This window comes from Oikopleura dioica, chromosome YSR, assembly GCF_907165135.1.
Source record: "Oikopleura dioica chromosome YSR, OKI2018_I68_1.0, whole genome shotgun sequence".
NCBI classification, from domain to species: domain Eukaryota; kingdom Metazoa; phylum Chordata; class Appendicularia; order Copelata; family Oikopleuridae; genus Oikopleura; species Oikopleura dioica.
The window spans coordinates 1,021,549-1,165,727 of NC_137295.1; the positions used below are offsets into that span (position 1 = coordinate 1,021,549).

Genomic DNA, 144,179 nt, shown 5'->3' on the forward strand with positions numbered 1-144,179 from the left:
ACCCAAAAATATGTCATCCGAAAAAAATCCAACTTAAGGGATCCTCCCCCGGAATCGGCAACTTTCACTTGAAATAACTTTCGTTTGGCCTTATGGATTAATATAATTCGAATTGCATATAGAAGTTTAAATGTTGATTGCAATTCGCAAGTAGCTCATTTGGAATTGTCAAACATGCACTCAGGGGCTCTTGAAAAATTCGAATTTTCGAAAAACGCCTTTAAGGGGTATTTTCAACGCGAAATAACTTTTTATTGGGCTTTTGCTTTGCTCTCAAGCCTTCAAGATCAGAAAAAATGGACGCTAATCTAAATTTGCAAGTAGCTTCAGCATGATTCATCAAGTTATAAAAATTTTTTCCCATTAAAAACTTTTCAAGCCCATTTATGCTAATTTTTGGCATCGAATTGCTCTCTAGCGGCAAATAACGGCCGAGAAATTTTGTGCGGTCATTATATTCTTAATCTGTAGATTCTGAGCTTTCTATAGACCCCTTATTTGTCTATTTTCGATGACATTGAAAAGTCGAAAAAATTACGATTTTCACGCTAAGTACAATTTACATGCATTTTTGCAATTTTCGAAGGCCAAAATTTTGGGTTAAGATATTTGTTAGGGGTACTATAATACATAAAAATGATCCTCAGATAACGAGGAATCTAAATATGCGACAAAATGACCCGTTATTAAGATTTGAAATTCCGGGGGAGGACCCCTTAAGGCCACTTTTTTTCCATTTTTATTCACAGTAAGTAAATCGCAGGAAAACAGGCGAGAAATGGGGAAGATAAGATATTTTTCGTAAAAAATTTCTTGGAATTTCTTTCAAATATGTTATAAAGAAACTTTTATAATTGAAACTGTCTGTTGGCATGATAATAACGAGAAAAATATTTTAAATTTTGATTCATCAAGGAAAAATTAAAACCGTGAAATTTGAGTTTACAGGCCTGCAAAGCGGCTTTGCCAAAGCCTGTGAAACCCGTAAAACAGGATCTGTTCCTGTGTTTTTTATCCTGTCCTGTTTCCTGTTTCGAAAATGGGCCAAAAAATAAAATGTTCCTGTGTACAGGATTCCGAGGCCAGATTCAGTCCCTTGCTCCAGAAATAGAAAATTTTAGCGTCATCCAACTTAGTTGGAGAATCACCCAACTTAAGGCCACTTTTCAAATTAGCTGTCATCCAAAAAGTGGCCTTAAGTTTGGGTTTCACTGTATATTTAAATCGCGATTCTGGATTATTTTGCGTATATTTCTCATTAAATCCTGTCTTAAAATCATCGCAATCCTTTGTGTGAGAAAATATAGCTGTATCTTTGGAAGGTTGACGATGATCTCGGATTCTCATGCTCTGGGATTCCGACTCTCCAATATACTCTCGGCCGCACCAACATTTAAATGAGTACACCACATTTATGGCCTTCTCAAATTCCGTCTTCGGCAGTAGACTGGAGATAATCGTATAACGCATCGTTACAGTTCTTCATGCCGTATGTTAGTTGAACTGGGGCAAAAAGACGGATATAACCCTACGCAGTTCACTTGTAATTCTCGAAACCCTTTGACTAGTGAATGGGATGCAAAGTGTAGAGTTCCCTTCGGGGAATTCACTTTTTTCAAGCTTGCAGTCTTTTTTGTCCGTTTTGCCCTCTTTCACTACTCTGACTACATCACGAATAATTTCTAGGGGATATTCTTGGGCGAGATATTTCTGTTCTATCTCTCCGAACTCATCGTCTAGAGTTTTTTGACAAGAGTTTTTGTAAATTGATCTTTTAAATTCTGATAAAAGAATTCCCTTTTTCAAAGACACCGGAGCAGTATCTTTTACGAAATTAATGGGAACTGTGTGTTTACGATTACTGCGAATTTGAAGGATATTTAATTCTGACGGATAAATTATATAATCAAGAAATTCAATACTACATGTATTTGGGGAAGATCTTTCAACTGTTACTTTCAGACTTTCGTGTAGATTTTGAAAAATATTGTTGACTTCTTCGAGACAACCACGTTTTAAAACCCAATTGTATCATCGAGAAAGCGTTTATAACAAAAAATTACTTTTCGATCAATTAAATCTTTAATTTTATCTTTTTCAAGAACATTTAGATAAAAATTTGCCAGCTTCGGGCTAATACAGTATTAGCTACTGTCACCCATACTGAGTCCAGAAATTTGCTTAAAATATTTATCAAAACAATAAAATGAGGTGAGTCGCGTTAGAACAGAATTCAAAATTGGCCGAAGAATACTTTTTGGAATTGGTTTTAGTAATTTGTTTTTATCATCTCGATATCTAGGCAAAATTTTTGCTGGTGAATTTTCTTCATAAATATACTTTATCAATAATTCAATCAGATGCATAGTGCTGATTGAAGGATGCATTTTTGCAAATTGAAACTAGCATAATCAATTTCCTTGTGATCAAAATTTTTGCTAATGAACCAATCACTAAATTCTTTTGATCCCTTGAGAGTGTAATCACACTTCAAGTGATCAAGGAATTTTCCCAAAAATTTTTTGAAAATTTTCGCTAACCGTATTCCTTGCCGAAACGATAGGCCTCATATTAAAATCCTATTCAAACGATGACTTATGAGTTTAAGCTAAGCCATAAGCGATTTATACTAGAAACAGGTTTATTAAAATTGAAAAATTTTTGTCAACATATTTTTCCAGTGTTCTTAAATTTTTTGCATTTCAAGAACATCATCTTCTACTGGATCTTTCGGTAACATACCCCCTAAATTTCCGCGCAATTCGTGGTATTTCGCCAAAGTTTACGTTTCCTAACTTTTCCGAAGCCCCGAAATTTACGCTTCCTCGCGTTTCCCTGCGTTTCCAAATTTCTTCCAAATAACGGGCGCGTTATTCAATCATAGCGCCAAATTAAACCAAGGGATTTCAGTCTTTTCATGTACTTGAGGCGCTAGAATTGGAAATTTTTCGTGGCTTGGACACATAAAAATCGTACCATTCGAGTAACTTAAAATATTTAGTTCAGGATTTTGCTCCGCAGAAGTCGTTTTCATCTATCGCACTAGCATAACGTTCTATCAAATATTTATAAACTTCACTGTAACAATAAACAATAATATTATCAAAGCTAACATAAGATAGGGCTGCCCTATAAGTAGGGTGGGGATACAAAAAATGGCCTCTACGACGTTTGCTGAGAAAGTTCATTTTTGTGTCCCCTCCCTACCTATAAGTGAATCTGGCTATTTATAAAAGATCATCCTTTCTTTGCCCGGAGAGAGCAAAACAAGACTTTTGCGCACTCAGAAAGTTAACCGACGAATCTAATCAGCGCCGCGAGCGTAAATTTGGGCGCACGCGGAAAAGTTAAGCGGCGTAAATTTGGGGGGGTTTTGAACAACTCAGGAAGAGTAAATTACGGAAAATGCACCGAGAAATGCGCGAAAGCTTGGGGGTGGGGTATGTTATCTAAAGAGCACTCATTTATTGGATTGTGTCGACTTTGAAAAGTCTAAAATTCACGAATTTTTTCTAAGTTAAATTTTTTACAGTTATTTTCCTCTTTTCGTGGTATGGGGTGATGCTTCGGCAATACCGAAGAATTGATGCTTTCACTAACACTGATTCTTCGGCTAATTGAGAATTGCCTTGAACCGAAGGATTTATGATAAAATTGACAGTGATTCTTCGGCAAATTTTCTAGAATCCATTATCAAAATTCTTTTGATAAATCTTTGATTCTTACGAATGAGTCATTACTTAAAAAGACATTTTCTAGAGAAAACTTATTTTAGCAATAAGTATTTTCTATAATTTGAGGCTAGTGTTAGGGGCACTGGGGAAATGACAGAACAAACTACCCCTATTTTGTGGAGATTTTTGCTCCATTTTTTCATAAAAATGTCCGCAAAAATGGGCAAAAGTCTTCAAAAAATGTCCCGCTGTAAAAAGAGCCTAGAGCCTTAAAATTTTTCTTCGATAAATTTATCTTTGAAAAATGGAAAATTTCATCATCAAATCTCAAATCTTTTTTCTGCCTTTTTACCATTTTTAGTCAATCACACGGTTTAGGCCATTAATTTTTTATAAAAACATCCATATTTAATTAACAAATCCTTATTATTTGACAAATGTCCACAAAAGTGGAACATTATCCTTGCAAATATGTAGAAAAATGAAGAATGTAGAAAATGAAGAAAAAATCCACAAAATTTGAGTCCACAAAAGAGGAAAAAAACTGTGTCAAAATAAACCATTTTTAAAGCTTTCTCACGGCTTATCACCCTTGACATAATATATGTATATGAAAATGATCGTCAATCTATGGAGAATTTAAAAATATATTACACGGAAGCTCTCGATGAAATTTTCCGAATCGCCGAATCCGGAGAGGGGATCCCTTAAGGGTTAAACATGAAATCGGCGCGCGGCGCCTCGCTCGCCCAGCGCCCCGCCGTGCCCTACTTTTCAGAATGCCCTAAAATCGGAACGGATAAAGCTTTTTCAAAAGTTTCTTCGGATTTCAGATCATCAAAGCCTTTTCTTTTCACAGATCAAAAATGAGCAGAATCGTTAGGGCTTCCGTATAAAAACAAAATTTTAACTGGGCTGACCGAATTGTTTGAAATTCGGGGAGGGAATGTATTTTTTAGTGGAGAAAAATATCAAAAAATAAAAAAAATCGACAAGTGACAACGCACAAATGAAAAATCACCATTTTTATTTATATAATTTTGATATATAACATTATTTTTTTTTATTTCTTTTGCCCCTGAAAACCTTTTCTTATATTGATTTATCCCTCCCATAATTATTTAAGGAAACAATGAACGGAATCAGAAACACTTTTTTATACGGAAGCCCTAAGAATCGTCAAAGAATAAGTCGGAGAAAATGACATGAGTTGGTTTAACTCTATCTCCTCTCGCAATTCTTTTCCGATTTTTTCAAATTTAGATAGGTAGGAAGCGCTCCGTTAGACCTAAAATTTCGTAGTCTCAGAATTATTTTTGAAGCTTCTTTAAGTTCCACACGGCTTCTCAAAACAAGTGCTTTCACGCCGCGCCGCTTCTTCTCTCACGCTGCGCGCCTCACGACGGTGCAGCTCTCATTTCAAAAGCTCATATAAAATTCCATAAAGCTTCAAAATTAATTCTGAGACTACGAAATTTTATGTCTAACGGAGCACTTTCTACCTATCTAAATTTAAAAAATCGGAAAAGAATTGCGAGAGGAGATAGAATTAAACCAACTCACGTCATTTTCTCACGTTCATTTCACTCATTAAATGAAGTTTTGACGGTGAACGCTAATGGAAGGCAATATTTCATAATATGATAATTATGCACTACTGCGTAAAGTAGGCGTTCAAGACAGTAAATCAGGAGTTTCATTATAAAGTTCATTATCGAAATTGAGTTTTATAGCGAGAGTATTCAAAGATGCGCTTCATTTTAGTAAAGAACATAAAGGATGAAAATGTAGGATAAAAGAAAAAGTGTTTCATGACGGGGCAAGTGATACTCGAAAATAATTGGTCACGGTCGGATTTGAGTTGGTTATTCCTCATCCACCAAAATTGCTAAAGCCTCCGTGAGGTCTTGGATGCAGCGTTTGATGTCGTCAGCAAATGTTGCCTGAATTACTGTGTCGAGTCTACTAGCCTGGAATTTTGACTCTGGGAAAACAGTGTCCCCGTCGAATATTTGGATGTTTTGCAGCTCTGTGAATGATTTGATGACGAGAGGCTTCTCCTTGATTTTTCCCCAGTGCGCTGAGGGATATCCAAGTTCAATATTACCGTGTCCGAGAGTGAACTCTCTCTGCCAAAATCTATTTTGGTTTCTCGATAACGTCTCCCGGACGAAGAAACTGTAGATCTGATCCGACGGTGGCGACATTTTTAGGTGAATGAATTTTGCTCTCACGATTTTTCCTTCCTCTTGACAGAATACAGTACGAAACAAGTATTTGAAGGCTGCTTCTATCTTAACCTTCGTGAACATTATTTCCTCTTTCTCTTGGCTCGTCATGATGAAACTGATCGCTGATTTTCGCTTACGCCGTTATATGCTGAGATGAGAAGTGGATTGTGTTTTTTAATTCCTTGGTTGGGTGCGTATTCTTTGACATGCTGAGTGGTGATATTTTTGATCTTGAATCAGAGCATGGTGAGAGGATTTTGACTAAAATCACAAGTTAGAAGGTAATTCGCCACTGAAGATCCTCTGAGTCGGAATCTGCCTTGACAATTTTCACTTTCTCGCGCATCGATCCTTTGGTGGATTTGAATCAGCAACCATTTTTGTAAGCAACGATTTGCTAAAGTTCTCGCTGACATGACAACAATGAAAATGACTGTGAGTGCTCCTCCAAGGCTGCTTATTGTCAATAGAATTCGAATTTTCTTTTCATGTCGGTTTTCGATACCAACTAAATGTGAGAAAGTCTCTTCTGCCGTTAGCTTTGAAGTTTTCAGTTGATCGCTTTTAATCTTGAGCGTTGATACCGATGAAAGAAGGGGGTTGCCCTGGACTCGAGCCCGAATTAGCGACACCAAGTGTGCGTGTTTCGCTTTTTCATTAAGCGGAGGACCACGCGGAGCTTCCGCGGCGGAGGAACCCACCAGCTGGAAGAATTCCCTTTTACGAAAAGAAAATCCTCTCACTGAACTCTCGTATTTTTGGATTTCTTTTTCACGTGAGCGAAGGGGAACTAAAAAATTCATAGATATTCGTAATGAAATTTTTTCGAAAAAATTGAAAATTTTCATTTTATTTTAAAAAGCTTTCTAAAGTGATAAAAATAATTTTGAAAACAGAAAGAACTCATTTTAATTGGTCTTGACAAAAGGAAAATTTGACGACTGTGAACTTGAGTAAAAAAATAATATAAAAACCATAAGAAAATAAAAAATAGGGACAATATAAATTTAAACATCAGATGGAGGTGGGCGGGGTTGGGGACGCAACTGAGAATGATCAACTCAGTGTTCGATATTCGCTCCAGCTCGCTAATTTCTTTTTTGTAGTCGATTCGTGGAGCGAAGTTGCTTGACTTAGCCTCAATTCTTTGGATATTCTTTGAGGTTTGATATTCTACTCCATTGCACGAGAGCAAGAAATCTCCACCATTCAATAATGATGTTCCTGGCTCGTGGCTCGCGCTCACCATTTTTTAAGCACTTCTCTAAATACATTTAATCGAGTCAGTTCTTTAATTATCAATTCTACTCATTTTTTACCTATCTATGCGATGTTTTTCTTGATAATTGAGGACTTGAAGTGATTTTTATTTGTTATATATACCGTGGTTTTCCATTTTAAGAGCGTTTTTTGGATGACAGGCCTCGATCAAATCGCTCTTAGATTGGAAGTTTTTCAATGACAGTGGGATTTTCAATTTTTCCGTTTGACAAATTGTTAATGTCGCTCGGACATTTTCAATCCTCTGACAACCTTGTGTTCTGCAATTACAAAAAAGATCCGATGTTTTCTTGACGATTTCATTGTCAACAATGATCATCTGAACATCAAGGAGGAAGATCTAGTGAACAAAGCGAATGAACATGAATCCAGCAATCTTTAAGCGCTCTTCGATCAATACTGGGCTCAGGGTTGCATATTCACCCGTCTTCACCCCACCCACGGGTGAGGGTGAAAATTTTCACCCTTTAAGACGGGTGGGGTGATCAAGGGTGAAGATCGATTTTTGCTCAAAAGGGTGAGGGTGGGGTGAGGGTGAAAATTTTCACCCTTTTTCAAGGGTGGGGTGATCAAGGGTGAGGGTGAATATGCAACCCTGACTGGGCTGATCAAGGAGGAAGAATTCGAAGGAGCTGTTGTAGATTTTGAGGACTTGGATGTTTTGGAAAGTGTGCTGGAGAAAGAAGACGAGGGAGAGCTGGTCGAGCATTTTCTGGCGCTTCAAATTGATGAAACACGAGCGGCGACCCCGATGGAGATTGAAAAGGAACCTAAAGTTAAGTGATAGAGACACTGCGAAGCCTTCGACTTCAAAATGGCCAGAAAAGCGGTCAAAGATTACAAAATTTTTTAATAAATTATTCACTGTAAGTCTGAAAATTTTGATTTTTTTAAATCTTTAAAAACGCTCTTAAACTGGAATTACGGCAGATGACAACATTTTCAAAATACAGTACACTCGCACAATTTGGCCCTTTTTTGTTTTTGCGATATGTCGAAAAAGGGCCGAATTGTGCGGGTCCGAATTGTGCGACTTCCGAAAAACTTTTTAAGCCCCCGTTGATTAACTGTCAGTTGATGTTGTTTTTGCTAGTTTTAAGAAGTTAATCTTTTAACCCGTTGCCGAGCGCGTAGCATTCAGGATGCTACAAGCGCCTTTCAAGCCAAATATCTTGAGATCAAATATGCCGATTTCAAAAATTTTTTTGATTTCTGGAAATTTTAGTCTTTTTTGAATACGTTCGTTCGAATACGTTTAAATTATCTGAAATAATATGAATCTTTTAGATGAGGCTTCGATAAATAACTTCAAGAAAAAATATTCGTAAAAAATAAGTAGAAGTGGAAGAAAATAGCGCTCAAAGTCATAGCATTCCGAATGCTACGCGAGCGGCAAGCCAATCTAGCGGAGCGCTCGGCAACGGGTTAATGTAATCTTTAAAATGAACGAGAGAAAAACCAAGCCAAGGAAGAAATTAGGGAGTACTCGCGTAGATGTCTCTCTCGAAACAAGATTGAAGTACACCCGAATGATCGTCATCCAAAAAATGAAGACGAAGGATTTGAGTAAAATTTTCGAAGATGAGCATGGAAAGCGGATGGCTTCCACAACTTACAAACGATGGAGAAGAGAAGGTCCAGATCTTCTGAAGGAATATGCGAATGGAACTCGAGTAACGAAGAAGATCTGCCGTCCAAAATACAAGCAAAAAGATGAAATTAAAGAAAAATTCCAAGAAGTCGTAATTCAAGAGCTAAAGAAAAGTCAAGTCGATGGCTTGGTTAGCGTTAAGGTTAGGTTAGGGTTAGGCTAAACTCACGGGTCAGGGGGGCCAAATTGTGCGATTTTCTAACGTTTTAGCGAAATTCGAAAAAAGGGCCGAATTGTGCGGGGCCAAATTGTGCGAGTGTACTGTATATGCAAAAACGCTCTTAAAATGGAAAACCACGGTACGTCAAAAATTTAAAACCCAATAATTTGCATCATGCCGACCCAAGCTTTGAATGATTGATATAGATAGTGCAAATGAAAACAAACTATCTTCAGGATCGTGGCCGTTAAAAAATTCAATCTGATCAATCATTTTTTCAAGTTTTCTCTTTCTATCATTTTGTTCAGAGCTTGGCTAAAATGAAAATGTTTCCTTGTCTCGGATTATAATAATCAGGATGTTACTTATACTCGTGTGTGCGATAGCCTCTCTATCCGAACACGTCTCGAGAAGGAGGCAGCGCTAGAAATAGTTATTGTCGATTTTTCATTCGATTTTATGCGGGCAACACTGGTAATGTCGCCGTTTGTCACGAACAGAGTTGGTGATATGGAAGGGTAGGGTAGTTCAACATGATAATTTGTAAGTAAATCATCTGCACTTAACTATACATTCTTATTTGAAATACAGTGATAACCCATTTTAAGGATGTAGGGCGCCTAGGTTCACAATTGTGAACCCGGTTCACAATTTTGTGAACCCGGTTCACAATCTGTGTGAACCCGGTTCACAAAATTTTTAAAAGTACGAAATCAGGGGTCCATATGCGCTCCGCTCCTGATTTCAGAGAAAAACTCAAATTTGAAGTTATTTACTTTCTCTTCAACCGCGCCTTCAGTCAATTGGAGTCACTTTTTTGACCGAAATTGTGAACCAGGTTCACAAAATTGTGAACCAACCGATTGTGAACCTTGGCGCCCGCCACCCCATTTTAAGGCCGGCCCTTTTAAGGCCACTTTTTCGGAAAATCCCCAAAATCTGTCATCCTCAAAAAATCCATTTTCGACTGTATTGTGTTTAATCAAGAGTTGGTAAAATATGATACTTTTCATTTCTCTTTTTCGTTACTCTTTGATGATTTTTTCTTTTCAAATTTTCACTTAGATTTGAGTCCAAGAGTTCCAATCTATCATAAAATAGGCGAGTATAAATACACAGACGCATTTACAGACCATTTTTCTATAGAAAAAGCTCAGTACAGTTTTTTATGGAATTTTTGGACATCAAATTTTTGGACATTTTTGCTATTTTATGGGGTTTTCTTGGGACACTTTTTAAAAGTGCCCGTATCAAATTTTTGGACATTTTCTGCGCCGTATTTTTAAATTTTCTGTTATTTTTGCCAGATATGAAGTTTTTTCATATTAAAATCTTACTTTTTCTTTGAGAAAGATAAGATTGAAGGTTGATCTCGTACCCCTTAAACATTTTTTGTCTTTAGAAGAAGGATTAAACAAAGAATGATGGAGATTTTTCTCAAAAAAAATTTTTTAAGCGATTTGGATGGGATATTTTTTTTGGCCGCGTGTATCAAATTTATGGACATTTTCGCGAAAATCTTGGGACAAAAAATGTCCAAAAATTCCATAATTAACTGTAATTGTCTTCTCCACGTCACTGTTCTTTGAGGTCTTCACTAGAATCTCTTCAAATCTTTTTTCTTAGCATTTGTCATGTTTATCTTTTTTCAGACGTGTTCTTCGAATATAATTTTTGAAATAATGAAAAAAAAGAATCACCTTGAGTTCAATTCAAAGGACACATTTGTAAAAAGTCCATGATTTATACTTTCTTCAGCGAAAGAAATATGCGATAACCCTATAACCCTCATTCATCATTTTTTTTCCAAAGAATGAAAAAAAATTTTTGTCATCCAGCTCGAGAAAAAAAATATCCATTTTAAGGCCACTTTTGAAATTCGCTGTCATCCGAAAATCGGCCTTAAAATGGGTGGGAAGCTGTCAAACAACCCGTTGCCATCAATAATGAAGAATCTACAGAGTTTCAAAGAACCAAAAATTTTGTCCGGACAAAATTTTTTTGACTCTCGTCATGAAGTTAACACCGATTTTCTGGAACGCATAGAAGGGGAAAATTAAATCAGATCAGATGAGATGCGACTCCGGGAATCAGATGACCCGATGACCTGCCGATGGCCTAAATTTGGAAAACAGCTGATGTCACCTGCTGACGAGAAATTGCTCAGAGGCGCCGACAGGCAACATAAATTTGGACGTCGCGGAGAAAAAACAAACAAATCGACGATGAAAACAAAAATCCTTTTCATCCTCGCCCAAGCTTTCGCCGAACTATTCACCTTTGATAGAGAGAATGGTATCATCTTCTCCAAAAAAGAAGATATTTACGTCTTCGATGCAAGCGCACCAACACAAATCCCGATAATGTTTGCAAGCCCATACCACCAGTTTAGAGAAAGCGTACAAGCCGACTGTGGGTACCCGGAGAGCGGAATCATCGGTAAAGAAAAGAATTTTTTCGACCTCGAACCTAGCGACAACTCAATGAAAACCATCTCTGAACATTGCGAAACAGCCTTCCGGGTCTTCGACGATATTCTTTTGGACATGATCGGAGCCGATCTTCTCTTCACAGATGCTTACGCCGAAAAACTCGACGAAATGGTAAACCAGAGACGAGTTAATACATTAAAGAAACGAACAGCGAGATCAACTCAATCCGCCAAACGAAACACGAGCAGGAAGAAGAGAGCCGTTGGAGTCGCCGCAGCTGCTGGAGTAACAGTAGCAGCAACAGGCATCTCTCTCGCATACACAGGATATGTGGACGCAAAATCAAAGCAGCGCGATCAAGAGCTTCAATTTCAAATAGATGACAGCCGAAGAGCGATTTCTGAACTCTCCGAAAGCTTCGAACTCAACACCGAAATGATTGGAGAACTTGCAAAACAACTGAAGAAATCACAATCCCCGATTATTGTGCGAGGAGGAATCGAGATATCTACTGACCAAATTATGCAGAAAGACGTCCTCGACGGCAACCCGCAGAGTACAATCGAATATTTTGCAGCCTACAGCTCAAATTATGGAAAAGAAATGGTACGATCCCTGATGACACTAACTTACCACAGGCTCCCCTTGTATGGAACCTACATCGACACAATTCGCGCCAACTGCCTCGCCGTGCAAACAATTGATGACGAGAAAGTCAAAGATGAATTCTGTCTCGGCTTTGCTTATCATTGCACCCGGTGGTACACCGATCTGAGATACATGGGCGTAGGAATTACCACTTTCGACCAAGCCGAGAACGCGGCGGCGACGACACCTCAAATGCTAAGGATCAAAGAAGTCATCATCAATCTTCACATCCGAATACCCAGGCTTCAACTGAAAGCGGAAAGATTCCAGGTGATAAATCTGGGATATTTCCAGGACGCAGCAACAAGAAGAAGACTTGACATCCCGCAATTTCTCGTCCGAATGCCGTCCTCAGAAGTGTTATCAATGAACCCAGCGTTATGTCTGCGTTTTTCACCAACGTATGCATGTAGTAGTACTTCACTTCAGCCGGAGCAGTGTGGTGAGCAAGTTCTCTCAAGAAACTTAACGAGATTCTGCAATTCGACACCCCTGGACCCGCAGAAATGCGGCCTCTTTGAGACAAATGATATGGCATTCGTCTCAATGCGACAACCTTCCCGAACGACCTTCTTTCACCACGCTCCGGTAATCGAGGTCAGCAAAATCGACTCCTTCAGAAAATCACCCTTCAACGGCGCCTTGAACTGCGGACAAGTGATACTGAAAATCAGCGCAGCAATAAAGAGTGAGACGACAGCAACTCGCATTAATTACATTGCTCCCGTAAAAATCCGCGTGACAAACGTCGAAGAAGAACGAGAGTTCGAAAATGAGCAGAGAGTTCAGAAAATGAAATCACAGAATGATGATAAATTCGGCACTGGAAGAACGACATAAACTCAACTCGACTCTTAACCTGATGTACGAAAGCGGTAAAGAAGAGATCCAACATCTCAAAAACCTTGTTCACGGATAGAAGGGGTTTCCTGGTTTGGTACGAATCCTGGTTTGGTACGAATCATGGTTTGGTATGAATCCTGGTTTGGTACGAATTTCAAAATCATACCAAACCATGATCTGTACCAAACCAGGATTTGTACCAAACCAGGAAAATCGAGAGTCAAAAATCTCAAAAATCAAAAAATGAAATCATCGACTCTTATCAATTGTACTCGACCCCCCCCTTGGACCCAAAAATTTTTTTTACTGAGCAATTTGATTCAAATAAATATGTCCGAAAATAAAACTTAACCATTTTTTATCAGTATATATTGCTTTAACTGCGAATATACTGTAAATTTATATAGTTTTTTTTTCATTTGTGCAGGAATACTAATGTTCGATGAGTTGAAGAGTTTGCACACTCGCCGAGAATGCCGCGGATTGAGCCTTAATCTGCCTAAAGAGCCGGAAATGCGCCACACTATGAATATAAGAAATCCTATTTTGGTTTGTGACAGCGATGTCGCGCCCGCCAGTGCGGAGCTCGTTGCTTTTCATCTGGCCGGATCGAGGTTGGATTAATTTAACCCTATCAAACTAAGTCAACAAAAATAATCAACAACCCACTCCTAGAATATCTTCCGTCCACTCGAAATTGAGCCTCAAGTCTCCGCATCCTCACAGTGCTTGACATATGCCAAGTTCTTCGCTAGTTCTGGGTCAAAAGCTGGCAAGTCGTCAATTGAGGAGTACAACGCATTCGCCGAGTGGTTCTGAATATACTAATTAGAGTGTTTCTTACTTTCTCAGTTTCTTTCTGTTCAATAAAAAATCGCTTCTCTAGAATTATTTTACATGCACAGCCATTATTGTGCCTGTATGTTAGTTTCGCATCATGTCGCAACTAAAAGCAGCTAGAACGCCTTGGATTATGAGTTCCGCCGAAAGGCGTTGGAAAATACAGAAACCAATGCAGGAAAGATTTATAAAAATTCTGAATTATTCTATTATTATTGCAGGATTATTTAATATCTATGAAAAGAAAATGCAATACACAAAACTGCTGGATGCATCTTATGAGTCTCCCGAGTTAATCGCCGTCCTGCCTTGTGCGGGGACAGGAGCAATCCGTTTCTATTTTAAAAGCTACCTGCAGTTGTTTGAATTTCACACTACTGCACGGCAGTTTCGCGATTGCGTTACCTCTCGGAAGAAAGGAAAAATTGATAAATCTATCATCAAAATTAAATGCAGCGCTTTATTATTTAATAATAATTTTTTTGTATATATAATTACTCGAAAATATTATCAAAATTTTAAAGGAACAGTCCTTCTTGTCCGTTTACGATGTAAAGCGGCGAACCGAGGATGTCGAGCTAAAATCTGCCTACGAATGATAACATCAAATCCAGATGATGAGGAATTTTGGAATTTAAGAAATTGGTCGATTTACAGTGCTACAGGAATGTTCTTTTTATAATTTACTTACGAAATTTCTTTTGCGCAATTCGATGATAATTAGCTGTTGCTGAAAGGGAACATCTTCAGTGCTTCGATCAGTATATGTTTTGATATTCTTGGGAGAATTTTAGATTCGGAGATTAAGTGATTAGCTTTACCTTTTTGCACACATGAGGATTAAGGTCGGTTCAAGTTTCGTAAGCATTTCAGGCGTGAGTGTGTCTTTGACCAAGTCGAAAATTTGCACCACCGTGTAAGGACCGAAGTTGTACTGTTTGGGGTGATTCCTTCTGCTCAAATTTGGTAGGACTCGATCGAGCAAGTCCAAACCATTGGCGATCAGAATCAAACACGAGCCAGCCGAATCAAACAAGTCATACAAAACAGTTTCGCTCTTCGAATAGCGATTTTCGAGTTGAATTTTTCTAGTAGACTTTTGTAAATTTGATCTGCTTTTTTCACCGCCATGCAGTTGATAAAAACTGAAAAATATTTATAACCGAAATTTAATCATTGTATAAAAGATGAAGGATAGATCGATAATTAACATACTCTTACCCGTGTGTTCGTGGCCAGGCTCCTTAATCAAATCATTGATTGTAGCGGACTTTCCCGTGCCAGGAAATGTACATCGAGTTGCCCTCTTCTTTCTTCAAACAGCCAGAAATGAATCCATTAATCGCTTTAAATTCGGCTTCTCGTCCGAGAATCTTATCCGGGAACTCCAAATTTAGCGCCGCTTTGATTTTACCGAAGTTTTCGCAGTGGCATTTTTTTGATTTTCTTAACTGGAACGTCGTCGAAGAGGTTTCGTTTGACAGTTCGTTTTTGAGCCTCTGTAACTAGCCTGTTGTTCTCGATGTTGATTTTTGATGGCGATAACGGTGTTCTGGGTGAGGCGAGTCTCAGGCTGAAATTTAGGGTTATTCTCGCACTAAAACCTATTCATATAAAGCTCTATGGAGAAGTCAATATACCACTTTTTTTCGTCAAATTTACCTTTTTGATTTTATAGGAGTGCAATCTGGGGATTTTCGTTTCTTCGGCGATCCCCAAATATCCGTCAAAACTCCTCCGAGAACATCTTTTTCAATCTCTGATTTCCTCAATACTGATCACGTTAGCTTCGGTCTCTTCTAGCTTATTTTGCAGAGCTTCCATCTGGTCAGAAAGCTTTTTGTTTTCTTCACTTTCTGTCTTGGCCTTTTCTTTCATCTCATCTCGTTCTCCGATGAGTATCGCCTTGGTATTCGCCGAGCTCGTTCACGTCGTTGTCTTTCTCAATGATCTGCTTGCTTAGAGCGTCGAATCTGTTGGTATACTCGTTGTTTTTTCCCAACTCGTTGATTTTGGCTTCCATTTCTTCTCTCTCATCATCCCACTGTTTTTTATTGTGCTTCTTGACGCGGTTCGTCCCTGAACATAATGATTAATTCACAATAAAGAACATCTGAAGATTGCCACTGTTCAAAAAAAGCGACAAAAAATTACATAACAAAGGAAAAAAGGGCTGAAAAAAAAGCGAAAAAAGCGACTGAAATCAAGGAAGACAACAATGTTTGCGAAGAAAAACCGACTGAAACCAAGCAAAAGAAAAACTTCTTCCAGAAAATTGCGCTGTTGAATTTGACGTGCTCGAGGATGGTTATTACAATTGGAAATCGATTGTTAATATTCAAAAACGAAATCCAAAAAAAAGAAAACTGGAACGCGACGAGAAAAAGGAAGAAATGTCTTTGATGGATTTTGTCGAAGAGTTATCTAAAAACAACAGCGTTAAAAACAAATTGGCCAGCAACAGAAATTCATATTTCAAATTGAAATTGAAGAAAGAAAAGGTCGATGTTTGGGAGGGAGGTAACAATCTTGGAACAGTCAGATGGCGCTGCCTTCCTGCTGAAGACGAGTTCCAGCACAGCGCCTTCAAAAAATATATTATTTTCTCAACGAGACATGATCTTCAACAGCTTGGGAAAGCAAGACTTATAGCAATAGACGGCTGTTTTAGCATAATGGACGAGGTTAGAGCTGAACTTGGTCTTGGGCCATCAGCGCAGCTTGTTATTATTCAACAACCCTGCAAATTCACTGAGGACCAAAGCAAGGACAGCGTCTAAGCTAACTAAAAAATATCTGTAAACACCATTTAACCGCGTGGGACAAATTGTACATTCCATTGTAGTTTAAGCGAAAACTTGAATAACTCGCGACTCGCAAAAAACGCTCTCAAGGATTTCTCCGCTGGCCGTATATACGCGATTCTTCCGGACAAAAAGGCGTCTACTTATCGAGAGTTTTTGGAAGGAATCAAAAGCGAGGCTGGCTTGGAAAACCTTGAGGGCGTCAGCATGGACATGGAAAGTGGTTATATCGAAGCCTTTCGTGAGGTTTTTGGACCCAAATTGGACATATTTTTCTGCATGTTTCACATGTGGCAAGGAAATTTTCTTAAATTATTACTCACCTTTATACAGTAGAAACATCAATATCAAGCTTCATGAATTGCTTATCTTCATAATTCCGAAAAGTCGAAATACTGTAGTCAGATGTGAATCGCAAGTAAACATTGTCTTGATCAATCTAAAGTTAAGTTTAGCAACTGTAGTATTTGATTTTTGTAAAGAAATTTATTTTTTATGAAAATTATAAAGCAATGTCGAGATATGCTAAAAGCCCAAAGTGTGGGCTAGGTTCAGAATGGGAAGCATACGAAGCGAAAGAAGTGAAGCGCCTTATATATTCGCTCGGATATCTCCCGTTGGATAACTCGCTTGTTAACGAATGCTTCGCAGATCTCCTGAACCAAGAAATTTCAAAGCTTGAGGAGAGACACCAGGGATGGCGAGTATTCTATGATTACGTGATCAAGAATTACGTCAGTTATGGGGGTAGATTCAGTCCAAAAGGAAAGTTTGATTAAGTTACAACTTTTCGATCATCAAAGATGTTAATTACCATTGTTATTATCCATTGTTATTTCATTTTCCAGCGTCGCTACTTGTTGATCAGCGATGGGTAGCAGGCCGAGTTGAGCACGCATCTCCGCAACTTTGAACAGTGTCGACTTGTGCTGCGTTGTGGTGTTGTTGGAAGAACTGGTCGATAATCGGTTGGAGTCGACCAGTCTCAACTCGTTCATCGATGGAGAGTACTAAAACAGCTGTTTAAAAAAACAGACTTTCTAGCTTCGTATTTACCGCTATTATAGAGCTAGAAACGCTGTGTGAGTCGTCACAATCAGGCGTGTCGCTCGAGGTCAATCTCAATCTATCGTTTGTTTCCTGGATTTTTTCGAAATTTTGAATTTGCTCGCGCAAATATGCTCTGATCGGCTGATTCGTCGGATTCGGACTCGGAGGAGTCTTTTTCGAATTCCACTTTTAGGTAGGTTCCGTTGTTACTAGAAGTCTGATTGAAGAAGAGAAGGCTGAAAATGACTTACATTTTTGGCTTTGACTTGATAATCTCCGTTGTTTCAGTAATAACGGTTGTTATTGTAGGTTTAATTTCTTTACTTTTCTTTAGCTTTTCTTCGAGATCTTCCACGTCTTGCTGGGAGACTTCAAGGTTTTCTTGCAATATTTCTTTTTCAAAATTAAGTTCGTTAATTTGGCGCGTGTATTTTTCTTCAATAGTTGAGAGCTGTCTTGCTTTTTCGTCGAGGGCTTCTTTCATTTTAACTTTTTCTTCTTTCAAGATAAGCTAAAAGTTCAATAAGAAAAAGAGGATGTTGTCAGCAGATTTCTTTATTTAGCTATTGGAGTTTTAATTTTACCTGGTGGCTTTTCTCGAGCTCACATATCTTCGCCATTTCACGAGAGCCATTTCACCCTGAGCGACAAGCAAGACATCTTTGAAAACTTGCTCGTGTCGTGCAAGATCGAGATACCAAAGATCACCAAGGCAAAGGTCGACCATGTTCCAGCTGACACTTAGGTTCTTAGTGAGGTTTAATTTCTTTACTTTTCTTTAGCTTTTCTTTATTTAGCTATTGGAGTTTTAATTTTACCTGGTGGATTTTCTCGAGCTCACATATCTTCGCCAGCTGCTCGTTAAGCTGGCTAAGCTCAGCAGATTTCTTCGCGTTTTCACGTTCCTTTTCGCTGAGGAGATTGCTCTTTTCGGAAATGATTTTTTGGAGATTGTCCTCCAATTAGACTGTTTGTTCTATCGCGAGGTGCAGTTGTTTTTCCATGTTGTCGAGCTCGTTTTTCATTGACTGCTCGTTTGATGCAGAAATGTCCCTAAAAAGATGTTAGTTTCTGAAGGTTCTTATTTTACGGGGGAATTGAATCACCCAAATAAATTCATAAAGTGAGAACTTAAAAGATAGGCCTTCTAAATTGAAGCTTTGATGGTTCAAAATTTTATAGGTCAACACTTACTTGAGAGCTTCAAGCTCCATTTTGAGCTCCGAAACAGTCTGTCTGAGCTGTTGAGTTTGCTTTTTGGTGAGTTCGTTTTTGCTTCGTCCCTTTTTATTCAGCGCCTCGACGAGGGTATCTTTGTCCTTCAAAGTCTTCTTGGTGACTTCGTGTTCGGTCATCATCTGTGCGATTGTACTTTTGAGGTCGTAGTTCTCTTTGTTGGTTTTGTTGAATTGAGCGATTTGGCCGCGCAATTTCGTGCATTCCTTCTTCTCGAGCATGAGTTTTTCAGAAGAGCTGGTGACGTTTTTGTGGAAAGTTTCGTTAATTTCTCGAAGCGAGGCAATTTGAGATTTCAACTCGGCAACTTCCTTCGTTTCTGTTTTTTCTTTCTGATTCGCTTTTAAAGCCAGAGCGCGGATTTCGGCAGATAATCTGTCTTTCTCCGCGTATCCCAAGCTGACGAGACTTTCAAGTTCGGCGATTTTGGATTCACTCTTCTTAGCTTCTTCTGTCAATGTTTTGGCTTTTATGGCTACGGAGAAGTAGTTTTTTTGCGCTTCCGAAAGATCGTTCTTAAATTTTTCCATAATTTTTCCGTCGAGCTCAATGTTTTTCAGCATCTTCTCGGCGTTTTCTTTTTCTTCTCTTGTTCGGATCAATTCTTCGGCCAGCTTTGACCCCTTCTTTTCTACGTTTTCCATCTGATTTTGAACATTCTTTACTTTCACTTCTTCGATGTCTTGTTTCTGTTCGAGTACAGTCTTTTCAGCCAAGATTTTGAAGGTCTTCTGTCTCGTTCCATCCAACTCTCTCGTTTTTATATCTGAATTAAATGATAAGTATTTAAACATGGTTCTAACAGATTATTCTCTTAAAAAGTCAATATTAAATACAAATATCAAACTAAAAAAAGATTGGGCTTGCAACAACAAAAAAGTCCTTGACAGAAACGAGAGCATTACCAACAATAGCCTGGAGAATGAAAATAGCTTGCTCACCCAGGGTGGAGACACGAAAAAGCCAGCAAATGCCACCGCGCTGGTTACGAGATTATACAACCATAAAATGGACAACTGGTCAAACGAAATGTCAATACTTGGCGGCGGTAAATTCCCACTCTACTCTAGTCAAGACCTATTGCAAAAATTCGTAAGAGGTAATGCTCTACGTCGTCTGGCTGATGTTTACAAGCGACGAAGTGGTTGCATTTACGAGCTATCACAACTTGACATCGATATGGTTCAAAGACAACTGCGACGTTGCTGTAAAGATATATACTTGTCCAAGTCGATTGCTACTAACGCTCTATCAAATCAAGAAGAATTCAATGCATTTATGAATGATATTCCAAATGATATTCATAAAACAACATTGCAGAAAAGACTGGACTTTCGTGTCGAAAATGTTTATGAAAAACGAGAAAAGAAAGCTGCAAAAAAGGATGATGAAATCAAGGAAGAAAATCTAAGTGCGCAACGAAGAATTACGGATTATTTCAAATGTGCATCGGGCGCAGCGATCATACCTGAAAAAAATGATGAAATCAAGGAAGATCCAGAAGTCGTCATTCTCCATCCAGAGCCATCCAAAATCGAATCGAAGGCTGAAAATGATACTTTAACTTTATCTGCTGCTTTACAGAAACAGGTCAATAACCATTTCAAAAAACGTGGACGAACTGCGAAAGCTAAGAATCAAGTTATTGAAGAAGTATATGGCTACGATTTGAGACTGGAAACATTTATGGAACTAAAACCTAAAGTTGGAATAAGCGATCGGGCCATTGACGTCTATAGTTCTATTCTTTTGAATGAAGCTGATGCCCTTGGAAAAAGAGTTGTTATCAAGTCGGCTTTATTCTATACACAACTCAACAATGGCTTACCTTCAATGGGAAGCGCCAACCCGTACAATGGTGATGAAATTTATATTCCAATCAATTGTTCAACTCGATGGCATTGGATGTTGATGCGGGTCATTCCATCTGAACACAAAATGATTATTTACGACTCAAAACAACTCGAATCATTTTTTGAAGAAATGCATGGCGATTACAATGACTGTTTCAAGACTATAGAGCGAAGTTTTTTACAGTCATATAAAGGTGTTCAATGGGAGAAAACAATTGGCTATTGCCCTCAACAAATCTCTGGCTCGAATAATTGTGGAATAATACTGTGTTTGGCAATGAGATCGTTAATTTTCCAAGGCGAATTCAAGGATATATCAATTGAACCAAGAAAGAATATGCGAAAAAAAATTGCTGAGGAAATTATTGCAAAAAGACTCCTTTTTAATTTTTACAAGTCAACTGTAATCAAAAAAGCTTCAAATATATCTCACCTCTTCGAAATCAATTATTGCAGCAGCCGTTTGAATACATCTTCTAATGAACATGTCTACTTTGTATCGAAGCTCGTTCTCGTTGAGCCTTTTTTCCTAAGAAAGACCTTTATCTCGGTAAGGCAAAGCTTTCTCCTACCTTTGCATATGAAACGAAGACGTTTTTGAAGTAGATTTCGTAAAGCTGTCTGTCCAACACATCGCTGTCAGCGCCCAAGAATCCCTCCATTGCAGCGATTTTGGACTTTTTACTGAGAGAGACTTTTTGAGGCTTCGTCGTGAAACCAAGAGACTTCTTTTGCAAACGGCTTTGAATGAGCTTCGGCAGTCCAGTGAACGCGCCCGAACAGATAAAGAGAATATCAGAAGTGTCCACTAAAACCATACGATTAGGGGTAGGGTTTGGACTAAGATAACGGGCTTCTACTTCTTTTGGAGAATTCGAGCCTTGTTTTAGGAGTCTAACAATTTGCTTTACCTTGATTATTTCCCGCTGCAGGTTTTTTAAAAGGATCTTTGACAGAAACAACCGACCCTTCCAGCAATTTGAGCAGTCCTTGCTGAACACCCTCGCCAGAAACATCGCGGAAGTTACCGCCGGATAGCTTTCTCGCTGCAATTTTATCTATCTCGTCCAAGTAAACGATACCACGCTGGGCCTTTTCTACATTTCCTCCAGCGTTTTGCAAAAGCTTTTGAATGACCGATTCGATATCTTCGCCGACGTAGCCTGCTTGAGTTAGGGCTGTGCAGTCGGCGACGGCGTAGGGGACGTCTAGATATTTTGCAAGCGTCTAAAAGTGGGCTTCTGATAGTTTTTTATACATTTGTTGTCGTTTTACCTGGACTAGATGTGTTTTTCCAGAGCCAGTTGGGCCCATGATTAAAATATTAGACTTGTCAATGAGAACACTCGCAATTTCTCCACGCTAATCGACGGGTCATCGAAGTCGCGAACCCAAAAGCCCCGGATGCGCAGGACGTCTCGAATGTTTCGCATCACGAGTTCAAGTCTTTCTTTCGTTCTTCCTCTTTCGTTCTTCCAGAATTCAAAAGCTTAAATTTTTTGGTTGACCGTAGAAGATCACCGTACTGAGATTAACTTAGATTTAAAAAAAAATAATAATTTACAGTTTCAAAGCACAAAACATTAAGAAAAAATCAGTTAAAAATAAATTCAAGTCTTCTTTATTCATTCTTCTCGATTTCCTTAGCTTTCTCAAAAAAATCTTCCCCGACCCAGTATGAAAAATCTCGTCAAAAACGGTTGACCAATCACAAATAGGCGCGCGCAATTTCAAACTATTGCAAGATTGAACTCGTGAAGTATTTTTTATAATATTCTGAGAAATAAAGTCTATCTCCTGAAAAATAATTTCAAATATTGAGGCCGAAGGGGGGGTCGAGCACAATTGATAAGAGTCGATGATTTCATTTTTTGATTTTTGAGATTTTGGACTCTCGATTTTCCTGGTTTGGTACAAATCCTGGTTTGGTACAGATCATGGTTTGGTATGATTTCGGAATTCGTACCAAACCAGGATTCATACCAAACCATGATTCGTACCAAACCAGGATTCGTACCAAACCAGGAAACGCCCGGATAGAAAGCACGAATAATGGGCTGGCTCACAGGAGTATCAACCCTTGTGGTCGTCATCATCATACTTGGAATCATCTTCAGATGCAAAAAATCCGACTGCAATGCTACTCCCCGAATCGTCCTCCAACCACAATACGAACAGCCACAGCAACAGCCCCAACACCAGGAGAATCAACAATCCAACCAACTTCTTCAAGCAGACAATTTTTCAAACAGAACAGAATCAACTCTTTGAAGACCCGCCGACAAACGATAGATGATACGATACTAGCACGCGCAAAGAAAAACTTTATTTTACCGCCCTTATTTGCTTTCCCCTTATTTCGCCCTATTTCTGCGCCCTACTTCTGCCCCTTTTTATGTTATCGACTTTGTTTGTGAATCGCCCTTGGAAACCATCGATGCGGAATGACGCCCCGCCTAGAAAAGTTTCCAACTGACCTACTTACCTACTGCGCCATATGACGCTCCTGACACACTTTTGCCGTATATAAGAAAACCTTTGCCCTGTAAAAAGTATTCAATCCAATACATCACTCAATCGCCTTGAAGTTTTTGTCTAGTTTTTGTCAGAGTGTTAGAATCACATCACGAACTTCCTGCAAAAGTTACCTCCATCATCCTTTTAACACATTCAAAGACAATTTTGATGATCCAAAGGCCATGTCTACTAGACGCACCATTTAGACTTCAAATTTTCTTGAAGCCGAAGAGTGTTATCACAATGAGTAATATTCTATTGCTCATACAAGTGCGCTTTTATGAACGCGCGACTTGCAAAATAGGGCCTCGCTACCCAGAACAGGATTCGGCGCGCGCTACCCACTAGAGGATTATCTACAGTATTTTACCAAAAAATGAAGAATCGGAAATCTGCCTCTTTCAAAAAACGCTTTCAACTCTTTATTCCGAAACGCTTTTGGATCCTTTATTTAAATTGAGATAATCTCGTCCGAATCCCCTGCTAAACAAGAACCAGCCTAATTCGATGATTTTCGCTAACTCGTGCCCAAAAATTACGATAAAATGTGAAGTTATTAGAAATTAACTTTTCTATGCACTTTGAGATTCGACCAAAAGCGTTTGTTCGTTTTTGAAATTTTTAAATGAAGCAGTTCACAAAGTGCTTTTTTTGGATTATTTGCGCTAGATTTTAGATTCCAAAAATCGAAGAAATCGACGATCTCTCGAAGTTTTTATTCAAACTAAAAAAAGAAAGAAAAAATCAAAAGAGATAATTATCGTTTTATGATCTTTTTTCATCGCTAAAAAGGAAAATTGTTTTGGTCGTTTGTTTTCGAATAGATATGGAATAAAATCAGAAGACAGGAGATAAATTATGGAGTACTTTTTAGCCCTTTAATGAGAGTTTTAAAATCGCTCAAAAGACTTGACGGGGAAAAAGCACATCAAATACCCGCTCTGATTCTGCTCTGGCAAAACCATCTGACACAAATTTCGAAAAGTGGCAACGACTATCGGTTCCTTCTTCAGGGCATTAGCCATCTCCCATCATTTAAATTCATCAACGTTAATTTAGTTTTTAGAATTCTAGCATTGTTTTGTTTCTTTTTTATTTTTGCTTTCATCTTATGTGACAAAAACGAAGAAAGAGGAAAAAATGGAATGGCTGTTTACTGATCGAGAATCAAAGGGTTTATATTGATTGTGACAGTATTTCAATCAATTAAACTTTTGTTCGACGTCAAAAAAGCCACAATCGACGAGAGAGAAAGAGATAGAGAAGAGAAATAACGCGCTACAGTATGACTAAACAAGTCTTTGATTATTCAGCGAGATGCTTTCAAACAAATTTCGCTAAATGATAAAGCTTGGATAGTCAGCTTAGCGACAAACGACATTCAATTCAAACCCTATTATGAAAATAATGAAATAAAGAAACGAAGCGATGCTCCATTTATCCACATTAACACCCTTATCACGGACCTCTATCACGGTTTGGTTTTTCGACAGTTGAAAAGAAATAAGAAACTAACAGAAATAAGACTCCTTTCAGTTGATTGAAGTTAACGGATTTTTTGTTGGACATTTGCTGAATTGTGAAAGTTTTCAATTATAAATTGGCAAAATCCAATTCGTGGCGGATTTTTTTCGTAGCTTTGGGCGTGTTTTTCATTTTTTCTAGGCTTACTATAACTTATAGTCTATAAGATAACGAGTTTCATTATGGGACGGCTGAGATTTTCGGAATTCAATGATTCACGGGGCGCCGATGTCTACTGTGCTTACAGTGAAATACTGGAATTCCTGTCCACATGTGGAGAAACTGGCTTTGACTCTGATGAGAAAGAAATCGAAAAAGCACTTGCTTTTGGATGCGCATCAAAAATAATGTCTACGCTTTTCAATGGATATCTTTTAAATGGAGAAGTCAAGAAGGTGCAAGGTCCAAAGCGATCTCATCCTGTGTGCTTATTGTGTCTCTTCCTCAATCCCTCGCTCAAAAACTGTACGTTTTCGCCAACAGTCAAAAAGCTAAAATCATCAAGCCTGGCTTTTTAAGTAGGTACCCGCTGAAAACAATAAGTGATCGATTTCCTATCCCTTTTTGAACAAAACTTTGTGACAATAGTAAACAAGTACCCAAAAATTCGATTCCGAGCTCAAAATTTCGAAAAAAGTTCATCTTCCGGTCACTAGAGGTCATCAAAGTTCAAAAAAATCAGTTTTCTTTTTTGGCTGCAGGGATGTGCCTTTTGCTTTTTTTTCGAGTGCGGTGCGGTGCGAAGTGCGATTTTTTTTGCGGGTTTTTCTGCGGTGCGAAGTGCGATTTTTTCAAATTTTTCTTCGCAGTGCGACGCAGAGTGCGAAGTGCGAAATGTGGAAACAAATTGCGGAAATTTTTGCGATAGTGCGAAAAGTGCGGAAGTGCGAAAGTGCGAAGTGCGGAAAATAAATGAAAAGTGCGAAAAAATTGCGATTTTTTGAGAGAGTAGGAAAAATGAATAAAAATCACCGAAAATTTCTCCCACGCCCCGAATAGAAATAATTTTAAAAACTTCCAATCATAACCATTATTGAGGTTTAAACAATGATGATTTGAATTTTTTTGTGGGTGGGGTTGGGGACAGAACTGAGCTTGATCAACTCAGAGTTCAAAGCCTTTGTCAAGCCCCTTAAACTTAAAAATCATGGAACGGGGCTGAGACGGCCCAAAAAGACAAAAATTTACAGAAATTGTCTGCAAATGGACCGCAAAATCCGCAAAGTGCGAAGTGCGATGAAGGTTGAATAGTGCGGGATACGACTGCGAAAAGAATCGCACTTTTCAAAAATTTTGCGGAAAGTGCGAAGTGCGGTGCGATGAAAAATATCAGGTCTGAGTGCGGTGCGAAGTGCGAAATTTCCGTAATCGCACCTCGCACTGCGAAGTTTAGTGCGGAATCCGCACTGCGAAGGCACATCCCTGCAGCTTTTTCAAAAAAGCCTTCAACAGTCATGCTTTTTTCCGCGAAAATGGAAAACGAATTCGCGATTTGGCTGATTCAGAAGGATGGAAGCAGCTTGCCATGAAAAATATTAGATTGACGGACAGAATTCTGAGCTCTGGTTATGATTCGATGGAGACGGAGCATGTTCAAATTGAAGATGATGATGCAGATTCTGATGATGACTACAGTAAAGGAAGAGTTCGAAAAATCATTTTTCTAAATGTCTGAACAACAAAAATCAACTCTTTTCAAGGCAGTAGCCAGCCAAGTTTGGCTTCAAAGAGTTCTATTGACGAAGAAATCGTTCGTTATGATGCTGCATGTGATGAGCAATTGAGAGTCATTTGGTCCGCGGCAAAAGCTCAATTTTCCGACAATGTTCCAAATTTTACTTCTAAACGTCTCCTTAGCTATTGGACAAGTCCATATGTTCAATTAGTTATGCCACGGTTGGCGCGATGTGCAGAAAAAGTATCGTAGAAAAAGTATTTTTGAAAACTATCATTTTTATTTAAGGTCTTGTATATTCCAAGTTCATCCTCAGGGCTCGAACGCGAGTTTTCTTTTTTATCACAAATTACGAAGAATCCTAACCGAAATCAAATTCAATGTGAAACCTGTCTACAACTCCGACAATTCGCGACATCAACAGAATTTGAGGAATTTATCATTAAAGTTTGTAAAGAAGAAAACATCGAGCTGGATTTGTCATTCTTCGATTAGCCGAAATTACAGTCACTGTCAAACAAGAACCAATCGAAGAAAGCATATTTATCATTTGAAATTGTATTCTACTGATGGGGTGTTTGATAGCGGAATTTCCATCAGAGCGCTGTGACGAATCAGAGTGCCTATCTCAAGCGGGCCTGAGTTAGGCTAGTGAGGCCAGCTACCACACATTTTCTTGGTCGGCGCTCTGATTCGTCAGATGTTGGAAAAACGGGTTACGTGAATCTTATGGAAAATTCGAGAAAAATTATACGGACGAATCAGAGCGCCCGTCAGTGGGATGTCTGGTTACTAGCCTTACAAGCCCAAACCAGGCTCCGATGAGATTTTTTCCGCTATCCAACACCCCATCAGTAGTGTTAAAATGATCAATAAATTCAAAATAAAAATGAAAAAAAAAATTGGCCAAAAATGAGTGAACAGTGAACAGGACTTTCAAATCGCTGTTCACTCCAGAGTGAACATTGAACAGGGGTTTTCGGCAGATTTCGAACCCTGGTCTCTACTACTTTATGTCTGCGCTCGCTTTTTCTCGTGCCGTGTAACCCACCGTATAGCCGTGCCCTAGCGCTGGCATAACCTTTCTTAGGTTTTTTGATTCAAGACTTTTCTCGTTACTTGGGGCTACCCCCGGCTTGGAGCCTCACAACGCTAGTTTTACCCCCGATTGCCTTTGAGCTACACCTTCGCTCCCCTCATTTCACGACTGTTCGATAGTCGGTCCCATTACCAACCGACCAACACCGTATTTAACCGACCACAAGAGCATCTCATATGTGTTCCAACAGAAGAAGTTGAAGGCGTCGTTGCCAGTGCGGGTCTTGAAAATGTTTATGGGGCTACCCGGACTATGTCGCAAATGTCGCGAATGTCGCAATTTTGAAAAAAAAACAATTGTTCTAGAAAATATAACAAAATTGCCAAATTATCAAAAATTGTCATTTTTGACGCGAAAATATGCTGGAATTTCGTAAAAACGAAAAATATTGAAACGGTCATAAGTCAGTGCCCGCTCCGCGGGTTTACTGGTAGGAAACTCCTTGATTTGGCAGGTTACACATCTGTTTTTACGCCCCTACTGTTCCTAGGAACCCGAAAAATTCTCATTTTCTAGAGTGTTTTTGTTTTCAATTTTATTATTTTTTTTTGCTGCGACATTCGCGACATTCGCGAAATTCGCGACATTCGCAACATAGTCCGGGAGTCCCTGTTTATGAGACTCAGTCGTTTTGACGTGGCCTGTATCAAGCACGCGGGAAATGAGATCTTGCGATTATCGCTGCTGATGCGTTGTCTAGAGTCTTCAAGAATTCCGAGTTCAACGACTTTGACGATAGTGACGACGATAAGGGTAAAGTGTGTTTTAAGTGGTTCTAACACCGCGCACGCAAATCGGCGCCTTGCTAAAGATGACTCAGTACAATCTCCGCTCAAATGCTAGAAATCAGCAAAAAGAACGCGTTTTTGTCGTTTATGGAGTTGGTAACACGTACAAAATGATTCATAGGCTATAAATTATAGGGCACAACTTAGCGATGAGTACATCCTAAATCAAATTCATCTTAAGAAGCTCACTCAGCATGGGAACGGACTTAATAATGCTGAAAATGGCGCATACCGATCTCAACTATTTCTACCCGACGATCTTGCGCACTATCTTTGTAGCTTTGTGCACGTGAGCATGGGACATCGTGAATCCGAAGCGCTGGCAACAATCTTTTCGCGAAATTTCGCTGCGCGAAACAATCAGATAATCACCAATTATATTTGCACAGGATGCTCTAGTTGTGTTATGGACCATAAGTTATGGTCAAGCAAAAACCACCGCTCAACTCCTGCGAGCGACCACGGCCAAATATCGTTTGTGTTTCTTGGGCTAACACGTTTATGAACATCACTGACATGGGTGCTCCAGATGATCAAGGCAATCGATACGTGCTTGGGATTTTTGACTCTCTCACGCATTTTTTCGTCGCTGCTCCAATAGAAAAAAACCCGCAAGAAGTGTCGCTAAAACCTTTGCTACACTTCTACTCTGTCAAAATGTCACAAACTGTCGTATCATAACGGACAATGACGCCACTTTCCAAGCGATCGAGCTACTGCTGAAGAAGTTTCACATTACTGTTGGATTTATCAGTCCCAATTCACCGGCAGGCAATCGCATAGAAAGGTGCTGGCAAAAACTAAAGATCAAGAGTCAAAGAACTGAATTGTCATGTGATGCTTAGTCCCATGAGCTCTGTTATCTTGTGTTCTTGGTAAACAGATCTCCGTCAAAGAGTGTTAATTTTCTGAGCGAGTGTTTGGCTGATAGAAGCCTCCTTCTATCGATTTTTCAAACTTCGAAATACGAAGATCTACAGACCTACAATCCGACGGCCTGGTTTATCTCGGGCTGGTCGCGAGCCTTGGGAGTTGAACTTTCTCGGCCAGAAATGAAGAAGTTTTTGAACTCAGAACAGCCGCTTCTGAAGGCTGTTGAACTCAAACCAGGAACTGAAAAATTTTTTTCGGCGTCCCTAACACCACGAAACTAAAACCACGGTAATTTAAACTTTTGTTCAAAGGCCAAGCTACCTACTATGACCATGAAACTACAGGCGGGTTGCTTCGAATTCAAAACTACTTAAAGGCGCAGCTTGCGGCGTAATATCAGATTTTTGATGCCTCTCCCGAAATCGGATAAAATTCAATTTACTGGCTGTTCCAAAATTTTGGTAATAGAATTTCTTCTCCTTGAACCTCAGAATTGTATTTAATAGAAATAAAATTACAAAATTTTCCAGGGAAAATTTTCAGACCGATATCTTTATTTATCTGATTTTTTCATAAAATAATGATAGCATGACTTGAAGGAGCCACGTTGCTGGATGGCGGAATCCTTGAAGAACGCGCTTGAGGCGTAACATAAATCGACTTCTTTCGCACCCACTACATACGACTAGTTCGCGCTACGCCACTTGATATTTATGCGAATCTGACCTTCTAAGACTGTAGCCGAACTGCTTTCCTGGAACGACCTGCGAGCAAAAAAGACGTGCACGGAGAAACGACAAGTTGAGATCGCTGCGAATTCAATATTTTATTGGTAGAAACATACCGTCAATGTCTTGAAGAGATCTTGACAGAAGCTGAGCGGATGACGCTACAAAGACGCGATCATCACAGTGGCGCGTCTCATGTGTTCGGCCTCGTGAAGTTAGCTCTGGAAAGTCATAATACTTACAGTGGATATGGTCGATTCCGCAGATTTTTTTTACCAATTTCGCTGAAATCCGTGGAATTGACGACTTTGCCAGAATTCCACAGTTTTTTGACAAAAAGACCATCCTGATGTCAGAATTCATATTTTTGTTTCGCCAGAAATACATATTTTTGAGTAAGTATGAAAGTGAGAATTTTTACTTCTCATTTTCCGTGCTCTTTTCACTCGGAAGAAAATGCATTTGATGAAATATCGTCAAAAATATAGATTAAAGTTGCCTAAATAGCTCGAACAAACAAATTGGTTCGTTTTAACAGTAAAAATCTCAGCGGGCGCTCGAGTATGCCAGACTTAATCCCGTGTCAGGTGCAACTGAGTCGTGATAAAACTTCCAAATTTGCACAAAATACTAAGAAGGCATAAATCAATCCACATTTAAAATTTCAAATTTATCGGATTTATAGTTTTGGAATACCGAGCCCCTAAAGTCTTAAATGACATTGGAATGTACGATTCGTCCCACGCGGTTAAAAAATTAGGAAAGTCAAGGTTAGGGTGACTTGTAGTTTGTCTGCTTAAAATGCCTATTTTTAAATGAGTCCTTGGTATTGGACCCAGGCGTCACTTCAGAGGAGGTATCCTGGGGGTGAGACCCAGGCGTCACTTTTGTAATGAATATTGGGTCTGAGGCTAATTGTATACTCAGGGTCCACGCCCAACAAAAAGCTACCCGAAATAATGCTCGGAATATAGGATTCGGATTATCAGTTCAAGCTCAAGTAGACTCGGATAAGCAGCCAGGGAGACGACAGCACCATGACCCAGAAAAGAAGTGGGAGTTGATACGGGCGTAAGAGAGCGAGTCATTTAAGCAGCCGGTTAAGGTACTCGTAGAAAGAAGTTCTCAACAAGCAACCAGAAAAATTTGACTCGCAATACAAAGCGACTCTCGCTAGAAATCGTGAACTACAAAAAAGTCGCGCGTTGAATTTGCGCAGTCTTCACCTAAAAATCCGAATTCAATGTTTTAACAACCGATTGAAAATTTTTTTCTCGAAATTCGGAGGTACAAAGCCTCTTCATGTGGCATTTAGTTTCATTTGGGCTCAGTCATCACACGCCGAAAGCTCCATGATTTGCCCCCAGTTCACTCGAGTTTTGCCCAGCACCTCTCTTAGCAGGAGTGTAGGAGTTCCTGCATAGTCTTGATAGGGATTTCTACTCTGCTGCCCTCTGCTGGGGCCGCTGTGTCACACAGCCTGTGTGCATGATATATCATCAACTTCATACTCTGCAATAAACAAGAATTGAAAACGAATGAGATTGACAATGGCTTACCGGACTAAATTTCAGCCATTTTTTCTAGCTTAATTTAGCAGTAATATGGCCTATTTTTGGAAAGCCCAAGACCTGGGCTTTCATTTGGTACCCATATCGAGGGGGTAAGGTTATGCCCGCAAGGCAATTTTGAGGCCGGAAGTACAAAAATAGGCACTAGAACTCTTGCATAAAATTTTTCGATGCATTTAGGAGATCAAGAGCATTCGACAGTCAAGTAATAAGAAAGCTCATGCTCTGAGCTTTCTATAGAGCCCAAAAATCTAGCTGCCAGTCGGTCTGTGGCCTCCAGCGAGCGCTAGACGTCCAATTTTGGTGCCAAAATTTCGCTAAAATTAAAGACAATTCCACAAAAAGTGGCAAAAATGGGGAAATAGGTATTAAAATTGATTATTGATTTTCATAAACCCGTTGGCAGCTAGATTTCTTGGGCTCTATAGAAAGCTCAGAGTTTGAGCTTTCTAACAAACCGACTGTCGAATGTTCTAGATCGCCTAAATGCATCGAAAAATTTGATGCAAGAGTTCTAGTGCCTATTTTTGTACTTCCGGCCTCAAAATTGCCTTGCGGGCATAACCTAACTCCCTCGATATGGGTACCAAATGAAAGCCCAGGTCTTGGGCTTTCCAAAAATAGGCCATATTACTGCTAAAATAAGCTAGAAAAATGGCTGAAATTTAGTCCGGTAAGCCAAGAGATTGTGTTAAAGACAAGCAGGTCACTCCAACAATTGGTGACTGAAGTAAAGAACTCGCAACCCCAGACTGCTAGACCAGTACTACTGGCCTGTGGCGAAACATGAGGTACACCTACTCAATAACCAGTCTTGATGTGAAACTTCTGGATGCAATCGGAGACAAGGAGGCGACTCTCAGAGGAAAAACAACACAGATGTTCTGAACTTCCTGAAAAACAAATATGAGGACAATGCTGGAATAACGAGAGTCCCGATTCGGTTTCCTACAAGTTTGCTTGCCGGAATGTTGGAATTCTATGATCTGGAACTACATCGACTCGTTGCAGCACCGAAGGACAAGTACCCGAAGTCTGCCTGCTACTATCTTGAAGCCCCAGATCAAATGACGGAAATGGCGAAAATCATAGAAGCCATGGATAAGCTTGATGAAAACCTCAGGAAAATGATACGATTGAAGAAAATTGTTGAAGTGACACTTGTGAGTAAAGAAGATTTGGATGATTTGGCGTACAAAGCAGAGAAGTGCTTAGAAGATCAAAAACAGAAGGCTCATGAGGTAAAACAACAAATGGATGTGACGTGCCTCTTTGAGAATTTCGAAGCGGAACAGGCTGCTACATTGGAGAAGATTCAGCTCGAGGTGGTTAAGAATCAAACGATGTATGAGGAAAATATTGCAAATTTACGTCAAGTCGTTCAAGAGCTAGAAGATGAATTGAGTCACGATACTGAGAGAACTCGAGAGTTGGAAGCTGAAAATCGGAACCTGAAGGAGAGATATCGAGAGACGCTGGAAAGGAACGGAGATCTCCAAGAAGAGCTACGGAGGAAGAATGATGAACGAGGAGAGACCTTCATTCAGAAGATCAAACGTCAAATTACTCCAACCCGCAAAGCACCTGGTGTTGCGTCAGTAGGGCAATCAACTCCGGTTGAACCGACGACGCAGAGAGTCGGACAGACGAGCGACCCTGCGCGAACCGCGACCGCAGTGTCGACGCAACAACCAATCAGTGGCACAATTAGTGGTGCAATTAGTGGTCAACCGCAAGACGGGAGAAACACCAGGGTTCAATTCGAGAGACATCGTGAAAAGGCTCGTTAAGAAATCACTAGCTTCCTCAATGATCTATCGGATAAAAATAAGAGTCTGAATGCTTCGATGAGGAGTGAAGCTGAGGTGAGGATGGATCTTGATCTGGAACGACGTGGACGGAGTCGAGAAAGACGCTCTTGCGAACTGGCACATCAAACTTGATGTCGAAACTCACCGGGTGGCCGTAATCAGGCGCGGAGTAATGAACGTGAGTCGATATGGATAGACGACAGACCACTCTCTCGGGATCGAAATCACCGTCCTCTACGTTACGCGCCTTATAAGGGACGACGTGAGGAATACCGGGATGAGTCGCGACCGCGAGAGTATGGAGACGTGGCTTCAAGAAGGGAAGTTGGAAGAATGCAAGAAAAATCCTACTTTAAAACATCCATTAAACCTCCGACTTGGGAGAAGGGCTCATCTCATGCGCAGAGAATCAGCAATCTTAATGACTTTATCGACAAGTTATATGTGTTTCGAATGGTTACGCCGATGAATGACTATGAGATAATCTACTCAGCACTGGAGAAGAGTGACAGAATGGATATTTTTCGTGAGTTGACGCCTCAAAGCAGAAATAACGTTGACATTTTCGTTGCTCACTTGAGAAGAGCGCATGAAGGATCAGCAATGAAGCAGCGAGCAAATCTTGATAACATCAAACAGGGCTCAACAGAGTCACCGCTGAGCTTCTTTATGAGGTGCATTCGAGAGTATTACCTTGCAAGGGACATGTCTCCGCCAGGACCAGCCGAGATCTATGATGACGACAGACAGATGGATCTGATCCATCTTTTATGAGGGTTGAAGCAGCCGAGAGTGGCAGAACATGTTCGGCTGAATACGAAGAGAGTTGAATTTGCAATGCTTGGCAACTTAGCAAATGAAGCGGCGGAGGCAATGGAACAGACAACTCAGTACATGACGAATATAAGAGTCAACGAAGAACGAGATCCGAGGACACTTAAGTGCTTCAGGTGTGGCATGAAAGGTCATACAAAACATGAGTGCATGGCGAGCCCAAAGCAAAGAGGGCGATACAAGAGAAGTCTGAGTAGGTCACGCCGACAAGCTACTCCGTATCCTAAGCAATCAAACAGAGAGAACGACAAAAGTGCTTCGAGGAATCGAAAAGACAACTACGGAGACCAGAAGAGTGATCGTGATAAACGAGAGAGAAGCAATTCTCGAGAGTCACGAGGAGGAGACAAGACCGATCTCGCTCGCGGGATTTCGCCTTTACAGTTTTTATGGAATTTGTGGACATCAAATTTGTGGACTTTTTATAGATTTTAAGGGATTTTCTTGGGACACATTTAAACAGGGAGGGTATCAAATTTGTGGACATTTTACAGTTATTTATGGAATTTGTGGACATTATTTGTCCCCTCGTTTTCTGAAAAATGTCCACAAATTTGATATAAAGTCCCAAAAAAATGTCCCAACAATCTTCCTTAAATTTTTTGAGAAGGAAAAATTGCTGATTTTTTCAAAAAATAATAGGAAAAACAACACAAAAAGGAAGCTTGGGACGTAAATCTTTACAAAAGTAGATTTTTGACGAAAAATAGCTCTTTGCATATAAGAAGATTTCGATTGACATAAAATGTCCACAAATTTGATACCCTCCCTGTCTAAATGTGTCCCAAGAAAATCCCTTAAAATCTATAAAAAGTCCACAAATTTGATGTCCACAAATTCCATAAAAACTGTATGTCAATCGAAATCTTCTTATATGCAAAGAGCTGTTTTTCGTCAAAAATCTACTTTTGTAAAGATTCACGTCCCAAGCTTCCTTTTTGTGTTCTTTTTCCTATTATTTTTTGAAAAAATCAGCAATTTTTCCTTCTCAAAAAATTTAAGGAAGATTGTTGGGACATTTTTTGGGACTTTATATCAAATTTGTGGACATTTTTCAGAAAACGAGGGGACAAATAATGTCAACAAATTCCATAAATAACTGTAGTTATCGGACACGAAGTACTTCGGGCTCGAGATACGGCTCAAGACGTTCATCAAGACACTCATCGCGCAACCAGTCTCGGGATCAGTCCCGCGTAAGACGCAATAAGTGACTTTACTACGACGATTTGCATGCTGAAAAATTAACTGCTACTAAGAACGCTTATGGAGAAAATGCCGAAGCTTCCGGTGGTCCTTGTGAAAGCAAGGCCTCCGGACGGTGAAAAATCTTATGGAATCAACTGTGAAGCTCTCTTGGATACAGGCAGTATGATAGGCGCCATACATGAAGATCACCCTTTGGCAAAAGATGCAAAAACTGTGGAGAAGGAGTTGGACTTGATTGGATTTTCGAATCGGATCTCGGCTTAGAGCAATCGAGTGGTTCGACTTGCGATTGATCATTCGAGATCAGGTTCAAACATTGTACCGGAAATCGAACTCTATGTTATACCAAATCTTTCGTTCGAACTCATTCTTCGTACTCAGTTTTGGCTGACTTCATTCTACAATTTGACCAAAGGTACTGCACCATGAAGAACAGGTGGAACAACTATGCTTATCGGCTGGGATTGCTCACAGATGAGACAATACGAGTACATCAAACAGCGGTGGAAGAGCCTTTTGGTGAAGCTCGGGTGACCGTGAGTACAGAACTTGATGAATCAGCCTGATATAGCATCAACCTGATAGGACTCACCATAGACTCCATGGTGACATAATGGTCTTGAGAAATCCGCACACGACGTCTTTACGTTTGGATGAGAGTACTGTTTTCTTTGTTGCAGCAAAAGTGGCCGTGGAACCAGGACTCATTGCGAGCTTAAAAGAAGATCAAGCGTCAGAACCACGAGTGTAAAGAAATCGAACACGAAAACCCACCTCATATGAGAAGGCAGATGTCACTACCGAAGTTGGAGATGGAAAAGTTTGACATGGCTAGGGCCCACACGCAAAGAAAAATCGGTGACCGCATGATTCTATGAAAAAACCACCAATATAAAAAATGTAGCCCTTGAAATTATGGTCAAGAAAAGATGAAAAAACTGGAACGCGTAATTGTAAAATCTAGAGAAAAACGCGAAAAACGAACTTCCATATATGGTCATGAAATTTGACCGCATGCCCCTAGGCTACCAAAAATTTTTCTGAGGGTAGATTTTTATGCACTTATTACGATGAGCAAATAAAAACTGGAACGCGTAATTATAAATTTCGAGATATTCGGCTCTAAAGCCGAAAATTGGGGGCGCCCTGAGAATGTCTCCGAATGTCTCCAAAAATAACAAAAATGTTCTAGAAACTACGAATATCCGAATTTTGCCCGGACGATAGGAGGCGTGTAAATGAAAGTGTTACCTCCCGATCAATGAGTTTTCTACCACAAATTGCGCGGAGCGCTTCATTCTAGCGGATTTTCAAAAGAAAATCATTTTTACAGTATCTTACATTATTTTTTAGCTTATTTTTATTTTTGCGTATTTTCGAAAAAATCTCTTGAACATGTTTATTTTCCGAATTTCGGAGACATTCGGACACATTCCAAGTGTCGCCCGAAAATTGGCCTCTTTGCGTGTGGACCCTAGACATGGCAGGTCTCAATAAGGCTGAGAAAAATGGCTATGGATGTTATTCGCAACAATGACTCAGTCTTTTCCAGGTCGGAGTCAGACATTCGGCCTGGTTGTCGATACAATTATCCCTACAGAATTAACACCAGTACCGCGAGGCCACAACCACGGAAACCGATCCCAGTGGCGAGTGCACATAAAGAATATCTTCAAAAACACATTGAAGAGCTGGAAGCACAGAATGTGGTTGAAAAGGTATCCAATATCGACATTATATGTGCCTCATATGTAATCGTCAAGAAGGCTTCGGGGGAACTGAGGGCGTGCCTAGACTTGAGGCCGCTCAATGCAGTTACAATCAACCAACAAACAAACTGAACTTCAGTCCCACGAGGAGAAGTAGACTGGTATTTGAGCCCAGAGGACAAGCCCGACCGTCGCAAGATCCAATCACTGACAGAGATCACGCGCGTCAGAGGGATTTTCCGGGAGACAGACGACCAAGACACTCAATTCGTAGTCGACAACAATCTTCAAATATGGTTGAGAGCTCAGTTGAAAATATCTTGCTTCAAGGAACCAAGACGACTTTGCCGAAAAAGTTCGACATCGACGAAACGCTCGAGTACAACGATCAAAACGACAACTAAGACAACTACTCTGCTGTCGACCACCACAACGACAAAGACTACCACGCCGACACCTGCTCCAACGATTGCATATTATCCGGGTCAATGAGTTCGACAAAATGACATGAATACTGGTGTGTGCGTGAAAAATGGATCTCCGGTGGATGAAGGTATGGGAGAACTCGTGCAATGTGAAGAACCAGCGGCATGCTGCAGTCAATTTGATTGTAAGTATGGAGTCCAGCGTTCTATCGCGTCAGATATTATCAACTACGTCGCCAGCGCCTACAATGATACGACTCTGAAAGACACTCAAACCAGATTCTGCTTTGATGAATGGCATTCACGTGGCCGCAGAGACCTCTCATGGCTCAAATATTGGAGCCATGGGGACCACCTCGGTCCTGGATCAATCAACACAGAGGTCAGGAACCTGGGAACCACTGAGGATGCGAAGATGCAGGAACTGGCGCGCAAGATGATTAATGAATCTGAGCTGGACACTGCGATCAAGGCGACTTACTCCGAAATTTCCGTGTTAAAGGATCAATTATGCCTCGCAAATCAAGAGTCCGTAAACGAGCTGCGACTGTTGGAAATCCGGCTCGGATACTCTGATTTGCCAGACAGAATTGAGGACGCCGTCCGACAGTGCAGTCAAGGGAACTTGCCTGGAGGAATTCATCGGAAGTTGCTCAAACATGCGTGCCTGGCGCTAAATCCAACAAAAGAGCAGGCATGCGCTTCGACGGAAATACTGGATTCCTTCAGCTGTTCGATGAGACGTGTACGAATTCTAGATGATCAGATTCTGATTGACATCCGAATTCAAGTGCCGAAGTATGTTGATGGTTTAGTTGGAAAGCGATTACTCGCGTTTCCTTACCAATCAAAGAATCAAGGAACACATCAAGTACTGTCATCACTACCGAGCTACATTGGTATGAGCGAAAAACACCTGTTTAAAGTTGACTGCCGTGAGGAAATATATCGACGATACACGATCTGCGACTTTGGAGAAGTATCAATGGCGGTAAATGAGAACTAACAGTGTCTTTCCAGTCTGTTGGCACATTCGCGATCAGCTTAACTGTTCAGCAGATCTTCTCATTACAAAGGACCATCCTGTATCAGTGAGAATTTGCCTCAAGGATTGGCAGTTTGGTCAAGCAATCGTCTGGATGCATCTCACCGTACTTCGGGAACAAACTTGGCCGCGTGGTAGAAACTGTCCCGGCAATGTTAACAACACTACAAACTGTTGACGGTGCAAGCATCGACTGTGACGGAGCCACTCGGGAAGAACCACCCAATGAGGGAAATTCAACAATTGATACAGTCAGATCTGAGCTAGATCACATTCCATCCGAGAAGACAGAATCAGATATTCGAATGAGAGAAATGTCGATAATGAACAAGAATATAGAGCGGCTACAAGATAAGTGAAACCAGCACGAGAAAGACATTATTAAGAAAGAATCTTTCATAACTGGTCTGCTTAACTTGGACAGTAAGCATGAAACCACTGCAAAAGCGGTTGCTGGTGTTGTATTTTTCGTGCTCGTTATCATTGCCCTAGCGACTGGCTGTAAATGTTTGAAACATGTCTGCAAAGACGTTTACAGCAAGTGGCACCTTGGACGAAGTGAGTTGATCACTAATCGACTACATTACAACGCTGAGAACGAGAATATTGTTCGAGGCTCAACACTGTTACTTTGGACGCAATTCTCTAACTTGATTGATCAAATGGACTGACACACCTAACGACTACGGATTTTCGCTCGACTACAGATCACTTTTCACTCATGCTGCAAACATCTCAATCTTTCCCTTATCAACGACACTCCGCTCTGATGCGACCGGTGACACAGTGCCGCGCATTGGCATTCAGCCACTGACAATCAAACAAGTTCAAGAAGAATATTCTGACTACAGTTATTTATTCAAAATGATGGACTAAGACATGCTGCTTCGAGTGGAGTTGCTGGATGAAGAAGAGGCATCACTTAAAATGGCTTTCATGGATGAAAATAGATAAAGAAAGAAGCTAATCGGTGCACATGCAATGCTGACGACTCGTCAGTGACGAGGGCGAATTCTTGGTACCGTTCGACGAAATGGAAGCCGATATTCACCGATTTGAATCTACGAATAGAGAAAAGTCGTACATAATTGGATATAGTGACGGACCTTGAGCTACTCATGTCGCTAATCAGCTTCGTTTTGAGTAATGGTATGACAAGTTGACGATCACGAACTGTGCCCTCAAGGGTGAACCTGTACATCTGTACTGCTTTTCCACTGATTTGGAAAATCGACATGAGCAGCCATGCAATACGTCTGACAGGATCGTCACGATTTGAATGGGTAGATCGCCATACAATCTTCGAGAAAGAAGAATCAGATCTTCGTCCTCGAAGATGGTGCGGCGCTCACCCAACTGAAGTTGCCTCCCGAGGTACGATAGCTGGCTTGCGATGAAACTGTTGCTCGAGTAGGTCAACGTTTCACGCGAAATGCCGTCGAAAGGGTCAGCATCACCTTTAATTGATTAAAAATTGGTGGAGAAATGAACCTACCAAAAAATGTTCTTAAAGACATTTTTCTATTACTCGACTAAATAAGTTCTCTGTTCTAGAGATTAAAGATAAGGCTTCATTGTATCTGAATCTGTTTTCAGATCGTGTTTATCTAAGCCCGAATCGGCTTAATTTCGAGTCAAAAATGGCCTAAAATGGCCTTTTTCGAAATTTTCGAACTTTGACGCCTCCTAGTGGAAGGTTTGCCTTGAGCAAAGAACTTCTCTGTACTAGAGAATAGCGGATAGCACCTAGGCTATCCGTAGAGCTATTATACGCCCCAATTCATCAACCGGAATCGGCTGCCTTTCCAGTTGAAAATGGCCAAAACGGGGGGGGGATCCCTTAAGTTGCTTGGCCTTAAGTTAGGGTTTCACTGTTTTTGCGTATTGAATTTCAAAATTTGATCGTAATTTTGACAGAAGGTTATTTAGAGTAAATTTATTTTAACATAAAAATTTTTGATTCAAAATAATTTCTTGAAAAATTGATCTCGGCGATTTTAGCATTGCTTGAAAGTATGATTCACTTTATGGGCCCATGAATCTAAAATATCCTGTTTCAGAGAAAGCCAAGACTACAATGATGTTTTTGTGCTCGGAGCTTTCAAAAAGACCTCATTGATAAAAATTGAAGCCAGCCTATTTTTTCGATTAATTTCTAGACCGCAAAACTTGCAATCGTTTTATTCAATTACATGTGATATGTGAGCAGGAATCGATAGAATAAAATCAGTTGGAGTGATTTTCAGATCTGCTAACAAGTCCCCATAAGACTGAAGGTATTTCAAGTCTTGGTTGACAATCTCGTGCTTGAGTTCCACTAGCCGCCCCATAACAGTTTCCATAAGTTTTTAAGAATTAATTTTTCCTTTATGAAAATGATCAACGTGTCAGTAACCGATTTCAACTATGCTTAGGGTGTGCACAGTAAAAAATTCGGAAAATTTTTTGAATCTAAAACATAACCCAACTAAAAGGTCCATTTTTATCGAAGGATCATTTTATTTCATTACAAGAAAGTCCAAAAAGCGCATTTTAACCTCTTTATTCACGTGACAAGGGCTGATTTAACATACTTTTGCCTGTAAATAAAGAGTGCCAAAAGGTAACCTCGTAATTTTCTTACAGTAAATAGGTGATATGCGGTCGATAGGAGACTTGGTCTCCTAGCTCACACTTTTACAAAGCGCAGTCACTGGGAGACTCTTTTCTCCCAGCTGAATTCTTACGAAAAATGCTGTAAATAGGAGACTCTAGAATAAAGACGTGCTAAGGGCCGGGTACTGAGAAATGGGTCAATTGTTGCTAGAATTTGCTTAGAATTAGTCTAGAATAGGGTCGGCTAAAAATATTTTTTGATCTCCGATTTTTTGAAACCAGTTTCAGTGGATTCGCGGTGCTCAAAAACCTTAATAAACCAAAAATTGCTGAGATTCGATGTTCGGGTCTCATTCAAGGGCATGTTTCCAAAAATTGAGACTTGAATTTGACATAGTTGCTTAAAAATTAAATTCGCTATATATTCAAGGCGAATGATATATTTGATGACAAAATATCAATTATAATTCTTATAATCAAATTATACAGGCAATGAACAGAAAAGAGATTAAAAACTCATGTACTATTTTTATGGAAGGGTGTTTTGTGACAATTCCCCTTTTATATGGATAACACAGGTATTTATTCATTTATAAATAAATTAAAAGAGATGTTTAAATTCCAAATTTTTGCTCGTATGTATGGGTATCGTCACTGATATTCATGAGAGTCTGATATCAAAGGATCTGTTGGTCTCTATATGTATCATAAAGAGGTCTTGAATGACCTTCAGCAATATATATGTACTTTCTAGTCGTTCAAATGTCACAAAATGTCTTTTTGAATTATGCTGAAGTCATCGGAAGTCCTGCTACTGGAACCTTACCAATACCTTTGATCTGTAAGGTAATGTCTGTATAAGAAACCGTCAATGACCTCCGAGATCAGGGGTCTGGATTTTGGCCAAAAATGAAAAGCGAAAGCGAAAATTTTTCAAAAATTTAAGGCGAAAGCGAAGCGAAGCGAATTAAAATTTCGAAAGCGAAAGCGAAGCGAAGCGAAAAATTTTTCAAAAAGCGAAAAAAGCGAAAATTTTCCGAAAAAATGTAACTTTGAAAAAGTGTCCATTTTAAGTTCGGTTTTAATTTTATTTATTTTTCGGGCATTCGTACAATATAATTTTGTCAGTATTGGCTACTTTGAAAACATTAAAATGATCTCAGTAAAGCTCTAAAAAGTGGAAGCTTATGTCAATAAGCAAAATTTCCACTTAAGCTTTCGCTAAATCTAATAAAAATAACAAAATATTCAACTCTTAGAACGATTTCTTTTGAGCGAAATTTCGCTTAAATTTTTGCTAAAAAGCGAAAGCGAAGCGAAGCGAATTGAAATTCCAAAAAGCGAAAGCGAAGCGAAGCGAATTCGCTTCGCTCTGCTTCGCTTCGCTCATGAGCGAAGTCGCTAAGCGAATCCAGACCCCTGCCGAGATAACATAGAGTCATTTACAGGGTTTAATTTTTTTCACCGTTCACCCCCTAACTAAATCTCTTTTAGAATGACCTTTAAAGTATCAGAAGCATAGTTGGAAAAACGTGCGCGTGCGTGCGTGTTTTGCGCACGCGCACGCACGCGCATCCGGGGATAAAAAAAGCGCATGTGCGCGCACGCGTTCGAATTGGAAAAATAGGGTTTTTTCTTCGGAATTTTGAGTTTTTGGCCTTCCTCAAAAATTTTATCAAATATCTGAAAAAAGAAAAATAATTTTTTGTTGTTTTCAAAGAGCCCTTGACTTGTTTTTATAGAAACAAAGTCAATATTGAATAGTGTTTATACGAAAATATATTGAAATTAGCTCAATTCTAGCTGAAAAGACTAAAGAATTATGACGCAAACAGGTTCGCACATGCGCGCACGTGCGCGAACGCACCCGCACGCGGGTTCTGAAAATCTCTGCGCACGTGCACGCACGCGCACTGGGATTTTGAAAAATTCGCGCACGCACCCGCACGCGGTTTTCGGGTGTTTTTCCAACTATGATCAGAAGTCCTCAAACTGATACCTATCATCTGTTAGTCAGTGTCTGTATTAGAAAGGCTTAGTTAATGATTTCCAAAATTGCATACAGTCATAGACACGGTTCAAGATTCACAAAATTTCTTTTTGAATAATCCTCAAAGTATCAGACGTCCTCTTATGCACTCTTCGCCCGCATTTTTTCTATTGTTTATTTCTAGACTTGCTCAAAGTGATTGCGTGAGTAGTGCATCCTTTACCAATTCGGATTCGTTTTTAAGAACTGTAGCTATTCTTCTCTGACCTGCAAATCATTATTTCTTGAACTACATACTCCATTGTCTTAGCCGGGATTTTTCTTGCATCCAGCCTTAAAGAAAAACCATCCAAAGACGTCAAATTCAAAGACGTCAAAAGATTCTGACGATCGCCTTTTCTCACTTCGAACAAGTCAATGAAAATCTTCTGATATGCAACAATAGCTCAACTTTCGCCTCATCTGCTGAAATTCTGTTCTCGTCAATCTTATAGGCTATAAAAAGATTTTATCTAAGACTTTATTAAGCTTCTGCTCGGTTGTGAGACACATGAAATCATCCACATATAACAGTAGCACATAAATTATGTGACATAATCTTCTTGATCTTCCATCAAATCAGCCATCATCAAATGAATAAAATACAGTTTTTTTCCATCTTAAGAAGCCTTTCGAGATTACAAGGGCTAAGAAAAAGTCCTCTTAAATTAGAAATTTTCGAGTCCAGTCAGGTATAGTTTTTAATGGGATATGTGGCCATCAAATTTGTGGACATTTTCCTGCTGGTCAATTTTTTTCAATTTACAATATATTCTGACCAAAAAGCTCACTTTTTCTTGATAAAGAAAGATCGGATTGAAGGCTGAAAGAAGGGCACAGAAACATTCTTTTGGTCTTGAGTTGACGGAGTAAGAAGAGGACGATCAAAAACGCTCAGAAAACGCAAAGGAAGAGAAAAAGTCAAGAAATAAAACTTCTCGAAAAAGAAGAAAAATTATTATGTGGACATTTCTGAGAAAGTCGGGGGACAAAATATGACCACAAATTCCAAAAATGAAAAGCGAAAGCGAAAATTTTTCAAAAATTTAAACAAAAGCGAAGCGAATCAAAATTTCTCAACTTCAACTTTATCCCTTTTAGCTCTCGACTAACAACTGTACATCATCGACGCCGTCAAAACCTCCCCTGATGTCCAGCTCTCCTTGCAAAAAAAAAAAACGAAACTTTTTACCCCTGTGCATTTTTCTATTTTCAAAAACATATCTACTGTTTTTCTTACTATTGTGTATCCCTTTAGTTACCAAAAGGTGTGCTTCTTCTCATTCTCCTGTGATTTATACATCAAAATTTACCAACCCAAATTGGGGGAAGGGTGAAGTGTTCTAGTTTAGCTACAGTCCCTAGGCCGTCAATCATAGAGCCTATATAAAGCCTGATCAAAGCCCCCTTTAGCCCATGTTAGTTGCTCCCCGCTGACTCTCACTCTTTTCGTCAGCAGTACACTTGAGTGATTTTGCATTTTTGCAAACTTTGCAGCCTCATAATTTCTCAACCCTTTTATAAATATTTTTGAAAAAAGGGTCCAAACGCTTGTTTATAACAGTTGTTTAACATATCTACCGCGATTATCATTCCTGAATGACGGACTCTCATCCGTCATTCAGTCGTTTGGACATTTTACAATGCAAAATTTGTCCGAACGAGCGAAAAGTGCGTGGGCGGCCCTGATTCTCCGGTCACTCAGAAATGATAATCAATTTTGAGAATCATACGAGCATTATTAAGGTAAAACGGCTCAATCAGGGGTTCGCTGATCAAAATGTAACTTTGAAAAAGTGTCCATTTTAAGTTCGGTTTTAATTTTATTTATTTTTCGGGCATTCGTACAATACCGTTGCGCTCTCACTTTTGCGGCGGTGAAAAATCTCGATCTGAAGCCCCATCAGATCGAGATTTAGCGCGAGGCGTGTATTTTCTGAGACGTACAACACCTACCACACTCCCCGCAGATCAGAGCTTTGCCGAGCGCGCACCAATCAGAGCGCGGCGTGAAATAAGCGCCCTCACTCGGAAATAAAATGAAGAATAAGGTTAATTAAAATAAACGGGTTTTTTGACGGGATTAATGAATTGAAAACTTATTTTTTCTTAATAAGGCGCTTATTTTATAATAATCTTTCAATTATATAATATCATCATAATAATATAGTTACATATAATATAGTTTAAATAAATTGATCGATTATTAAACTAAATTTTATTGGCTTTTCCACACTCAATCCCGGCTTCAACCACTTCAATATTTGCTTCAACAACTTCGATCCTAGCTTTACAGAAGTCAATCCTGGTCGTTCCAGCGTCAATCCCGGCTTCTTAAGATCCGATCCGGGCGTCACTTTCTTCAATTCTAGCTTCTCAGATGCCAGTCCCGGCTTTTCAGTTTTCTATTATTGCTTCTTGAATAATAACGTAATTTACCCCTGCGAAACCTGCTATATCAACACACTCGTGACCAAAACTGGCGTTACGAAACTGGTTTATTCTGTACAGCAGTTAACCAACTTCTCAGATAAAACGCGTGCGACCACAGTGACGACTCAGGCAATCACAGCGGCGGCTTGGACGACGTTGGAGAAGCTGGAGGAAGCTGCGGTCCCAAAACAGGATAAACCTAAAGACCTGTTAGCCTGAGCAATCTCTTACTTGCCCTTAACAGGACTTCCGTTTCTCTACCTCGAGTTTGGTACGCTCAGCGCGAATAACGCGAAAGCACTGAGTCGTACTCAACACGAGGTCCGCGTAGGTGTACTCTTCCTCGGGGCGAACCTTTTGGTAGCTCCGATATACACCAACCATTACGTCCCCCACATTTTATCGAAGTGTATACCTTTAGCGGCGCGGTCCTCCTCGGCCGCGTTTTCCGTATCCAGGTCGCGATGGGGCCGGTCGTTTGTACGCGTTCGGCGGGCGGAATCCTCCGCTTGTTTCGCCAAGGTCTCGGCCCTCCGTGATTACTCGCCAATTGTAGCACCAATTCGGTCTGCGAACGCGTTCCACCAGGTAGTTGTTTGTTTCCTGGTTCCATCTAACTCCCAACGCCCTCAGTTCGCCGTTATTTTGCACCGTTATTATCGGTGCCTCGCCTTGGTGGTCCAGCGCGAACACGTTGGTCAGTTTGGCCTTGTCCGACCAATTCTTCAGGTACGTAATGGTCTCTTCGACAGACCAGGATTTCATCCCTTCAATTTGACCCAGAAAGTTCAGAGCCCCTTCGCGCATTTTCACCGCTTCATGGTTGACTCGGGTCACCCATTCCGCGATTTCATCCTCATCCGTCGTTCCAGTTGGCGGGGGTTCGATCTTAAAATCCTGTCACGCGTGAATTACTGTTTCGGGGAGCCGGTCGATTGATTTTTATCATCTGACGCGGCCGGCTGATAGTGGCAACTGTTCACTTACCCATGACGGCGCGATGGCTCCCAAGAGCTGTCTTCCGCAGTATAAAGCTTGGTCCACAATGTCATCAGGACTAACTTCAGCCATTGTTTGAGAGATCAGCTTTTTTAAACCAGCCGTCCCTCCTTCAACGCGAGCTAGACGCATCTTGAAGCCACTGTTTCGGGGGCTGAACGGATCAGTTTCCACATAGAGGTGAGAGCAATACATGTTTACGCGGTTCGGCGCTTCTAGCCACGCGGTCAGGATGTCTCTTAATTTTGGTTTATTATTTTTCTAAATTATTTTTAGTTTTACCTAGACGCGCGCAATGTCAGCAGTCGAAATCCAACGGAGGACTGCTTATTCCATCTCTGAAATCCTCAAGTAAGTTATTTTTCTTCCTTGATTTTTACCTCTTCCTCGAGGAATAACGCGCTTTCTTCCGCGGATGCCACGTTTTTTACGGTCGCTTCCAAACTTGACAAGAACGCGGCAACTTCTCTATCAGTTTCGTTGATTTTAAATTCCTTGACGTTTTTTAACGCGTCAATGAATTTATTTAGCCGGACACCGATTCGCAGCGTTATTACCGCTTCACGGCTTGCATCTTCTATGTCAGCTTGAATGGCGGCCCGCGATTGGCTGGCTGACATCAACCGCGTTTCGTTCCCGAACATGTTTCGCGGCTGATTTTGATTTTTGTGCGCGTTAATGTCGAGAAAGCTCCCCGGCCTGACCATATCCATGCGGGGTGAATCGCCCCCTGCCATTCTAGAGAAAAAAATTTTTTTTTTTTTGACAATTTCGTTTAAGTTCTATTCCAAATTTTCCAGATTTTTTAAAGTGACCAGTTCTTCTATTCGCGGTTCATTGTTCTGTTCCTTCTTCAGCTTCTAAAATTATGTTTTTAGAAATTTCGACACGTACGCCGATGCTACTATTGGCCGGAATGACGCGGTCCGCCAGTTGATTGCTCAGTCGAAAGCTACTCGAAATGGGCAACCGCGGGCTTATTCTAGTGCTCTTTCCAAGTTCGAATTTGACCATGGAGGGCGAGGCGCCAGAATTGTTTTCCGACGTGCCGGCATTCATGACCAAATTGTCGGCCGAAAAGCCCTCGATGAGATTTTGCTTGCCCGCGTTTCAGACGAACAAATTCAGCGCGGGAGCCTTCGGCTCCGTCTTCGATTCCGCGTCGGGGCCAACGATGTCATTGTCCCCGTTGATTTCCGATTGCCCAACAAAGGATCAAACAAACAAGATGTTCACGGCCTTGTTTTTGCCATGGACTCCGCGATGTATCAAGTTCGCGATCCTAAAGTCACCAACGACGCGAAAGTCAAATTTCGCCGCGCCTTCTTGGAGAGGGTTGCTCGCTGGGCGACCTTGACCGTGGTGGCTCTCACCAAATATTGGGTTCACGCTGGTCCCTGCTCTTTCGAATTAGCCGGAGTGCCCCGAGAGACCGCCGAGGCTCACCCAGATGAATCTACCGCCTATTCCTTTCGCGGGCGAAATCCCTGGCTTGTTTTCCTGATCTGGTGCCAGTACATGCATGGGGTGAGTTTCGAATTTATGGATTAAATAAGCATCCTTTTATAACTTAAAGCATCATTTTAATATTTGCTTTTTAGCGCGTCGTTTCTTGCAATCGAAATCCTGACTGGCCTATGAACCGCGTCCCCATTCAACTACTTTTCGACCGAGATCAACTGAATATCCCTGGGTCGCCCCAGGCGATAATTCTTACCGCGATTAAAGCCGTTCTTGGTGACCAAATCTTTGCCGGTGATGGGCTCCAGCGACGCGACCACGGGGAGTTTACGCGATTCCATCATGACAACTCTTATAGTGAGTTCCATTTTACAACCTGAATTATTATTTTAACTTATTATTTCAGAGCTCCTCTCACTTAATCTACGTAATCGCGCTCAACTCTTTCCTATCCCCTCCATCTTGTTTCTCAAGATGCTGGCTTGCTACTTCTACAACAACAACGTATCCCATTCATTTATTGGCGAGATAACTTACTTTTTTCACCCGCGAGGCCGATTTCTTGCGCGTCTTTCGGCGTTGATTTCGACTTCTTGTCCACTTTTCGCGGCTCAACTTCTGTTTTTAGGACGAGCAGTATACTTACTACGTCGCCGGGGCCTTTTACCTTATTGGCGTTTACGGTAGCCCTGAATTCGCGCTCTACCATGGCATTTGGAGGCTCCTGCTCCAGTTCATCCATGACGCAGGCATCTACAAGCCGCTTGTCACTCGCGTTCGTCGCGGAAACGAGGAAGTGAAGTACTTTCCCCGCGATACTTTTTCAAAAGCCGGTATGAACTTTGAGTTTGTAACCATTTTCTAAATTACACCTCTAGGCCCGGCTCGTCTCTTCCCTCTTGGCACGATCGAGCCTTTCTTGGGCACGCGTCATCTCTCCTCCCTGTTAGCCCCTGGGGCCTCCATGGATCGATGTCCCTTTTACTCGCTCGATCAGGATGTACCGCCACTGGAGCGTCGAGCGCAACACGGTCTACGATGGCCTGGCAACCGCGATATTGAGCGACAACAGCAACGCTACCGCGCTATCCCAAGCTTGCTTGGTGGTTTTGGCCGATACCGTGCTATTGCTTAAGTCCGCAGCTCGTCCTTTCCTGTCTTAGCGCCGAAGTGTTTCTTTGCCCATTCCGCTGCTCTTAACTGTCCCCACGGTATTCGCGATCGTTTCGTTGGACGCGCGAAAGTGTACTCGCCGTCTTCATCTTTTAAAACGATATTATTTACTGTTCACTGTCGACAGTATCTTATAAATTTGCTATTTTCCTTGTAATCAAGAAATAAAAGTGAGGGACTATTACCGTTTCGGCTTCTCTTGCGAACGCGTTCCTTTTCATTTCCGCGGTTCTTCGGGCTTGGTTCTTCCTTTTTTCGCGTATTGCGGCGGTCAGTGTTCATTAGACAGCGGAAACGAGTCTGAATAGCGATAATTTTAATAAATTTTTGGTAATTCGCCGCTTTTGGCGGGGCTTAAAATAAATCTTGAACTCGGCAGACTGTAACGATCGCGGAGGCTCAACTTTAGGTGACTCGCCGCATTTCTGGCGCTGATTACTTTTCGTAGATGTTCATTTTTCCTAAATTGTTGTTTCTTTAGACGTCTGGCTGCCGTTTCATACCTTCAATCGCGTCAGTTCCCCGATTCTGGTTTCCCGCGTTACCTTCCTCGTTTTCGCGTCCGGTCAAATCCTGGTAAGAAATTTTTCTGGCCGGTTCAGTCAGTCCTCGCGTCCTGTAGATCATATGGCCATACTGAGAATGGCCAATCGCGAAAGTTGGCATCAGCGATCGCTGCAAGTAAAAGTTGTAGCCGCAGATTCCAACTCCCGATTGACGAGTGATCTCCAACAGGCGATTGTTCGTGACCGCGACCAGATCATGGTACGCGGCTCTGCTTTTTTCCTGGATCGCCAGAACTTTGAAACTCATTACTATCATTCTTACCGCGTCCACTTACCTTGGGTTAGATCGTCTACCCCTTTTCTGATTCTGGCGATGATGACCTCAGACGCTGAGGCGTGTCCCGCGTTCACGATCTTCGTATTCGTACTGTTGAAGGTCGCGTTACAGCCCGGACACGGTTCCCTTTCGGGACAGCATCCTCGACAAAAGAAGCTACCACACTCGTGGATTCGTGGCTTTCCCGCGAAATCGAGCTCGTGAGTGCACTTGAAGCATTTGCCCAAGACCGACGGCGGGAGGTTTTCCCAGATTTTAAGTTCGTTCAACGCGGTTAAACCGTTTTGCATTCTAAATGGGGGGAGGATGATCTTGTGGCCAAGTTTACGCGGTTAAATTGGTTGGAAATAGTTAGTTTTCAACTAGGCCTTCTTCGTTTACTCTATTTCTCTTCAAATAAACTTTCCCGTGACCGACCGTTCTGCGTGCTCATTTTCCGCGAATCACAGCCAATTTCTGTTTTTTATATTTGTTTTAGCTGCTCTCCTGCCTTCCAATTGGACTCGACAACTCACCGCTCTTTTCGAGCGGATCTAAACCGACTGAGAGACGCGATTAACAATCCCGCGATTATGCCAACTAACAAACGGACGGTGTCTGAGGCTGGACTTGATGCTACCACTTGTACTGTCGCCCAGTCTCCGACTCGAAAACATCCAGCAATTTCTCGCGTCGAATATGTGGATCTGTTGACCCAAGGTGAGCCTTGTGGTGCGCTTTTCATACTATTAAATTCATTTAAAGGGCCGAGAGTTAAAATTGAACCTCTCGACTACGAGGACTCTCTCGCGATGGAGTTCGATGTGCCCCGCAAGCTTCCGCGTCCGAAAATTGGGTCAGGCTCTTTGTATGATGCATCGCCTCATACATCTACTCCTGTCGAAACTGGGGCACCATACATTTCACGCTCAACCACCGGGAACGCTTCTGAGGAGATCGAATTCAAAACTCCTGACGCGACCGCTTTTGACGAAGCACCGAACCGTGTGTCCAAACGTACACGACGCGAAATCACCACCATAGTCGAGAACATGGAAAAGATTTTCCACCAGAGCCGCGAGTCTCGCGCCTCTGCTCAGGGCTTGTCTCGTCGCGTCTTGTATCGAAGTCCATCCCGGCCTTCAGAGTATGTGGAGTCCATTTGGCTGAAATGACCCTTCTTTAGGTATATTTACGCGACCATCCCTTCGGAGCTATTTCCTGAGTTTGAGGTAGATCTCCTTGAGCGATTTTCATCCAAGGAGTTGCACATTTCGCGCGAGTTGGTCCGGATCAGGGCCGATCTTTATTATTCGTCTGATCCGCTCAAACATCCTTTCCCGCACATTCGAAACTTACTCGTCCACATCGGTGATTTTTCAGTACCTTATTTTATAAACCGCCCCATTTTAGGCTACGCGCTTGATGTTTCAAAGACGCCGGTGAAAATGCATATCAATCTTACATTCCCGCCTTCTGTCGGACCTACTTCTGGCAGCCCATCTTTCAACTTTCGTAATAGTATTCGCGAGCTGCTTTCCGCGTACTTGGTGCAGCTGTCTGAATATTACCGCGGCGCCGCCTGTTTGCCAGCTCGCGTTGATGCGCATCGGCATCAGCTGGACTCTCTGGCGCAAAACGTTCTCGACTATTTATTCGCCGAGGACGTTGGGAAATCATTCAGAATCCCAGTTTCAATTCGAACTGATCTACTCACCACTTCCCATGATGAATAACTTTCTCCGCGAGAACTGCTCCCGAATACTACTTCTACTCCTATTCACCGTTTTCAACCTCACCTGCACTGCTATTTTCATCCAGTACGCGATCCACCAGTATGCTACCGAGCTCGACGCCATGCAGTTTGGTGAAATTTCCGACTTTGGGACCTGTAATTTAGCCCGCGTAGTCCCGCGAGTCCATTGGCCAGATCTGGCCATTGGTCTCGCGCCGGACTCGCGTCGGAAAAATTCAGGTTTCCCAAAGTAGGAAATTTCCCGTCTGAGGAGTTTTTGAATTTCCTGCGCTTATATACCCGTTCCCAACAACATTCTAGAGACTGGGTCACGTGATCTTTTCATCCTCAGGCGCTTGTTGTTGAGATTGGTTCTTCTTACTCCGGGGCCTAATTCTAGAAACTCCAATGTTTACTATCGACTGTTCTTATAGTAATAGACTAAAGTACAATAATGGAAATCGATTTGTTAGTATAGTCCATAATTGTATTTTTAATTTCGGATTGATTTATTAGCCTTGGAGAATATACATTGATATACAGATTCAGACTTGTTGGTATGGCATTTTTAGGAGTTAAATCTCATAATCGTCAGGTTTCTCTGTTTTGATGTCGGGTTCTTCCGCTGGATCCAGTGGAAGAGCCTCTCGTTTCCTTATCGAACCCGCTACAAGGATTTTAGAACTCACTAATTTTGTGCTAAGCAATACCTTTTAAACTGCAGAAGGCACAGGGGGAAGTGCTTGTCATCGGCATTTCGGCTGGTCCCGACAAGGTTGAGCTGTCACCGTCGCTAGAGAGGATCCTCTCCAGCGCTCCTGTCTTATCCCAAGTTCGGAGATCCTTTTCTGCTTCACTGTCGGTCGAGAGGTCGTAATGTCTGTCGAAACTGTCGCTGTCCGAGGAAGAGGACTGCCTTTTGAAGCTGACCTCACTGTCGCTGTCGCTGGAGTCGCTGGCCGAATCTTTGAAGATGGACACGACGATCGCCGTGTCCCTCTTCTGTGGCTGCTGTTTTGCGATGTTGCCCTCCATATCTCCGATTGCTTGGTGGAGACTTTTCCGAAGCGAGACCTTCCAGACTGCTCTGCCGGATTTGAATTCCGCTACGGCCCAACCTTTCTGGACCGGCATCACAAGAATCGCTTTGTGACCTTTCCCTCTTACGAAAGCTAGTGCAGTCCACGTGCTCTTGTCAATCTCATTCAGCGCGTGTTCCACTTTGCTCCAGGTAGAGTCTAACACAAGTCATTAACCTGTTTTGGTGACAATAGGACTTACTCTTGATCAGAAAGCTTTTCCCCTTTTTATCCTCTGAGTCAGGGAAGGAGCTGGTGATGGACTTCCACGTTTTGCTGAGATTCTCGATCGAGATTCCCAGCTGCTCGTGGAGGTCCTTTGCCCTGGAGATAATCCGTTCTCGACGACATTCCATTTCTTCCTGGCAAATATAGTCGTCCCAGATGAGGCCGTTTATCTTTCTCACTAGACTTTCCCAGGTGTTTATGTCGTCGGTTACTCGTACCACTGGTAGCTTCTCGATTGCCGACCACGAATTACGGAACGCTGTCAAGTCGGTGGTGAAATTGTCCGTGGTGTTCTCAAAATCTTTCCCCCAGTCGCCGATCTTTTTGGTGTCCTCTGCAGCTTCTTCGAGCCACTCCTTGATCGTTTTGGTGAAGTTTAACCCTTCATCGCCGGCGAACGCCAGCTTCAGGGCGTTGGAAACAGCAGCTAGGCTTAGTGGAGTTATTAGGCTCGTGACGAGCTTTGTCGCTTCCGAGTCCATCGTATCCTCTACCCTTTCCAAGCGCATTAGAACTTTTTGAGTCTCTGACTGTTTCTAAACTAGACTTAATATCGGTGGTCTGAGACTTTCCTAATGGGCTTGAGCCGCTTGCTGGATGCCACCCCAATCTATTATTATAGATGGGAAGGGTTATAAACCCTCTTCGCGAATTCTCTTCGTTCTGGCTCATGTCTGAACGAAAAACTGTTAGGGTTTTTATAATATCTTTTGGCAGAATAGCAGCCCAAATTTCTGGGCCGCTCTTCCGCCTCCCTAGACGCAGCTGAGCTGGGAATTGGCATGCAAACGGGCTTCTCGAGCTCTTTTCCTTTTCCTTCTTCTTTTGGAGGAATCACGACTGATTCCAGCTTAACGATCGTTAAGCTGGGACCCGCCTTCGGCTTCTCCTCCTTGTTTCCATCGAATCCCTTCTCTAGTTCTCGCCGTGGGTGATTTTTGCGTGAGCTCTCTCGTTTGTAGAGATGACTTTGAAGGCAGAGCCGTGTATCGTGTGTTCGAGCTGGTTATTCTTGTACTGGTTGAGCATGAACTCGTTCTTCCAGCGACACAGATTTATGATGTGCTGGTCGGGTACCCCATTCTTGAGACTCTCTACCACAAAGGAGACCCTCATAGAGTGCCCTGTTGGGCAAACTGCCCAACCCAGGCACTCCGAGACTGTGTGGTAGAAATAATTCATTTTTGTCGTATTCATTGTTGTCTTCCGCTTGCCGTGAGAGTAGGAGAATAGCTTGCCCTTGGTCCTGGAGGCGATCGCCTCGAGGATCCAGCTTTTAATGTCGATCTCAGAATTATCTGTTATCGGGAGCGTAATTACCTCTCGTCTCTCCTTTGTGGAATTGCTTTTCGAAGATCTGAGAGGCATTTGTAAGAAAACTGTGCCGCTATCTTCTTTCCAGCGGATGTCTTCGATAAACAGGTTTACTATTTCCCCAGTTCTCGCGCCAGTGCAGAAACAAATATAAGAAACTGCGGCCCCGACTTTCTTATTTATCTGACCTGAGTTATACGCCGTTTCCCAGAATGGAACCATTTCTGAGCGTGCAAAAGCCGGGGCCTGTGTTGGTTCGTAGAGATCTTCGTTCGATTGAGCCCTCGACCGACTTGATCCCCACTTCGCGATTATCTGTTTCTCGTCTTGAAGCAGGGCCCGGCCCTCGATCTTTTCCCAGAATCGCTCCATCGACGCGGCCATTGTCTTCCATAGCACTGGGCGAGACGGGTTGTATAGCGTGAAGGTATCCAGGAAGCCGGAGATCGATCGATCTTCGGCCCCTTTTCCTCTCCACGAGTCCCACGCGTGTTTTAGCCAATCTTCTCTGCTTTCCGACTTGTTCCAGTTTAGCGGATTATCCCTTGAGTTAATTTTCTTAACCATTCTAAAGGGAAAGGTGAAGTCATCGTATCAAAGATTATTGTTCGCAGAGCGAATTTGAATTATTGGCAGGTAAATGGAATGTATAAGTGTTCAATATTACTGGGTCTTGCCCATAGTTCAGTTGAGAGTTTTCCCGAAGATGTCTTCGAAGCTCAATCGCTTCTTTCCCCAATTTCCTAGATCTTGGAGGCCACGAGCCCATGCGAGCGTGATCTGTTCGATGTGGTCCAAGGAAACGGTCGAGGGACAATTCGATCGAAATGTCCCTCTGATAATCCTTGCCCAGTGTTGGATATCTTCTTCGTTTTCGAAGTTGTAGGGTGTGATGGAAGCGAGGAAGGTCTTGAGCGTAGCGGCGTCGATTTGCTTCCCTTGCGATTTCCAGACTATTTTTAGGTCGCTTATCGCTTATCGCCCCTTTGAGGCGGCGCGCTTGATTTTCCCTTCTCATGAGTAGCGCTGTCCCGCTCGCGGTATAAAAGCGCCCGCTCCCTCGAAATTTTTACCAGAAAGAGATCTGGGAGAAATTGATCAATTTCTTCCGATTTTGCTAGAATGTCCCTTGCCGAGCGGCAGAAGAAACTCAAGCCTGAGCTCAAGGAGCTCAAAAAAGCGATCGGGGTCTTCAAGGACTTCAAGAGAGACCACCCTTCCGACAACTACACAGCCGAGGAGCCGTGCTTCGAAGCCTTCGGTATCAACAAGGCCCGCGAGTTACAGTCGGTGCTCGATAATCGAGTCATTCCCATGGTCCGCCGGGTTCACGCGATCTTGCGCAAGCAATCTTGGGTAAGTAACCCCTTACTTTTGTCCCTTTTTTTATCTAGCACAATTTAAACTAAATTAATTTTAGCAGTGGGAAATGAAGCCTCTCATTCACCCCGAGAACGATCTCCGAAGCACTGCCTTCCAAGCCAAGCGGCTCCGCGGGGACGTCGTGAAGACCCTCAACCTCATCAAACGACAACGGTTTGCGCATCGATCGATGCCCAACCGGATCACGATGAAGCCCTTTGAACCACGCCCCAACGAGACACACTAAGCCGAGTGCAAGATACTCTGTACTTTCTGTTTCCTAATTAAAGCTTATTTCCGGTTCGTTCGAGCCTGAAAAATCAAGTGCGTTCCTCCAATAAAGGATGAAAATTTTACTTGCGACCCTTTCCTTCTAAAAAACCTTCCCAGCAGGCTTTCATCATTCGCAACGCAGCCGCTTTGAACTCATTGTTCCAAATGTTCATTCTAAATGAAGTTGATTAGCAAGATGAAAGTTTTAACTGGAAGTAATTTCAATTAGTCGCAGAAAGGAAGTTGAGGGGGAGGCTCGACCCGATCGGGCTGAGCCTCCCTTAATCGAAGCAATAATACAAAGTTATTTGTTCTGGTCAGCTACCGGGCGAAAGCCTTCTCTTCCCTTCTTGTTGCTTTTCCATGGCCGTTTCTGGTTCCCTTTGTTCTGATCAGAACGCTGGGAACTCTCTCCTTCCTTCTTGTGTTTCTTTCCGCCCCTTTTGAAGCTGCCAGACTTGCGTTTTTGCCCGCTGTTTCCGGAGAAGTTGTTCGCGTCCTTTCCAGCGCCAGAGCCTTGAGCAAGGATACTGTAGCGCTCTCTCTCCTAAAGGAATTGAAACTCGGCGATAGCCTGTATTCTACCTCATCATTTTTGAAGAATTTCTTCATCTTGTGGTATTTTGCAGCATTCTGCATTTCTCGCTGAGGTCGACTTCTGTCCTGGTTGACCTCCTGTTGCACGCATTCCTCTGGATCCAGAGAATTGCGCATGTCCTGGCTACCCTCATCTGATCCCTGCGTAATTCCGTCGATCGTTTTGACGAAATCATCGAGGAGTCGTTCGTCGCACAAGTCTTTGACGAGAGTGCACCATTCGAATCTGCTCATGAGCGGATTCTCTCGCATCTGACGGAGTATTCGCTGCATGGTGGGGAAGTCTTCATGATCTTGACCGGCCGCCTTGTCGTATCTGAAAGTCCACTCATTACAGAAATTTATCCCAGCTGGGCTTACCGGTGAACGATCTCATACGCTTCGGCGTACTGGAGAGTCCTCATCTTTTTGCGTCGGTGATCAGTCTGCGAAAGCAGATCCCGATCTCCCTGAGAGACTCTCCCTGTTCTTGTTCTAGTTTCCGGGAGCCTCGTCCGATTTGGTAGAAACGGCCGGCTTTTGCGTAACTGAAATTGAGCTTCAGTTCTTCCAGCGCGTACCTCTTCAACTCGGCCTCATTGTGGTCGATCATGCGGGCGACCTCGATCTTTTCTTGTCGGAGTTTTTGTCCTCCTGCTTCGTCGCTTCGTATTCTGCCAAAATGTTGGCTTCGCCCTCGTCCCAGATCAGCTGGTCGTCGTGATGGAGGTTTTCTCCTCGGCGAAGAGCGCCCTTGATGTCGTCCAGGCTTTTCCTCTTCGCGTGGAGCACCGCTAGCTTCTTCAGGTTTGCCTTCATCTCTTCGATGATTGTTTCCTGAAATATGTAGATTTCGGATTCGGGAATCATTACCTTTCTCTCGCGGTCGTCCTCGATTTCGCTGAGTAAGAAACAGTAGCGGTCATCCTTCTGCAGGTCCGCTTGGATTTTCTGATGGTCGCTTTCCGAGATTGGGGACTCCGTCAACTCTGCTTTAAGCGAGAGTCTGTTCGAGTCCTTCTTGTTTTCCCCTCTCAAGGGAGCGAAGCCGGTACTCATCCTAAAATAGATCTATCTTAGGATGCGATAACAAAATTGTGTATATTGAGAAGGGAAAAAGAGGAAAACGATTGACTACAGGTTCAGGAAATGTAACACTTCAGAGTCTTGTGTATCTGTTGAGGCCTTCATTGAAGTGTGCTGCTACGGTGCGGGAATCTTATTTAGGTAAAGAGGGTTGGTTTAATCGACTAGCGTGCCTACTCTACCCATCCCTTCCAGAAACAACTCAGGCCGGAATAAGCAAAGAAAGTTGGTGCCTCTGACATTGTAGACAATTTGGTCCACCAGCTTCCCTACATTGATCAAGACCTCGAAGGTGTTTTTCCCTGTTGTTTGCCAATCGTTCAGTCTTGCCAAAAGGTCGTGGAACCCAGCGCCGAACGACGCTGAGATCTCGATGGATTTTGAGAAGATTTTGGACAGAAGTTTCAGGCACACTTTCCAGTCGTCGGATCCGACGACCGATTGTGTGTCCTTCACCTTCATATTTGCCCAAATTCTTTCTTTTTCCTCGAAGAGATTGTTAGCTGCTGCTACTATCGCATTCTTTTTGTTCTCGAGGTTTGTGTTGGAGCGCCAGCGGCACGCTTCGATGAAGTTTTGTTTCCTGTCCATTCTGAACATAGATCTATGTTCTCAGGATGATGACCTATAAAAGAAAAGGAAACGTGAGACGGTTCTCTCCAAAATCCAAACTCTTCCGAGCGGACTTTCGCAGGAAACAGCACCGGATTATTCGTTTCTGGGTCCAGGATCCTGAAATAAGCATTATTTAAGACCTCGGGCCAGATTGGGGACGCTGTCTCGTGTTCTTCTAGACAGAAAATCCAAAAATTATTCTTCCCCCTCTCCTGGAGAAGCTGAAACGCGAAATCCTCCATAGGTTTTGGTGGGAAAACCCAGAGGACTTCGGATCCGAAATCCTCTTGGGTGAAGAAATCGACTCCCGCAGCTCCGGCTGTGTCCCTTAATGACCAGAACTTTTCGCACTTCGCATTCGCTGGGTTAGCAAAAGCGTCTAAAGTGCACTCTTTTCCCAGGGCCTTGTTTAGGTTGAGGAAAGCTTGATTTTTTATCACAGCTTCCTTCGTGTCAATCTTTCTCGAGGCTTCATCTGCCTCCTGTTCCGTTGTGGAGACCCACTCCATATCCATGGCAATATTATATTTATTTGCCTCCTCATGGATCATCCTGATCCATTTTGTTAATTCTGGGCTTTTCCTGCTCCCATGTAAGAAGCAGGTTTCGACTGCCTTGTTATCCTGTTTAAACAGGACTCTGGAGTTTTTGAGAAGATGGCCGTAATTTTTAACCACGTAGTGGACAGCGTAGGCTTCTTTAATCATGATAGGTTGTTGGGACAGAGGATCCTCTGGATCCCAATAAACCGTTTCCGTAATTCCTTTCCCCTTAAACTCGACCCCGGCCGCCCCACTGCTGGCGTCCGTGAAGATTTTGAATTCGACAGGCTTTAAGCCCTTCTTCAGCCATGATCTTTTTGTTGTGATGTATTTAGCCTGGACCCAGGTTAAAAGTTCATCTTTTAGATCATCTGAGACTGGAAGGGTGTGATTTTGGTCTTGGTTAGTGACTTTCAGCGCTTCTGTCACTCTGCGGATATAAAGTCGCATATTGTGCACCACCAAAGAGACAGCATTATTAAGGTAAAACGGCTCAATCAGGGGTTCGCTGATCAAAATGTAACTTTGAAAAAGTGTCCATTTTAAGTTCGGTTTTAATTTTATTTATTTTTCGGGCATTCGTACAATACCGTTGCGCTCTCACTTTTGCGGCGGTGAAAAATCTCGATCTGAAGCCCCATCAGATCGAGATTTAGCGCGAGGCGTGTATTTTCTGAGACGTACAACACCTACCACACTCCCCGCAGATCAGAGCTTTGCCGAGCGCGCACCAATCAGAGCGCGGCGTGAAATAAGCGCCCTCACTCGGAAATAAAATGAAGAATAAGGTTAATTAAAATAAACGGGTTTTTTGACGGGATTAATGAATTGAAAACTTATTTTTTCTTAATAAGGCGCTTATTTTATAATAATCTTTCAATTATATAATATCATCATAATAATATAGTTACATATAATATAGTTTAAATAAATTGATCGATTATTAAACTAAATTTTATTGGCTTTTCCACACTCAATCCCGGCTTCAACCACTTCAATATTTGCTTCAACAACTTCGATCCTAGCTTTACAGAAGTCAATCCTGGTCGTTCCAGCGTCAATCCCGGCTTCTTAAGATCCGATCCGGGCGTCACTTTCTTCAATTCTAGCTTCTCAGATGCCAGTCCCGGCTTTTCAGTTTTCTATTATTGCTTCTTGAATAATAACGTAATTTACCCCTGCGAAACCTGCTATATCAACACACTCGTGACCAAAACTGGCGTTACGAAACTGGTTTATTCTGTACAGCAGTTAACCAACTTCTCAGATAAAACGCGTGCGACCACAGTGACGACTCAGGCAATCACAGCGGCGGCTTGGACGACGTTGGAGAAGCTGGAGGAAGCTGCGGTCCCAAAACAGGATAAACCTAAAGACCTGTTAGCCTGAGCAATCTCTTACTTGCCCTTAACAGGACTTCCGTTTCTCTACCTCGAGTTTGGTACGCTCAGCGCGAATAACGCGAAAGCACTGAGTCGTACTCAACACGAGGTCCGCGTAGGTGTACTCTTCCTCGGGGCGAACCTTTTGGTAGCTCCGATATACACCAACCATTACGTCCCCCACATTTTATCGAAGTGTATACCTTTAGCGGCGCGGTCCTCCTCGGCCGCGTTTTCCGTATCCAGGTCGCGATGGGGCCGGTCGTTTGTACGCGTTCGGCGGGCGGAATCCTCCGCTTGTTTCGCCAAGGTCTCGGCCCTCCGTGATTACTCGCCAATTGTAGCACCAATTCGGTCTGCGAACGCGTTCCACCAGGTAGTTGTTTGTTTCCTGGTTCCATCTAACTCCCAACGCCCTCAGTTCGCCGTTATTTTGCACCGTTATTATCGGTGCCTCGCCTTGGTGGTCCAGCGCGAACACGTTGGTCAGTTTGGCCTTGTCCGACCAATTCTTCAGGTACGTAATGGTCTCTTCGACAGACCAGGATTTCATCCCTTCAATTTGACCCAGAAAGTTCAGAGCCCCTTCGCGCATTTTCACCGCTTCATGGTTGACTCGGGTCACCCATTCCGCGATTTCATCCTCATCCGTCGTTCCAGTTGGCGGGGGTTCGATCTTAAAATCCTGTCACGCGTGAATTACTGTTTCGGGGAGCCGGTCGATTGATTTTTATCATCTGACGCGGCCGGCTGATAGTGGCAACTGTTCACTTACCCATGACGGCGCGATGGCTCCCAAGAGCTGTCTTCCGCAGTATAAAGCTTGGTCCACAATGTCATCAGGACTAACTTCAGCCATTGTTTGAGAGATCAGCTTTTTTAAACCAGCCGTCCCTCCTTCAACGCGAGCTAGACGCATCTTGAAGCCACTGTTTCGGGGGCTGAACGGATCAGTTTCCACATAGAGGTGAGAGCAATACATGTTTACGCGGTTCGGCGCTTCTAGCCACGCGGTCAGGATGTCTCTTAATTTTGGTTTATTATTTTTCTAAATTATTTTTAGTTTTACCTAGACGCGCGCAATGTCAGCAGTCGAAATCCAACGGAGGACTGCTTATTCCATCTCTGAAATCCTCAAGTAAGTTATTTTTCTTCCTTGATTTTTACCTCTTCCTCGAGGAATAACGCGCTTTCTTCCGCGGATGCCACGTTTTTTACGGTCGCTTCCAAACTTGACAAGAACGCGGCAACTTCTCTATCAGTTTCGTTGATTTTAAATTCCTTGACGTTTTTTAACGCGTCAATGAATTTATTTAGCCGGACACCGATTCGCAGCGTTATTACCGCTTCACGGCTTGCATCTTCTATGTCAGCTTGAATGGCGGCCCGCGATTGGCTGGCTGACATCAACCGCGTTTCGTTCCCGAACATGTTTCGCGGCTGATTTTGATTTTTGTGCGCGTTAATGTCGAGAAAGCTCCCCGGCCTGTCCATATCCATGCGGGGTGAATCGCCCCCTGCCATTCTAGAGAAAAAAATTTTTTTTTTTTTGACAATTTCGTTTAAGTTCTATTCCAAATTTTCCAGATTTTTTAAAGTGACCAGTTCTTCTATTCGCGGTTCATTGTTCTGTTCCTTCTTCAGCTTCTAAAATTATGTTTTTAGAAATTTCGACACGTACGCCGATGCTACTATTGGCCGGAATGACGCGGTCCGCCAGTTGATTGCTCAGTCGAAAGCTACTCGAAATGGGCAACCGCGGGCTTATTCTAGTGCTCTTTCCAAGTTCGAATTTGACCATGGAGGGCGAGGCGCCAGAATTGTTTTCCGACGTGCCGGCATTCATGACCAAATTGTCGGCCGAAAAGCCCTCGATGAGATTTTGCTTGCCCGCGTTTCAGACGAACAAATTCAGCGCGGGAGCCTTCGGCTCCGTCTTCGATTCCGCGTCGGGGCCAACGATGTCATTGTCCCCGTTGATTTCCGATTGCCCAACAAAGGATCAAACAAACAAGATGTTCACGGCCTTGTTTTTGCCATGGACTCCGCGATGTATCAAGTTCGCGATCCTAAAGTCACCAACGACGCGAAAGTCAAATTTCGCCGCGCCTTCTTGGAGAGGGTTGCTCGCTGGGCGACCTTGACCGTGGTGGCTCTCACCAAATATTGGGTTCACGCTGGTCCCTGCTCTTTCGAATTAGCCGGAGTGCCCCGAGAGACCGCCGAGGCTCACCCAGATGAATCTACCGCCTATTCCTTTCGCGGGCGAAATCCCTGGCTTGTTTTCCTGATCTGGTGCCAGTACATGCATGGGGTGAGTTTCGAATTTATGGATTAAATAAGCATCCTTTTATAACTTAAAGCATCATTTTAATATTTGCTTTTTAGCGCGTCGTTTCTTGCAATCGAAATCCTGACTGGCCTATGAACCGCGTCCCCATTCAACTACTTTTCGACCGAGATCAACTGAATATCCCTGGGTCGCCCCAGGCGATAATTCTTACCGCGATTAAAGCCGTTCTTGGTGACCAAATCTTTGCCGGTGATGGGCTCCAGCGACGCGACCACGGGGAGTTTACGCGATTCCATCATGACAACTCTTATAGTGAGTTCCATTTTACAACCTGAATTATTATTTTAACTTATTATTTCAGAGCTCCTCTCACTTAATCTACGTAATCGCGCTCAACTCTTTCCTATCCCCTCCATCTTGTTTCTCAAGATGCTGGCTTGCTACTTCTACAACAACAACGTATCCCATTCATTTATTGGCGAGATAACTTACTTTTTCACCCGCGAGGCCGATTTCTTGCGCGTCTTTCGGCGTTGATTTCGACTTCTTGTCCACTTTTCGCGGCTCAACTTCTGTTTTTAGGACGAGCAGTATACTTACTACGTCGCCGGGGCCTTTTACCTTATTGGCGTTTACGGTAGCCCTGAATTCGCGCTCTACCATGGCATTTGGAGGCTCCTGCTCCAGTTCATCCATGACGCAGGCATCTACAAGCCGCTTGTCACTCGCGTTCGTCGCGGAAACGAGGAAGTGAAGTACTTTCCCCGCGATACTTTTTCAAAAGCCGGTATGAACTTTGAGTTTGTAACCATTTTCTAAATTACACCTCTAGGCCCGGCTCGTCTCTTCCCTCTTGGCACGATCGAGCCTTTCTTGGGCACGCGTCATCTCTCCTCCCTGTTAGCCCCTGGGGCCTCCATGGATCGATGTCCCTTTTACTCGCTCGATCAGGATGTACCGCCACTGGAGCGTCGAGCGCAACACGGTCTACGATGGCCTGGCAACCGCGATATTGAGCGACAACAGCAACGCTACCGCGCTATCCCAAGCTTGCTTGGTGGTTTTGGCCGATACCGTGCTATTGCTTAAGTCCGCAGCTCGTCCTTTCCTGTCTTAGCGCCGAAGTGTTTCTTTGCCCATTCCGCTGCTCTTAACTGTCCCCACGGTATTCGCGATCGTTTCGTTGGACGCGCGAAAGTGTACTCGCCGTCTTCATCTTTTAAAACGATATTATTTACTGTTCACTGTCGACAGTATCTTATAAATTTGCTATTTTCCTTGTAATCAAGAAATAAAAGTGAGGGACTATTACCGTTTCGGCTTCTCTTGCGAACGCGTTCCTTTTCATTTCCGCGGTTCTTCGGGCTTGGTTCTTCCTTTTTTCGCGTATTGCGGCGGTCAGTGTTCATTAGACAGCGGAAACGAGTCTGAATAGCGATAATTTTAATAAATTTTTGGTAATTCGCCGCTTTTGGCGGGGCTTAAAATAAATCTTGAACTCGGCAGACTGTAACGATCGCGGAGGCTCAACTTTAGGTGACTCGCCGCATTTCTGGCGCTGATTACTTTTCGTAGATGTTCATTTTTCCTAAATTGTTGTTTCTTTAGACGTCTGGCTGCCGTTTCATACCTTCAATCGCGTCAGTTCCCCGATTCTGGTTTCCCGCGTTACCTTCCTCGTTTTCGCGTCCGGTCAAATCCTGGTAAGAAATTTTTCTGGCCGGTTCAGTCAGTCCTCGCGTCCTGTAGATCATATGGCCATACTGAGAATGGCCAATCGCGAAAGTTGGCATCAGCGATCGCTGCAAGTAAAAGTTGTAGCCGCAGATTCCAACTCCCGATTGACGAGTGATCTCCAACAGGCGATTGTTCGTGACCGCGACCAGATCATGGTACGCGGCTCTGCTTTTTTCCTGGATCGCCAGAACTTTGAAACTCATTACTATCATTCTTACCGCGTCCACTTACCTTGGGTTAGATCGTCTACCCCTTTTCTGATTCTGGCGATGATGACCTCAGACGCTGAGGCGTGTCCCGCGTTCACGATCTTCGTATTCGTACTGTTGAAGGTCGCGTTACAGCCCGGACACGGTTCCCTTTCGGGACAGCATCCTCGACAAAAGAAGCTACCACACTCGTGGATTCGTGGCTTTCCCGCGAAATCGAGCTCGTGAGTGCACTTGAAGCATTTGCCCAAGACCGACGGCGGGAGGTTTTCCCAGATTTTAAGTTCGTTCAACGCGGTTAAACCGTTTTGCATTCTAAATGGGGGGAGGATGATCTTGTGGCCAAGTTTACGCGGTTAAATTGGTTGGAAATAGTTAGTTTTCAACTAGGCCTTCTTCGTTTACTCTATTTCTCTTCAAATAAACTTTCCCGTGACCGACCGTTCTGCGTGCTCATTTTCCGCGAATCACAGCCAATTTCTGTTTTTTATATTTGTTTTAGCTGCTCTCCTGCCTTCCAATTGGACTCGACAACTCACCGCTCTTTTCGAGCGGATCTAAACCGACTGAGAGACGCGATTAACAATCCCGCGATTATGCCAACTAACAAACGGACGGTGTCTGAGGCTGGACTTGATGCTACCACTTGTACTGTCGCCCAGTCTCCGACTCGAAAACATCCAGCAATTTCTCGCGTCGAATATGTGGATCTGTTGACCCAAGGTGAGCCTTGTGGTGCGCTTTTCATACTATTAAATTCATTTAAAGGGCCGAGAGTTAAAATTGAACCTCTCGACTACGAGGACTCTCTCGCGATGGAGTTCGATGTGCCCCGCAAGCTTCCGCGTCCGAAAATTGGGTCAGGCTCTTTGTATGATGCATCGCCTCATACATCTACTCCTGTCGAAACTGGGGCACCATACATTTCACGCTCAACCACCGGGAACGCTTCTGAGGAGATCGAATTCAAAACTCCTGACGCGACCGCTTTTGACGAAGCACCGAACCGTGTGTCCAAACGTACACGACGCGAAATCACCACCATAGTCGAGAACATGGAAAAGATTTTCCACCAGAGCCGCGAGTCTCGCGCCTCTGCTCAGGGCTTGTCTCGTCGCGTCTTGTATCGAAGTCCATCCCGGCCTTCAGAGTATGTGGAGTCCATTTGGCTGAAATGACCCTTCTTTAGGTATATTTACGCGACCATCCCTTCGGAGCTATTTCCTGAGTTTGAGGTAGATCTCCTTGAGCGATTTTCATCCAAGGAGTTGCACATTTCGCGCGAGTTGGTCCGGATCAGGGCCGATCTTTATTATTCGTCTGATCCGCTCAAACATCCTTTCCCGCACATTCGAAACTTACTCGTCCACATCGGTGATTTTTCAGTACCTTATTTTATAAACCGCCCCATTTTAGGCTACGCGCTTGATGTTTCAAAGACGCCGGTGAAAATGCATATCAATCTTACATTCCCGCCTTCTGTCGGACCTACTTCTGGCAGCCCATCTTTCAACTTTCGTAATAGTATTCGCGAGCTGCTTTCCGCGTACTTGGTGCAGCTGTCTGAATATTACCGCGGCGCCGCCTGTTTGCCAGCTCGCGTTGATGCGCATCGGCATCAGCTGGACTCTCTGGCGCAAAACGTTCTCGACTATTTATTCGCCGAGGACGTTGGGAAATCATTCAGAATCCCAGTTTCAATTCGAACTGATCTACTCACCACTTCCCATGATGAATAACTTTCTCCGCGAGAACTGCTCCCGAATACTACTTCTACTCCTATTCACCGTTTTCAACCTCACCTGCACTGCTATTTTCATCCAGTACGCGATCCACCAGTATGCTACCGAGCTCGACGCCATGCAGTTTGATATTTCGTCTTTCCGCCGCGTCCTCGGGCTCGATAGCTACGTTCCCCAGATTATTTCTGGTGTTGATCCTGTAAGTTTTCCAATTTAACTCTCATTTTAGTCATCTTTATAATTATTTCTTTGGCTTAACTAACGCGAATTTCAGGTTCCCCGACGCGTCTTCCAACGGAACTACCACCACTCTGGAACTGCCCGATCGCGACACGGTCGATCCGCGTATTCGCCGAACTACTACGTGCCCATGCCCGCCTATGGAGCTCCCGAGGCTCCCCTTACTCTTGGCGGTGCTTCACCTTACAGATGGTACATTTATATTTTCTCCGATCATTTTCTTATTTTACGCATTTAGGGCACTCTTCGCGCTTTTCCTCATCATTCTCGTCCCTACTCTCATCTGCTGCTGCGGCCGCCCTGTAATCAGCGTCCTCAAGCACGTCAACCGTACTTTCGCCAACCTTGACTTCAACTTCGGCGAGTCTGCCGACTCCTACGAAGATGGGCCCGAGTACGAGCAGGTCAGAGCGCTTCAGCGACAAAACGATGCCAATCGAAAGATGATTCGTGCTCGAAAACAACAGGATCAGCTCAACCGCGAACTCTCTCGACTGCCTCCTACCGCGGTTGTACCTTCTACCGTCGCTACTCCTCCACCGCGCTATTCCCGTGTTGACGAAGCCGTCCGAGGCGTTGACGCCGCCGCTGCCACGTCCAGATCTGCGTCTCCAGTACACGTGGCACCTCTGAGCCGCAGCTCAGCTCGATCCTCGCGCACTACTTCTAGAGCCGCGTCCTTCCGCCCCGCGACTCGGACTTCGTCCATTGTTTCCATCGTCGAGCTTCCTGATGACTACGTCGAGCCTATCGCCGATGACAATTCTGTTTATGTTCCCCCTGCTGGTAGCTCCTCCGACGCTTGGGTTTAAATTCCTTTTAAAATCACTGTCTTCACTACCTTTCCTTTCTTTTCCTTTTATTCGGTAAATTCTCGCCTTATTGATAGAATAAAAATTATCAAAAAAACAAACTTATAAACGCGTTTATTTTATTGCCCTGCGCTTCTACATCAGCAGGAGTTTTTTAAGTTCTTCAGGCTCTTTTCTCCAGGCGACTCTTTCACTTACCAGAGATCGCGACTGCATGAATTCTGGCATCGCCAGCTCTGCGTTTTGTGCTAACATCATTATCCCGGCGTTTTCCTCGTCCGTCACGCAGTTACCGTCGACAATAGCTCTAATCGCGTTCAAAGACCATGTGTAAACTGCCTGCCGTTTCAGCCCGACTTTGACCGCGAAGCGAACTCCCTCAAACCAATCTATTCCTTCTGGGTTTTCCTCTGTCGCTACAATTTTGAAATAGGGGTTAAGGTCGTTTTTCTTCCATTCTCCCTCGATTAAAATGTAATCCCCCACTTTGATTGGTTTTTCGAGCTCAGATTCATACGTATCGCCTTCCTCATAAGGTCTGAAAATAATCGGTTTGCGCGTTCTACCTTTTGCCTGATTACGCATCGCCGCCTTTCTCCCTTGTTCGCGGCATTTTTTAATGTAATTCAAAAGTTTTTTCAGATCAACTTTAACAGGCTGGTCGGTTTTATCCCTGCCGTAATAGATTTCGGTCGGAGTGTATCCGTGCCGGCTTGGCGTGTTATTAATTCTCATCGCGGTATCTAGAGCGATTCTTTCGGCAGGACCGCGCTTGCTTATTTCCGCGACAAGTATCTTATCAGCTTCTGAATTCTTGAGTCTCCTGGGGAGAGGTAATTCTTGCTCGCGCTTCTTTTGATAAGTAACACAATTTCTACATTCCATCGTTGCCAACATTCATCAGCAGCGATTTTCTTGTTCACGCTGCATCCATCTACGAAGATTTTTACCTTCTTTTCCTTCAATGGTCCCCGAACAAAATCAGCAAGGGCTTTCATGAAGACCTCAGTCTCATGATCCGCGTCGTTGTTGGCCTTCTTGATCGGGTAAAGCCGCGTGAATCCTGAGATTGCCTCCGCGAAAACATAAAATTTGATTGTGGTCTCATCTGCGCCTGGGTAAGAGTTTCTAGTGATTAGATCCGCGAACAAAACCTGTCCTAATTCCTTAGGCTCGTAATCATCAAACTCCTTCGGGATAACCTCAATCTTCGTTTGTTTGCGAAAGTAAGTGCACCCAGTGCATGATCTGTGCACTTTTTCCACCACTTTATTCATCCCAGATGCCCACCAATCAAATCTCACGTGTTTCTTTAGCGCTGTTAACGATGTGCATCCGATGGCGCTTTTCAGCTTTCGGACAATCACCTCCAGGAACGCGACCGGAACAACGATTGGTCTGACCATTTTTTCCTCGACAAAAAGCGCGTTCTTCCGCAACACCGCGATCCCGTCTACTACCTCGGACTCTGTCGACTTCCGCAAGCTCTCAGCGACCCTGTCGCTGTAAGGTAACTTGCCATTCTTCCGTTTTGATTCTACTGCTTTCTGTATCGACTTATCCGTGAGTTGGATATCCCTAATAAGATCCCGGTTTCTTAGAAGGTCACTGTATGTTCCTTTCGCGACACAAGCTTTTAGTCTCTCCATCACCGGTCTCGCGTCTCTTATCCATTTGCTTTCAGCTCCTGTATCCGACGCGCTAGTCTCCCGGTTTAGGCCCTTCGCACGGGCTCGCGTACACATCTGATGAACTTCATGGTCGATCTCGTCGCCGCGCAACTCCGTCATCCTCTTCGACTCCTGAAGCTCGCAAAGGATCGCGTCCCTTTGTGTAGAAGGTAAGCCGAAGATTCTCTCAAACCTCGCGAGAGTCACTGTAGGCTCATAGCTCTTTTCCTTTATCGCCGTAACCTTATCACCCGCTCCTTTGCTCAGCTTACCTTCTCTCTCGATGCTCATGCAAACGCGGCAATTCTCATCACAGGGTTTTAGCCAATTGTCCGATCGGCTAATCATGTCTACTAGATCGACCTCGATTGATCTGCAGCTTCTATAAATTATTTTGATATCATAAGACATCAGTTTCATAAGTCTTTCGTTAATTTTATTATCCGCGGCTAGCTCTTGACCATTCAAACACCTCTTGTATAGTTTTTCTACACTCAACGAGTCCGTTATGATTGTGACAGGATCTCTCACCAAGTCAATCTCCCAGCTAAAATGTATAACCGCGCTTAAAATTCCGTGCAGTTCAATCATACACGAGCTCCATTGCGTGACATTTCCTGTATCTGGTCTTTTTCGCGAGAACAATTTATTTATCCTAACTTTCCGTTTACCTTCTATCGTTTCAACCTGGTACAAAAAGGCTCCAGTTCCCTTGTTGCTGCTGTCACAACAAATAAATGTTTCTAGCTCCGGAATTATCGGGTATAAATTTACCAAACAGCCCGCGACCTCCTTCTGGACTTCTTTGTACGTGCTTATCAGTTTTTCAGTCCATTCTATTCGCGTACTTAGGCTTTTCCCTCCCCCACTTGCTTCATACAGGTCTGATAAAAGCTCAGTCCTAAACGGGAGAGAGTCCCCAATATAAGTTATCCATCCCAGAACTCGCTTCAAACACTTTACTGTCTTTACCTCCTCGTGATTTTGCAACGCTATTTTATCCAAGATGTGATTGCTCGCCATTATCACTCCGTTCTTCACGCGTCTTCCGAGGATTGACAAATCCTTGCTGAGGAATTCACACTTCTTTCCCTTCAATCGCAAGTTAAAAGTAGATAGCGTGTTCAGTACTGCCGCGACGTTTTCTAGAAAACTTTCAGGGGACGACCCTGTTATGCAGATGTCATCAACGTAAATGAAGCAGTACTCGCGGTGACTGTATAAAATCCTTTTTAGCTTCTCTCTCGCGATCAAAGGGCTCAAAATCCATCCCATTGGCAATCTTTTGTAGCACATCGGACCCTGGTCTGGGTGGTCAATACAGAAGTATTTCCACATTGACGGATGAAGGGGGAAGCAGAAAAACATGCTACTGATGTCGATTGTCGCTATTAATCCAGTTTCTGTGAACCGCGCGACATTCTGCAGGACCTGTCTTATCGAGTCTGTTGGCCGCGCCGAGTGTGACGTGTCATCGTTTATCATGGCTCTTTTACAGTCCGCCACTATTCTGATTGAGCCTGCGCTTAGCTCAACTTTCGCGGTGTCTGTATTTTTCTTCCCCACAGGAAAGAATGTTAGAAAATGTGAGGGCGTCATGCACTTCCGATTATTCCCTCACTAGCTTCCGCGTCCAACTTCTCTCGCAAGGCCTTAACCACCGATTCCGACATCGATTTTCCGTATGATTGTTTAACCACCTTTCCTGAAGTATTTCCTGTAATTTCCGCGTAAACCTCAAACTCTTCTCCTGGAACTAAACCTTGTGTTCCCTCGAACAGAATTTTATTATTTTCTATTATCTTCCATAAACGCGCTGAAAAGTCCACCCCATTTTCGATTCCTGGAAGCACATCCTACATCCTATCTACCGTGCATTCTTTCCACGTGTTAATTTCGCGAGCTTTCTGGTGAAGCCTTTCCAAATGACGCGCGTATTCTACTCGTGAATCAGGGTTGAATCTGGAAGTGGCTCGCATATCGACTACTTCGCTGTTGATCCTCGGGACAATCGTGTCGACCCGCGGTGCTGGAGTTAACCTGTCATTCTTTACCTCTTCATACATATTGAAACTGTGGATTACATTATTGAACGACTGAATTTCCGCGTGACTCTCCGCGTCGCGGTTGGCTATCTCGAATCCTCTTATAGATACTCTCACGCGAAAACCTTTTCCTCGTGACTCGCACCAAATTTTTGCCGAGTAACGCGCTAAATCCGACAGCGAGAGCAGCACCGTGTTGTCGCTGCTCCTGCTGACTCTTGCTTCCGAAAACTCAATTTTTACGTTCTTATTCAGGCGCAACGCGAACGAAACTGTCAGTGGGAGGAATTCCAGCTTACCTCCGCCTGCTGTCCTGCCGATTCCGCTTTTTGCTGGTTTAACGCGCACTATTGGTAAGTTCTTTATCAACGAATAGAGAGGAAAAGGTAACAAACTTACTGAACATCCTGTGTCCAGTAGAAGCTTAAAATAAGTATAGTTCTTTTTATTTCTTTCGCGTTCTAAATCAGGTAGGCAGAACCAAATATCTTACAATTTGTTTTCACATTCTTCTACTGTCTTCGTTCCTTCTTCTATTGACGCTCTTAACCATGGGTTATTTCTTCCTGTCCAAAGCTTCGCAAATATCTCACCTCCCATGTCGAACGCCGCGTATCCATCAGTCTCTTCTTTGTTCAAATCCATCGCGAAATTATTGAAGTTGTCTGTGTCGCTGTCAGAGCTCCACTCGCACTCCTCGCAGAGTGCTTGAAGCTCCTCCAGGTCGACCTCTCCGTCCAACGCGTAAAATTTTCGCCGCTCACCCTGAGGTTTAACACCTTTTTTCTTTATGAAACGGCTAAATTTCCTGGGAATATCTACTCGTTTTACCTGACCATTTTTGCTTTATAAAATCTTGTCCGGGTCCTCTTTCTTTAAGGACTCTATTTCGCGTCTGGACAGGTATTGACCGGTGTACTGGAACACTCTGCCGGTAGATATTTCCACCTTGAGATCGCGGCTATTAGTTACCTGTGCAAGTGAAATGTTTCGCGAATTTGAACGTGGAAATTGCCCGCGATTATCGCTTTGCCATTTCCGTACATTATCCCGCGAATTTGGTGGCTTGTTCCCCTTGAAAAACGCGTTGAGGTCGTCCTCATAATCATCAACCGCTGGTGTACCAACGTCCTTGCCTTCTTCGGGGTCGAAAACGTTGAAAGAGTTTTTCTTGTCCTTGCTGGCGTATTTCTGATCATTTACAATCTTCACCAGCGAGGACCGGAAATCTCCTCCATCATCAATTTCTAACGCGACTTCTATCTGACTCAGTTCAACATGAGATGTCGATTGTGTCGCTTTTTCGAGTTCATCTAGGAAAAGCTTTTTCTCGCAAATGATATCGCGACCATCCATTTCACGAAATTCAATATTTCTTTTAACACAAATCTTTTCCAGGATTTCCTTCCATTTAGACTCTTGCACTCCCAGTGTACAAAGCCCCAGCAAAAAATACTCTGCCAAAGGGCCGAACCTATCAGGAGTAGTACAGTACTGTTCGCGGAAGATAGATACAGACATAGGGGTTCCTTTTGGAAATCGCCCAGCTACAATCGCGTTATCTGTCATGACCTTTTTTAATATTTTCTTGGAGACTTCGTACAAAGTTCCGGTCTTCACGTGGCTCAGTTCCCCTCTTCCTAAGATTCGTAGGAACTTAACAAAGCTTAGGAAGTCATTTTTTCCCGCGTTTCCGCAGAAATTTTTAATCATCATCCGAACATATTGGTTTAAATTTGTACAATAACCATTTTTTAGGTCCTCCTTGGAACTATCCTCGACGTTGTTGCAGATCGTCGCGCAAACCAGGCGAAGAACGTCCAATGCCTCCTGGCACGCAGATTTCGTGAATCCTGCCTGAACGTGGAAATAATTCCGCAGCGCCAAGTTCACTCCAGGAAAATGGTGCTCCTTGAACGCGGCTTCACTCTCTTCCGCCGTTTGGCCGTTGAAATCAACGAACCTGTCCTCATTATCGGACACCTTCGCGTTCTCCAACTTTGGATGCCCCGCGTATCGACCTGCTACTCTCCATTGTTCGAACTCTTGGAGGGTAGATGGGATCGATAACCGTCCGACCGTGGACGGCAGCTCACCATTATTCTCGCCCCATGTAAGGGGAAGATTAGCGATTTGATCCACAAACCGATTGTCCTTCAAAGACTTCCGTACGTCGTAAGTAGCGACAGTTACCAGGTGATCTTTCCACGCTATAATCTTCCGATCACGTACTGCTGCATCACTATTCGTGAATGCCAAAGGGATTACTGCCTTCCCTGTATAAAACTCGTGCCCTTTGGGCGCGAGGAACATGTTATTCATGATAGCTTCTTGCAAATAAATGGCAAGGCTCGAGGTTTGATAAAGTGGCCGCGCGGGGTTCGTTCCCGAAGTCCCAACACAGAGTCAGGTAACTCTTGCTGTGACTTCAGTCACCACGTAATTTACCCCTGCGAAACCTGCTATATCAACACACTCGTGACCAAAACTGGCGTTACGAAACTGGTTTATTCTGTACAGCAGTTAACCAACTTCTCAGATAAAACGCGTGCGACCACAGTGACGACTCAGGCAATCACAGCGGCGGCTTGGACGACGTTGGAGAAGCTGGAGGAAGCTGCGGTCCCAAAACAGGATAAACCTAAAGACCTGTTAGCCTGAGCAATCTCTTACTTGCCCTTAACAGGACTTCCGTTTCTCTACCTCGAGTTTGGTACGCTCAGCGCGAATAACGCGAAAGCACTGAGTCGTACTCAACACGAGGTCCGCGTAGGTGTACTCTTCCTCGGGGCGAACCTTTTGGTAGCTCCGATATACACCAACCATTACGTAATCAATTAAATTGACGTTGGAAAAGCCGAGATTGAAACTGCTGATGCTGGGATTAATGCTGAAAAAGTCGGAGTTGACGTCAAAGAACCCGGGATCGACATTAGAAAATCCAGAATCGGCAGAATCCTGAATTGGCTATTTGAGAAACTCAGGATTTTAAGAAATCCAGGATTCGAGAAATGCGGGATTTTGGGAAATGCGGGAGCAGAAAAAAGAAAAGGGTTGAAAATTCAAGCGGCGAGAAGCAATAAAAAAAATTGGTGAGAAAAAAGCAATCATCGCGTTTATGAAGAACCATTTTCGTGGAAATGCACCAAAAATGGGCATTTTTTTACAATTCTAATAATTCCAACCCAAAATCTCATTTTTATCAAATAATTTTAAGTTCAACAGTGTCCGTGCGAGACCCATTTTGGCCAAAACAATTGGAAGCTCTTAAAAAGAAAAATAAAATAAAGACTATAAGTCTTTTTAAAACTGGGACAAATCGAATTTTATAAATGATGGGTGTGGGCGGGGTTGGGGACCTAACTGAGATTGATCACCTCAAAGTTCCCAGCCATTGTCAAGCCCCTTACATTAAAAAATCAAGAATCGGGGCTGAGACGGCCCGAAGGGCCGTCAAGCCCCTTAAATTAAAAAATCAAGAATCGGGGCTGAGACGGCTCAAAAGGTCTGCTCAGCTCAGCTCAATGACTTCTAAAAAGGCCTGCCCAGCTCAGCTCAGTGAGCTCCGAAATAGGCCAGCTGAGCTCAGAGAATTTCTCACTCATGGCGGCTCAGCTCAGCTCAGCAAAAATAAAGCCAAATTTGCATTTCTGATGAGATTTTTGAAAATTTCGAATTCTGACCTGGGTTTATCGAGTTCTATCTGGGCTTGTCCAATCATGATTGATTCGAGAAGCATGATTTGCAACTGAGAAGCCGAGACTGAGGTCTGAGAAATTGGTAATGGGTTACCAAAATTGGTAATGGGTTACCAATTCGTAATGAGTCCGACCGTTTCCCAAAATGTTAAGATATTAGAATTAGGACTCAAGTTTGTGACGCTAGGATCGGCATAAAGAAGCCGAAATCGACGCTGGAGATACCACAATGGACGTTCGAGTCGCCAGGATTGACGTCTGAAAAGCTAGGATCGAAGTTGTTGAAGCCGGGGTTTAAGTTGATGAAGCCGGGACTGACTGTGGAGAAGCAATAAAGTACAGTTTTATGGTGAATCATTGATTGAGAATCAATTCACATCGCCTTTTACCCAACTTGGGGAAACGGCGACTTTGGCAAACGGAGACCACTCGATTATTTTGTTTATAATAAGATGTTAAAAGATATTTCAGTTGAGCCAGCAAGAATATGCAGAAAAAACTGCACAAGAAAATGTCTTAATTACTTTAATACAGTGAAAACCCAAAATTTGCCCACCCAAAATTTGGCCGCTTTTTGTCTAAAACTGCCTTTTTTGGAACCTGAAATCAACCCAAAATTTGGCCGCTTTTTCAAAAATAGAAAATTTTTCACCAGAATTGGGACCAAATGAGGCTATTTCTGATAATTTTTAGGTTTTTTAAAGCGTTTTAATGACTAAATTCTCATAAGAATGTCTTCAAACAAGCAAAAATTTGAATAAAATTCATCAAAAATAACAAAATCATGCCGATTTTCGAAAATTTTGAATCTTTGCTTTTTGAAGGGGAAACTTGGCTACCCGCCAAAAAACCCAAAATTTTGCCGCTTTTTTCGGGAATTTACATCTGAAAACCGGCCAATTTTTGGGTTTTTACTGTAATTATATTAAAGAAGAGTTTCTAATTAGCAAAGGAAGATTTTTCCTCTTCTTTGAGCACGCTGCTCCTTAGCGCCCCCACAAGGCCGAGCCTCTGGTCAATTTTTCCCCTGCTTCGAGAATGTTACGTCATTCCGGGTAATAACCACACAGCAGGCCCAAGCGCAAGTGCGCCTGAATTTTTAGCGCACCGCCTCGCGAGTGAAATCGCAACGGTATAATTTTGTCAGTATTGGCTACTTTGAAAACATTAAAATGATCTCAGTAAAGCTCTAAAAAGTGGAAGCTTATGTCAATAAGCAAAATTTCCACTTAAGCTTTCGCTAAATCTAATAAAAATAACAAAATATTCAACTCTTAGAACGATTTCTTTTGAGCGAAATTTCGCTAAAATTTTTGGTAAAAAGCGAAAGCGAAGCGAAGCGAATTGAAATTCCAAAAAGCGAAAGCGAAGCGAAGCGAATTCGCTTCGCTCTGCTTCGCTTCGCTCATGAGCGAAGTCGCTAAGCGAATCCAGACCCCTGCCGAGATAACATAGAGTCATTTACAGGGTTTAATTTTTTTCACCGTTCACCCCCTAACTAAATCTCTTTTAGAATGACCTTTAAAGTATCAGAAGCATAGTTGGAAAAACGTGCGCGTGCGTGCGTGTTTTGCGCACGCGCACGCACGCGCATCCGGGGATAAAAAAAGCGCATGTGCGCGCACGCGTTCGAATTGGAAAAATAGGGTTTTTTCTTCGGAATTTTGAGTTTTTGGCCTTCCTCAAAAATTTTATCAAATATCTGAAAAAAGAAAAATAATTTTTTGTTGTTTTCAAAGAGCCCTTGACTTGTTTTTATAGAAACAAAGTCAATATTGAATAGTGTTTATACGAAAATATATTGAAATTAGCTCAATTCTAGCTGAAAAGACTAAAGAATTATGACGCAAACAGGTTCGCACATGCGCGCACGTGCGCGAACGCACCCGCACGCGGGTTCTGAAAATCTCTGCGCACGTGCACGCACGCGCACTGGGATTTTGAAAAATTCGCGCACGCACCCGCACGCGGTTTTCGGGTGTTTTTCCAACTATGATCAGAAGTCCTCAAACTGATACCTATCATCTGTTAGTCAGTGTCTGTATTAGAAAGGCTTAGTTAATGATTTCCAAAATTGCATACAGTCATAGACACGGTTCAAGATTCACAAAATTTCTTTTTGAATAATCCTCAAAGTATCAGACGTCCTCTTATGCACTCTTCGCCCGCATTTTTTCTATTGTTTATTTCTAGACTTGCTCAAAGTGATTGCGTGAGTAGTGCATCCTTTACCAATTCGGATTCGTTTTTAAGAACTGTAGCTATTCTTCTCTGACCTGCAAATCATTATTTCTTGAACTACATACTCCATTGTCTTAGCCGGGATTTTTCTTGCATCCAGCCTTAAAGAAAAACCATCCAAAGACGTCAAATTCAAAGACGTCAAAAGATTCTGACGATCGCCTTTTCTCACTTCGAACAAGTCAATGAAAATCTTCTGATATGCAACAATAGCTCAACTTTCGCCTCATCTGCTGAAATTCTGTTCTCGTCAATCTTATAGGCTATAAAAAGATTTTATCTAAGACTTTATTAAGCTTCTGCTCGGTTGTGAGACACATGAAATCATCCACATATAACAGTAGCACATAAATTATGTGACATAATCTTCTTGATCTTCCATCAAATCAGCCATCATCAAATGAATAAAATACAGTTTTTTTCCATCTTAAGAAGCCTTTCGAGATTACAAGGGCTAAGAAAAAGTCCTCTTAAATTAGAAATTTTCGAGTCCAGTCAGGTATAGTTTTTAATGGGATATGTGGCCATCAAATTTGTGGACATTTTCCTGCTGGTCAATTTTTTTCAATTTACAATATATTCTGACCAAAAGCTCACTTTTTCTTGATAAAGAAAGATCGGATTGAAGGCTGAAAGAAGGGCACAGAAACATTCTTTTGGTCTTGAGTTGACGGAGTAAGAAGAGGACGATCAAAAACGCTCAGAAAACGCAAAGGAAGAGAAAAAGTCAAGAAATAAAACTTCTCGAAAAAGAAGAAAAATTATTATGTGGACATTTCTGAGAAAGTCGGGGGACAAAATATGACCACAAATTCCAAAAATGAAAAGCGAAAGCGAAAATTTTTCAAAAATTTAAACAAAAGCGAAGCGAATCAAAATTTCTCAACTTCAACTTTATCCCTTTTAGCTCTCGACTAACAACTGTACATCATCGACGCCGTCAAAACCTCCCCTGATGTCCAGCTCTCCTTGCAAAAAAAAAAAACGAAACTTTTTACCCCTGTGCATTTTTCTATTTTCAAAAACATATCTACTGTTTTTCTTACTATTGTGTATCCCTTTAGTTACCAAAAGGTGTGCTTCTTCTCATTCTCCTGTGATTTATACATCAAAATTTACCAACCCAAATTGGGGGAAGGGTGAAGTGTTCTAGTTTAGCTACAGTCCCTAGGCCGTCAATCATAGAGCCTATATAAAGCCTGATCAAAGCCCCCTTTAGCCCATGTTAGTTGCTCCCCGCTGACTCTCACTCTTTTCGTCAGCAGTACACTTGAGTGATTTTGCATTTTTGCAAACTTTGCAGCCTCATAATTTCTCAACCCTTTTATAAATATTTTTGAAAAAAGGGTCCAAACGCTTGTTTATAACAGTTGTTTAACATATCTACCGCGATTATCATTCCTGAATGACGGAGAGATTTCAGTCGTTTGGACATTTTACAATGCAAAATTTGTCCGAACGAGCGAAAAGTGCGTGGGCGGCCCTGATTCTCCGGTCACTCAGAAATGATAATCAATTTTGAGAATCATACGAGCATTATTAAGGTAAAACGGCTCAATCAGGGGTTCGCTTTCGCTTCGCTTCGCACTTGAGAGCAGAACTCGCTTCGCTTTCGCTTCGCAAAATTCCCAAATTTTCGCAAAAATTTTCGCACAGCAAGCGACTTTTCTATTCGGAAGAGTCTTTATCAAAGAGTTGGAGAGGGGCATTATTGATGCCGTTATAAATTCAAGTTTTCTCAGTCTTGTCAAGACGAGTCTAATGGTGGGTCTAACTCTCAATAAATCCAAGGGTTGACTGGTTATAGAGCTGGTCCTGGCCATCCGGGCAAGAAATCGTCGATTGGCCATCCGAATGCCCGGCCGAAATCAAGGGCCAAGAGTCGCGCCGTCCGAATGCCCGGTCGAGCTGGTGATGGGATATTCAATAGATAAGGGCTAGAAAAATATGTTTCGAGACTCTCGAATCGAGAGGCTTTTGATTCAGTTAGAGATTTGAGCATGAGAGCATAAATAGTTGTAAAGAATGCGAAATTTAAGAATTTTCCTCGGCGTGGGCTTGACCAACTGCCCAAAAGCGCTGTATTCCCCGAAAGTGCCGAACTTGCCCAAATGCCCGAAACGCCCGCTTTTGCCCGGCCAAATTTAAGTAGCTAAGCCGTCCGAATGCCCGGCCGAACAAATTTTGTCCGAAAATTGTCCGTTTTCCCCGACTTCCCGATGCGGCATCGGCGATACCCGAATAGTCACCCCTGATATCGAGTTTATTACTAATTTGGAATAATCAACAGTTAGACCCACCATTCGGCTTATATTGACGAGCTGGAAAAAGGTACAGTAACAGATTTTTTTGTAATTTTCTACCCCAAAAATAGGTTTTTGAAATCATCTTCGCTTTTGAGTGTCTGATTACTAAAGATTCTTGCCAGAGAATGCGTTTCAATTCAAGCGAAAAAATTTTCGCTTTTTTTCGCAATTTTCAATGATATTTCGCTTCGCTTTCGCTTCGCACATGGGCGAAAAATTCGCTTCGCTTTCACTTCGCAAAAAGTTTGAAAAATGGTTCGCTTTCGCTTCGCTTTCGCACTAGGATTTCGGCTGATATTTAGACCCCTGGCTCAATATTAAGTAACATGCATCAAAATAGCTGTTCTCAAGACAAAAAATATCAAAATAAGAAAATTTTTACGTTTTTTCAATGATATTCGAGAAGACTTGATTGAAGTTGGTGAAGCAAATGTTTTATTATCCTTGATCAATCAATATACATTTATTGACATCGCTGTTTGCCTAAGATTAGCTAAGCTCAGTTAGATCAGAAAATTTACGATTTGAAAATTGAAACCAAATATAAAGTGGACACTTTTTCAACGGCTACATATTTTCGGAAAATTTTCGCTTTTTTTCGCTTTCTTAATTTTGATTCGCTTCGCTTTCGCCTAAAATTTTCAAAGAATTTTCGCTTACGCTTTTCATTTTTGGTCAAAATCCAGACTCCTGGTTGAGCTTAGATAGATAAGGCCGTTTCCGCCGAGAATCAACTGTTCTCATTTCCTATCAGTTGTTTTCCCTCGCCCTTTCAGTGAACGATCCGCAAGGATCACTCACAAAAGCAATAAATTCTCTACAAAACACACACTCAAGCAAAGCCCAGTGTTCTACCCACTGTGATTTAAATATGCTTCAGTCACATTGAGTGCAGTACATTGAGCAAGGCAAAACTCATGTCACGATGACATTATCGCTTATTTGTATTCAATAACTTACTGACAATAAGGTTGTAGGAATTTTGTTCCCGAAAAAATGCCGATAGTCCGGGTCGCACGAAAGTATCTCAAATCTACTCTCAAGATTCAAACAACGGATTCAGATATTTTTTGATCTTCTTGCCTGAGGCCGAACTATTTGATCAAAACAAACAGTAAGCTTATTATATATTGACTTATATTCAGCCATACTCTTGCTCAAAATCTAAACTTAAAATAATAAAAGTCCTTTTTTAATTTTGAATTATAAGTACGATGTTTATTGGCGATGTGATAAACGGGGGCGCATAAACTATTAAAATATGAAATCTATGCGACACGGCTGCCCTTTTTGCGCCGCGCCGTTACCATTTTTAGGGGGTACACAGTGGGAAAATTGGCAAATTGGCTATTTTGTAAAGAACCGTCATATCTGATCTGAGAAATTCTGTTTGATGAGCATTTAAATTTTTCTTGCACTCTAATAATTTTAAAAGAATCGCAAGCGAAGAACGAACGCGATTTTATTTGAACCAACTGCATATGGTTCTCAGCTCTTGCTCGGGGTAGAAATTTGTTTCGAAATCGGGCACTAATGTAGAGTTAAGGGACCTTGCCGAGCTAGCTGAGACACTACTTCACGCGCGCCTCATACATTTTTGACTTGAGTTTTTCATAATTTTTTGGAAATATTATCTTCAAAGACTCATCTTTTATTGCAATTTTCAGTTTTTCTCTACCATGAATACTTAAGTCAGAATGGTTAAAAGAGAAGTTCAATTTTGAAAGGATTGAGCGCCCTCATTTTCATCGTATGAAAATAAAAAAAACATCTAGCGGAAAGAGCAGACAATTCTCTACAAAAGTTAGCTCATGGGGTTTTCTGAAAATTAATGATAAAGCGGTAAGAATCGGTAATCCGGAGTTATTAGCGCGCGCGTTGCGGGAATCGCGCGCAAACAAGCCAAAATAATGCCTCGCGCAGCGCGAACGCCCGCTGCGGAACCGATCCACTCCTGAAAAGGCTCGCTTGATCTCGACAGGTGATTGTTATCATAACCCCATAAGCTAACTTTTGTAGAGAATTGTCTGCTCTTTCCGCTTGATGTATTTTCAATTTCGTGCGATGAAAAATGAGGGCGCTCAATCCTTTCAAAGTAGAACTTCTCTTTTGAGCCCTTCTGACTAAAGTATTCATGGTATAGAAAAACTAAAAATTGAAAGAATGAGTCTTTGAGGAGAATATTTCCAAAAAAAAATTTAGAAAAACCTCGAGCCAAAAATCTACGAGGCGCGCGTGAAGTAGCGTCTCAGCTAGCTCGGCAAGGTCCCTTAAGGGTGTCCCCAACGATCGAGGCCGAGAGGGCTAATTCGGTGACCCAAAAATTACTAGTCATTTTGGGGAGTTGAATCCGGAATTTTTTCAGTTTCAATTTCTTCAGTTTCTTTCTACTTGTCGAGATATGGCTTTTCTATGAGCGCGCTAATGCATAAGCTTTAGATAGAAATGCACTGTGAAAATGGCTTTTTGAAATTCACAATTTTACAGAAAATTAAAACTCGAGTCGTAATTTATTTTCCGCTCCTATCATTGTTATTTAACGAGATATACTCACGTGAAAAATTACCGAAAAAATTTATGGCTCGGATTTTTTAGAGACATTTTCGCGTCTTACGCGCCTTTAGTGCACTTAGATGACACTAATTTTTCCTCTTGGGGATATAACTTAGGGCCCACACGCAAAGAAAAAATCGGTGACCGCATGATTCTATGAAAAAACCACCAATATGAAAAATGTAGCCCTTGAAATTCTGGTCAAGAAAAGATAAAAAACTGGAACGCGTTATTGAAAAATCTAGAGAAAAACGCGAAAAACGAACTTCCATATATGGTAATGAAATTTGACCGCATGCCCCTAGGCTACCAAAAATTTTTTGAGGGTAGATTTTTATGCGCTTATTACGATGAGCAAATAAAAACTGGAACGCGTAATTATAAATTTCGAGATATTCGGCTTTAAAGCCGAAAATTGGCCTCTTTGCGTGTGGACCCTATATCATATAAGTGACTTTTCGAGAGCTGATCAGCACTAAAGACGCGAAAAAGAGGCTCTTATTCATCATCCAATAGGCACACATTTGTCACAAATGATTGACTGATTTTTGCTCTTCAAAGTTGAGGAGTATCTTACTTCCTGTCCGCAGAAGACCAAAAACCTTAAATTTGAAATTCTATTTAAAGCGTATAGTCGCAACGCTTGATTCTCGAATCAATCGAGAACCAACTGTAGCTCTGATCATTTCGGGCTGAATCTTGTCCTGATATCGATTAAAAATACCCAATTACTTCGCTTAATTAAGCCGAAAAATTTTAATTTTCGAATTTTGAAAAAATATCTATCAAAAGTGGCCTTAGAATGGATTTTTTGAGGATGACAAATTTTCAGAATTTTTCAAAAAACTGGCCTTAAAATGGTGGGCCTTAAAATGGGTTATCACTGTACAGTGGGTTGCGCAAGTAGTTGCTCCTTTGCGATTGCCGCTTTGGTTGCCCCTTCGCCCGCGCTTTTTCTATTGTTCCTTTCTAGACTTGCTCAAAGTGATTGCAGGATTGGTTGACCCTTCGCCCGCTCTTTAGGGGCAACTACCTGCGCAACCCACTGTACTCAAATAATTGGTAACTGGAAGAAGACCACAGTAGTTGCACTTTTTGGAGGAAATGGCTGAATGGATTCCGCTCATGCTCAGGTGTGTTTCAAATTTACCGAGGAGAAAGAACTTTTCTCTATCTCCGACAAGATCGTCTGTTCAGAAATCGACATTCTTTTGTTCGAGGATTGGACTTTCCGCTAGCTTAAATCTTGTCCGAGAAATACCGTTTTTGATCCTCGAGAGGATGTATTTTTTTTTACAACAATGCTATGATTGCTTGAAGTTTTGACGAAAAAAGTGCTGTTGTTGAAGGGTTGCTTTCGTTTGCAGGTTTATGCCGGATAGAAAATAATGTCAATTTTTCTTAAGATCGTTATGTACAGAACTTCGAAAGCAGCTTTATCTTTGCGCATAGCGATATCGAAAAAAGGGCCTTGGAAATTGGAAAATCGCTTTTTGCTCCTGAAGAAATTTGCAAAGGTCTGAAAATGATGTTCATTTAATTCAAATGATTAAAATGAAATAAAGTTTTGTTAACAAAAAATCAATTCGTTAGAGACAATAACAATAGCGAATTTGGGCTGTTTTTCTGCGAAAAATCGCAAAAAGAGCGAAAAATTGTTCTAGATGGGCCGGGTGCACTGAATGCACCGGCGTCACGCATAGGGGTTAAGGCGTTACGCACAATTCCGGAACGCACAATTCCGGACATTTAGGGGAAAACGGAAAAAACGCCCGATTCCTGACAATTCGACAAAAAATTTTAATTGAAATTTTTATTTTACTCGATCATTTTCTTGCAAAAAAACTTAGAATGCTTGCTTGTTTCTTCGGCTTTTCTGGCTTCTGTTGAGGTGCAATTTCCATGGCTTCTTCTCGTTGTTCATCGACTTGCTCGCGATCATCTCCAAGATCAAGTTGCGCAAAATCAAGTCCGAGGAAATCATTAGCCGACCCAGTTCCATTTTCATCTCTCCGTCAGAAAGAACGACCATCGTACTAACTGACTGTGTAATTTTCAAATTGTACGACTTGATTATTCCGTCTGGATGGAAAGAAATTGACGTAATTTTTCCTTGTCTTTACATTTCTTATCTTTATATTTCTCCGTAGCTGCAAGTTTATGAGCTTCATCATGCAGGCCAACAACGCCCTCAATGTCTACACTGTAGTTCTGATCGTCACGCAGGGGTTAAGCATTATGTATCTCTTGACGCACATTTTGAATTCAAGATATATTCATATATTTTTGACTCGATGTTTTTCAAAAATTTTCTTTGCAAAAATATCTACAAACACTTTGCTTCCTTTTCCAGTTTTCTGTTTTCTCTCTCATTAAGAGTTTAGCTGCAATTGCGAAAGAAAGAAGTTTAACTTCAAAAGGATTCAGCGCCCTCATTTTTCACTGTATGAAATTGAAAATACATTCAGCAGAAAGAGCAGACAATTCTTTACAAAAAAATTTTGAAAAACATCTAGTCAAAAATATATAAAAAATGCAGAAATCGCCGAAATCAATTTTAAGAAGAAATATTTTCGATATTAAAATTTAAGTGACCGAGATCAAAATTTTCAGGCGATTTTTTATAAAAACCCAAGACGACGGAAATTTGCTTCTGACTTAATTAAAATCTAGAAAATTCATTCAGAAATGATTAAAAACTTTCCACCATTTACAGGTTTTAAGGAATACCGCCACGAACGAAGCCTGATTGATAATAAGGTGGGAACTAATTGAAGAAAGAGAACTCTCGAAAGTAGAGAAGACTGATAGTTAGGCCTCGGACGTAAAAATCCATCACCATCATCGGAGCTTCGTATAGGATTGAGAATAGGCTCATTCTAAAGCTCTTGATAAGGGCTTTCTTATGCGCAAATAAAAATTGGACCCTGTCTCTCAGTTTTGAGTAATCTGCCGTTAAAGATAAAGTCGAAAAACGTTTTTACGAAATAACTTGAAACAGGGAGACAGGGTCCAATTTTTTATTTATCGTCAAGAAAGTGCTCTTTAAGAGCTTTCGAATGAGCCTCGAGTCCTCATACGAAGCTCCGATGGTCAAAATCGAAATTTTTACGTCCGAGGCCTACTGATAGTTTATTCGGGTTGGAGGTCAGTTTATATAGGCTGTGAACTTGCGCAAAGGGATGAGCCGGGAGATACAGTCGGTAAGATGATTGGTGGCAACGCGGGAGTTGGGAGAGGGAATGCGTGGATTAGATAGTGAATAATCCTCTTATTGGTATCACCACTTCATCGGTATCCATTATCAAAACACTAAGGATGATTGAGTACAGAATACAGTTAATTCATTTCTTACGTGAGTCCGAGGTGGCACAGGATTAAATCTGAACTGAAGATAAATGAGAAAGAGAAGTGATGAAAACATTTCATCTAGAAGATTTTTGGTTTGAACAGAGTTTTTTCCTAGGACAGAGGTGGAGCGCACCGGCATGCGAGTCGATCGGACTTGCAGAACGCTTTGGCACGACGGAGTGGAATATCGATCAATGGGCCGTCGTCCGGGTAGCATGGGATGGATCCGAGCGAAAACTTTCAACGCCGGGGTTCCATTCTCTACCATCGTGGAGCGAACGCTTGTGATTTACTTCTGAGCTGTTTTGTGCTGACCATTCCAGTCGAAAAAAAAGTAGATTTTAGAAATAGAAAGTTGTTGAAAGAAATTTTTAACGAAGGGTAGACCCTTAAGGGTCAAAGCATGAAAGGAACATAGACGTTCTGTGAAAAAGTAAATCATATGTAAACAGAAGAAATTCTAGAGCTTACATTTTTTCGGTCGCCACTGAAAATGTAACGAATGTAACGAATTTACTGAAAATGTAACGAAGACAGTTGTTCCTAATCAGCTGATTCTAGAAACTTTTTCCAAGAAGCGATATTCTGGAGCATCATTTCAAACGACATAAGAACACCCCTTAAAGGGGAAAAAAGTGCACAGTAGTATCTAAAAAGGTTTATCATCTGATTTAGTTTGTCTCTTAGAGATAAATCCAGTGAAAACGGCCGCTCCGCGGGTGAAATGGTAGACGGGGGCGATTTTAGTACAAACATTTTAGTACGAAACAGTCTCTAGAATGTTTATTGATCACCGGGACTTGTACTTAATTCGTCACTTTTTTAAAATTTGTACTAAATGCGACGTTTTTCAAAAATTTGTACTAAAGTCGTCACTTTTTGTCAAAAGATTTATAAAAAATGAAAACACATTTTGCATGAAGACTTTGCTCGACCCCCTCCCAGATGGTCATTCAAAAAAGATGACTTATATGAAACGTTCTAGCCAAGCACATACCGCTTTTCTTTCTCTCCGCCAATCAAGGGCAAAGTTTAGTCCGTTTCGGGAATTTTCGCGGTGAAAAAACAAGTAATATGGCAAATATCCCAACGATATGAATGGTCTCCATTTGCCCAAGATTTTCTTATGCCCAACTTGGGTTACCGGCGATGTGAATTAACATAAATTGATGGATCCAATGACAAGTAAAATGGCAAGTTTGGCAATGCAAGTACTTGCCTTGCCTTGTTTTGCCAAAGGAATTGTTCAGGCAAGTTGATGGCAAGTTAATCGCCGGTAACCCAAGTTGGGCATAAGAAAATCTGGAGGGGGAGAATGGCGTTACCAAAAAATTTTTCGTAACCGTTACCAAAATTTTGGTAACCGTTTCCAAAATTGGTAACCGTTACCAATATTTTTTCGTTTTCTTTTAAGCGAAAAACCAGAGAATGGCGTTACCAAAATTTGTAACGGTTACCAAAAATTGGTACCGGTTACCAAATGTAAGCTTCTCTCAAAATCAGGCGCGGAGCGCATTCAACCTTTAATTTCGGGATTTCTTTGATAAAGGACCTTTTAAATTGTCCGGATACCCTCGGTTCGCCGGGATATCCTCGGTTTGCCGGGATTTGGGCCAAAAAGTGTGTGATGGTGAAAATAATTCGAGAAAATGAGTCTAGGACGAGCCTGTAATCGTTCATTAAATACTTTTTATAAATAAATGTTAGGGTTAGGGGCACTGGGCAAAATGACAGAACAAACTCACCCGAGGGGGATAGGCTAGGGTTAGTTAGGGTTACTGAAGGTAACCCTAAGTAACCCTAGACTAGACCCCGGCATCTTAGGCCCGAAGGGGCGGAGCCCCGAGGTAAGGGACACTTGGATTTGATAATTTCAAAAAAATTCTTTTTATTTCTTTTTTATTTTATTAAAAAATTAGGACCAAAAAGTACCGGCGAACTGAGGATGAGGGGAAAATCCCGGCGAATCGAGGGTCATCCGTTTTTCTTTAATAAGGGTTAGTGTGTAACGAATTCGGGACTTTAGCCATTTCTGCGATCTCAGATCGCCGATCTGGCATAATTGAAATGATAAAAAACAACAAAGCCCGAGTTCTAGAGACATTTTTTCTTATTTTTTCCATTTTTGCAATATAGAATTTTCCGGAGAATGGCGTTACCAATTTTGGTAACGGTTACCAATTTTAGTAACGGTTACCAATTTTTGGTAACGGTTACCAATTTTGGTAACGCCATTCTCCTACTACCGAAAATCTTGGGCAAATGGAGACTATTCATATCGTTGGGATATTTGCCATATTTCTTGGTTTTTTACCGCGAAAATTCCCGAAACGGACTAAACTTTGCCCTTGATTGACGGAGAGAAAGAAAAGCGGTATCCGTTTGGCTAGAACGTTTCATTTTAGTCATCTTTCTTTTGAATTATCATCTGGGAGGGGGTCGAGCAAAGTCTTCATGCAAAATGTGTTTCCATTTTATAAAAATCTTGCATCAAAAATTTGCATCAAAATAGACCCAAATTATGGTCTTTCTGACCATTTTTAGCTATTTTGAAGCGTTTAAATCATCTAAAATAACTTTATTTTGATAAAAATGACTTAGAACAAGCAAAAAATTGAATAAAATTCATCAAAAACGTGAAAATCATGCCCAAATTCGAAAATTTCGAAACTTTGCTTTTTGAAGAGGAAGCTTGGCTACCCGGCAAAAAAACTCAAAATTTGGCCGCTTTTTCGGAAATTTGGATCTGAAAACCGGCCAATTTTTGAGTTTTCACTGTAATCCACACGGTTACCATTAATAAACCAATCGTAAACAGTGGATTAGAAATTGCAGTTCAAATGGAGCAAGAAAATGCCAGCGAAGGTTCTAATAATGAAACAATTTTCGAAGATGCTGTAGACGACGGTCCAGATCAAATTGATGAAAGCATTAGACAGACTGAAGACGAAGTAAATCGGACATTCAGTGAAAACCCGCTGTTTCATGAAGAAGAAACATTTACGCGACCGAGACCAAGAAGCTACCAAGTCACCATTGACTGATAAAGAAAAATGTCAGCTTATACAGTGTAAACTCAAAAATTGGCCGGTTTTCAGATCCAAATTTCCGAAAAAAGCAGCCAAATTTTGAGTTTTTGCCGGGTAGCCAAGCTTCCTCTTCGAAAAGCTAAGTTTCGAAATTTTCGAATTTGGGCATGATTTTCACGTTTTTGATGAATTTTATTCAATTTTTTGCTTGTTCTAAGTCATTTTATCAAAATAAAGTTATTTTAGATGATTTAAACGCTTCGAAATAGCTAAAAATGGTCAGAAAGACCATAATTTGGGTCTATTTTGATGCAAATTTTTATATTTTTGAAAAAGCGGCTAATTCTTGAGTCTTTTAAGATTCAAAATTCAGCCAATTTCGATCAAAACCGGCCAAATTTAGAGTAGGCAAATTTTGAGTTTTCACTGTATTGAAAAATATCCCGACGAAGTCATTAGGACCGATATTGGAGTTCTTCAGCAAAACAACGAATCGAAATTATGAAGACCTTCTATCTGTACTCGAAGACGAGTTACAAATTGATGAAGCTGAAGCGAGCATGTCCCTTGCCAATCTCAAGTTCGAGGAGTCTCGCGACAAGGACCTCAAGCGATTCTTTGAGAAGATTATGAAGTTGACGAAAATCAAATATCCGAATTTGGACAAAGAAGGTCTTCTCACCACGAGTATGGAAAATTTTGAAAAACTTATTCCAAATTACGTGAAAAATTCGGAAAATTGGGGACTCGACGTTTACAATGACAGTGATCCGATGAGAAGAGTCCAGCTTGCAAACCGACTGTACAACCTTCACAAAAGCAAGCGATCAGTTAACACATTTTCGGACACCAAACAAAAGGGCATCCAAAAAGTGGCCCTTCTTCCCAATCAAAGTGTTTGAATTGTGGCAAAAAGGGCCATATTCGTCCAGAATGCCGTCTACTCCCAGAATGCCATAATTGCGGTAAAAGAGGACATTTTATAAAGGAATGTCGAAGTATGGCTAAAGGTCATCAATCTAGAGGAGGTCATTCGAATTCTTTCCGCGGAACTGGCCGAGGAAACTTCCAGAATCAACGACAGGAACAAGGCCGCTAGCAGTATCAAAGCCAGCAGAGTTCCCGAGGAAACTTTAGACCTAATGGGCAAAACCGAAACTGCTTCAACTGTAATTCACCAAATCACTGGGCCAAAGACTGTCCTCGACCTCGGCGCCAAGTTAATAATATGAACTTGGGCAACTCTCAACCTCAACGTCATGAAATGAGAAACACGCAGTTCATTCAAATCGACAACTAAAAACCCTGCTAAGATTTTGTATATATGCTGCCGCTCATTTCGATCACGCTAGTCCAATACGATTCTGACGAGACTGAAAAAACTGTCGAATTATCGAACGTTTTGGTGGATACCGGAGCAGAAACAAGTCTTGTAGCATCCGATGACATTCCACTGAATTTTATAACTGAAGATTCTCCGCCTACCACCCTTTCCAACGCGATAGAAAGTAATTTTGCTAGATGCTCAAGACAAATCATCTGTAATATTCGTCTGCCTGAGAAGAACATTGAAATTTCAAATTGCAAACTGCTCGTTCTTGAGAATTCTTCGCAGTTGGCATTTGGTGCGATTTTAGCAATAAACATCCTTTCCAAAGTTCAAATTCTAATTGGCAATTGTGACAACATTCTTCAGGTGAACCGCACAAGAATTTCACAACCACTCGAACTTATCATCTCTCCAAATGGAAACAAATCAGGTCTGACACTCAAGGATAACACCTATCTTTTCCCTGGTGAACTCAACAAAACTGTTTACGTGAACATTTCGAGTCCAAGTGGACAGATCTTCTCTATCAGTGATACGATCCGAACAGTTTCACGCCTGGAAGATAACTGTATATTGGTAGAGAACAAAATTTTCCGTGAGCAATGGACCCATGTCAAGTTGAGCAATCACTCTTCCAGGGACGTTTTTATCGAAGCCGGAAGTTTGATTGCGACAGTTTACCACCCTCAAGATCCCGAAGAATGCTTACTCAATACACTTGTAAGTGTCAAAGACATCTCAGATGCGGAAAAGATCGTTCATCAAAAAGATCTTAAAAATGGTATGACCAACGGAATGAACTGACAAAGCAGATCTCCGTCGACAAGGAGATTGACGAAAAAGTGTTAGAAGCACCATCAATCCGCCGCGAACGATTGCGCGCTATACTGAACAAGTTTTCTTGGAGCTACGCAAGAAACTCTTCCGACAACGGTCTTTCACAGAAATATCTCGCAGAACTGAAACTTGTTGGCGATCATGCCACATTCTCCCCGCCTTATCCTATCAAAACTGAACTTATCGAGATAATCGAGGATAAACTAACGGAAATGGAAAATGGCTACATCGTGGAAGAAACTTGTTCAGCGTTCAACAGTCCCGTTCTCTTCATCATGAAACCTAACGGTTCTTTATGCTGCGTAAATAACTACTCAAGTGGTAGCGACTCTATTAATTCCAGAATCATAATGCCGCGTTTTCCGACCGTAAACATCAGAGTTCTACTGCAACTGACTGGAAACAACATCACCGCACTGAAGTCAAAAAGGCCAAACGAAAAAGTCCTATTTTCGTCATTTGATCTTGCCAACGCATTCTACTGTCTTTCGTTGCGAGAATCAAGCCGAACGTGTACATCCTTTCTCTACAGTCGTCGACAATTGCAATATTGCCGGCTGGCGCAAGGTTTATCAAGCTCACCGTCAATCTTCGCCGCCTTTATCCACAAATGCTTCACCGGATTATCATCAGAAGAAAAAGGGTACTATACGATCAACTACCAAGACGACTTAGCGGTTATCGCTTCAGAAAATGCAATGGCTGACGCAATCGAAGCAGTACTGACGAGATGCAGAGAAAACAACCTTGTTGTCCGTCTCCCAAAATGCGAATTTTACAAATCAAGTCTCTCATTTCTTGGTTATGTCTTGTCTGAAGATGGAATCAATGTTCCCGAGAAACGAATCAAAACTTTACTCGAACTGCCAATTCCAACTAATCAAAGAGAGACGCAAAAGTTTCAAGGCAGCTTCATGTACTATCTACGACAAACACCGGAACTTTCAGCTCTTCTCAGCCCGCTGTCCAAACAGATTGCTATGAAAAAACACTACGTTCTCACAGAAGAGATAAAGAAAAACATACTTCTACTGCGTGAAAACATCAAGAATGGATTGCAAACATGCCATTTAGAATACAACTGCCGAAATCCAAACCGAAAAATCTTCATTTGCGCGGATACAGCCTTGACTAAAACTGGCGGAGTCATAGGCAACGTTACCATTGAAGACGGTCATCTTTATGATATCAAAATTGCAGCCTACTGTTCGAAGCAACTCACCGATCAGGAAACCCTGTTGAGCAGTCGCGCTCGCGAACTGATCGGACTGCAAGCAGCACTCCGAGCGTTCAAGGACATGGTCCCGCTAACGGAAGAGCTTATCCTGTTTACTGACCATAGAAGCTTGGAAGGGTGCATCCACAGCTCTGGTCTACGAGGCAATGGTGGAACGAGAGTACGAAGTGCATACGCCGACTTGGTCGAATTTCCGAGAGCTAGAGTCTTTTTATTCCAAATACTACTGATCTGATAAAATGTTGTGATTCAATCTCGCGATTTGACATTAGCAGCAGCGAATTGAACCCACAAGTTTTTACCCAAAAGAGTACCGAAAAGCCGCGGAACGCGAAAAAATTAAACCAGAAGAAAAGTCAATGAAGAAAAGTCAAGTTAACGCTGTCAAATTGCGTAAAAAAGTTGAAGAAGTCGATTATTCGAAAATTGTTTGGGAGCAGCTGGCCAGCAAATTCTCCACAATTCACGAAAAACTCGAAGATAATGAAGAAATTGAAGTTAATGGGAAAATGTACACCAAACGGGATAATGGTCTGTATTTAAAACGAAAGAAGGACGTCTCCTTCTTGTCATTCCGAAAGATCTCGGATACAATCTACTTGAAACTCTCCACGTAAGAGGTGCACACTGTGGCACTAAAAATAGCAGAAGCTCTTTCTGAATTGATCACGGACGTCGGTGGTCAAGGACAACTCACCCTAGTTTCAGACAACGGTCCTGAATTCACCGGAAAATGCACCGAAAATGTACTCGCCTCAATGAATGTCCGACATTGCTACATCAGCCCTACGAACAGTAGGGCGAATATCGTCGAACGATTTCATGCAGAATTGCGAAAAATCTTACGAACATCGGACATCAACGCTAAAAATGCAAAACACAAAATTGATTTGAGTTTCTCAATCTACAACAACCGTCCATCAGAAGCACTTGGTTATAGAACTTATTATCCAAACCAGTGTCTAAGTAACATTGATCCTCCGAAATATTTTTGTCTTTACAGTCCGAGCGATCCGGAAATCGAGCCAGAATATGGGTCACACGTCACCGATCTGAGAATGATGCAAGGAATCGTCGCTAGAAATCATTTGGAAAATTTTTTATCAAAGCCCGTCAACGACCAAGACATTTACGATGAAGGCGACATTTGTGTTCTCCGCGAATCAAGCTTAATCGGTCATTCGAAGAGTAACGAAGGACCTTTTATCGTCAAAAAGAAAGAACAAAACAACAATGTCGTCAAAAGCCTCGTTACTGGACGAATGTATCAACGGAACACAAGATTTCTTTCGAAAATTTATCTCACTGAAGATGATCAAAAGAAACTGATAATTGATGATTCAATTATCTTTGACGCAAAAACACGTGTAATCGGGCCAAAAGCCTTAGATAGGGTAAAGGGAATTTTAGACATTACTTTCAAAAAGCCTGTAAAGAATCAAGAAAACATCAGCGATCCAAAAACGACTGAAAACACGAGAAAATACAATCTGAGGCCGCGGAAATGAGGCTCGGAATGCTCCTGGCTATCAACGCGCTGCTTCACTGTTTCTTCATATTCCCATTTTACCCATCCACAAAAGCATCATCTAGCATCTCAAATGTCACCTCGACAAACGGAGTCATCACATACCAAATTCCAGGAGAACAAGTTTACCTTGTTCAGAGTGAAACTCCATCGAATCTTTCATTCACGTTTTCCGCACCAATTATTCCGGAAAAATCATGGCCTTCTTGCTCTTCAAGAAATAGAAGTATTACTACAATGGCAAGAAACTACGTAGAAAAATTGATGGAAAAGTGGTTGAAACTAGACATCGAAGTTCCTCTTGGTCCAAACAAAATTACAGTCACGATTCAGAAAGTCATCCTGCCCGAAGAAGTCAAACATAGACTGAATTTTGAAGTTGAATTTGTATTTCCAAACGAAAAAAGACTCTCGCTTAAAAACACTGAATTTTCGCAATTTCATTTCAAACAATGCGCTCCTTTGAAAAATTTGCATGTCATTCGAATAATGTCCATCGAAAAATTCAACAGCGTTATCTTCAAAACAAATGCTTTCGACAATTAACGAGACGAATGTTTATGGAAATCGAACAAAGGTTCAGTAACATCGCAAATTCTGGATCGCGTGGGCCTAACAAAAATTACAACTATGCCCACAAAATCTACCTCTCTATCTGTCAAGTTCGTCGGTCCAACAGTCATCAATGCTGATCATAAAAACGAAACAAAATCCTGCTTATCACTCCGAATCGAAGAAATTTTTCTGCTTTATGATGAATCGCTGGATGAAACAGTTAGCGAATTCGACGAAAAACCGATCATTACGACCAAAGCAACAACAAAATCAGTAATTGAATCTGTTAGCACCGAAAAGACAACAACAGCGACCAACGAAGCAGATTCTGAAGGAAATATTCTTGGTATAATCACCCAATTTGGATCAAGTCTGTTCAACGACCTAGGAGAAAGTCGCGCAATTGCAACCGCGAACAAACTCTGGCTTAACACTTTCCACTCAAAAAATGACACTTATTTGCCGTATTTGAAGAACCAGACATTACACTCGCTGCTAGAAAACGTTTATCGAAACGGAAGTGTAAGACACAAGATTCGGTTGCCAGAACACTCCTGTTCTGATGCATTTGAATTGCAAACAATCATCGAACTGTCAAAACCTATTCACACGATTGGAATTTCTTTAGATGTCTCAGAAAGCACGAAGGATTGGCTCGAACACCACAAGACAACCTATCTTGATATCTTAGAGTTGTACAAATTGAAGGCAAAACAAATACGGCTGAATAAAAACTACATGGATAAATATTTGGAAGATTCGCTGACAATTCGAAGGCAAACACCTTATGTCGTTCAATGTCGCACCCATCTCAAAGATTATATTGAAGTTAATTGTGAAGTCCCTAGCGGCTTCTTTTGCCTCGACTGTCTCGAACGATATTTTCTATTATTCTCGATCAGACTTAGCAAAAACAACTGCGAAACCTTCAAAACTTTTCTCGCCGAACATGGAACTACAAAATACCACGTCAAGTATCAAATGGTGCCACCTCACAGAAAGCCAAGAAGCCGTCGAAGGCGTCAAGCTCAAATTCTAGCTTCCGTTGGTGTCCCGATACTGCTGTCCGGAGCGACAAGCTTTGTTACAAACAAAATCATGGACAGGAAGCAGAATGAAAAAATCTAAAATAAGCGGAAAACCGTCCAGATGTCGTCGCTTCAGCAAAAAGATCAAACACAACTCGTACAATCTGACATTCAAAAAATTGATTTCGAATTCGATCATATCTACGAGACAGTGAACAAAGTAACTGAAAGGCAATGCAATTGGAAAATTTGCAAATCGAACAAGTTTCTTTTAGCCAGAAATGTATTCTGAACTCGAAAAAACCGAGGATCTTGTTTATCCCGAGCTATCGGAAATCTACAGAAAAGTAAAACCGCTATCATTCTACATCATGGCGATTTGTACCGTAATATCAGTCGCAATGATATTGTTCTTTCTCTTCAAATACATCCATCAAATGAAAAAGAAAATTTTCAATCGTTTCAGAAGTCAAGAAAATCAATATCACGAAAATCAACCACTTGCGCCACAAACATCAACAAGAAATCGAAGTCGTTCTTCTAGAAGCTTTCGCCAATACAACCTCTAAACCAGCATCATATACAACTCTTCTCTTCCGCCGCGCTCAACATTCTTGCCCGCTACGCCACGCTCACCAATTTTCACACCTCGTCGCTACCATCAACTCCGCTGGCGCGCAGCGCCTGCCACAACGCCACGTTCGTCCCTTACTACTCCGTCGCGCGACTCGATGTCCAACTTCACACATTGCCGCGCCCGGCGCGCGCAGAGCCTGCCAGAGTCAACGCCACTTTCTTCACTTACTACTCCGTCGGGCCACTCGATGTCCAACTTCACACCTTGCCGCGCCCGACGCGCGCAGCGCCTGCCCCAACGTCACTTTCGTCACTTACCACTCCGTCGCGCCCGCCGCTGTCCAACTTCACACCTTGCCGCGCCCAGCGCGCGCAGCGCCTGCCTTACCTCCGCTTTCGTCACTTACCACTCCGTCGCGGCACTCGCCATCCAACTTGACACCTCGCCGCTGCTCCGCGCAGTCAAAAAATGTACAATTTTCTAAAAGAAAAATTATGACGTCACCAACATTCCTCGGCTGCAGAAAAGCAAGGTTTATGGTTTTTATTTTGGAAAACATAAAAATTCCTCAATTAAAGAAAAGTGTTATATTTGGATTCACAGCAAAAGAAAAAATGTCAGTAACTCAATCAGAACAATCAAGCAAAATATGCAAGAACTTGTCTTCGAATTTCAGACGAGTATTCATTCTGTAGCTCGTCAGACCAAGCTTGAACGAAAGTACGATGATACACCAACTAGCGATCTCGGAAGAAAGAATAGTCGTCCAGAAGCTCGCTGTGCTGAGGCATCCAGAGGGTTGGAGAGCAGGCGTCACCTAGTCAAAGAAGCTCTTGACAAACTTGGTCTTGGCAGAATTCATAGAGAATCCAACGAAAACGTCTTGTAAAGCCGCAGTCGAATTGCGGAGTCATGGTTTCAAGTACTGTATAAGTTTCCGCATAAAAACCGATGTAAGCGCCCACTGGTTCTCCCCAACGAAGCCGATACGACGCTGCGCCGACAATCTCTTCGCCATCGTCAAGACCTCCAGTTTCAGCAAAAATCCGAGCAACACGTCCGAGTCTTCGATTCCACTCTTGAAGAGTTTCTGGCTCGTTGAAATTTTCCATAACAAATCGTAGATCATTCATTATCAACAAACAGCGATGATACTGAAGTACTCTGACACTTGAACTCTTGAGGAATTTGCTTACCTTCTGGATCACGAGAAGCCGCCGTATCAGCAGACGCTTTATCGCCAGGGCGCACTGAAATAAAAGTCAGAACTGAAGATATGGAAGCTCAAACTGAGAAAAAACAGCAAACGAGAAAATAAAATGCCACGAAGAAACAGAAGAAGTTGCTACGACTGCGACGACTTTACGAAACGACATCGCCTTCTTGACCCTTCGCATTTATGGTTCAAGGAGACTCTCGAACATGGGGTATTCCAAAAGGACCAAATTGTCGCGACAGCAGATGGAGGCGAATTTTGGATACACGTTGTTGGTAAGAAATCCGGTCAATTAGAATATCTCAACTGCTCGGAACGAGGAATGATATGGTTTAAAATGGAAGACCCTACTTCAAGCGATATCAAGGATTTAAAAAAGGAACTAACCGAATTAAAAAAACAACTGGCATCCCTTGAAGAAACTATGCTTGGCCCCTTCAGAAGCGCTAGTGAACTCGAAATTAGAAATGAACTCAGCAAAATTAGCGACAGTGACTCTAGCGAAAATGAATCCAGCGATACGGTACAGTTAATTATGGAATTTTTGGACATTTTTTGTCCCAAGATTTTCGCAAAAATGTCCAAAAATTTGATACGGGCACTTTTGAAAAGTGTCCCAAGAAAACCCCTTAAAAAAGCAAAAATGTCCAAAAATTTGATGTCCGAAAATTCCATAAAAAACTGTATAAAATAAAAATATCAAAAATTCAAAAAAAAATAAATTAAATAAGAAACATTTTTTTTTCTTATTTCAATATCTTTGACAACAAACAATGCTGACAAGGATGCTACTATTCATATTGACTGATCGATCCATTTCAAAAATCCTCATAACTCAATCCTCAATATTATTATAATTTTTTTTAATCCTCCTCATCGTATTTACTAACAAAAACGTGCAATAATTATAAACTTCTAGCTTTATCTTTTTCATGAGGAGGGGAGTTGTATATATATTATTTCGTAATTTTTATGCGTGTGTAAAAATCTTAGAAAACCAACTGAATTAAAAAATCATTAAAATTTAAAAATAATCAACAGAAAAAGAATCATAAAATCTAACAAAGAAAAACAAAAAGAAGTTACTAACAAAAGTTACCTGTATTTTTCTGTGAAAATTATCGCCACGTTCTTTTCGCTGTATCTCAAATCTATATTTCAAATCTTTATTTTTACATTGATTGCTTAAGCTCTTACCTGTTATCTTTTATGTTTTCTTACTGATTTATTTCGCCTTTTCTCTTGGACTTGGGAGGGATGTGAGATCGGAATTTTCCTCGAGCTCACTTCTCCCTCGTCCCCCTCATCTTTTATCATTAGGCCAGGCACCCCGCGCACAAGAAAAAGCCCTGCACTACCTTTAACAACACACTCTCTGAATTACTGAATAAAACAATAGAACCGGCCAAGTAAGGTTCCCTTTCCTGCAGGAAACAAAGAGAACAACTACGAGAGAAAGTTCAGATCTCTCACTTTCTGGACATTCGGGGATAACAAGGGCGTTCCGTTACTTCGGTATTATTTTTAGATGCAGAGGTAAACGCGAAATTATCATATACAGTACACTCGCACAATTTGGCCCCGCACAATTCGGCCCCTTTTTCGAATTTCGCTAAAACGTTAGAAAATCGCACAATTTGGCCCCCTGACCCTCTTCATTAAAACTAATAATAGAACGAAAGTTTTATTTTATAGATATTTATTGTTTCTTGAAGAAAGACAGAATTGTAGACTGCTTCGTTTTCTTCTGGGTGAGAGTTGAAACTTGGATGGTCGCGACTTCTTCGGCGTCCATGTTTTCTTCGACTTCTTCGGCTTCCTTGTTTTCTTCGTTTTCTTCGACTTCTTTCGGCTCTAACTTCTTTTGACAATCTTTTGACTCCAGTTCTCTTCCATGAAGCCCGAATAACATCATCGCCAACTGTGAGTGAAAGTTCAGCGATTTTTTTAGCACCATTTTCCAAAGATTGTGAGCTCTTATCAGTCAAGATCTGGACCTTCTCTCCTCCATCGTTTGTAAAATGTCGAAGCCATGGGCTTTCCATGCTCAGCCTCGAAAATTTTACTCACTTCCTCCGGCTTCATTTTTTGGATGACGATAATTCGGGTGTACTACAATCTTGTTTCGAGAGAGACATCTAAGCGAGTACTCCCTAATTTCTTCCTTGGCTTGGTTTTTCTCTTCTTCATTTTGAAAAAAAGCGCAAGAAATAATCTATCTCTAGGTATCTTACATATCGCAAAAACAACTATTAAAGAACTATTAAAGAAAGGCTTAAATTTAGAAAGTTCGTATGCAACATGTATTATGACTCATAATTTATGAGTGACGGAAACTGATGCGGTTCGTACTCGACTGTCAAGCCTGAAAAAAGAAAATTACGGTATGTATAGAAATCAATGCAAGGCAAATCGAGTCCATTTTGGTTAGAGCAAATTTTTGAGATGAGGTCCGCATTTTTCGATGTCGGTGACTTAGAAACAGAACTAGCAATGACGTCTTTAACACTGTCCCTGAATAGCGTCCAGTGTTGTATAAGTGAGGTTTCGAAAATTTTTGTTCCAAGGTTTCTTTCGTCACGACATTCACTTTTGAGCAAAGATTTTATCATTCCTTCTTCGTGTTATATGCTAACTTTTAGATTCGCAATATCCTTTGCGGCCTCATCATCACAATCGTAACTATCTATATCGGTTCCCTTGATTTCAGATTTAAAGTACTCACTCTATGGTGTTCATATCCTAGTCCCACTGCATCACCTCCCATGAGTCCGGCAACTACTAATGGAACCACTATTTCCCCAAATTGCCTTCTTTGTCGGTGCAAGATTCTCGAATCTTGGACGATAAGGGGGTTTATTTCGACAATTCCGATATCGTCGCAATTTTTATCAGTATGGGTTTCCTTATTGTCTATCAAAATAGTTGTTTCCTGGTGCCCTGGGCCCGAATATAAATAAAAACTAAGTGTGTAATTTTTCGACAATTTACTCATGTCAATAGGCTGAAGAACAGGCGCATCAAGAAACAAATATTCCTCGTTTCCTTCTACGGAAATATCCCTTAGTGACAATTTATCTCCATCGGGCGTGATTGATTTCATTTCCCCGAAACGATTTTCCTGTTTTTCTAGTTGGACCATTATGTAGTTAGGATGCTCTTGCACAACAAACATTTATTGAAGAGTTCTAACCTGCCCGTTAATGACAACTAGAACCTAGTTTAAGTACAGTGACGGGGTCTCTATCCGTCATTTTACCAAGAATTGATGAATCCTTTATTTCAATAGTATCAGTATCTCTCCCTTGAAGGTGATTTCTACGTTCGTTGCCTCCACCCATTTTAAAAACAGTATTATGAGATTCTCGCTAGATTCCTTGAATTAATTCGAATTTACCAGGCGCAAATGGCGGCGGTTGGGTTTGCGTCCAATCCGCAGTTAGTTTATTGAACCGATCTATGGCAACTTCCGTTCAGTTTGTTCTGGTCGAAAACCAGCCTTGTAAATTAATTTTATCATTGATGACTATGCACCGCATTTTTAGAGCTAAGTCAGCCTCGGTTACATCAGAAACCAAGTAGCTGTCTATTGTGTCTTTTGAAAGAAAAAACGTATTCGCGATAACTAATCCTAAAGAATTAAGTAAAGCTAGAAACAGCCCCATTTCCGAGACCGTAAATTATACTTTGGGACGTGCGGAGTAGAATCGATCTTCAAATTCCCGGTGTCAAGTGGCGAAGGTGCAATTTCCTTTAGGGGGTTTTCTACATTGTTTTTAAGATAACCGTTTTCGATAAAGAGACCTTTATTCATAAGTGTTTATATGTCAACTTCGTCAAGCTTGATCCTAAGCAAATTTCTACGATTACGTTTAGTGCGATGGCCAGTAAGAACGTGTTGAAGTTGATAAGATCCGAATTGTAAAATTTTCATGACCCGGTACGGGCCTGTGTTATGGCGAGTGTGTCCTCATTTACTTAGCTTTCTGTTTACTGCATCGCATGATATGCCGTGTCAATTGGTCACCTTGAAAATGGCAACCCGGATTTGGACAAACTTCTTTTTGGGCGCTAATTCTTTCGTTATGAATGATCAGAAGCGGCCAGATGACTGTATCTAAATTCTTGTCTCCGTCATCGACCAAAAGACGTAGAGGAGTATTTTTGTATTTTTTCTTTTTCGTGTGGAAAAGACGCGCATTTGGCGGGTCGTCAAGAACGTAAAGCTAAATGTCTTTTTCTAGCGCGAAACTGAGATTTTTGAGGTCGCGGAATCGAAGTGGGTGAAAACCAGGCACTTTGAAGTGTTCTTCTATACTTCGAATTTTGAAACTAAAAACAGATAAAATTTGATCTTGAAAAATGCTCACTTACGCAACTTGTGAGTGGCACGTGATTTGACCAATGTATTTTTTCTCCAAAGCCTGTATAAGTAGCTGATTGTCTAACCAGAACAACCAAATGTCCTCACTATCGACTTGAAAATAAACGGCTCGCTCACTGATCAGGAAAAAATTATCAGGGAAGAATGTTTTATTTTTGCGGTCGTAGACAATCGCGCAGAAGTTGACTTCAAAATAGTGCTCCATTTCTGTGATCGAATGGTGGGCCAATGAATTATGGAGCTGGCGGAGCAGTAGCCATCTTTCTTGTTTTCTTTTTGAACCAAAATAATCTACAGGGTTGTCTCCGAATCCGATAACCGCGGCCATAAGCAAAAAGGGGTTGAATCCATCTCTTTTTCTCTCTTTCTTCACTAAAGAGCGTTTTTGCCAATATTTTCCAAATTTTGTTATCTGAAAAAATCCCAACTTTAGAGCGTTTTTAGGAATTTTTAATTAATAATTAGAATGACGTTTATTTCAACCTGAAAAATCATTGAAAAAAATTGTTTTCTACGCTTTTTTCTCAGGTGAAATCATAGCCTCTGATTCAAAGATCGTAATTTTTTATCATAAATAGGTAAAAATGACCTCAGATGCATTTTTAGAGTTTTGGAAAAATTCTTTTATGCATTTTCATTCATCATTTTTTCCCACTGTCATCCTAGTTTGATCGTTAATTTTCTAACTTAAGAGCGTTTTGGTCTACCCTTGTCATCTGAAAAACGCTCTTAAGATGGAAAACGACGGTTTGCGTTGTTTTTAAGATTTTACTTGATTTCACGTCATTGTATCATACAAAATCACTGACGGGATGAATCATCTGATAACATTATTAATCTGATACTGATAAGGCATATTAACACGTGATTAATTTAGATGTGCGCATATTAACACGTGCGTAATTGAAAGTAACGGCGCGTATCACGTGTTCGCTCATATGGGTTTTCAAGAACCCGACCCATGCACGGACCAGGTGCAACCACTTGAAAAAGCGCGTAAATCTTCGGACCAATATATACTACTGGCATCGAATTAAAAGATTTATTTTTCTCTTCCGATCCCCCGGGGACATAAAGCTTCAACAACCGCTTTAGTCACCAGTAAGAGTGGGACTCGGCTTGGGCAAGACTAGACAAGACTCTGGGCCAGACTGATCTCTCCCTATCCGAAGGCCTGAGGTAGCGGGGCGTGCTCAGCAGCGCCGGGGGTCTACCCGACGGCCTTGCACACTCCTCCACACTCACTCCTCGATGACATTTTTCAGATCGGGAGGGGATCCCTTAATTCGGGTGTAGGGCGGGTACGTTCGAAATTTCGAACGCCGTTGGAGATTTTTCGAAATATTTCTGAAATTGCTTATAAAAATGAGCTCATATGCGCTCCGCGCCTGATTTGTAAGAAAACCCTCCCATAATGATGCCAACTTCCTTTACTTACACGATTTCTATGGTTTCAGCTCATATTTTGGTAAAGATTTTTGGAAATTTCAAGCGCCGTTCGAAAAATGGGCCCAAAAACCGATTTCGAACGTAGCCGCCCGCCACCCCTTAAATCTCGTCGTTTTCCATCTTAAGAGCGTTTTTCAGATGACAAGGGTAGACCAAATCGCTCTTAAGTTGGAAAATTTACGATCAAACTAGGATGACAGTGGGAAAAAATGATGAATGAAAATGCATAAAAAGAATTTTTCCAAAACTCTAAAAATGCATCTGAGGTCATTTTTACCTATTTATGATAAAAAATTACGATCTTTGAATCAGAGGCTATGATTTCACCTGAGAAAAAGCGTAGAAAACATTTTTTCAATGATTTTTCAGGTTGAAATAAACGTTATTCTAATTATTAATTAAAAATTCCTAAAAACGCTCTAAAGTTGGGATTTTTCAGATAACAAAATTTGGAAAATATTGGCAAAAACGCTCTTAAGTTGGGCGCTCTTAAGATGGAATCGGAAGAGACGATTGTTTATCCTCTCACTACAAAAAACGTCTCTTTTGAGACTAAAAGTGCTCATATGCAGCATATGATATGCTTAGGGCAGACGCACAAAAATCAACCCCAAGAAAGCATCAAGGTAGAAAGCTTAAACTTCGGGACATAATGTAGTTCGACCAAACTAAAAAATTGCTATTGAAAATTTTTTGGTCTGGTCACGTGGTCACCTAATAAAGGCCTCCGAAAAGCTAAAAAGCTTGACGACCTTGAACGCCTGATCAAGGTCGATCAGCTCATACCTCAGAAGAAAGAGCTCAAAAAGTTATATAAGTATTATACTAAGTAGTAAATAATATTTTTGGTGGCGCAATCACGTGAGGCGGTAGAAGGGAAAGAAGCCCCAAAAAATGGGTAAAATATGGAAAAATCAAGCTTCCACGGGTTCATTGTTTTGTTGTTTTGGACGTTTCAGCGAGCTCTTCTGCCTCACGTGATCGCACCACCAATAATATTATTAGCTCTGTCAAAATAACTTTTTGAGCTCTTTCTTCTGAGGTATGAGCTGAACGACCTTGATCAGGCGTTCAAGGTCGTCAAGCTTTTTTAGCTTTTCGGAGGCCTGTGTCACGTGACCACAGGACCAAACCAAAAAATTTTCAATAGCAATTTTTTAGTTGGGTGGAACTACATTATGTCCCTAAGTTTCCGCTTTCTACGTTGATGCTTTCTTGGGGTTGATTTTTGTGCGTCGGCCCTAGGTTTGTTTCAAAAATAATTTTGTTTGACTTTAATAATTTCGCGAAAAAAATTTGAAAAAACTCGAAATTCTCGCGTTCGCGTGAGGAGAAATTAAAAATTGTGTGCGTGATCGCAAAAAGGGCTCACACTGACTATGTCGCCAAATGTCGCCGAATGTCGCTGAATGTCACCAAAAATAACAAAAACACCATGTTCTCGAAAACTTCCATTCTTGGTCATAATATCGTTTTCTTTTAAAAACTGTTCTGATCGTTAAAAATATACAGTGTGAAGCACTTTTAAGGCGGACCATTTTAAGGCCACTTTTTCGGTAAATCCCTAAATTCTGTCATCCTAAAAATCCACTTTAAGGCCACTTTTTTCAATTTCTCCTTATTGCCTTAAATTTTGATTTCCTTTATACTTCTCTTATAAATATTTAGAAGATTAATTTTAAGATCCTATTTTATTTTTACTGAAAATTAATATTCTGTACTTAAAATTTCATTCAATAAACATACAAACCTACGGGAGGAGGAATGATGTGGGGCGCTGTACAGCCTCGTACAGTAAATTCGTAATTTTAATAGAAATTCACATAAAACTAGCCATTAGAAACCTAAACAAAACATCCCGTCGGGTAATCGTTGTGCGCTTCGCGCCTGCAAACTATGCAGTGCATAGTAGGGAACTCAAAGATTAAGTCTCTCAATTTTCGCGGCTCTGTCATTTTTTAGAGTGATTCAATTTCGATAACAACATATTTTTCTTTTGTGAGGCTATTTTGAACGAAACGGCGACATAGTCAGTGCGTCCCGCAAAAGGGATAAAATTGCCGACGGGCGATTTTAGTACAAATCCGACAATAGCACAAATCCGAAAATAGTACAAGGGCCAATTTTAATAAGGAGTAAAAATTTCAAATCCTTAGCCCCCTTTTTATTGTCTCATTGGAATGCCCATAAAAAGTTGCACTAGAAAACATGAGGTAAAGTGACTTAGTCATCGATAATGACGTCATTAGCGATGAGTAAAGTCCGAGATTTTCTAAACTTTCGGACGCTCTTTTTCCTAAAATATTTTTCGGTAAAATACATTAGATACAGGGTTTTGACCGTCTTAGGCCACTCTATGCAGGCAACCAAAAATGAAAAAATTTGAGTTGAAAAATTTTTTCATCTCTAGAAAAAATAGTTTTACATTAGTGATCAGATTTATTTTTCCAGGCCTGCATAGAGGAGCGTAAGACGATCATTTTCCATCTTCGAACTCTAATTTTCCTTCAGTAGAATAAAAATGAGAGCGTCCTAAAGTTTTGGGACTTTTGGAACTTCAGTCAATGTCTGTGACGTCATCGGACATGACTCAGCACACAAGACCACTTTTTCTGGAATAACTTTTCATGCTGTTTCCAATGAGCTAAAATAAGGGGGATTTTGGTTTTAAGTTTTCAACTTCTTATTGAAATTGGCCAAGTCCGACTTAAGTACAAATATTTTTGCTTTTACTATTGTCGGATTTGTACTAAAGTCGGATTTGTACTATTGTCGGCCCTTTTTGCGAAAAATCTCTAGAATGCTCATTCACCACCGGGACTTCGGACAAATTTTGCATTGTAAAATGTCCAAACGACTGAATGACGGATGAGAGTCCGTCATTCAGGAATGATAATCGCGGTACTAAATGCGTCACTTTTTCGAAAATTTGTACTAAATGCGACGCTTTTCAAAAATTTGTACTAAAGTCGGCACTTTTTGTCAAAAAATTATAAAAAAGCGAAACATTTTTTGCATTACTGTGGTGTGTGGAGTTGCTGCACTCTTAGCGGGTGCTGCGTTGCTGCACCCTGACCCGCACTTTTTCTATTGTTTTCTTCTAGAAGTAGCAAAGTGAGTGCTGCGTTTCTGCACCTTTTACCGGCTGTCTAGGGGTGCAGCAACTCCACACACCACTGTAAGACTTTGCTCCCAGATGATTATTCAAAAAAGAGAAGCCAAACACACATACCGCTATTCTTTCGCTTAGCCAATCAAGGGCAAAGTTAAGTGCTTTTCGGGAATTTTGTGGTAATAAAACCAAGAAAGCCGGCAAATATCCAAACGATATGAGTTGTCTCCATTTGCCCAAGATTTTCTTCAGTCTGATTTCGGGTATCGCCGATATGAATTACAGTGGGTTGCGCAGGTAGTTGCCCTAAAGTGGTGTGTAAAGTGCGGGTGAAGGGTCAACCAATCCTGCAATCACTTTGAGCGAGTCTAGAAAGGAACAATAGAAAAAGTTCCCGCTGAGTTGGGACGCTTTTCGCGCCCGCCGAAATGGTGGCTGCGATAAGCGCCCCGGAAAAGCGCTTTCTCCTCGAGCGAGAATGGCCGCCAAGTTGAGACGGGTGGCGCTAAGAGGACCGTCTCAACTCAGCGGGAACTATTGTAACATAAATTGATTGATCCTATAACTTCATTTAATTGGCGTCTTAACCAGTGTCCGATAATTTGAGCTAACGATTAAACTCATATTGGCTAGACGCTCAAATTTTCTCAAATTGAGAACTCAAAAGGACTTGAGAAAACATTTTGAGAAGATTTTAGAGTTTGCTTGAGAGCAGGAAAATCTCATGAGTTTTCAAAATTCAGATTGAGCGAGCGCGCTGATATGCCCGCCGGTTGGCCCGGCGGCGAGTCGGCCCACCCACAGCGGATCATTTTTCACATCGTAGGCCCGTTGCGTAAGGCTGCGCAGTTACAAAAATCGTCCGCCCCGCCTAGACTGTCTCGTGGACCGCGAGCGCCACCTTAAAATTTGATTTCTCATGCGAGCTCTCATCTCTGACCTCAAATTAAAGAACTTGAGTTCTCAAGCTTTGTTTCCTTGAGTTTAAGCGTTAGTTCAAATTATTGGACCCTGGTCTTAACAGTCAATCCCGGCTTCAAAACTTTTATCCCAGCTTTCCTAGCGTCAATCATGGTGGCTCAAACGTCAATCCTGGTATCTACAGCGTCCATCCCGGCTTTTTCGATGGCGATCCGGGTGTCACTTACTTCAATCCTAGCTTCTCAGACGTCAGTCCCGTTGTCAATCATAGCTTCTCAAATGTTGATCATTATTGCTAAAACCAAGTCAAAATTATATATATATACGGTATATGTATTGTGATGTTTTATTCCGAGTACTTTTGTCCATAAGGACATCATCAGGGCTAAGAAAACAGTAAGATAGAGAAAATTAGAAGGTGCTTACTGAGAAAGGCGCATGGCCAGACTGATTTGAAAATAAAATAACAGTCGAAAACAAGACAAAAACAACACCAAGTTCAGGCAAGTTTTGCAGGTGGAAAGGGAGCGAGCAAATCGCCCCATAACTCTCAAGTCAAATTGTTTTGAAAAGGAGTCAGCAGGAGCAAGGATTTTTACGAGGGAGCTCCTTTTTCAGGGTGATGGAGCAGGCAGTGTTTCAAATTTGTGTTTCCCTATTTCCCTAAAATGGGAAACAGTTTCCCTGTTTCCATTTTTGACAGGGAACCGGGAAACAGGGAAACACGCATTTCTTCTGAGAGTGGGAAACAGGAAAACAGGGAAACAGCCATTTTTCAAAACAGGAAAACAGGGAAACCAGAGTTCGAAATCTAAGGGAGTAAATTTGGGAGCACGTAGGGAGCAGCAGCACAGGTTTCCAGGGCTGGGAGTAAATTGGGAGCTCCCAATTTCAAAAAATTTTGAAAATCAACAATTTTTAGTCTAGAATCTAATCTGCGCACCGAAAAATGAGAAACGCTGACTTTATAGTATTTTTCTTAGAAGAGACGTTTTTTTTGACTAGATATATTTATAAACGTCTCGTTTGAAATTTCATATAAATAAATTGCCAAAATAACATCTAGTTTGTATTTAATTTTAAAATTTAAATTTAAATAAAATTTGATTCAAATAAAAAGCCTAGAATTGACCTAGATTTGGTTATATACTTTCAATAAGAAAACATTGAAGTCATTCACCAAATTCGCCTATTTGCCATAATGCCTATTTATACTTTCTTAATCATCGCTATATTATATTTTTTTTTTAATAACCATACAACGATGGTGTTGCTACTTAGAGTTTATGTTACAAAATGAAAAAATTTCAAAAATTTTTGAAATTTGAAAAAAGGGAGCAAAATTGGGAGCTCCAAAGGGAGCTCCCTTTTTGGGAGCAGGAGCACAGGTTTTTACGAGGGAGCTCCCTTTTTCCAGGGTAAGGGAGCGGGAGCACGAATTTTCTACCAGATTTCGAACTTTGAGGGAAACTGTTTCCCTGTTTCCCTATTGATGATTTTTTTCTGAGAGCCCCCGTTTCTATCAAAAACCCTCTCTAGAATGCAGTTTTGTTCGATGGCACTCGATGTACCGCATTGACGGACGTACCGCATCGATGGATGTACCGCAATTGCGGTACATCGATTGTTTTGCAGAAATGCGGTACGTCGATCGTTTTTGCCGTCAAATTTCCAGAACGCGCTTATTGGTCAGTGAAGATGCGGTACGTCGATCGTTTTTCATTCCTTATGCGGTACATCGATCGTTTTTAGGTTTCAAAAAGTAATTAAGGCTTTCAATTTGAAAGTTTCAAATCTTACTTATGAATTCCTGGTCGACCCCCTGTCAGCCGAAGATAACAGCCCAAAATTTTAAAGTTTCAAAGAATTTTTAAAGACTGTTACTGTAAATATCCAGCCCTGATTTTAGGACCTATTAGGCCTTAAAGGCCATTTTGATTATAAAAGGAGTGCACATTCTTCAATTTTGAGCCTAACCTTGCGCTCGATGCCAAATCGGACGATCTACGATCATCAGGCGTTCTGTAGGGAAACCAGGGGACGTGCATGTTATGTCCCCGAATGTCCCCGATTTTATTTTTTATAAAAAGTAAAATTATTTAGCAAATATTTTTGTTCTAGAAACTCAACAGTAAAAGGCGCGAAAAAGATGTTTGACCTGTCAGTTAAAGGAGTTTTCTTGGACGCACTGACTTTGTCGCCTAATGTCGCCATTTTGTTCAAAATAGCCTCAAATTAAAAAAATTCGCCGACATAGTCAGTGTCAGCCGGTCGTTCGGGACGTTCGGGGACATAACATGCGTCTACTGTACAAGATGGTTACTTAGCATTTTGTTAATGCATTCGTGGTTTTAGTTTCAGCAATTTTTTGGACAATTTTGAGAAACCGATTTCAAATCGCTCAATAAAGAAAATATTAAAATATAAATGAAAAAAAGAAAAGAATTCGGATTGCTTTTTAGGCAGGATTGCTTTTGAAGTAAGAATTGTTCGACGTTGATTGAGGTGCAATGAAAGTTTTATCTGGACGACTATATCCTAAAGGCTAAGCAATAACCTGCATAACCAGTAATTTATCTTTAATGGGTTTACTTTCAAGCTGCGACTCTTCACGCGCATTTGTATTGACAAGTTCAAAATACGCTTTTTCGGCAATTCTATCATAAGTCTGATGAGACATATTTACATGTGTGGCGTAAAAATGAAAGAAGTCAAATAAATATGCACTCTAGAAAGTAAGATACCGTGGTTTTTCATCTTAAGAGCGCCCAACTTAAGAGCGTTTTGCCAATACAGTCCTTGCGCACAATTCCGGAACTTTTTTTTCCAGCGAAAATCGCAAAATGTCCGGAATTGTGCGGATTTCGAGATAAAATTTTTCTTCTCTAAAAAGTCTGTTTTCCATATTTTGTCATCTGAGAAAATCCAAACTTAAGAGCGTTTTTAGGAATTTTTAACCCCATGCGTCTCGGTCAGAGCACCCCTGTGCGACTCGCGTGGGAATTTTTTCACCCGCCCATCTAGAACAATGTTGTGCATTATTTTACGCTTCTTCAGAGCAAAATGAGCTGACTCTCGTGTTATCACAGTCTGGGAGACAGATAATCTTTAATTTTCGGTGTTTTTAGTCGAGCTAGAGATTGTAATTTTGTAATGTACACAATGTAATAATTTTCATGTTCTCGAGTCGAAAACGCACCAGCTTCAAAGCGTTCATTGGATTCTCTAGACAAATTTTATGTTCTCGAGACAAAATGGTCATTTTCTACTATTTTTTACGATTAACTCGATGAAGAAAAATACTAACATATCATTTTTATAGTTTTAGCAGATTGGAAATCTGACGTTGATTCTTATTCTTTTTGAATTTTCTGATTTGGACAAAATTGGCCGAGAAATTTGCAAAAAAGGGGCGCGGGGAAAAATTGATTAATAATTAGAATAACGTTTCTTTCAACCTTAAAAAATAGGTAAAAATGACCTTAGATGCATTTTTAGAGTTTTGGAAAAAGTTCATTTTTCGTCTTTTGCCGAAATATTTCTAGAACGCGTTTTTGGCAAGTGAGGATGCGGAACGTCGATCGTTTTTGTGAAAATGCGGTACATCGGTTGCTTTTCGCCTTCAAAAAGTGATAAAAGCTTTCGACTCTTACTTATGAATTCCTGGTCGACCCACCTGTCAGCCGAAGATTACGGCCCATTTTTTAAAGGTGTAAAGAAATTTTTGAAGACTAAAACAAAAAAATGGTCATTTTTTGTTCAGAAGAAGCTATATCATATAGGCTATATGATATAGCCTATTATTCGCTTTCGCTTTTTACCAAAAATTTTCGCGAAAATTTCGCTCAAAAGAATTCTTTCCAGGAGTTGAAAATTTCGCCTTTTTTGCTTAGCTTTAGCTTAAACTCAAGTGGAAATTTTGCTGAATGAGCTAAGCTGGCACTTGCAAAAGCTGTGCTGAGAGAAATTTTACTGTTTTCAAAGTAGCCAATATTGTGAGATGCGCTGAGCTCAGCTGTCCTTCCCAAAAAATCATTGAGCTGAGCTGACTCTTCAAATTCATTCAATTAACCCGTTAACAGGGTGGTCGATTTCGCCTACGCTTTTGCCTATCTGTGATTGAGTGAAATCATGAATCCGGGCATGCGATTGGCTACTCATTTCCACGCGTGGCCGTGAGACGGCCACGCGCCAGTTAACGGGTTAATCAGAGCAAGGCAGCCAAGATTTAAAAATGACCTGATTTGACCTGAGCTGAGCCACACAGCCTCTTCAGCTCACTAACCTTAGAAAATTTGCAATTTGAAAAATCGGAGCGGGAGTCCGAATGAAGTGGTCTCTATTTTCCTGAGTCGCCGCTTGCCCAAGATCTGTGTTTGCCCAACTTGGGGAATCGGCGAATTGGAAAAACGGCGGGGCGCACTGGTTATGTCGCCGAATGTCGCCGAATGTCGCCGAATGTCGCTGAATGTCGCCGAATGTCGCCGAATGTCGCCGAATGTCGCCACTTATTTTCGAAAAAATAGGAATTATGAAAGAAAAATTGTTTTTTTGGCTCAAATATTCAAAACAAACTTGTTCTAGAACCGTAAAAGGCGGGAATAGTAGGAGGCGCGGCAATAGAAGTGTGTCCAGCCCGACCAGTGAGTTTCCTACCACAAATTGCGCGGAGCGCTTCCTTGCCTCGAAATTATGCTAAAACAGTTCTTGAACAAGTTTGTTTTGAAATTTCTTGGTTGAAAACTAGTTTTCTTTCCAAAAATCCTGGTTTTAAAAAATAGGTGGCGACATTCGGCGACATTCGGCGACATTCAGCGACATTCGGCGACATTCGGCGACATTCGGCGACATAACCAGTGTCGACCAAAACGGCGATGTATTATAATTTAAATTGACTGATCTTATAATTTTATATATTGGCCTCCCCACAATCAATTCTGACATCACCATCTTTGATTATCAATCTATATAAATTTATTCACATCGCTGTTTGCCCAAGATCTCCGTTTCCAAAAGTAAGGTAAACGACGATTTTGGGAGACGGCGACTTGGGTAAACGGCGACGCGGGCAAACTGAGACCACCCTCCATAAAGTAATAAAAATGAAACCATACATGAAATGGACACTTTCTCAAAGGTTAAATAATTCCGGAAAATTTTCGCTTTTTTCGCTTTTAAGAAAAATTTTTCGCTTCGCTTCGCTTTCGCTCACGAAATTTTGATTCGCTTCGCTTCGCTTTCGCTTAAAATTTTTGAAAAATGTTCGCTTTCGCTTTTCATTTTTGGCCAAAATCCAGACCCCTGGCCTATATGGTATTAACAGTAGAGATATTTATAAGGAAAACTATCTCTATTATAAGTACTTAATATTCAATTTATCGTTCTTGAGGATCTCTCCAAGATAAACTCTATCTGTTGACTAATTCACGAATCTTGAGGAAAGCTCGAAAAAATGAAAAACGACGTTCAGGAAACCGAGTATATGAGCAATAATAATATTAGTAGACTCTGTCTTATATGATATAAGTTATATCTTATAAGAAAGCGTCTTGGCAAATAAGTTCAGTGGGTTGCGCAGGTAGTGCACACTGTGTGATTGCGGCGTTGGTGCACCCTTGGGGCGCCCTGGGAATGTCTCCGAATGTCTCCAAAAATAAGAAAAATATTCTAGAAACTACGAATATCCGAATTTTGTTCGGACCAGAGTTCGTAATGTAAAATGTAACTGCCACTGCCAAGACGCGCTTTTTAAGGTTGGGGTATTTAAATCTCCCACTAACTTCTTTTTAGGCCCGGAACGCCATATATATTTAGAATCAGTAGGAAAAATCTAGAAACTTGACCGTAGCCGATTCTCAAAAATCACTTCCGGTAGCGATTCTAGAGCCGGAAGTTAATGAAATTAAGGTGTTAGGGTGAAGTGTGACCTATCAAATTGATCCTCAGACGATTTTCTATCGTTTAAGAAAAAAATCAACACCAACGGGGATCAACCCAACCGGAAAAACTGAAAAGAATTTCATCATTTTATGTCTTTTTTAACAAATTTTACCGGTGGGTTTGACCACGTTTGAGACTGTTTCTTCTAATATATTGATTATAGGATGATTCAAAATCTTCTGAGCATTAATTTGATAGGTCACACTTCACCCTAATACCTAAACTTGAGTGACTGCCGAAATTGGCAGCTGCCAGTGGCAGCCATGGCAGTACTGCCAACAAATTTCGAACTCTGGTCCGGACGAAAAGAGGCGCGTAAATGAAAGTGCTACCTACCCGATCAATGAGTTTTCTACCACAAATTGCGCGGAGCGCTTAATTATAGGCTAATAACTTATAAGGGACTTTCGATGCAGTAAGAGGGATGAGAAAGAATACCGATGATTTCAATGCATTGCCCCGAAAAATCGAGGTATCCATATATGGATACCTGCCCTTTTCCGCACGAAGGCGCTCTTGTGCTAGCCTAAAAAGTCCTCACCTCTTTCTTACTTTTGCTTCAGAGCAGACTCAATTAAAAAAATGACAAATGGAGGTGTTTTGACCTGTTGGTGGTGTTATTACGTAATAATATTAATAATGTAATAATAATCAAACTTATTAAATACAAAATAAATTAAAAAATTAAAAAAAACAATAAACTAATTAATAAGAATTTATTATGAATTCTTAATCTTCGTAAGTTTAATTATCTTAGGAAGAAATTTAGAAAACTAATAAAAATTTCAAAATCGCTTGAACCTAAATGGATAAAAAAGTCACAGATCGAGATTCGAACTCGCAACGCACGCTCCATACCCCAGAGCGCTACCGCTAAGCTACTGATTTCCGATGAAAGCCCGAAATTTTTAGTCAATAAATTAAATAGAGAGGACCCTATTTTTCTTTAAATTTTTTGATTTTAGTTAAATGAACCCCCATCAAGAATCGCATATCGACCTACCCGTTGTTGACTTTTAAGGAGGTGTGGGGCGGTCTGGCGAAAATTTGAATTTCAAAGTTTTCCTTCTATTTTTTAAATTAAATGGGCCGTCTCAGCCGAGTCACGCTAACTTGCCCAAGACGCTCACTTCCCCAAGGTTGTGCAATAAGCGTCTGGGATGATCCAGAGATGATTGTATAGCCCAAAAAATTTTCGAGCGGAGTGCAGCGGTGAGTGGAAAAAATAGTTGAGCGAGTGGAGTGGGTGAGCGGAGTGGATTTTCAGCCCCGTCCCTGGCTTTTTAAATTAAATGGGCTTGACGGCCCTTCGGGCCGTCTCAGCCCCGTCCCTGGCTTTTTAAATTAAATGGGCTTGACGGCCCTTCGGGCCGTCTCAGCCCCGTCCCTGGCTTTTTAAATTAAATGGGCTTGACGGCCCTTCGGGCCGTCTCAGCCCCGTCCCTGGCTTTTTAAATTAAATGGGCTTGACGGCCCTTCGGGCCGTCTCAGCCCCGTCCCTGGCTTTTTAAATTAAATGGGCTTGACGGCCCTTCGGGCCGTCTCAGCCCCGTCCCTGGCTTTTTAAATTAAATGGGCTTGACTAAGGCTGGGATAAGAAGATAGGGTAGAGATGATCAGTCTCAGTTCTATCCCCAACCCCACCCACACCCGTTTCTAAATGAACCTCACTTTATTCTTCCTGAATTTTAATTATGGTTTTTTCTTCAAATGAATTAACATACTGAATTATTCCCTTGAAGAGATAATTTTTTCCTCAATTCGCTTAAAATTCTTCCATCTCCTGGGTCCTGCGGGGTCCTCCAAGATGTCACATGATAAAAATTTAGTAAATATATATTTAGGAGTAAAAATAAAGTTTTAAATATGGTTCCCCAAGAAGACAATTTAGTTTTCTGTCAAAATCTTCCATCAGGTGAGGTCCTCCGGGGTCCTCCGAAAATCCACGTGACTTCTTATCATGAAATGATTTTGTTTACGGGAGGAGAAATTAGTAAATGAAGAATTCCCTGGAAGAAGATTCTTCTTCCTTCAATATAAAATTCTTCCACTAGGAGGGGTCCTCCAGGCATGGAAGAAGGAGATCAATGCTCGCTTGGTGTCGCTAATTCGTGCTTTAGTTTTCGGGGCAATCATCAAAAATCATCGGTAAAAACTATAAATAAGGCTAATGTTACTGGAAAATTGGCAAATTTAAGGCATTTCTGGTCCGTTTTTGCGAGAAAAAATGTTCATTTTCATATTTTTCACTTCGAAGGGGGTTGAGTACAATCGGTAAGAGACGATATTTTCACTTTTTGATTTTTGAGATTTTTGACAATTAATTTTTTGGTTTGGTAAAAATCATGGTTTGGTAAAATTCCTGATTTGGTAAGATTTCAGAAATTTTCCCAAACCAGGATTCTTACAAAACCATGACTCTTACCAAACCAGGAATTTTACCAAACCAGGAAGTGAAAATATCGTCTCTTACCGATTGTACTCAACCCCCTTCGAAGTGAAAAATATGAAAATGAAAATTTTTTTCGCAAAAACGGACCAGAAATGCCGCAAATTTGCCAATTTTCCAGTAACATTAGCCTTATTTATAGTTTTTATTCTTTCTAATCCCTCTTACTGCATCAAAATGACTCATTATAGAGTTTTTTGTTCCTCAGAATCAGAAGAATCCGATTCAATGGTCAGAAAATGATTTTAAGGGGTACCAAAACTCGACCTAGGTACCCTTAAATTTCTCGAGTCACGTGACTTGTTAATTTTATTTATTTCAGTTTAATTTTTTATTTCGATTTTCGTGTTACTCAGATCACGGGAGTAATTTTTACAACAAAAATCTTTCGAGTGTAATTGAAAATTTTGTCGAAAATCGGCTTTGAAACGGTTAATGGTGTCTGGAACCGACAAAAATTGAGTTTGCTGAATCCATGCTTCTGATTGGTTGAAAATTTCAGAAAATGAGCGCCACTTAAACGCGCTTCAGCGCCATCCAGTTACAGGATCATCAGAAACGTAAGCAAGCGGGCTTTGAGCGATTGATCCATCAGCGTCAGCAGGAGTGCCTGTTTGTCGATCGTCCACGTTGTAATGAAAAATGAAATTCAAATTGAGCAAGGCTGACATTTGTAGCCAAATTTGCGAGTATTTCTAGAAATAATTCTTGTGTTTTTCGAACTGTTTTGATCTCATTTTCAAGATCACAGGTAAGAAGCTCGTTCCAGAGTAATCTTTTCGATATGAACATCTTATCTTTTGTCTCAAGAACATGAGGGCCAATAGGTTTAAGGCTCTCGTTTTTTACGATCTTGTCGCGTCTTTTTATTGGGATAACAAAGCTGTATGGGGAGCAAGCAATTTAAGCTCCTATTCTCGTCGATGAGCTTTTTTGTAGAGAATAATTTGAACTCGAGTGCATGCGGTGGGTGCAAATATCGAATACAAAAAGGGGTCCAACGAGTCGAATAGCCATCCAATTGGGCTTGTGCGGGCCATGACCGGGTTTAATCTCAAGCAGGTTCCCTCTGCATTAAAGCTGACTAGTCGGTTTTTGAATTTTGAAATCATGGAGTCAACGAGTTCCATGTCACAATAATATTTTTGCAGCTAGCTGTTTTTGATGGACTTTCTTCATACAGTCGGCATCTAGGTTGTCTCACAGTAAAACTTCTGGGAGATTGGACATTTCCCTTGCACAAGCTTTGAGCCAGGATACCACACCGCGCTACTAGCCTAGATATGGGGGCGCAACGGAGCCCGGGCGCTGATATGAAAAGCGTCAGCAAGGAGATGGAAGAGAAAGCTTATTTATATAAATTATATAAAGGTTAGGGTTAGGGGGCACTGGGCAAAATGACAGAACAAACTTACCCGAGGGGGATAGGCTCGGTAACCCTAAGTAACCCTAGACTAGACCCCGGCATCTTAGGCCCGAAAGGGCGGAGCCCCGAGGTAAGGAGCACTAGAATTTGATAAATTTCTGACCAAACCAGTCAGAGTAAAAGAAGGCGCGTAAATAGAAGTGTGACCTGGTCAATTAGTGAGTTTCCTTCCCACTAAACCCCGGAGCAGGCAGAAAATAATATCAATATCATTAAGTCTTTTTATATATAAGAACAATTGTAAATTCTTCTGGTTCTGAATCTAAAAGCGATAAGCTTTCCTTTTCAATCTCCTCGCTGATGCTTTTCATATCAGCGCGCGGGCTCCGTTGCGCCCCCATAGCTAGGCTAGTAGCGCGGTGTGGCATCCTGGCTCAAAGCTTGTGCAAGGGAAATGTCCAACCATCCAAACATCTTCCTCTTTGTCATCATTGTAGAGAATTTGTATCTCATTTGTTTTTGATTTTTGAAAAAGATTCTGGCGCTTTTGAGATGGCGCTAGAATAACAGTATTTTCAAGATCAGTCAGAGTAAAAGAAGGCGCGTAAATAGAAGTGTGACCTGGTCAATTAGTGAGTTTCCTTCCCACTAAACCCCCGGAGCAGGCAGAAAATAATATCAATATCATTAAGTCTTTTTATATATAAGAACAATTGTAAATTCTTCTGGTTCTGAATCTAAAAGCGATAAGCTTTCCTTTTCAATCTCCTCGCTGATGCTTTTCATATCAGCGCGCGGGCTCCGTTGCGCCCCCATAGCTAGGCTAGTAGCGCGGTGTGGCATCCTGGCTCAAAGCTTGTGCAAGGGAAATGTCCAACCATCCAAACATCTTCCTCTTTGTCATCATTGTAGAGAATTTGTATCTCATTTGTTTTTGATTTTTGAAAAAGATTCTGGCGCTTTTGAGATGGCGCTAGAATAACAGTATTTTCAAGATCATAATTTTGCTTTTTATAAGCATTTTTTCTTTTGTGTCTTTTTTGATTTTGAGTAGGCTTTACTGAATGTAACCAACAAGCATTCATCCCTCATTTTTTTGATTTTGAGGCTTTACAGAAAAGGTGAATTTATATCTTCTCCCTTCTCCTCTTTTATTTTTGAGATTTTCTTGGTCGTAGTCTTTTTGACCAGGCGTTTGAATGATTAACATTTTCTATTTCATCTTGTGAAATTGACGGTGCATTTGTAGCTGGCTCAGATATTACTGTATTATCTTTTTTTTCAGTTTTCTCAGTCTTGCGGGATATTTGTGACTTTCTGTCTTGCAGTAATTTGATGTTTCTATCATCATTATTTTGTGGTGATTTCATTCCTTGCTCGTCTTTGATTGTTTTGAAATTTGTCGAATCGCCAATCATGTTTTTAAGGGTACTATCTTCGATTTCCAGAAGGTGTCTTTTCGAAAGATGTATAAGAATCGGTTATTAGAAATGGATTCTTCATTAAATTTTATGATTATACCTAATTGACAACTATTCAAAATTATCAATACATCTTGAGATATGGCCTCTAGAAGTTTTTCGAAAAAATTTTGAACTTCGATTTTTTCGATCAAGTGCTTGTTCGAAAGCTCAGAGCAAGAGCAGTATGTTGCTAGCTGTATCTATCGCGACATCAAGATATTTTAGATTCTAGAGCCAAAAATGTGTCGCAAACTTTTAAAAAATGCTCAATTTTCGCGAAATCGGCGAGACACAATTTTCAAAAAATTATTTTTGGTATTTTTAGTTTTTCAATGAAAATATCCTTCTGTAATTTTAAAGATTAATGTTCAAACTTTATGTAAAAAATAAAATAAAGCCAAGTTATCAGACTTGTTTTTGAGTCATTCAACCGTTTATATAGGCCATTTTGGCGAAGATGACCACTTCAAGCAAAAATTTAGCCGCTTTTCGGTTAAGCAATTGATAAACCCCTCTGTAATAGTTAAGATCTAGGACAGATCTTATCAATGAGCCCATATGAACTCAGCAATCATTCACAAGTTCCGAGTTATTCAAAGCTCAAGTTGGGGAAATCGAAGATAGTACCCTTAAGGGACGTATAAGTGATATGTGCCTTCTGTATTCACGTTTTGTAAGATCACATTTGACAATGTACGAGTCTTTAGAAATTCTCTTGTGGACAAAATAAGGTCCAGTCCAATTGGTCCCGAGTTTCCCATCAGAAATATTCGGCTTCCAGACGAGTACTACTGTACCTATTTCTAGAACAGGGCAGTTGTTTTTGTCTCGTCGGTCATGTTTTTGGTATCGTTCCACTTGGAATCGTTGGATAGCAGGATATAATTCTGTGATGTTGGTGGTGCACAGATGTAGTTATTGAGAGCTTTTATAAAAGGCTCTTTTGCACCATCTTCAGATTCTCCAATTTTGAATGGAACGTGAAAAGCTCGACCATAAAGGGCTTCATTGCTGGAAAGACCATCTAGTGTTTCTTTCGGCAAATTGTTGATGTAATATTTGGCTTGTTCCCATTTTTGCGACCAGTTTCGTAAGTGCGAATAACTCTTTTACACGCATACTTCTTTTTAAATCGGGTCCAGTTAGAGCTTTCGAGAAGTATCCAAGGGTGATGAGCTTGTCATCTTGGTACTGGTACAATGTCCCTCCAACACTTTGACCAGAGCTGTCTGTTACGAGTAAGAGCTTCGAGCCAAGTTTGAAGTGGCCAAGTGTCGGTTTCTTAGTGAGCTCAGAGTTCATTTTCGAAAACGCGTTCTGGTGTCGATCAGTCCAGATGAACTCTTTTTTTAAGACTGGTGAGCTCGTATAAGGGCGCTAGAATTATTGACGCGTCCTTAACGTATTTTGCGTTAAAAGTGACCATTCCGAGATATCTCTTCAATTCTTTTCTTGATGTATGAACTGTGATTTTGTTGATTGCATCGATGTGTTTATCTGTCGGCTGGATTCCTGCTCTTGAGATTTTGTGACCAAGAAATTCTGTTTCGCGCATACAACGGATATATTTTGATGCGGACAATAAAAGTCCATGTTTTTGACATTGCTTCAGGATGAATTCTAGGGTTTTCATGTGGCTTTGAAAATCACTGTCGATGCAGATGAGATCATCGAGATAGATAATTATTGAAGGGTGATTCATCAGCTTTGACATTATACGCGAAAAAGCACTTGGCGCAATAGCGGTGCCATACAACATTCTGTTTGCTTGATAGTGCTTGTTTCCGAAGGAGAACGCCAGTTTGTGGAAGTCTTCTGCTGCACACTGAATTTGCCAGTAACCTCGGTGATAATCAAGAGAACTGATGTAGCAGGCATCGCCGGAAGTGAGTTTTTCGCCAATTCTGTTGAATACAGTAAGCATGTGGGGTAGTGGATATCTGTCCTTGATAAGCATTTTATTTAACCCTCTAGCAGTGTTGGAAAAAACCCGCCCGCGAACCCCGCGGGGGCGGCGGGCGGGGGCTGCGGGCGCCCGCGCCCCCCGTACCCGCAAAAAATTTCGGATCTGGCCCCCGCGCCCGCCCGCGACCGCAAAAAATTTCTGATTTGGCCCCCGCGCCCGCCCGCGACCGCAAAAAATTTCTGATTTGGCCCCCGCGCCCGCCCGCGCCCGTACAAATTTTTTTCAGCCGCCCGGGGCCCCCTTCCCTCGCCTTGAATTTAAATTGAGCTTGACGGCCAAATGGCCGATTCCCCCCTTTTTCTCCCTCCTTGGTTTTTGAATTCAAGGGATTCCCCTGTTTTTTCAACTCTTTATCACAGGTCTCATGGCATGTTAACCTTACAACGACAAACCGGAATTTCACCCGCCGACGACAATTGTGGCATGTATGGCACATGGATTTTAATGCCATCGTTTGATCAATAGAATGCCCGAAACCAAAGCCTAACCCAAACCAAAACAGAGCCCGAAACCTAAACTCGAACATGAACCTAGTGTCCATCCCAGTCTAGTGACCAAAATGGAAGAAATGGAAGAAAAGAGAAAAATGGGCGTTAAAAAGTTTTTGTGCCATATATTCCTAGCTTTCTGAGAATCATTTTGATGTATCACACTATCCCTTAACAAACATCTTAACCCGAAATTTTTGCCCACGTAAAAATGGGTATAAATAGTACTAAGCGTGAAAATGGCGATTTTTTCCGCCTTCGGGCCGTCTCAGCCCTGTTCCATGATTTTTGAATTTAAGGGCTTGACGGCCCTTCGGGCCGTCTCAGCCCTGTTTCAAGATTTTTGAATTTAAGGGGCTTGACAATGGCTGGGAACTCTAAGTTGATCAATCTCAGTTTTGTCCCCAACCCCACCCACACCCATCGTTTGAAAAATTCAAATTATCTTAGTTTATAACTCTATTATGGTTTTTATCAAAAATTATTTTTTTTATTTGCTGATTTCTGAACCCGCGGGGCTTGCGGACGCGAGGGTTACGGGCGCCCTCCACCCCCCGGGCGCCCGCGGGCGCGAAAATCTGCGGGGCCCCCGCCCGCGCCCGCCCGGACCCGCACGAAATTTTTGAGTTGGCCCCCGCGCCCGCCCGGACCCGCAGGAAATTTTGGAATTGGCAACCGCGCCCGCCCGCACCCGCGGAAAATTTTGAAATCGGCCCCCGCGCCCGCCCGCGCCCGCGGGAAATGTTGCGGGTTTTCCAACACTGCCCTCTAGCGTCAAGGCTTATTCTTATGCTTGAATCTGGCTTCTTCAAAATAATCAGCGGTATGTTAAAGTCAGATTGTGTCTCTTCGATAATCCCCAATGATTTCCAACTGTCAATTTCGTTTTCAACTTGGTCTCGGATGTGCACTAGAATCGGTCGTGTTGGTTTGTGGCTCGATTTTGATTCGTCGTGAGTTGGTAAAGCGAACCTGAATCCGTGAAGTTAACCAAGATCTTCACTTGACATTGAGAATGAGAGACGATACTTCTCCACAAGTTCAGTAAGAATCGCTTATTCGACGTCAGTTGCGGCGCCAAAGCTTCCAATTTTCGGAGAAAAATTGACTTCATTAGCTAGAGACTCGCGTGTTTTTCGGAATATTTCAAGTGAAGCGGCTTCTGATTCAGATTTGAGGTCCACTTCAATGATTGCTGAAATTTTGATAAGATTTGACGCGTTTTCTGGAGATACTGTATTGACTCTGTAATTTTCCAGCGTAACGTAATTCTCTCCAGCATTAAAGGACAATTTTTTCAGGCAATCGAGCCCAAGTATAATCGGTACACTAAGGTCATTAACCACCAAAGGAGAGCGATTCAGGGTAAAATATCCATCCGGTGAATTGATTCGAAGTTCCACTTTAGAGCACATTGTTTTTCTGGATCTTAAGGGACTCCGCCGACCCAGCTTCACGCGCGCGGCTCGCTCTTCTTCACTCTCACTTTCAATGGGGACAATATTTTTCGATTTTCTTGAAATTTTAGGACCTAACTAAATCTTTTATTCTCTTTCACATCCACCTTTTAAAATTTTCATACGTTGTAGTTACGCTGAGTGGCGGCAAAAACTTGGACGCTCGATTTCAAGTGTACATAAGTACTCGAAATAATCGGATTGAGACTTTGATACTCGACTCATTGGAAAGCCCGTAGTCTCTTCTATAAAGGCTACGCTGTGAGATTATTTGAAAATAAATAAAATTAATATCATTGAGCGATAAAATAAAGGGACACAGCGGAGGCCGCGCGCTAACAATGTAAAAGGGCGGATTTCACGCCGAGCAATCCAGGTGACCCGCATTAATCCCTCGATAATCAGATAAGAAAACAATTCTTGGAAATCTAACAGCCTCCGAAATTTCTACTATGAAGTAGAGGAACTTGTCCGAACAACCTTAACTACTGGAAGTGAACCAGTTCCGGACGAGATCGTCAAGCAAATTGCCTTAGAGGAATTCCTAAGCAAATTGCCAAAGAAAATCCAGAATCATGATATGCTTAATGAGTTTCGTAAAAAGGTTGACAGTAAAAAACGCAAGTATGACGATGTCATTGAAAAATGCATCGAGTTATTCCACAAATACAAAAATGGTGAAATGGAAGTCAATACCATTCGCAATGACAAACAAAACTCCGGAAAATTCAAGTCTTACAACAACCGTAAGCCTGGCAATAAACAAGGCGGAAAGGTAATTTGCCATTATTGCCAGAAGCCGGGTCATAGGAAACCGGATTGTTGAAAATTAAAGTACGACATGTCACAGAAGAAAGATGGCGAAAAACAGAAAATTATCTGTAATTTTTGCCATAAACCCGGCCACAAAGCGAATGTTTGTCGAGCGAAACTTGCGGGCGACACTGGGAAATTGATCGGGTAGGTAACACTTCGAGCAAGTCAAAGTGATTGTTGTTGCAGAGGTGGTGTTTCGATGGACGAGTTTGTATCTCTTTTTTCTGTCGCCGTGCTCGAACCACCATGCGACTCCATCTTTTCTGTCGGATGTTGTGATCTCGATGAGAAATCCTTTTTCTTCGCTTCCTCTCTTGTCGTCTGTGTCAAGTTTTTTTATTTCTTTCAAAAAATCCATTTTTTGATTTTTAAGGAATGAGCAAAATGAAGAAAAAGATTCCCCTTATATGAGGAAATTTTGGTGAATCGGCATTCTATTTTAAGAACTGAATCCTCCGGTATCGAACTAGAAAGGCGGCAAAAAAAGGTGACAAGTCTCACGCTCCATCCGAAAGAGCTATCAATTCGATTGAACTCGCTTCTCCATCGCCAATTCATTATAAAGATCGCTGGGACTTTCGTAATGTCCCCCATCATATCAGCAGAAAATTATCAAAACTAATTGCCCCTTACCACTTGGGTTAGGTTCCTTGGGTTAGTTTCTACCTTGGGTTAGTTTCTACCTTGAGTTAGTTTCTACCTTGGGATAGTTTTTACCTTGGGTTAATTTCTACCTCGGCTTAGTTTCGAAAGGTTTCAGGGTTAACAAGACCTCCGGGAAAGTCCTCAGGGAAGTCTCGTCCCTCGTGGAAGTCTCGTCCCTCGTGGAAGTCTAGTCCCTCGTTGAAGTCTCGTCCCTCAGGGCAGTCTCGTCCCTCAGGGCAGTCTCGTCCCGCAGGGCAGTCGCGTCCCTCAGGGAAGTCTCGGCCATTCGGACGATAGGCGGCCGGTCTTTAATTCGACCTGGACGCGAAGAGTACTCGAACCTTGGGTAATTCCTCGGGTAATTCCTTCTGCCTTTGGAAGTTTTTGCCCTCGGAAGTTTCTGCCTTTGGAAGTTTTTGCCCTCGGAAGTTTATGCCTTTGGAAGATTCTGCCTTGGGAAGTTTCTGCCCTCGGAAGTTTCTGCCTTGGGGAGTTTCTGCCCTCGGAAGTTTCTGCCTCTGGAAGTTTCTGCCCTCGAGAATTTCTGCCTTTGGAGGTTTCTGCCCTCGGAAGTTTCTGCCTTTGGAAGTTTCTGCCCTCGGAAGTTTCTGCCCGGAAGTTTCTGCCTTGGGAAGGTTCTGCTTCGGGAGATTTCTGCCCTGGGTTTATTCCTACCCTGAAAGTCTTCAAGTTAGCATTTTCGCGTCTGCTGTACGTGGAAGTTGTCAACCACGCGTTTTCGCGTTTGGGAGGTTGAGGACCTCGGCCATGGTAACTCCGCTAACGACGTCAAAATCTGTAGGGAGGTTCCGGACCTCGCTCTTATCGCCCGTCCGGCTCCGGTAAAAGCCCTAACAACCACAAAAGTCTAAGGGAGGTTTTCAACCGCGGCCCTTATCGGCTCTTTCACTTTTACTCTTCCCTGGCTGGCAAGAGAAGGCCCTTGTAAATAGTTTTTTTACGACCTTTTTTGAATAAGCAGATTGTTTGATAAAACCACAGTGAGACAAATATAGGGAATGTTCTATCATTAGGGCTAGAATCGGAAGCTTAAAAGTGGGGCCGCAACGCCGTAAACACAACATTATCGTCGTAAATCTGTAAGGCGGAGCACGCTGAAGTCGGTCAAAATATCATAGATGTCTTGCAGAGCAGCTGGTACCGGAGAGATGCCATAAATTCCAAAATTGCGAAATGCGCACCACGAGGGGGCCAGAGCTCGACTAAGGAAGACCGGAAAGAAAAGAATCGAGACCAGATCATTCGCACACTTCGAGAAAAGCAAGACAACCAGAGTTCGATTAATCATCAGCTCTTCAAAACTGAGAGAATTCGCCACGGCGCCCATTATGCCAGACACAGTTGCCAATCTCGGTACAAAGGTAGTTATACTTGCAAATTTAAAAGTAAACGGGAAAACAGTAGTTAAAAAGAGGGAATAACAAGAAAAATTAAGTACCACTTGACCGAAGAAAACATCAGCAATTTCTACGAAATCATCAGCCTAGCAATTCCATCTATCAATCCGCCAGAACACGTTCTTAGGCTCATTAGGAACCTCAAGGAACGAAAAGAATACCTCCGGAGATTGACATAAAGGAAGAACGCCATGCTCTTCGGCGACGTGCTGGCTCTCGCAACGAAAGTAGACCTGGACTCGCCCCTTCACGACATCACGTTCCTAGACAACCCAAAAACGGCATTTGCCGTGATCGCCGAGATAGCTCGCCTCAGGGATCTTCACGAGAACACGCTCGGGTGGCCAAGTGCTCACGACAGCTTCGAGATCAAATTCGCACTACGAGACTTCACGGCCGCGGAACGAATTTCCGGTTGTCTGACATCGGCCATCTGGGCAGACAAAGAAGATAACCCCGGGAGTGTAGATTACACTCCGATCGTGAATTGGGTGCTCAAGCAGAAGAACAGGCAACACTCAACGGCAACAATCAGACAAACAAGGGGATGCCTCGACGACGCCGCCAACATTCTTCTTGGTGTCACAACAGACGACGACTGCATCCTCAGCCTCCGCGTGCACCGAAGACTCACTGTTGATGAACACTTCCGCATAACCGAAATAGTGAACTCGTCCCTCAACGACGCAACATGGACCGTGACTCGACGAAGTGGATGGATGCGAATCGCAAGCGAGGCCATTCTTCACCGACTCTTGAGCGGAGAAGTCCAGCTGATCGAATAATGCCAACAACACGTAGAAGCCAATTCAAAGAAGAAATTCCACTCAAACGTCCTTGCTGCTTATTGCCATTGTTTTCGATTTTCCTTCTATCACAAATCTTAACTCAACTCGGACCCGTTTATTTTCCCTAAAAATTGCATCACTTAAACATAAATCCTCTTCCATCACCAAATTACCAGCGTTTTATCAAATCAACATGCTTTTGATCTGATTCCTTTCCGGAAATAAGAATATCAAACGAAATAAACTGCGAAAGGTTACTAACGGTCAATCCTTTAGAAAAATGATCATGGTCATGAATGTGATGCAGACGCTTTACGAACTAGCGATGATCGAATCCCAGAGCCCCGATGGAATTTTCCTGGACTTCACACCGACCGAGTTTTTTCTTCGACCCCGGGGGAGTTCTAAGGTAGGAGAGGGGAAAAAAGAAGAGTATACGGATTAACGACTCGTTAAAGATGGGCCAGAGAATGCGAATCATCACAATTCTACTTGGACTCGCGCAGAATGAAAAGCCATACAAAAGATGCCAGATTGCTTACTGGAGCCTTTGGAGAGAACTCATGCGAATGGATTTAAAGATCGTGGAAACAATGAGCGCGGAAGCCGTTGGAATTTACCTGGAAATAGTCACTCTTGAAGCAAGAAAGAATTTTAGCTGAAAGTAAAGGAATGAGCTGTAAATAAAAAAGCAAAAGGGAGAATGAACCCTCGAGATTATAAAACCTCTATTCAGCATGACGCATGACGAACTTTTAAAAATATACACGATTCTTAACTTAGACTCAGCAAGGCGTAGATGTCGAGAGAATGGTATTCTCGGGAACGGTTTGATAACTCCAGGAATTCTCGATCAATTAGCAGAAATGGAGTCGGCAATAAGAACGCCTTGCCTAGTTAGTCTGGCATCCGAATTCTTCGAGCATAAATCACACGCAAATAGAAACATGGACCCGAGAGAAGCTACGCTCATACTCGCCCGCTTGGCCGGGGAGATTCTGGACCTCGTCTTTGAGAACAAAGAAGACAGCCGGCAACTAAGAGTCGCATCTACAATACTTAAGAGTAGTCTTCTTCTTGAGGAATACGAAGATAGTGATAGAACAATAAGATCTGCCATTCTCGAGATGAACCTCAACTTCTTGATTGAATAGAAGTAACTCACTGGATCAAATTTAGAATGGGAAATGCATCAATTCAGTTGACCCCGAAACTGCCACGTATCTGGTAGTCCCTCCGACCATCTTCCTCGGAACCTTGGGAATCATTGTCTGCGTTTGATTGTCTCGGATAGGAGTTACGGCCTATCCGAGATAAATCCGCCTTTCAAGTCGCCCAAGCAATGTTCAGTATCTTTATGGTACGGGGCCCGCCGCTTAATGTCACGTCCGACAATGCGATGGAATTTAAAAACGGCATGCTTGGGAGTCTACTAAGATCATTCGGAGTAGCCGAAGCACATGGAACACCCTACCGACCCCAATCACAGGGTCTCGTCGAACGCCTGAATTAAAAATTTAAAAAAGCTGTTAGAACTTATGGGAGCCCAACAAGCTAGGACTTGCTTCTCCCTGGAATCGCATTATCAATTAACCTAACGGTTCATAAAGCTTTAGGAATCTCGCCTTTCTACGCATTACATGGATGGAATACTGCACGGAAGAAAGCGAGACCCTGAAAGATGTACCATACAAGCATAGAGACTGGATCGCCTTAGCCGGGAAACATATGACTAAAACTCTTAGCCTGCTATCAGGCCGAGCGGTTCGTCCTGCGGAGAAATCGGTTTCTGACGCACCCGGTGTATAAGACGTTAACCAGGAAGTATTGCTGAAGCACGAGCAGCCACCAGCTGTATGTGGTAAGGTATTCCAGCCCTGGAAAGGCTGATTTTTCGTGAAAAAGCGCATTGACACGAATGCGTACCTGCTCAGTAATCCAGAAGTTCCTCGACGCCATTTCATTGCGCATAGGTCACGGATACGACCTATCGACCGTCACAAAGATGGCGAAGACTCAAAAGAAGAAGAAGGTCGACCCGAAAAAGTAAGTGGCTATTGATAACCAAGTCTTCAAAAGAAATATAGGAACTAGATGAGACGACCGAGGAAAACGAGCTCGAATGTCCAGAGCCACCGAGGTATCCGAAAAGAAAGAGAGCTCCGGTCAACTTCTGTCAGCTTAGACCAAGGTAACTCCCTAAGGGACAGGGATCAACGATAAGTCATAGAACTAAACTGTTGTTAAAGGCTACCGAGGAACGCTGCGAAAAAAAAAGAGCCCCATTATTACAAATGGAGACAAATAGAAGAAACAAAGAAGAAGAAGTTTATGCTGTTTGAGTTGAAAAAGTTCAATCCCTTTTAAATTCAAGAAAAAAAAAATAAGTTGTTTATGGGACCCTGTCTGAAAGGAAAACATTTAGAATGTATTATGATGGCGTTCCAAATATAAGTGTGAGTTGCAACAGCCTGGCAACCAGCGACAGCCGTGTTCGAGCGACATTGACCGCGATTGCTCAAAATACCTGGCTTGCCTTTGGCCTCCTCGCGCTTATTTTTCTGGTTGGGTTTGGCGTGGGCAAGACTGTAACACTGTGTTTCCTGAGAATCCTCAAAAAAAGAAAAATCCGTGATATTTCAGGAAGAAAAAATGAACAGACACTACCGTCATCTCCGACCATAGTAATGTAAGTGTCTTAATATGGGAAAAGATTAACTTAGCCTTCTTAGGCCTACGTCTTTTCAACGGGAGCCCTGGCCTCAAAGAGCGATGCTCTACCCCGCCCTCCTGGAAAGAGCATCTCCGCACAATTCCGAATACTTCGTATAAATCGCAGAAAAGCGAGACGCTCTACAATGTCACTGTTAAACCTCAATTCCATTATGTCTCCTGATGAGTGAACATAACTTGATTAAGCCGAGTAATTATGCTATCCCTTTCAGACTGTCGCATAGGATAATTAATAACTTAAAGGTGGTTGACCGAAAAACAGTGAGCGGCTCAGTCCACAGCGCAGAGTTAAAAATCGCTAGTGGATTGGATTCAAATCATGCCTTTCGATGCTTGTCGTCTGCTCAACGGAAGAAATCCGAATCCAAATCATGAACAATTTTCGGATCGCCTGCCCGCTTGATCAGCTACCTTGTCAACCGGACCAGTGTGAGCGCATTGATTTAGAAGTTTCAAAAGACTTCGAAAGAATCTACGAATTCAGTGAGAAACGCAACGCACATATTAATGGATTTCGAACAGCTTACAAGGACTTGGGAAACCCGCACAAGATGGCTAGTAGATTCGAGCGCTCTTCTCATAAAGAACACGATGCTCGTGGACGAAGGAAGATATCGCTGCTTAATTGAAGCAAATAAGAAATGGAACGACGAGGGCATAATACGCGCCCTTGAGACAAATGTCGTCACATTAGTCCCACCCAAAATCATTTCTCTCGAAAAGCATCGGCAAAATCTTAAAGCGCCACAGGATGAGTGGTAAGATGTAGCATCGTGTGTCTACGATCAAGGAAAACCGCCGGCAATGATCGTCTGGACAAATAGTAATGGAGATAGGATCGAGACAGAATTTAAAACAAAAACTCGATCGAATGGGCAACGTACACGCCAGACAATATTTTTAAGCCCATTGCCTGTTTAAATAATCTTGAAATCAAGCGCAAAATTATTCATGAACACGTAGAAGAATATTCGGCTGAAATCCGTCTCAACGTTATTTTCAGGCCCACAAAACCGGTTATCAACAGAGAAGATGGAAAACTCACATGTGTGTCGACTGCGAATCCGAGCCCAAACATCACATGGACAATGACGAACGTAAATCAAGTTTTAATTTAATCCGTGGAGTCCGAGAACTTAACTCTGGAGGAAAATATAAACCCGCTCGACCTATACACCTGCTCCGCCAGTAATGTTATGGGAACGGAAAGCCTGACCATACGATTACCTAGAGAAATAGGGAAAGTTGTAAAGCACTTCCTACTGATCTCGGCTTTATTAACAATTGGACTCACTTGCGCTATAGTCGTCATCAATGTCTGGAAACTTATGCATCTGGAAGAAAGAGAAGTAAACGAATCACGCATAATAGTGGGAACGAGCTTTTCCGCCGTTTAATACGGAGGAATCTTAACAAAATAAAAGGTCAACGGAAAGATGGTTATGGAGGCTAGTTCATAAAATTGTGAATTTGAACTGGTTTCATCTATCGTTCAAATTGGCTTTAAATTCGACCGTCCAGAAACAGGAACGTAATTATGTTAATTCGAGCCTCTTATTTAAGCTTGCAGTGAGGAAGAGGTACGATAATAACAATCATCGTAACATAAACCAAATCTAGCGACTGGAACAAAACGGTGAAATTTTAACAAGTGAAGAGAACTCCTTCGGCCCGGCAAGACAAACAAAAAGTCTCGAACAATGAGATATTCTTCCAACAATGTCAGATCTCATAATCACCCGCCGGTAAGCCGATTTCGCCTCATTCGCCATCATAAGGCCAGATTTATTGAAGTTAGTTCGAGATCGTTCGAGAATACAACAAACCAGGGAGGTTTTTAATCTCGCCCCTGCCGATTGTGAAATCAACAAGGAGGTTCTCAGCCTCGTCCCTGCCGATGCTGAAATCGCCAAGGAGGCTCTCAACCTCGCCTCTGCCGACGATATTGCAGCTTAACTGCAATCAGAAGATTTTGCAGCCAAACTGCAAAGCCGAAGATTTTGCAGTCAAACTGCACGGCCGAAGATTTTGCAGCCAAACTGCAAGGCCGAAGATTTGCAGCCAAACTGCATGGCCGAAGATTTGCAGCCAAACTGCATGGCCGAAGATTTGCAGCCAAACTGCATGGCCGAAGATTTGCAGCCAAACTGCACGGCCGAAGATTTTGCAGCCAAACTGCACGGACGAAGATTTTCAGACCGAAACTAAGGGTGTAAGGCCAACCACGCCTCTGCCGACATCGGAATTGCCAAGGAGGTGCTCAACCTCGCCTCTGCCGACGCTGGAATCGCCGAGGAGGTTCTCAACCTCGCCTCTGCTTATGCTGGAACCTGACTCAGATCGCCCGACTGGCCTTAGGCCACACAACTGGCCGCGGTCCACCCGACTCGCCCTTGTCCACCCGACACGCTTCAGCTACAAAATGTGAACCCAGTTATCCGACTGGACTTTACCCCGAGACCGGCCGAGCGCCTTTGTCTTCAAGTGACAAAAGTGACTTTGGTCAAAACAAGCAAGCTGTTGTGGATATACCAGGTAATGCTCAACTCAAAAGTCTGAAAATAATGTATAGAAATAATAGCTATCCTAATGGACGACTGGGATCTAGCAAGAGGAGCTTCGGCGCGGGGCCAAAATGGGTCCTCCCTTACACCGAGGCCGTTATGGGCGAGCAGCATGACCCTTCACACCGTAGCCGTTTCTGACACCTGGAGTTGGCCCTTTATAAACCCTACTGCTTTTTACTTTTTATCATTCATATAGAGATAGTTCAATACTGCAATAAACAAGAGATAGATTAGATAACTTATGTGTTTTTGATATATATAAGGATAGATAAGCAAATCCTACAATGGTGTCAGAAGTTTACGAATTCAACTAGCTCTTAGGAAAGACTTTCCCTTCATGTAAGTAACAGTCGGGTAGACTATAAAAAAGAGTCTGCGATGGACTTTAATCTAAGGGTCCGAAATGACCTACAAGCTACGAGTCCGGAATGACTTTAAAGCTACGAGACTGAGATGACTAAAAATATATAAATCCGAAATAATTTTGTAAACTTCGAGTCCAAGTGACTACATAAACACGTGTCTATATCGGAAATAGATAAGAGTCATCAATGACTGAAAATAATGAGTCTATTAGACTGTTAAAACACTGCTGGTTTGCAAACAGCTGTTTAAACGGAAGGTCGGTTGGCTCCTTCCTTGAGTTAATTCCACTCTCTCGAAGCACTTGAATTCAAGTACTTTCCACTTGAGATCAAGTGTTTACACCTGTCAGCTAAATAAACTAAACAAAGCATTATGAGCAATTTCCGGTGAGTAATTGCCCTGCACTTGAAGTACTTGGCACCTGAACATATTCTGAGCGCGAATTTTGAACAGGCAAAGTAGGCGCACTTGCGCACGGGAACACTTGACTTTTTTTTTCGTTTCCGTTATTTGGACACGTGACTTATCAGAACTTGTGCTCAATTGACTGTCACACGCTTATGAAAATACCTTACTTTTTTGAGTCAATGGAGCATTATAGCTCATATACGGATGAAATGAATGAGTAAAGCACTCTTTGAGGAACGAGTTGATCTTCGATGCAGGAAATTTAATTAACTTTTTGGGAGATGGTAAAGTTTAACAATTTTCGGGAAAATGTTTAATTTTAACAATTTTCGGGAAAATGTTTAATTTTAACAATTTTCGGGTAAATGTTAAATTTTAACAATTTTCGGGGAAATGTTAAATTTTAACAATTTTTTGGGAGATATAAATTTTAACAATTTTCGGGGAAATGTTAAATTTTCACAATTTTTTGGAGATGTTAAATTTTAACAATTTTCGGGGAAATGTTAAATTTTAACAATTTTTTTGGAGATGTTAAATTTTAACAATTTTCGGGGAAATGTTAAATTTTATCAATCTTAAGGGAGATGTTTAATTTTAACAATTTTTGGAGAAATGTTAAATTTGAACACTTTTCCCGGAGTTGTTTACATCTCAGACCTTAAATTCGACCCTGTGTTCAAATCGAACCTTATGTTCAAATCGAACCCTGTTCAGTCTCTTGAATTCAGTCAGGTATAATGAACACTTATTATCATTGATAATACTTTTACGCGTCTAGATTGGCCTTTTCAAAGGGAAGAAAAAGTGCTGAAATAGTCGTTACTGCCGCTCCACGATTACAAACGCCACTGAATCTACAAATTCCTCGCGCCCGCGTACCAAAAATCGAAACTTTGAATGCGTTTTTAAGGGTGTTTGAATGGAGACAGGGGGTCAAAAAATGGAGCGAAAAAGTCATTTTAGACCACGTAGAATCCGTATCTGCCATCCAAAAAGAAAAATAGGGACTTTGAAAAATGAGGGGGATCCTTAAACTGCTCTCTTCGTTTAATTCTTCGTCATCTTTAATAAACAATATCAAAAATAAAAGGAATAATCCTCGAAAATGATAAATATTTTTGAAAAGCAAAAGCATATTAAAAATTTGGCTCCTTTTGAAAAGGAAACCTCGGCGGGGCACTGATCGGGCAAGAATCACTCCACCGATTTTGTGTTTTACCCTTGACTTTCTCCGTGAATTAACGGGAGGCTAACATTTATGCATGAACTAACGCATGGGACTTAGTTGGTTTTTGTGGCCATTAATTAATTGTTTGAAAGATGAAAAGTAATAATGCTTTTTCGACAAAAATAAAAATACGATATTATATAATTATTTTATAATAATTATTGAAATTATTTAATCATAATTTTTATGTGTTATGAAAATAAGTTTCATATTTTTTTGAAAGATAGATAAAATATTTATAAATTATATTTCCGGACCGGAAAAAGAGCTTCCGTACCGGAAGCATGTGTTTATATTAAGAGTGTATATTGATCTTTCTATTTGTAATTACAACGCACGTGATTTCGGAGAACCTCGGAGGACCCTTATTTGCCGGGTGTAAGACCTAATTTCCAATCATTCTTCCTTTTATTCTTCACAAAATGAAAAGAACATTGTTAATGAATTAAATACAGTTTTCCCCTTTTGTGAACCCAAATTTCGTGGAGATTTTCTTTATTTTAAAGGGTTTTTGTGGGACATATTTGCAAGGATAATGTTCCACTTTTGTGGATATTTGTCCAGCTTTTTTATAAAAAATTAATGGCCTCAACCGTGTTATTGACTAAAAATGGTATAAAAGGCAGAAAAAAATCGTTTTGATGATGAAACTTCCCATTTTTCGAAGAAAAATTTATCAAAAAATTTGAAGGCTCTACGACGGGAGATTTTTTGAAGACTCTTGCCCACTTTTGTGGACATTTTTATGAAAAGTTGGGACAAAAAATGTCCACAAAAGAGGAAAATATGAATTGTATCATAACGATATTTTTTACGCGTTTTTTAAGCGAAGGGCCTAGATATGACGTCAAATGTGCAAATTGGGGATAGATAAGAAGGCGAAAATGGAGTTTTTATCTAAAAAATTGCTACAAAATTTTCAAAAATATTTTTAAAAAATCTTCCAGTAAGAGTATTAGTAGGGTCCGTACACAAAAATTCTAACTATTTTATCACATAAGTAAATGAGTTGAAATTTTAAGGGGTTAATTGGTTGCCCTATACAAATATAAATAAGCATTTTTTCATAAATTTTGAAAAAGGGTTGAGGAGTAAATCGCAAAAATAGGCTGAAAAATAGCCTTCTCCATCGATTTCAAAAATTTTTATTATTTCAAGTTATGTAAAAAGGGGGATTTTGTAAGGGAGAATATCCCTTACATTAGTGTTTGAGTTGAGAGAGCAATATTCTGTTCTCAGTCACAATGACTTTCCCTATGTTTGGTCGCCGGAGGGCGCTAATTGAGTGAAGATGTTAGGCAAGAATCGCTCTTGCCTGTAGCAAACGCTTGTGTCCATTTCTGGTTACTTCCGGTCAACTTCCGGTCAACTTCCGGTCCACTTCTGGTCACTTCCGGTCCACTTCCGGTCACTTCCGGTTCACTTCCGGTTCACCTCCAGATCATTACTATAAGTGCAGATCGATCCATATACCTTACTAGTGCATTACTGAGCTAATGCTCACTTAAAACAGCGCCATCTAGTGTGTGCTCTCTCAATCTAGTGTCAGCTCTCTAGCGCCACCTAGTGGACACTCAGGAATAGCTCTCTAGTGACCTCTAGTGGTGATACACTAGCGCCACCGATGGTGAGCACAAAAACATATGTTTACAAATAACAATGTATTGACTCAATGTGTGGGTCAATGATTCACTTCTGACGCTTGAATGACATCATCCGAAGAGACTCCTGGAACCTTCTAGCGACAATGACTCACGCTGACGAATTATGACATCATATTGGAGAAGATATTTGATTCTTCTATTACTGTTCTAAGAAGCTACATGATTATTCTATTACTGTTCCACGAAAGTTCTCGAACATTCTTATTATCCCTTTCTGAGTATATAAGGGCGATTTTCGCCTCAATAAATCATTCTAACGAACCAAACAAAAACACTTGTCTTTTTATCCAGCAGAAGAAACCAGCAAACAACAGCAGAAGCAACAACACCAGCAGCAACAACACCAGCAGCAGCAACCACAACGGCCGCTGAGCAATCAGTGGTAACAAGTACTCTCACGGGTACTTGCGAACTCAGGTCTACCGAAGACCGTCTACGCCTTAGTAGAGCTGTTTTGAGTCTTGAATCTTGTAGTCGCAGTGTATTGTCTATTTAGTCGTACACGCATAGACCCAAGTATAAAAACCCGAGCAGGAATTTGACTAGCGTCAGGAGACCGGTACCAGGGTACTTTATTTGTGCCCTATTAGATTTTTATTTTAATTTTCAATAAAAAAGTTTGAAACACGACGAGAACATGTTCAAATTGGAGAATAAAGCTCAAGAATGAGCCTTTTTGCAGCGTGCCGCGGGTGCAGCACCCCACTTTCCTTATTTGGAAGTGGTAGGGTGAGCGCGGCGTAAAAAGAAAAATACCACGCTCAGAATAATAATTATTCAAATTATTTGAAAATAAAAAAGGTATTTAAAGATAAGTTGTAAAGATTAAGTCTCAGAAAATTAACTTAAAATAGAAAACAAATTTGAATTATATAATATAATTTAAATTAAAATCTCTTATGAATAAATCATATTATGATTAAATTATAATAAATTCTAATAAAAATCTCAGCCCGTCTCAGCCCCATCGCTGGCAAATTTAAATTAAGGGGCTTGACATAGGCCGGTCCAGTCCCCAACCCTTCCCGCTCCCTTTTTCCAATTTATCTTTATACACACGTTTTTATTTTTTCTTATGGATTTTATTTAATTATTTAAAAAACCTCACCCTCACCATATATTTCTCTTTATAATTATTTATTAATATCAAATTATTATTATTTCTGAAAAAAAAACTAACAGAGCTTTTATATCTAGCTCTCAATTTTTCGCAAATTTGCGCGGCCACCCTTTATCACGCGCTCCCGTGCTTGATCGAGCGCTGCGCGCCGCGTTCAAAACATCGGCGAAATTTACAGTTTTTTGTAAATTACGGGCGATGGAGTGGGTGTTTCAGATTTTTGAATTTGAGTTTTGTTCGGTCTTCCGGTCATATTGGTACCTTCAAATTTTTTGAAGTCGATGGACAACATATTGAACCCGAAAATGCCCATTTTTGACGAATGATATCTTTTCAACCCTTTAGTTTAGGAAAAAGGTAAAAAAGCAAAATCACTTAGATTAGCTATTTCTAAAATATATTGGAAAATCAAAAAGATTGAGCTTTTATTTCGGGTACCTAATTTTTGTGTACGGACCCCGGTATTAGTCTTCCATGAGAATAAGTTCCCCAAAAGAAGGGGTCCTCCAAAATCTTATGACCAAAAAAGGTCAAATAAAATAACATCAATGTTTGGTCTCTTCCACCAGATTTTTCTTCCAGCTTACTGTGTCCTCCAGAAAGGTCCTCCGAGAGTCACGTGGTAATATCAATACAATTTCAAAATTATTATACATGAAAGTATTTCTTCAAAACAGATTTTGGTATTTCTTTTCCGGAGTCGAAAAAGTCTTTTCTAGAATTTTGAGCTCTCCCAGGATCAGGTCTTTCAGTAGGCGGAGGTCCATAGCGGTAGTGAGAACGAATTGCCATTTTCAAAACAAAAGACTTCTTCTCCATTGAAAAACTGCTGGTCTAATTCTGCATCGTAATCATCGCTGTCGCTTATGATTTCAGGTTCTGCAGCCATTTCAAGGTCATCCAAGCTCACTTTCGCGCCATTTGAGCCTTTTCTAACTTCGCACTTGATTTCTTCGTTGTCTTCCTTGATTTCGTCGACTTCTTCTGCTTCTTCTTTGACCTTGATCTCCTCCTCGACTTCTTCTGCTTCGACTTTGACCTTGATCTGTTCCTCGACTTCTTCTGCTTCTTCTTCGACCTTGATCTCTTCCTTGATCTCTTCCTTGATTTCTTCGGTATTTCAAACTTTCCTTTTGCAACTCGTTTTTCAATTGTTTCATGTTTTTGCGATTGAGGAAGGATGCAATTAGCCTGGGTCTCAGACCCAGGATTCATTTCAAAAGTGACGCCTGGGTCTCAGACCCAGGATACCCCCTCAGAAGTGACGCCTGGGTCCAATACCCAGGATTTATTTAAAAATGAGCAAATTGGGCAGACTTCGTCGATTTATTGTCTGAAAATTTTCAGAACTATTTGCCCCTTACCACGGGGCTCCGCCCCTTAGGTCCTAAAATGCCGGGGTCTAGTCTAGGGTTACTTAGGGTTACCTTCAGTAACCCTAACTAACCCTAGCCTATCCCCCTCGTGTGAGTTTGTTCTGTCATTTTTGCAGGTGCCCCCTAACCCTAACCTTAATTTTAGCAAATACTAGACTCCTTATCAATTATTTATAGGAGGAAATTGTTTTTTTCTTCTAATAACGCTCATCTCCAATTTTCGGACCCAGGCGTCACTTCTGAGGGGGAATCCTGGGTCTGAGACCCAGGCGTCACTTTTGAAATGAATCCTGGGTCTGAGACCCAGGCTAATTGTATACTTCCGCGATTGATACTTATTGCGTTTTTACAAACTTCATCTCCAACGTAAAATTTCATCATCTCGCTGTAGGGAACTCGGCATTTATTTAAAGTTTATAGTTAAAGTTATTTAAAGTTTCCTTCCAGTTTTTCGTATTTTAATACTGTTTATCGTAAGGGTCAGTAACCTCGGCGTAAAACTGCATGGAACAATGGCATAGATCTTCTTTACGAGTGTCTTTTTGCGTTTGGAAGCATTTGTAACAACGGACATTAAGTCGCCATTGAAAAACTAAGAGACGTTACAAATTGATTTTAGAAGTGAATTTAGCTCTTAGCTGAAACAGGATTTTTTCCTATGATTTTACTGTATTTTTGACCACCTGATTACTCCACCACCAGTAATGGTGTTGACTACAGACCTTTCTCTACATGACACAAAAGAGATAACTGAAAAATATTGAGTTTAAGGTAGTCAAAAGCGCTCCACCATTTTGCAGCAGTATAAAAAAAACCTGTTTGAGATAATGAACGTAATTAACACCAACTGTAATCACCTTTTGACTCATCGTAATGGGGCTCATTGGGCTTACACTTCCATTTTTTGAAATCAGTCGGATTTCGTCCGTAAAATCTGAAGATGCTTGTCATCATCAACACGAAAAAACTGACGTTTCCGCCGTTTCCGTGAGCCTGGATTGAGAGGAGTTTTTTAAGTTTGATTTTTGATATAATTTTGTTAAATAATCTTTCAAATAGATAGAACTTTTCCTCGGGAGAGTTGTAAGTAGCAAACTCTTTCAGTTCTTCGACTTCAATCTTGTCAGGCGGAGCAATAGTTGGGAACTGTTTGTCGAATTCATCTCTGCTCCGTTTTTGAGTTTTTTTCTTTGCATCTTTCTTATGCTTCTCCCGTGTTTCAGCATTTTTCTTATCAGATTTTTTCTCTTTCATCTTTTTTTTGACTCCAAGACGTAGGAGTAATTACTATCAGAATGATAAAAACTTTTATCACTAGAGTTCTAGAAGCAAGACACTTTACAAATCGTAATTTATTAATTCAGGCTTCAATCTATCGACACATTCAACTAACTACTCGTCATTGATGCTTCCAGTCCATCCTTGCAATTCTACCAGAGAGGCGTCTCCCCAGAAAACCTTGATCACGGTGTTCTCGCTGTTGGTTACAGAACTGAGGTGAGATTATGAACATGTGATTAGATATTAACAATGTTTTAAGGATGGCGAGCACTACTACCTCGTCAAGAACTTCTGGTCCGAGCCTGGGGAAACAACGGCTACATCAAAATGGCCCGAAACAAGGACAACCACTGCGGTATCGCCTCCTACGCCGTCTACCCGGTAGTCTCATCTGTCGACAACAAGGGCGAGCCATTGTAAATTAAACTCGACTGATCCTGCCACAATCAACACTCATGAACCCAGCTCTTCTCCATCATCCGAAACTCCTTGAGGCGACCGCTTTGAAGATTTGGTCAAAGTTGTTTTCATTACACTTTCCGTTCTTTCTTTTCAGTGCTCAACATGTATGCAAAAAACTAGCTCAGTAATTTTCTTGATTTTAAATTCTTAGCCTATCCGAAATTTTCTGTCAGTTCCACTTCAATTCTTTAATTCATTGGAAAGTTAATAAAAAAGAAATTCAACTTGAAGAACTGCGAAGTTTGTCCAAATGCGTGCCGATCATTTGAGAACTACTGCGTATTTTTTGCTTTTTTTGCATGCTTATTATCACTTTATTGAATAAAACCGATTTTGGTTGAAAGAATGAAAAATATCTTTATTAACAAATTATGCAAGGATAAATGGAAACAAGGAGGTATGGACAGCATCGCTCTTAAAATCGTTTGCATAATCGGTCGGCCCTAAAAGAAAATCTCAAAAGGTTAAGACGTGAAGGAAGCTTACCTTAAATTCAGGAGGCAGAAAAAGAGCAACTAACGAATATGCCGAAAATGAGATAAATGACCAATTGACTTTTCTTTCCTTCTTTTTGCATCTTAATTCGTGTCTTTATTTCATTAAAACGTAACAGTAAAAACAATCAAATTAAATTTTTTACAATGAACAATTACACGGTTTTAGTCATTTAGAGAATTTTTACATGGTTTTAGTCAAAATAGGTTGGTTTTTTACCTTTACACGGATTCAGACAATTTCACCTTATTGAAACCATGTAACGGCTGAATCCGTGTAATTACACGGTTTAAGATATACACGGTTTCACCTTTACACGGTGTCAGGTATTTACACGGTTTTATGCCCGATCCTCCGCGGCATAGCTATTACATAACAAATTGACTCGGTTAGTCTGCTCTGAGAATGATGGAAAAAATAATTCTTAAAATCTTTTAGATTTTGTTTTTAATGAGCAATACTATTTTTGTTGATAAAAACTTTTCAATTTAATGAAAAATTTATATTTAGCATATTAGTGGCAAGTACCCCTAAGAAAAGGATGCAGATAGGCTCTTATGCAGCATAAGTTATGCTTCGCAGTTCATTTTCGTTAGGTCTGACCGTTCGATGCTTCTAATCGTCTTGGTTCCGATGAAATTGCGCGTCATTGAAAGCAACGTTCCAGTAGAAATTTTTAAGAGCAAGAAGAAATATCAAAGTCGTTGAATCGCGACAAATGTGTTTTTCTACAATTGGACTGGCGATAAACTGCGTAGATAGATACTTCTGCAGGTCGATTTGCACTTTGAGAGGGGCATTAGACCAAACTCAGGGGTTGAATTTTGAGGCAGTTTTTGGATTTTTTCAATTATTCTAATATTTATATATCTAATATAATAATGTAAGTTCTTGTTGGTTTCATAAGAATAATCATTCTTCCGTTTAAAGAGGGCCTCCAGATGCTGCTTCGTTTTTAACCAATCAGAGCGCGCCTAGCTTTCTCATGGCGATTCATAACAAACTGCTAGAATTAAAACTACCAGCACAAGAAAATGGTGAATTTTTAGAGAAACTTTCGAAAAGGAAAATGATTTTTTATATAAGCGCTCTCATAATTTTGCAACGCGGAGTTTGTGCTGCACCGCTAAATTTGAAAAACCGAGAGAAATCGGCGATTTCGGGGTCGAATAAGAAATTCAACAGTGTCATTTTTTCGCCGTATTTGATAATCTAAGTTACATTCGAATTTTCATCTTCGATATTGAGGGTTTTTCTTTTTAAAAAAATTGGGTCCTCCAATCGTGCGGAACCCTAGCTTTTGTTTGATCTAAAATTCTGATTTTTTTCGGTTTACAGATTCCGGGTCTGTGAAATGAAGAAGGGCCTTTTAAGTGATCAATAATCAATCATACGGAATCGTGTACTCCCGGTAAAAATTGGTAATTCCAGTATCGAAATTAGCAGTGCTGAAAGAAAAATGAAATCATTTAAAAAACAATAAAAAACAGGAGTCAATTACTGACAACAAGTAAGATATGAGTCGTATATCATATGAGATTCGATAAATTTATTTTAAATTTTGCAAGAAAGTCTGTATAAATTTTTCGATAGATCAAACGAGAACAAACAATTAATTAGGAAGTCCAATATTGTCGGCCAAGAGTCCTTTTCTTCAAACTTATTTATGTTAACGCTTGTTCCTTAAATTTTTCTTGGTTTTAAGTTTAAGGAATCTTCACGGCAGCGCAAGCGCCCGATTTGAAAAATCCACGTTTATTTGCCATCAATTTAAAATTTTCTTTTTCAAGAAAACTTGTATTTTCCTAGCTTATTCCACATATGATATTGTAGTGGTTTTCCTACTGTTTACGCTATGAAATATGGGATTCATGCGCGCGGTCAACGTAATAATGCTCATTGAGCCGTGTCGCACCAAACGCCAAGGCTGCCACTTCATCAGGCATTGACAGCTCGCCCCTCTCCATCCTAGCGTTATGGCCAACGCCGAGTTAGTACGACCAAGTCTAAGTCCGTGCCACCGATGAATGTTGTTCTCTTCTATAAAAACGACTCGACCCCTAAAATTGTATCATTCCATTCCCTGACTTTCCAGGTAGTACAACACTAATATTTTTTCTATTTTCTGTTTAAACCTATCAGGATAAATAAACATATTCGAGATTGATTTCCGATAAAGAAATAGGTAGACTATACTTTAAAAAATGTTTATTGTCTTCGTGAGTAGAAGACGGGTGAAGACTACCTTAAGTCGTCTTCAGAAGGGACAGAAGAGCAAATTCTTTATTGGGTTATACATCTTCGTGAAAATAAAACCATATTGGAACAAATTCAATTGTGTGTCCCTAAAATTTATTTGTACTTCTGTTTGGGTGAGAAAAAAGAAAGATAATCTCCAAAATTTTAACTGAGGAAAACTGTTCCAAAGATACCGAATTTTGGTGAACTACAGGGCAGAGAAGGCTGATTGGGCTACTCTAGGCCAATCCGAGGCGTGGTTGAACCACCCTCGGAGCCTTTCTGCGTTGTTATTTTCCTAAATCGGTAAAACTTACTTTTTTGGGCGTTTTCGAAGTATAAAATTTTCGAACTGACGAGAATCGCTAAAAACGCCCTCTCAACAACATATGTTCTAGAGATAGGCCGTCCTGAATTTTGATTGGCTTAACTCAACAATATCCTCAGCCTCGGGGGTGTTTAGCGATTCTCGTACCTAAAACCCTTGGTTAAAAAAGTAACAGGTGAAAATACAGTGAAACCCTAACTTAAGGCCACATTTTGGATGACAGCTAATTTGAAAAATGGCCTTAAGTTGGGTGATTCCCCAACTAAGTTAAATGACGCTTAAATTTTTCGATTTCTGGAGTAAGGGACTAAATCATGGGAATCAAAAATGAAAGGCGAAGGGTTTTATCAGAAATTTCTCGCACGAACTAGGAATGAATTGTAAAAACTGAATGCGCCATTTGAATCAAACCTTAGGTTATTTTTTCATTCTCTTTAAAATATATTTGCTGCAAACATGTCGCAAGAAGAAAAGAGAATCCACATGACATTGGCCGAGAAAAAAAGATATGCAGAGATTCTAGTGAAGACGCCGAAGGAAAGTGATGCAAAGAAGATTATTAATGGGATATTTCGAAAGAAACATGGTGGAAAAGACCTTCCGACGCGGACATTTTCTCGACTTTATGATCAGCGGTTCAAAATCTTGGATTCTAAATCGAAACGAAGGTTTCAAATGCCTCATTAATCGAACATTTAATCAATCGAGCAATTTGTAAAGAAGATCAAGGAAGAAACCGGAAAAAGGAAAATCAAAATCAAAACACGTGGACTTTCTAATTTCATTCTAAAAATAAGGAACGATTTTTTCCCGATGATGAAGAAATCCAGCAGCTACAAATTGAAAAAAAGGCCTAAAGTTGGGTTTTTTTCGGATGACAGGATTCGGGGATTTTTCAAAAAAGTGGCCTTAAGTTGCTCGGCCTTAAGTTGGGGTTTCAGATCGGGTCACTCATGAGAGTTTTCTAAATTTTTTATAATTTTTGACCTAGAGTGACCTCAGATGACCCCAAATGACTTCTTAAACATTTTTTAATAAAAAAACATAGATAAAAAGTGTTTGGGAGGCATTTGTGACACAAATGGTGTACTTTTTGTGAAAAAGTACTCAATTTTTGTCGAGTTCCCCAACTTCAAGAGCCTATAGCTCCTCAGGAACCCCCGGGTCTCAGTACTTTTCTATATCTCAAAATGACCCTCAGAGCCTGGGCTACAATCTGGGATAGGAGGCACCTTCTGAAAGGTCGAGTTATTGCCTCAAAAATTCTAATTTCTGGAGTTGGCCAGATTTTGGGACTTTGGACGTACCTAAATGCCCTCAGGGTACGAGATCACCCCCAAGTATCAATAGTCAAAATGTTTCCCAGCTTCTGGGCTTTCTAAAACTGTATTATAAGCCCACCCTACTAAGCCCTAAAAAAGTCAAATTATTAGTGATTTCCCCTACTTATGAGCTGGTACAGAAGTTGGAAGGCAGCGGACAAGCCAATAGGAAGGACACTGTTCACATAAATTGTGCTTCTTACTACCTTCGGGCTGCCGCCCGGGGGGGAAGAATGATGGGATTATCTCCATCACCTTCTCACTCTCGGGCGCTAGCCCGCAACTTCAAATATATACTCCGTTTTTATCAGAATAAATGAGATAATTAACAATACGATCTAGAGAGTGTACGTCCACCTTGATTGCATAAAGCTGACCTTCAGAGATGGAAGTATGCAATTTGTCTGGTCCCTCGGACCAGAATTCGACCAAAATCTGAATTCTTGCACTCGGGACCAGAATTCCAATCTGAACTCGAATTCTGGTCCCAATGGCCAGGAAGTCAACAATCGAGCTCAAAAAGGACTCAAAAATCGGGAAAACTCTGACAAACTCCAGTTGAAAATCGTCTGAATGATATCAGAAGAATTTGATCTACTCCCCGTGCCCCTCACCACGGGGCTCCGCCCTTTAGGTCCTAAAATGCCGAAGTCTAGTCTAGGGTTACTGAGGGTTACCTTATGTAACCCTAACTAACCCTTGCCTATCCCCCTAGGGTGAGTTTGTTCCTTCATTTTGGCCAGTACCCCCAAACACTAATATTGACTAGAAATATGAGACCAGAATTGAATGTAATTACTCGTATAATTCGTATCAAGAAGTGAATAATAATAATTGGGACCAGAATTGGGGTTCAAAAGCGAATTCTGGGCCCAGGGACCAGAATTCAGATCATGGTCGAATTCTGGTCTGGAGGACCAGACTAATTGCAACCCTCCTCAGAGATATCTCCACCATTTGGTGACAGAAGAGTTTCTGCCCACATCCCGCGATGAGATATACATACAATGTCACGGCGGTGGATGGCGAATTCTTGGATGCCATCGGCATCCTTGAACAATCGCTAGACGATGGCACATCAGATTCTGCCGTGCTCAGTTATCTCAAAATATGAAAACTCCAATGCCATGACGCCGGTCCCTCTAAGGATAAGGACAAGCTTGTTTGAAAGGACAGTAGATTTGTACGATCTGGACATAGGTAGACTAATCTGTGTTCCAACAAATCGGCTGCCAAAGGAAAGGTGCTACGAACTGAAGGCGCCACAAGAAATGACAGATGTCACAAAGATTATAGAAGAATTAGACAATATATCGCCGGAGCTAAAAAATCAAGTGAATACGTTCAAGATTGGTCAGGCTACGCAGGTCAGGACCGAAGACATGGAGAGCCTAACAAGGAATGTCGAGACTTTTCTAGAAGAAGGGCGTCAGAAACTTCACTCTCAGGCTCCGTTGGATGTAACATCAATTCTACC

General features: G+C 41.4%; 3 protein-coding genes and 1 long non-coding RNA gene across 4 annotated transcripts; all 4 read right to left on the reverse strand.

Annotated features, from left to right (window-relative positions):
* Positions 1–9,184: 9,184 nt before the first annotated feature.
* LOC145710780 (uncharacterized) lies at positions 9,185–108,986 on the reverse strand. The gene is made up of 4 exons (XR_014135079.1): positions 108,873–108,986; positions 80,292–80,372; positions 40,704–40,876; positions 9,185–9,312 (listed from the first exon to the last, which is right to left on the reverse strand). It is a non-coding gene; the product is annotated as an uncharacterized LOC145710780 (long non-coding RNA).
* Positions 17,406–18,561, reverse strand: LOC145710750 (uncharacterized). The gene is made up of 4 exons (XM_081788473.1): positions 18,433–18,561; positions 17,866–18,125; positions 17,621–17,823; positions 17,406–17,574 (listed from the first exon to the last, which is right to left on the reverse strand). Exons 2-3 carry the CDS (start codon positions 18,096–18,098, stop codon positions 17,691–17,693), a joined length of 366 nt encoding a protein of 121 aa, XP_081644599.1. The 5' UTR covers positions 18,099–18,125; positions 18,433–18,561; the 3' UTR covers positions 17,406–17,574; positions 17,621–17,690.
* On the reverse strand, positions 18,420–19,644 carry LOC145710755 (uncharacterized). The gene is made up of 2 exons (XM_081788476.1): positions 18,809–19,644; positions 18,420–18,667 (listed from the first exon to the last, which is right to left on the reverse strand). Exons 1-2 carry the CDS (start codon positions 19,642–19,644, stop codon positions 18,577–18,579), a joined length of 927 nt encoding a protein of 308 aa, XP_081644602.1. The 3' UTR covers positions 18,420–18,576.
* LOC145710756 (ATP-dependent Clp protease ATP-binding subunit ClpX-like) lies at positions 21,598–22,178 on the reverse strand. The gene is made up of 2 exons (XM_081788477.1): positions 21,979–22,178; positions 21,598–21,930 (listed from the first exon to the last, which is right to left on the reverse strand). Exons 1-2 carry the CDS (start codon positions 22,015–22,017, stop codon positions 21,598–21,600), a joined length of 372 nt encoding a protein of 123 aa, XP_081644603.1. The 5' UTR covers positions 22,018–22,178.
* Positions 108,987–144,179: the final 35,193 nt, after the last annotated feature.

Bases quoted from the DNA above. Each gene is read 5' to 3' on its own strand.
- LOC145710750 (XM_081788473.1), bottom strand. From the start codon at position 18,098: ATGAAAGAAGCCCTCGACGAAAAAGCAAGACAGCTCTCAACTATTGAA. The intron at 17,824-17,865 runs GTAAGTCATTTT...TCAGACTTCTAG, and splicing joins ATCAAGTCAAAGCCAAAAAT to TAACAACGGAACCTACCTAA.
- LOC145710755 (XM_081788476.1), bottom strand. From the start codon at position 19,644: ATGTTTAAATACTTATCATTTAATTCAGATATAAAAACGAGAGAGTTG. The intron at 18,668-18,808 runs GTAAGTGTTGAC...ACATCTTTTTAG, and splicing joins ATGGAGCTTGAAGCTCTCAA to GGACATTTCTGCATCAAACG.
- LOC145710756 (XM_081788477.1), bottom strand. From the start codon at position 22,017: ATGGGCCCAACTGGCTCTGGAAAAACACATCTAGTCCAG. The intron at 21,931-21,978 runs GTAAAACGACAA...GCCCACTTTTAG, and splicing joins GAAAAACACATCTAGTCCAG to ACGCTTGCAAAATATCTAGA.